At 40.8% G+C, this 131,489-nt stretch overlaps 5 protein-coding genes across 9 annotated transcripts; 2 read left to right on the plus strand and 3 right to left on the minus strand.

The window, feature by feature from the left end:
• Positions 1-28,894: 28,894 nt before the first annotated feature.
• svbp (small vasohibin binding protein) lies at positions 28,895-32,699 on the plus strand. Its single transcript, XM_056403051.1, has 3 exons — positions 28,895-29,043; positions 30,019-30,145; positions 30,310-32,699. The coding sequence occupies exons 2-3, from the start codon at positions 30,032-30,034 to the stop codon at positions 30,394-30,396; spliced, it is 201 nt and encodes a 66-aa protein (XP_056259026.1). The 5' UTR covers positions 28,895-29,043; positions 30,019-30,031; the 3' UTR covers positions 30,397-32,699.
• A 981-nt stretch (positions 32,700-33,680) lies between these two features.
• fbxo2 (F-box protein 2) lies at positions 33,681-38,197 on the minus strand. Of its 2 annotated transcripts, none has more exons than XM_056403028.1 (6): positions 38,054-38,197; positions 37,137-37,202; positions 36,345-36,528; positions 35,457-35,549; positions 35,240-35,378; positions 33,681-35,147 (listed from the first exon to the last, which is right to left on the minus strand). In XM_056403028.1, the coding sequence occupies exons 2-6, from the start codon at positions 37,171-37,173 to the stop codon at positions 35,013-35,015; spliced, it is 588 nt and encodes a 195-aa protein (XP_056259003.1). In that variant the 5' UTR covers positions 37,174-37,202; positions 38,054-38,197; the 3' UTR covers positions 33,681-35,012. The 2 variants fall into 2 exon arrangements, with proteins under 2 accessions (XP_056259003.1, XP_056259012.1); XM_056403037.1 differs by having other exon boundaries at positions 36,345-36,471; positions 38,054-38,195.
• A 1,608-nt stretch (positions 38,198-39,805) lies between these two features.
• LOC130187583 (integrin alpha-5-like) lies at positions 39,806-82,398 on the minus strand. The gene is made up of 30 exons (XM_056405308.1): positions 82,050-82,398; positions 73,949-74,073; positions 71,848-71,948; positions 70,710-70,833; positions 69,777-69,838; positions 69,554-69,599; positions 69,227-69,352; positions 67,832-67,876; positions 67,477-67,520; positions 67,256-67,312; positions 65,250-65,302; positions 63,744-63,952; positions 62,534-62,725; positions 62,396-62,441; positions 62,195-62,308; positions 60,211-60,266; positions 59,559-59,716; positions 57,952-58,089; positions 52,298-52,365; positions 48,142-48,292; positions 47,571-47,663; positions 47,036-47,115; positions 46,784-46,864; positions 46,562-46,667; positions 45,730-45,888; positions 45,510-45,611; positions 42,634-42,747; positions 42,193-42,294; positions 41,930-42,052; positions 39,806-40,605 (listed from the first exon to the last, which is right to left on the minus strand). Exons 1-30 carry the CDS (start codon positions 82,247-82,249, stop codon positions 40,522-40,524), a joined length of 3,159 nt encoding a protein of 1,052 aa, XP_056261283.1. The 5' UTR covers positions 82,250-82,398; the 3' UTR covers positions 39,806-40,521.
• A 9,933-nt stretch (positions 82,399-92,331) lies between these two features.
• On the minus strand, positions 92,332-103,904 carry bin2b (bridging integrator 2b). 4 transcript variants are annotated; one of them, XM_056364285.1, is made up of 12 exons: positions 103,430-103,904; positions 102,129-102,209; positions 101,047-101,101; positions 100,485-100,579; positions 98,793-98,888; positions 98,572-98,679; positions 98,376-98,461; positions 96,801-96,876; positions 96,544-96,626; positions 95,670-96,438; positions 94,292-94,384; positions 92,332-92,831 (listed from the first exon to the last, which is right to left on the minus strand). In XM_056364285.1, the coding sequence occupies exons 1-12, from the start codon at positions 103,520-103,522 to the stop codon at positions 92,721-92,723; spliced, it is 1,746 nt and encodes a 581-aa protein (XP_056220260.1). In that variant the 5' UTR covers positions 103,523-103,904; the 3' UTR covers positions 92,332-92,720. The 4 variants fall into 4 exon arrangements, with proteins under 4 accessions (XP_056220260.1, XP_056220270.1, XP_056220240.1 ...); XM_056364295.1 differs by having other exon boundaries at positions 95,670-96,435; positions 103,430-103,902; XM_056364265.1 differs by having other exon boundaries at positions 92,332-92,834; positions 103,430-103,902.
• Positions 103,905-110,187: 6,283 nt separating this feature from the next.
• Positions 110,188-122,842, plus strand: txnrd3 (thioredoxin reductase 3). The gene is made up of 16 exons (XM_056400455.1): positions 110,188-110,564; positions 111,268-111,328; positions 112,367-112,476; positions 114,144-114,251; positions 114,470-114,542; positions 114,664-114,783; positions 114,902-115,044; positions 115,473-115,588; positions 116,142-116,367; positions 116,685-116,777; positions 117,293-117,369; positions 118,399-118,555; positions 118,714-118,821; positions 119,482-119,577; positions 119,673-119,807; positions 121,587-122,842. The coding sequence occupies exons 1-16, from the start codon at positions 110,448-110,450 to the stop codon at positions 121,647-121,649; spliced, it is 1,803 nt and encodes a 600-aa protein (XP_056256430.1). The 5' UTR covers positions 110,188-110,447; the 3' UTR covers positions 121,650-122,842.
• The last annotated feature ends 8,647 nt before the right edge of the window (positions 122,843-131,489 follow it).

Below are 131,489 nucleotides of genomic sequence, written 5' to 3' on the forward strand. Positions count from 1 at the left end.
GGCTGAGAGTGGTGACTGCTTTGTTGTGACATCACAAAGTTACAGAAGTTCCGACGGCTGGTTTTAAGGCTCAGTTTCTGAGTACAGGCTGTGTGCATTTCTCTGTGGACTGAGGCTTTGATACTTTCACTCTATTAATATAGAAGCTAGACCTGCTTTATAATAAAAGAACACATGGACATCGACCTTTATACTATATAGGACCTTCAAAGTGATTAGAATTTATCCTCTGAGAACTATGAATGTCTGTCTGGACCAAAGTGATCTACCAACAGACAGACAGACAGACATTGCCATCCTTTGAGCCATGCTGTGGCTAAAATATGAAGAAAATGAATCACTACTAACTGTACCAAGGCTGTCATACACAGCACAGTGAAGCCAGTGGTTCACAAGATTAAGGTTTCCATTTGTTGGGCTTGATTTTTGCAAATTTGTATAGCCGAGCTATCCACTTCACATCGAACATAGAAAATCACGTGGATGAACAAAAGCTGCTCTCACCAAGAGGTATGATACTTGTTTTCATTCGGGTTTCACAATTTCACAGACCGCCTCTTTCTGTGGAACAATTTACCATTTACTTGTCTGGGGTTGTCATACAGACAGATTAATAAGATTACTTTTTTACATTTTTCATCTTCACAAACAAAGCTATTATTTAGGCCATTTCATAGGCATCTCGCCTCTGGGTGGGATGGTCCCACTGCTCAACATAAATCTACCAGTACTTCATCATGTCCTCTATATACTTGGAATAGATTTTACATTTTGGCGGTCCAAAAGCCACTCTTCTTAACTGTGATGGGTGACTGGGCTGTAGTGATGCCCAACAGAGCTGGAGAGAAGAAAACAACTCACAGCCAAACTCTCCCTGTGTTTCTTCTACCATCCATAATCATCAGAATATCAGAGGACAAGCTGAAGTAAGTTTGGCTCCTAAGGATAGTTACAGCATCACATACAGCACTGGCAAGTGGTTTAAATGTTACATACATGCCAAACTGATACGTGATATATGGACCATATGGAGCGAAAGGCTGAAAATATGCAGGATTTGAATTTTCTAAGACATTATCCTTTCACTGAGCTATTTGTTTCATTAAGGAAGGTTTTACTAGCTAAAAACTTGAGTGTTCAAAAAAGTCAAAGCTTCCAGAAAAATAACAAATAAAAAGAAAATGGACAGAATGTTACCTGTTACATAACCTTACTGGCCTGTTTTTATGTAGCGTCGCACACATAAGTCTCTTTGTTCCTTCAGAGAACTCCAGAGATATCTTTTTTAGAGCCACAGCTGCTGATATTTGTTATTCATTATATTAACCTAGCACTATTTTGGCCGTAAATAACCGTAAAAGTGACTTTTTATTCCAAAACGTTATTATTTATTCATGGTAGAAAACCCTAAATGAAACTGATATTTAAGGTGCTTCAGATTTGAAAATGCAAATATGTAACCTGACCTAACCGCATTTTTCATAATGTCTGCCCTGTCATGTATGTCAGCAGACCAATATAAAGCTCAGTGCAGCTGATAGCTGGCAAAATTAAATTAAATGGAGGTTTGAGTGGCTGCGTGAGAGAGAGGGGCCTTGTTGAAGACGACGAGAGAAGAGGTGAGACCGAGAGAGTTGGCTGACAACTGGGGAATGTGTTTCCATCCATCACACTGATGAACAGGTTGAAACAAAACAACACGGCATACCAGAGGAGAGGAGGAGAGGAAGAGGACAGGAGAGGTGAAGAGTCCTAGCAACTGGACGAGAGGAGAGGGAAGAAAAGGAGATAAAACTAAGAAAACAAGAGAAGAGGTGAAAGAAGAGGGAATGAGAGAAAAGAAAAGGAGACAAAAGAAGAGGAGAGAAGAAAAGAGGGGAGGGAAGGAAGCAGCAGGAGCAGATGAGAGGACTGAGGAGGCAAGGAGAGGGAAGTAGAGAAGATAGGATAGGAAAAGGAAGGAAAAGAAGGAGGGATGAGAGGAGAGAGAGGAAGCAAGACAACTAGAGGAGAAGAAAGAAGAAGGGATGAAAGGAGATGAAATAAAGGAAGACGAAAGAAGAGGGATGAGAGAAGAAGTGATAAGAGGAGGAGAGGAGAACAGGAAAGAAAAAGAGAGGAGAGGCGAGGATGAGAAAGCAAGAAAGGAAGGAAGGAAAGGAGGTAAAAGCAAGAGGAGAGGAAAGGGGAGAGGAGATACAAAAAGAGGAGAGGTGAGGACCCAAACGGCAGACGGAGAAGAGGAAAGGAGATGAAAATAAGTGAATGAAGAAGGTGGAGAAGAGGTTGGAGGTTTCGTCTATTTAAAGAAACCTTCCAAACACAGGGTGAAGCTGCGCTCGCCGCTCTCCATCAGCCTCTCAGTCACTGTTCAAACAAACACCATCACTGCTGCTGCCTCCACCAGTCCTGCTGTGTTAATGCGTTTTGAGGTGTTCCAGACCTCTCTAATATCCTGCCCTAAAGAGGCAATGGGCACTATGCCACACACACCATTCTTATTACTCCTCACGCACACACACACACACACACACACACACACACGCACACACGCACACACGCAGACTAAGTTTTATTAGCACTGTGTAAAGGAGATAAGGAATTCCAGGCTGAAGAGCGGGAGTGAGGAGAGTTCAGGAGATTACGTCGCGTGCTAATAAAGATGTTTGGGAGCAGAGAGCGCTTGTGTCTCGTGATGGATTATGCAGGAATGTTCAGCTATTCTGGTTTAAAAAGAACAAACAGAGGCTGCTCCGTGATGAATAATCAGCACGCAGACATCAGGTTCTCCCTCCAAACCACCTCTTCAATGTTTCAGCTGTGCTCAGTGTCTGCACCGCCCCGACCTCATCTGGAGTTCAAGGCCCCCGTGGACTGGAAACCGTTTCTGTAACAGTCAGAGTCATGCAGAAAGTTTTAAAGCTGCAGTTATCAATATTTTTTATATTGAAAATGGTTCAAATATGGCTGTTGTGTGATGTGAAAGATATGGCTTGTATTACCAAACCCACCCAGAATCCCACCTGACGCCCTCATCAACCTACTATCAAACTACCTGCCGGCACCAAACAGCACACAGACAAAAACCAGTGACCAGCTGAACTTCTAGCAGCTGGATATTTTAAGACTAAAAGGAGCGTGAGCATCAGCAGGTGGCCAGAAACACAACTCGTAATGAACGCTAATGTTCCTCTGTGCCTGCTGCATGTGTAAATAATAATTTAAGCAATCAATGCAGCTTTAAAGGAGAAATAGGTGCTTACTTTATCTTTGCAATACGTTTAACTGAAAGGGTTTTTTTGTCAGGAAGAAACTCTGAGACACTAAGTGTGTGAAAATAATTTAGTAGTGAATAAATAAGTTTTATGTTCGGCTGAGGTGGAAAAGTTGCTGAACTGTGACAAAGTGCAACGGAAACACACTCAGTGGCTCCACTGAAGAGATGAAAAACATGAACCCTCTGATCTGTGTGTGTGTGTGTGTGTGTGTGGGGGGGGGGGGGGGGGGGGGGGTGAGACTGTTACCTTCCGCAGATTAATATAAAAATGACACAAATATAAACGTGATATTTCCATCGTCCTCCATCGTGGTCCTCCATCATTTCAGCAGGTAGAGCTGGTCGTCCAATCATCCAGTCCACGTGTCGAAGGGTCCTCAGGCAAAGTACTCCACGCCAAATATCTTCTGATGGCTGTTCCATCAGTGTATGAGTGTGTGTGTATGTGTAAGTGAATGGGTGAATGTGGCAAGTATTGTAAAGCACTTTGAGTCGTCTCTAAGACTAGAAAAGTGCAAGTCCATTTACCATTTATCTATTTACTATTTGCTTTTGCTGAATGTCTGAAAGTTTGGTTCAAATTCAGTCGACATTTGAATGGAAACCTGACTACTGAATCCATCTCTGTTATTATAAACAATAATAAACAGAAAAAAGTAATGTTTGCATATGGATACCTGCATTCTTTCATGAAGTATTACTTCTCTTCCAGATGTTTTCGTTTTATCCCCACTATTAAAAAAATGACTTTTTGTCACCATTTCTGCTCTAGATCCCTTTTCCGCCAACTGAACTTCCAAACTCACAACTATACCATATATTAGACACCGCCAGTGATCACGATAGCACCATGACAACTTTGACTCAGTGTTACAAACTCACCTCCTGCTCTCTCAGCCCCGGTCTCATCATGTAGCTTACTTTTAGCAGTGTCACATTTTCCGCTCCGAGCTCTCAAACTCACTGCACTGAGCAGAGATCATTCAGACAAAGGTGTTTAGGTTTGACTCAGAAAGACACAGTGATCCCCGGGGGTCTGTCCCACAGTGACATTATTCAACTTAAACAGTAAGAACCATGTTATTTTAGTTGTAACAACGAATCCAGGGCAACACTTACATTTGCACAACACAGACGACAGTAAAAGAAGGTTGTAAGAGAAACCACATCACTGTGTCACTACGTTTACCAGGCACTGAGAAGCAGATGGGAAGAAAGAAGGATAGAGAATAAGATGAAATAAAGGATAAAAAAAAAAAAAAAACAATGTGATGAAAGGATGGATGTTGGACGGTATCATGAAAGACAATGTTTGCGTGTCGCGGTCCCAAAGCGTGGTGAATTTAACCCAGCAGGGAAACCAAACGCTGGCTTCAGTTCCACTGTGAAGCAACAGAGCCAGATGTTGCATAATAGATGTCAAGTTAGAGACAAAAACAAACCGCTGCGCTCTGAGGGTTCACAGAGCTGGAATTAAGAGTTTCAAACAGGTTTTTACCTGGTAGGCCATGTGCATGTGTGTACGTGTGTGTGTGTGTGTGTGTGTGTGTGTGTGTGTGTGTGTGTAGCCTACATGTTTAAAACCAGTATATGCCCTCACCAGGCCACACATACGCTTAGGCCTGTATGTTCCTCACTGTGTGTGTGTGTGTGTGTGTGTGTGTGTGTGTGTGTGTGTGTGTGTGTGTGTGTGTGTGTGTGTGTATGTATGTTTCCCAGTCTCTGGTGCATGTTTGTGACATTCGGAGCAGATTAAGCTTGTCATCACATCCCATTCATCTATCTGCATCCGTGTGATTCTTTCTCTCCGCAGCATGACCTGCTGTCACCATGGATGGAGCTGCGTGATTGGACAGAGACCAGGAAGTCCTCTGGAAGGTCATTAGCATAACGATGTTCATGGGAACGTTTCAAAACGAGCGCGGTGTCGTGAGATCGGCAAAACCTCACTGGAACCAGTTTCCCCTCAGCTGCACGAGTGTTCCCAGTTAGTCCCCATGATGTGTTATTCATCCTGGGTCTCTGCTGCCTTCAGTGATGACAAGAGAAGCCACAGTCAGGATAAATAATCCCAGACAACTAGAACCGCATTCACACACAAAATGGCACACACATGAGCACACAGGCACAGGCACACACACACACACACACACACACACACACACACACTAAAGCCTCATATCTAATGGGTACACACACAACTCGGCAGGAAACATCAGTTCATCTGTGTGGAAAGCCATGAAGTGTTAATATAATGATCCACTGCAACACATCTCAGTGTGATTCACTAACAAACATACAAGACACAACATATACTTGAGGATGCCAGTGTGCATGGCTGCGTATCAGTGTTTTCTGATACAACCACTGGAGAACGCCGAAGACAGAAAGTCACGCATAGTGGCTTTAGAGCTGCACTAAGCAACACTGTACATGAAAGCTGTTCTAGCAATAGCTTTAATATCTTTATAGTAACAATGGAATGAATGACTAAATAAATTACTGCTCTCACCAATTTCATTTCCAGCTGCAGCAGGCACTTGTCTTCAGTCATTAAAGCTTTGATAAAACCCACATTAAACTAGCTAAAGAGCCAGATATTGGTAGAGAAATGGTAGAGACCAAAACCAAGCAAAAAAAAAAAGAGTAAGCGTTAGACTGCCGGGCGGAAGCATGACCCCCAATGAATGCTGATGTTGCTGGCTTGCTACGCTGGCCCGGAGAGTTCGACACACTGCAGCTTAAGAAAACACATGCAAATACACAAACGTGCTGTAAATTCAGAAAACATCTTCATCAATTTGACAACATGCACTGCAAAAAAATTCCACAAGTACCATGAAGGCGTAATCCTAACCGCAGAGGCCCGGGCTCGAGTCCAACCCGTGGCTCTTTGCAACAGATCATCCTCTCTCGTTCTCTCTCTCTCTCTCTCTCTCTCTCTCTCTTCCTGACTTTCCCCTCTCTCTCTCACTCTCGCTATCAGACTGAAGGCAAAAAATAACTTAAAAAGCAAAAGTGATGAACCTGCTGGGACACGCTTGTTATTCAATACTTTTAACTTCAAAAGTCAAAACTGGGCACTGAACAGCAAGTCCCAGCCAGGTCCATCACTTTTTAGTGTCCCCTGGAAACATTGCTGTTGTGTTGTGATTTTTTTGCAGCTCACGTGTTGTCGAATCGATGATGTTTTCTGAATTTGCAGAGCGTTTGTCTATTTGCATGCATGGTGAGTATTTGCAGAAAATGTTGTCAAACTGATGAAAAGGTTTGCAGCATGTTTGTGTCTTTGCAAGTGTTTTCTTAAGCTGCAGTGCGTTGAGCTCTCAGGGCCACCGTAGGCTGCAGTCTGTGTAAATAAACAGGGTTTGCTAACACATTTGCTATAACAACTTTATAAGGTGATAATATGCCAGTGTTGCTGCCTCCAAATGCCCCAAAAAATCGAAATCTGTTCTAAGAAACTTGCTCTATGTTTCATTTGTAAGCAACTACAAGCCAAAATCGATTGCCATGTCTTTCTCAGGGGAAATGTTTTGCTGCATCAGCGGCTTCGCAACAGAGCAAAAAAATGGTTGTCAATGAATGTCAGAAATATTGTAAATATGAATGACCCAGCAAACTTCTAAAGTATTCTAAAGTGTTTTGGCGACAATACTGTTCAGGGAAAATTATGTGACATGTCTTGAATTTGGTGATAAGAGGCACCGCTCTCATATTTATACGTTATATAGGAAGCTGCAGCCACTTGCCGGTTTGGCAAGAGTGCCCGACTATTATTTCAAAAGTTGAGTTACACACCTGATGCACATTTGTCCCTCCTGCATCAAATGATAAATTAGACCACTTAACAGTTTTATAACCAAAGGTACTTGAACGTGCAGCAGGTTCTGTTTTCTTTCTAAAGGCTTAAACTGTCTGGCATAAACACAGCTGTTAATATATCAACCACAGAGGAGAATTATGTGACAAACATGGCCGCTACTGACTACTGATGAGCCGGCACAGTACCCAGTCTCACAGAGCTGCAGCTGTGTAGGTGAGATGTTTTATAAACTAATAATCCTCTTATCTGGGTCATCTACTGTGCTGCTCTGCTTTCTTCATGCTACACCACACCTGAGACACACACACACACACACACACACACCTCACCTGTGTATAACCGTGTACGCTCCAGCACCTTTGTTATCTGATGGTGCTTCGCTTTCTCTCTGCCAGCAGCAGGACTGTCACTAGAGACACAGGTGGTGAGGAATCCTGGTATGTGAGTATGTCTGCTCACCATACCTCAGCCCATATGGCCAAATTTGACGAAACACCAAAATAGATGTTCATACCTGTACAGACAACTAGTACAACACTTCACCACATTCTGCCCTTTTTTTACTGCACTCCATGCAGAACGTGATCGTCTTTGTTGTAAATTACCCAGCAGTTTAATCATTACCCAAACCTGGAGCATCTACAACAATGAAATGCTACTTACACATGAGAGTGAGAGCATCAGTAACTTTTCGAATGTTTGATTTTGATACTTTAAGCATATTTCAGTAGTAGAATTATGAATGCAGGACTTTTACTTGTAATGGATTGGTTTTACAGTCTGGTATTGACACATCATCATTTACTGAAAGATGTGATTACTTCTTCAGCCACAGCAAAAGTATATATAAACTGTAGCACACAGTCAAACCATCTCCTGATCTGTCAATAAAATACAAATTCTCACACTGCATCTGTGTCGATCTGACGTTCAGTGCATCCTTTACACAGTCAACACTCAGTTGAAACATCGGTCGGTTTCAGTCAGTTCTGTAACAGCAGACAGCAAAGGCCTTTTATTCTGTGTCAGTGAAATTTTGCAGGTGAATCACAGCTCTACTCTGCGCAGTTACTGAGCCACATAACCATAACACCCCTGGTTCAATTCCAGCTGTGGACCTTTGTCGCATGTCTTCACACCTCCTCTTCCTTCTCTTGTTTCCTGTCAACAGCTGTCCAATAAACATTAAAATGTGGATTTACTAAAAACAATATTATAATTGTCATAAAATATTCTAGTAAAAATATCAGGGGGCCAGTGCATGTCTGGCCTGGGGCACCAAATATCCAGAAATGGCCATATTCAGATTTTCTGTCATCAGCTCCGGTGTGCTGTACACGTACAGAAACATTTACGGCCACAAATATGGATGTGTTATTTTCACGTTCCTGGTGGTGTTGACAATAAAACCACTAATATCCATTATTTCTGTAGCCAACATTTCACTGCAGTTCCCATGCTTTTGAATGCACTTTGCCACAGACACAACAGCAGCTCTGCAGCTGTGTCAAACTGAGGCGGAGTGCTGTCTCATCACTTATCTAACAGTGTGAATCTCGCAGCCCGGGCACACCAGGTGATCACAGAGGGGTAAGAGAACAGGGCTCAATGAACCCAGTGACTTTGCTTTTGTGAGGAGATGTGAGTGGTTGCTGTGACAGCGCGGTGATAGTCCTGTTGGTCATTTTCCGTCACAGAGAAAGGAAAATGAGAATAAAAACACAAATAGGTCATGAAAAAAAGGCTGATTTTCTTATGAAGAAACACAGAAAAGTGAAGAAATTTCTGGGGAACCTTTGGACAACAGCGTCAAACGTGGTCTCACAGGAGTTCCTCATCCTTGCTGTGAGGACGTCAGTGTTTCCTGAATGTGCCGTTTTTAACACGATCTGTGAGTTGACCGGTGAAAGGAGAGGTGGAAAGGCCCTGAGCATCATGACACTTATCAGATGCTCTCTGATTTGTAGTGGAGCAGCACATGGGGAAGCCCTCATGTTGAATATCACCTTACTGTAAACTACATGATAAATGCACAGCAGAGCAGAGGGGAGCAGGGGGGAAGCACCACTTTATTCACAACAGGTGGCCATGCGTGCTAAGACCGAAATGACAAGCATCTGGAGTGGTGTGCTCATGCCAACACACACACACACACACACACACACACACACACACACACACACTGTCTCCTGGAATCCCAAGTTGAACATGATTGTCTGTCAGTCTGTCTCTGTTTGTCCGTCCAGCAGGTAGAGAGACATCATCAAGATCGAAACTGAGTACTGCTGTTTTGAGCTTGTGCAGTCCATACAGTACTGTGCAAAGGTTTTAAGCACTTAAGATGTTTAGATTCTTATCCATCACGCAATACCTTCAGGGAGGCGTCTGATCGGTCCCAAATTCCTTCTGCATCAGGACAACGAGCCCAAACACAAAGCCAGAGTCATAAAGAACTACCTTCAGAGACAAGAAGAAAAAGGAGTCGTGCAACAGATGTGATGGCCCCCACGGAGCTCTGATCTCAACATCACTGAGTCAGTCTGGGATTACACGAAGAGACAGAAGACACTGAGACATCTTTAATCCATAGAAGAACTGTGCCAAGTTCTCCAGGATGCTTGGAACAACCTATCTGCCAAGTACCTGCCAAAACTCTATGCCAAAACTATTCATGGTATTATTTTTGAAAGCATCCTGACTTTACTTTTAAGGCCTAAAACATATGCACAGTACTATATGGAAGCAAGACTAAGAGTTTGCAGCCATTCTAGCAGCTCTGTCAAGCTACAGTGTCGCTTTGAGCTAAGTGCTAATTTAATTTAGCATACTAACATTTACTAATTAGCTCCAAATACAAAGTACAGCTGATGGGTATTAAACAGCTTTGCAGATATTTGGTCATAAAAAAAAGTAATGGAGAAATTAACAATAAATATTTTAATTGATGAAGGTGATGAATTAAGGTCAGAGCATCACCAAAGTGAGTTCAAAGTTCATCCTGAAGGGGACATGGATGTCTGAACTAGATTTGATGGCAATTTATCCGATAGTTGCTGAGACATTTTTCTCAAAACCACAAATCAAGTGATTCAAATTCATCCTCTCTGGACCCTGAATGCCTGAACAAAATTTAATCTAACTCTGCTCAGTAGTTGTTGAGATATTTTAGTCTGGACCCAAGTGGTGAACTGACTGCAAAAGACCAGCATTGTCATCCCCAGGACAGTGCAGTTTAAGTAAAAGTTCATGGTTTGATTTGAAGTAATATTTTTATATTCACAATGGGTCAAATATAATGTAGAAGTGGTTGTTTGTAGTGATGAAGTCACTGGGGATTGTTGGACTGCAGTTCCTCTCAGCGCTACAGATCATTGTAGTGTCTTTTAGTCAGTTGTTTTGGTTCTACAACTTTACTGTTTGGAAAAAGCTGTTATTAGCTAGCTGGCAATATAGTGGAGGATCCCAGCTGGCAATGTAACATGAGAAAGACAAACCTTAATGACCCTAACATTGGACAGATGTTAAATTTAGGTTGGAAATAAAAAGCAAGTTGACGTCAAAACCCAACATTGGCTAACTGACATTGTGACATTTAGCTGACATTTGGTTTTTCGCATGCATCTTATATGTCAAAATGGTGATGGCATGAAACATCTGGAAGATGCTGGATTTTGGTTACTTAACAAACCAACGAAATATCGTCAGCTGTCGTCAGTGTTCTGCGTCAAAATGACGTTCGCAGTAGACAAATATCAACATCCAACGGCATCGGTGTCCAGCTGCGTGCCTGCAGGATCTTACAACTAAACTGCCTGAGAATCTCCTCGGGAGCTGCTGGATATCACACTTCATTTATATTTCCTTCAAAACTTATTTACCAATGCAAATTAGGAGTGTGGAAAGGTATTTAAAAGGAGACAAGGTTTCTGAGTTAATAGGACACTCTACCAAAAACATTACAAATGCAAAAGAAGCAAAATAAAAATGGTCAACTAAGACCAGAGAACCTTTGTACAAACTGTGTTCACCAAGACCCACTTCTCCACGGGCCGAGCCAACACTGTTCTGTGGTGTCTTCAATGGGAGGTTTGTATTTACCTTTCTGCTCCTATATTTTTGTGTGGTAAGATATGCTTGTATAAGCTGTTGATGAAGTGACTGACATCCCCTACTGTGAGCTCTGCAGCCATGCTCCCATGTTGCAGTCACCTATGGTCTTTGGAGATCTGAGAGCTCTTATCTCTTGCTGTCAGAGCATGACACTAGGGGCTAAGGGCACAAATTCATGCCAAATCGCTTTCCATTTTCCCGCCTGTATGAGAGGGTGTATGTTTATGACGTTCACGTTGCATGAGTGGTATGCCTGTCTCGCACGAAGGAGCTCTGAGTGCCAGTTTCACGCTAAAGGCCATTCCAACGTCAGTCCACTTTGTCAGTCAATTTGCTTAATGGACCTCCTCACCCTTCATGTTGAGCTGTTTATCTGGCTCTTACCCAGCCAACTCTGTTCTTCGCTGGCCCAGAGAAACAGACAGTCACCAGGAATTCAAACATATAAACAGCAAGGAAGAGAGATGAGTGTCTGCCTATATCACTTACTGGGACTTTTTTGTCTTCATGTCACATTTGTATTCGTAAAAAGAAAATACCATCTGGTCTTGTCAATAGGCCACTTCACACAGCATGATTTTAGACCAATATTTTTGCTATTCCTCCATAGCTGGAATAAGATAATATGTGCATAGACAAGCAGAGACAAATAAACCATCAGCTTTGTGAATGCATGTCCAAAGCCTTGATATCCGGCTGCCGTCCTCAGCATCCAATCAGGCCTCTGATCCAGGCTGAAGCCGGGCCAAGAGTAACTCTCTGTGGCTGCTCTGAAGGAGCCAGGCCGTGACTAACATGAACCACCATCACCATCACTGAGCTGCCAACCAGGAAATAAATACAGCTGGAGAAGACTGCGGACCAACGCGCCTTTCACTTCTGTTTGGTCCCAGGTGAACCTCCACAGGACGCGGAATTAGTGGATCAGCACACAAATTCTTGGCAGGCTTTTAGAGAAGGTGACAAGACCTCAAGATTAAGTCACTCAGCAACTGCATGTTCTCATAGCTGTAAAAATAACTGTTATGAAAAGACATGTGGAAGCAAAGAAACTACACGATTTGACTGTTCAACACACTGGAACTGCAGACACATGTAATCAGTCAAATCACAAGTTCTGACTAAATTGAAACAGACTAACACTGACCCAGCAGCTGCAGTTATATATCCTGCTGCCCCACTTTCCCATTTCTTTACTGTAAACTTGATTATGAAGCAGACATTCCATAAGGAACAATTTCTTACAAAGACACACAACACAGAATTTGCTCATCAAGATTATTTTACTCGTCATTAGAAGTATCGTCATAATCCTCATGAACACAGCTGTATTATGTCAACTGTGAAACACTTTGAACTGCACTAACCTGTATGAAAAGTGCTATACAAATAAAGTTTGTTTGATTGACTTCTGTGGCTCTGGTGGAGCTTTGCCAAGTCTGACAAAATAATGATGTCATTGGGGTCACCTTGGTTTGGAGACCTTCATTATAAACAGGAGGTTTATAGTTCAAAGACATGGGCATTTAGCAGCCATGGACGGTCTGGCAAAGGAGCATTATTGAGTTGCACTTTGGCAAATGTAGAATCATTTCGAATTGTTATATTATGTAAATTTTCCACATTACAATGTCTAAAAACAATGACTAAAAACATATCCCAAATGTTTCCGGCAGTTTTCAAGTGAAATCTGTAACTTTAATCAATGGTCTGTTTCCTGTGTCAGTGGCATCAGCCTACATGCATCAGCACTGAAGCTTTTTATCCAGTTTTAAGCCACATTTTTACAGTACATTTTTACACCTTGGTTATTTTCAACAATTTATTTCAAGCGGATTAAGGACTTGGAAGGATAGATCATAAGTAATCAGAGAAATAAGCTGAGCAAATGTTTGACACATCTTGTGTTCACTGCACAGTGTTGCAGAAACACCGGTTTTTGACATGAAACTGCTTTATGCTGTGTTTGTACAAGATTTGATCACCTGGTCCGTTTGTTTTGGCGAGGGACAGACCTCTGCAGATAATTCGGCTCGAGGTAAAAACAACTGAAACTAAAAGAATCCTAACCAGGAGTAGCTGACTGCAGTGATAGCAATGGTGGTGAAAACAGCAACTCCCACGACCCCACTCTTGCAACCTCCCCTACTTCATGGAATTACAAGGACACTGTATACTGCTGTACTAAAATCTCATGGGTGAATGTGTTCAGTATATCTGCACATTTTTCATGTGTCCATCCAAATTGTATGAAAATCAGCAAAAGAAAATGCAAATGAATGTGCATTTCCACCACTGTTATTAGGAGTTGGACAGACTGAGATAAACAGTTGTTGGCACTAATTCTTTGGTTGGGTGCAATTAAACCTTTGCAGAAGAAGAGGATGTAACATGTTGTAATTAAAAGATCAGCAGTTAAAATCTCAAGTGAATTAAATCAATGTAGAAAATAGCCTCCTTCTAAAAAGAGTTGAAAGTCAGTCGATTAACCTACTGCATTTCTTCCTGCCCATCATGAAAAAGTAAGAATGATTATATAATTACTATATATACAGTATATAAATATATATATATATATAACCAACAAAAATGTATAAAGTTATGGACAGATGTAAACGTTCTGCAGAACATTTACAATATACAATCTATGGCAGCATCTGTTGCCAAGTTGGGAACAAGCGCCTCTGATCCACGGCCCATTTGAGCTGCCTGGTGGAACCGTGCTGCCCAGGCCTGTGTAACTGTAGTGTTGGTGTGACCCATGTCCCGTTCTCTGTGGGCTGAGCAGAGGCATTCCAGCAGCTGTCACGCTCCCATCCTTAAGTAAACCCTGCTGGCGTAATCATCCGAGGGAAGCAGCCAGAGGAGTTGCTGAAACACTGGAATCACGCACTCACTTAACAGTGCCCGCATTGAATGAGGCTCAGCGAGTGAGGCGGCCCAGAGCAGATCTGCAACACCTGCAACACCTGCCCCGTTTAACGCGGCGTTCACATGATGTGGGAGAGACGGCAGATATGAGATTCCAGCTTTAAGAAGTTGTTCATGTCAGATTTATGCCAAAAAATACCTTTGAACTCAGTTCTCTGGTTGTAACTATAGCAAGCTGGGCCTGGCGCTGAGGCCAGACCTCTCTGACTTTACATATTTTGAAATAACCAACTGTGTGGAGAGGGAAATGTGCGGTTTAGAATAGGAAATTATGAGCTTTCCACACATATGTAACAACTTGTATTTACAACAATTCAAAGTGCAATTGTTGTGATTTTCATCCCTGACATAAACCTGACATAAATGTTGTCCTCCAACCATGTCCACGAGGGTCTGGACCGACCCCTACATGGACGTCCACGTGCAGCCCAAAACTTGTGACCATGCAGACTGAACGCCTACAGCGAGTGCACCGACTGCACCCGCCCCAGATGACACAATGGCGTCTGGTTTTGAAGAGGGGTTGTGTCCGGAGATCAGGCGTCACCCATATTTATATGATTCTTCTGTGAAAGAATACAAAGTCAGCCAAATGGTATTGAACTCTGCTCTCCTATTCTTTTCAAGCAGTTTCACATTAAATAAACATTTTTCCTTTTTCTTCTCTTCTTCTAGTTCTTGATTTCTATAGCAGTCGGCAAACGGTGCTGTGGTGCATTACCGCCACTGGAATGGAGCGTGGATCGGGAAATGTACATGTGGAACACCAGACTGACGTGGACCGACACGAACCATAACTGTAGTATGAACGGAACCGCACTTGCAGACCGGATAAGAGTGTGCAGCTGTCATGGGATGCAGAAAATACAGTATGTCTGATGTTTAACTGTGATTGAGTCGCAGTAGCAGCAGGCTAAGCAAAGAAGCCCATACAACGTTTTCCAGCTCTTCCTGGAGGATCTCCGAGCATTCCCAGGCCAGATGAGATATATAATCTCTCCAGCATGTTCTGGGTCGGGGCCAGGTCTCCTACCAGTTGGACCTGCCCAGAAAACCTCCAATGGAAGATGTCCGGGAGGAATTGTTGACTGAATTGTCCCCTCATGAGTGAAATCCAGCCCTGTGCAGTATGTATGCACACGCACACACTGTACACACACACACACACACACACACATTGTTCTGAAATGTGTAAATCCCTGCCTTTTGTTATGAGTTACAGAAAAGCACCATGCAGATCCTGCATGACAATCAAATGGCATGAGAAATAATGTTATCTGGAGGAAATCACAGAGAACAGTGAACACATCACAACACAATTCAATACAATACAAACATCTACCTTCAGGCTGCAGACACAACTCGCTCATATTCACTCAATCACTCACATCCATCAGACTCATTAATGCCTAGGTTAGGCTGGGGCTTGACCTCACTGACTCTTACTCATCTACTACTATTTATTTATGGGTTATTTTAAGGACACTGAGTATTTTCATCTGTTTTTCACTAGCTAAGCTGTACTTGTTTGTTGCTTACCCTGGGTTGTTCGATTTTCCCACTATGTGGTGTGTATGCACGGATACATTTATACAAATGAGGTTCCTAACAGATAAATAAAGTTATTTAGAGTTTGAATTTGAGTTGATTTGGTCACTAGACAGCAGTCAATTGTCAAGAAAGGGTTAGAGCGGGCCACTGAAGTATCTGCCCATGTTATTTACCACAGCTGTGTTCACCTCGTTCCATACAGTCTTGTCTAACTCCCACTTTCTCCATCTCTCTCTCTCCCACACACACACACACACACACACACACACACACACACACACAGAAGAGGGCCTGTAAGCGTCCTTCTCAATTAGGTGTGTTTAGCTTTAACAGTGCGCCAGCGTCGGCTCAGCCACAGCTCCCTCGAGACCAAGCCGCCAATCTCACTGAGTCAACACGTGTATACATACAGTACACTGACTGCTCCACAGACGGAGTCACAGACGCACACACAACCTCACACAATTTGCTCACAACTGTAATAGGTCCAGCTCATAGTTTGCTACTTCAACAGAGACAGCGCCCCCTCAGGACGGCTCACTGCACACACACACACGCACACACACACATACACACACACACAATGCTGATACACAGTTCACGTCATCAGCCTCACCTGTCTGAGCTGTGTTTTTATATACATATATATATATATGTGTGTGTGTGTGTGTGTGTGTGTGTGTGTGTGTGTGTGTGTGTGTGTGTGTGCAGGTGGGATACACTACATTCATTCATACAAAGACACCTGGTTGTCTTGGAGAGCATGTTTCTTTCTGTGTGTGTGTGTGTGTGTGTTTTGACAGCTGGGTCTAAGTAGGCAGCACAGTGTCCTCAGACGTCCCACGGAAACCATAACCTTTTGAACTGGCACCTCAGTCGCCACCACACGCCACCAACTACACACTGCAGCTCAAGTCAACTGCAACTACACGAACTCAACACCAGAGTCAAGTTCAGGCAACCCCCGCTATACATAGTTAACAAGCAAACATTGGCTGGATTCGAAGAGTGTGGTACCACCATCTAGGTGATGAGATTGTCTCCATCTATTCACCATAAATTGATCCTAAAAATAGATCCATCTTAGCATTCATGCTAAACTGTTAGCATGCAGGAATGATCCACTGGGGGCCCATGGAAGATGTCTATCTTCTCACTATTTAAATGTTAAGCTGACAGACACGTCAGGATTCCAGGAATTCTCTCAGTCTCTCTTCCTCACACTGATGCTGCGAGGAAAATCTCCTGTTTTCATGTACAGTTATGGGTATTTGAATCTACAGTTGGGTGTGGCATGTGGATGTGGATGTGGATGTTGATGTTTATATTGCCGATCTGACAGTGTCCAAGTTTGACTGATGTGTGACAGCTGCCCAGCCAACAGATCTCTTCCCCCTGACATGAAACATCATAAAGACACAATACTCTATGAGAAAGAGAAAATAAACATAAATACAACAACAGACAAATATCATAAAGATATTTTAAGACATATATTATAAATTAGCATTTCAACAATTTCTTTAAGTGATCACCCCAGAGCTCCTCAATAGCCTACAGAGACAAATGGGAAACATGGGGAGAGAGGGAGGTGTGATGTGTGCGCATGTATGAAACACTCGCGGATTATAAATGAAAACAACTACCCATCTGTGGTGTACGTGCCTGCAAGCGAGTTTAACTGAGACCTTAGGTTACCATGGCGATCTACCTTTGACGTTTTCTCAAAGTTAACAAACATATTGTAACAGTGGTTACTCATAGCATTAACTATAAACTTAGTTCTTACTTAAATTAATCTACGTATGAGTCGTGGGTAGAGCAACGACAAGGGGACAGATTTATTCTGGCTAAAGTGATCCACTTTAATGTCCGCTTTCACTACTTCAGTTATTTAAATTCTCTCAATAAACCTGAGGAAACATAAGATAATGTACAGAATAAATCTTAACAAAAATAAATCTCATCTTACAATATTTTCCACTTCGAGCAGAAGTTTTACTTTTGGAGCCCGATGCCCAAAATAACTCATTCTACCTTCTACTCCATAGGACCTAAATTAATTTGAACATTTTATAAGAGTTATACGAGTTGACTAGTGGGTCAATCCAAAAAAAAAAAGGAAAAGGACAAAAAATAAATAAAGAATATACCCGTTAAGCAAATATGCTACCATATATGACGACTGTAGCTGTTTTATTCTCATAAAGCCAAGCAGTTTTGTTTAAAGGATCGCTGAGTAAACTGTACAGAGCACTTCTGTTCTGTAATGAGTATTAGTCTCTTTCACACAGTTGATATTTTGACATGATTCTTATTAATGTCGAGTTGTGAATGTTCCTATATGCCTGACTTGCAATAATGTAATTTTTTGCCAACAGTGTAATTTTTTATATTTTTTTTTTCAGGCTTTCACGTTGCATGAGGGTTTCCCATTTTTCCAAAGAAAAGAGCGACTGTTGGTTGTAATTCAACATCATTCTGTTACATTTTGACCACAGGCCTGCAGTGTGCCTGGACCCTGTTGGGTAACACTCGGCTCTGGAGAATGCTCACTCAATCATTTGTGTGTTCACAGTCCTGTTGTATGTGTGTTGTATGTACAGTCATTTCTATGACTGCTGGAGGGCACAGCTGGATCAGCCTGTATGTGTGTTTACATATGTGTCGCGCTGCATGTATGTGTGTGTGCGTCTGCCAGAGCCTAAGAATGCGTGTATTGTTTATCACACTCTTGGCATGTGAGTGTGTGTGTGTGTGTGCGTGTGTGTGTGTGTGTGTGTGTGCAGGGGAACAGACAGAGAAACCTAAACCTAACAGGGCTGTAGGCTCACTGCTCTCCACAGCCCGTCCACAGCCTGTCCCAGACAGAAAATTGGGAGGGTTGGGGTCCAAATTACACTTGGTGAGAGAAGAGAACGCTGCATTTGTTTCCTGCGCTGTGTGTTCGCCGTGTGTACAGTGGCGGGAGTGTGTGTTGTGGAGTGTAATGGCTGTGTGGCATATGTTTTTCCCTGGCTTGGCGCACTGTGGGCAAGAGCAGCCTCACTGTGACAGGCTCTTTAAGGGGTATTATCGATTCTATCTAAACTAAACGGTGTCAGTGTTCAGTAGAATAAACACAAGAAACACTGGCACTGTGTGCAAAGTCCACAATGCTCTCCATCTTCCCCTCGGGAGAGATGTGTGGGATATGGGTTAAATATAACACAAACCTACTGTATGCAGTGTAATGCTCAGTCATTGCTGGCTAAGGACAATGACATCTGCAAACCTTGACAGTGCATGTGGCACATGGACAGATATTGAAGTGGCTGTGGAACAAAATTGTGACCTTTATGTTTAAAAAACATGCAATCTCTAAATCTACTCTGGTTCCTCTCAGGCAACATTAGGCTGACGGAGGGGTTAGGTATATGAACTAAGTTTGTACCTGTCCCACACAGCTACACTTGAGGGCAGGGTGAAAAGCCTCCTCCTCCCTGGCCTGTATCTATTTGTTCCCTTAAATAAATGCATGATACAAATGGGGATAATGGCGCACACTTTAGTACCGTCTCTCCTCAAAGGCCTTCATTGTGTTGCTTTTGGCCGCAATCACAAAAAGAGGCAGAAGTAGTCCAGAGCCTGAGGAAGAAGTTTAACCCTGACTTCTTCTCACCTCCACATACCTGGCCCACTGCTGCAGGAAGTGAGTGCGCTTGTGCAATTGTCAGTTTCTCAATGCTATAAAAACTGTTGGATGCAGGCCTCTCAGTGTCAACGTTGGAGAGGTGTGAGGGAAGAGAGCTGACTTCATGTGAAGTGTACAGATCCCATGCATGGTCACATACAGTGAAGGATGCAAACCCAGCCTTACATTACTGACATTAGTTTATATGAATACAAAATGTTTGTAATGTCACTTTTCTGGACCATTATACAACCCAGAGCCTGTACTGCTCAGTCTGCACTCATCACACTTTAGCTTCTGCAGAGTATATTTTATCTGCAACCTGTGATAATGGCACATTATTATCATCATCATCATCATCATCATCATCATCATCATCATCATCATCATCATCATCAATAAAAAATGATACGAATAACGAAGTGACACAGAAATTTCCTCTTAAATTATTCTCCAAATCCAAATATCTCTTCACCCATTGCAGGTTCATTTGTAGGATAATATTCTTCTTTGTCTCCTGACTTTTGGGGATGTTGGTGTTGTTGGTGAACTGGCATATCATCATTTGCACAACCTTGCGTACCAATAGTAAGACAAAATAAGACATTTTTGACAAGTTACACAATAATACGCAGGATCGATCGCAACTTCTATTAAACCAGACTCTTCATTCACAGCACACAGGCCTTGGCGACCATGTTATTCTAATGTGGACTTTCTCTTAGTAAACCGTGTTGATTCTGGTTGATCCAGTTAGTGGGTGTTTCCTTTGTCAACTAAACATTCACAACTTGTCTTTTTTACCATGTTATGTTGGGTTTGATCTGTTGATCAGACAAGACAAGTGATTTGACGATGTCACATCAGGCCTCTGCGAATCTGAGATTGTTCACAATTCTGTGACATTTTATGCACAGAAGAATTCATTTATAGATTGAAAAAAACGTATCAGGTGAATGTGTAATGAAAATCATCTTATAGGTGTCAACTTGAACTCAGTAGATGTAGTAATCTAACTAAACAATCTATATGAATTGAAGTAAATGTTATGAGGAAAGTAAGGTAATTATGGGGGATGGAAATGGGTAAAATATTAATTCCTGGTGTAGATTTTCAAGTTCACCACATATTCAGCTCGGGTAGACGTGTGTACAATTGGAGGGGGTGTGTGTCCACGCTCGGCAAAGTAAACACAGTGGTGTGTTCGGCTGATCGCTGGCGTTTAGAGGCTCTACTAAGTGGCACCTGGTCACTGCCAAAACAAACAAAACTCTGTGTGTGTGTGTGTGTGTGTGTGTGTATGCGAGGCGCATGTGCGTCTGTGCGCACACACGTGGGCGAGTGTGTTGCTGCTAAGTGCCACTGTGTGTCGGCCAAAACAAACAGGCTTAATGAGAAACAGCTCTTGGGATAGGGAGAGAGAAAGTGAGAGAGAGAGGGAGAGAGGGAGAGAGAGAGAGAGAGAGAGAGAGAGAGAGAGAGAGCGATGGAGGAGACCTGGCCAGGCCAAACACACTGACCCCGCTGTCTCTCTCACATGGACTTAAAGGATACACTGTTCCCCTCTGTCCTCCCCCTATAGCACGGCCATCACCTTCATCAGCCTCACCCCTCTCTCTCTCTCTCTCTCTCTCTCTCTCCTCCACGCTCCTTCCTGTCCCCCGGCTCTCACCCCTCTATTCACCGCTGAGGTGTGAGGGCGAAGGGGGTGATAGGAGGAGGGTCGGGGGGTGTGTACGAGGTGAGTAAACGCAATTAGAGGTACATTTGTAACTGTGTGTGGGAAACACAAGGGCAGTTATGGTGAACGGGGTCGTCTGCAGATGCACTGGCTCAGCAGCTGTCCGCACACAGACACACACTCTTTTAATACTCATACTTGACATGGAAGGGTTGATAAATACAGATGTTGCACTGAATATACATCTGTTATTCATGGTTGACAGGGGATAATAGGGTTGTTGATCACTGTACTGTACTGCAGGACAGGTGGAGACTTTGTGATGTTTGTGAAGGAGTCAGGGAACATGTTCATGTTATAAACTGTACACCAGCCACTCAGCGGTGGAGCAAGTGTGTAGAACAGATCTTGCTGTCTTGTGTGTTTGATGTTGTATTGTCATGGATTGATTGATGAACAGGTGCTGACGGACATTTCTGGAGTTGGTACTGAAAAAGTCATGAGTAATTTATTGTGTGTGAGAGCAGCTGATGGACTAAAGCGGCTCTTGTGATGATGCCATATGGATGTCAAAGTGTTGCATTGTCAGCGTATATCATCAACATATCACACACATTTTTTTCCCTGTTTTTTTCTGATACTGAAGAAGTTGGAAATTCCTCCATAGAGGCTGTTTTTGTGTCGTGGTTTGTAATAATAAGATTTAAACATGAACCTTCATTGCTTCGGACTAGATCTCCTCAGGTTGTAGCAGCCACACAGCGGCCTGCTTCACAGCACAAGAGCCAACACATGAGCTTTCCTGCTGAAGCCTCCTTCTTATTGCACTTACAAACATGCGCACATCTTGTCCTGCAACTTATTTTGTTGAACAAGCCACAAAACAAACAAACATTCAGCTGGGAAAAGTGTGACGCGAACACCAGTTTGCAACGCAAACTAATGAGTGAATCCAGCAAATCCAGGTAAACAGTAGAACTACACTGTTCACAACCCTGCACCCCAGCTCCATCCACTTATACGCCATTCACACTGACACGGTGACGCAGGTTAAATCTGCATTGGCGGTCAGTCTGGAAGGGTCCAGGGTCGTCAGCTGACCCTGCTCTCCATCAGGGCTGAACACAGAGCAGCCTTGACGGACTGGCTTCACGACCAGAAATGGAAATAGATTAAATTATACCAGCATTTAAATGTCATTTAGCCGTCCCTCTCCCGGGCGATCGAGAGAGTGAGAGACAGAGGGGTGAAAGCAAAACTTCACTATTATCTGCTAATTATTTGATCTAATTCAAATAATATCAGTGTTTCAGACTGGAGCCTGCGCCGGCAGTGAGACGCAGGATGACAGATGTCTGTGTGAACAGGTCCAACGAGGTGACCCACATCACATGCAGGTCTGCTGTCTGACTGAGGCGTTAGTGGTCTCAGAGGGTGAAATCAATGAGAGGGCTAATGGTGCTCCAAACACAGCCTAGGTCTTTTCCCGCCAATCAATCAGCCAATCAGCTGTGTATAATGAATATAGGCTAATGAATGAATGAATGAACAATGCTGTGTGTTCTATGCTAATCATACTATTTTTAATAGGTCTACCATTCCAACAACAGTAACAATGTACAAACAATTATACATCAATAAAGAAATATAATAAGAAATCAAACAAATATAAATTATAGATCAAATTCATTACACACGGGTCGAGTTTTCACAGCTGTTGAGTTTGTGTTTCCACTATGTCCAGGCAGGATTTTAAGTTAGGGTTGCTTAAATGCTTGCTTATATTTATTTTTAAAAAAGTTATGAAGGTTGTACTAACATTGTTCAACTAAAAATACAATCCCCAAAAAATGACTTATAGTTTCATCAATGGACCAGTGTAGTGTGTGTGTGTGTGTGTGTGTGTGTGTGTGTGTGTGTGTGTGTGTGTGTGTGTGTGTGTGTGTGTGTTTGTGTGTGTGTGTGACTGAGTCTGTTTTGTTATGTGAGCGAGTGGAGGAGGAGACAGGGGATTAAGGTCTAAAGTCTCTCAGTCTCCAGGAACATCCTGATGCTGAGGGGAGGGGGCGGGACTCGCTCCTTCAACACAGATGTTTTGGGATTCGGTGGACGTCAGGACGTCCCCTCAGCGTTTGCATGGAGACACTATTATCTCTGAGGGGATGGCCGTGGGTCACTCAGTGTAGCAAAGCACTGACAGATTCTGTTGTTTCAACAGCAACCTCTGAATCATCATCGTCAGAGAAATTCTTTAGTTGAAAGTAAAATGAAATCTGTTGTTGTTTATGTGATTTACCTCCATCATTTGTGTAACTGGTTATAAACTTAATATATTTCTGATATCAGCTCTAATTAACAGAACATGCCATAATCACACTTATGGGCATCAGGATGATTCGACACTTCACCAGAGTTTAGAAATGAAACTTAGACTTGGTCTCTGCTTAAATCACAAGTTCAAGTCAGGACTGCTTGGACTAGGACTCGAGGACTTGAGATGTGCTCATTGATCAGTTTAATGCAAGTCAGACTGTTTCACCAAATTAAGACTGACTCATTTTAAGCCAAACACATTAGACACCCTACCTCCAGGCTAACTCTGGTCTGAGACCAATGCTACCATGGTAACAATCAGTGACACCAGCAATGAGAAGGGAAAGAGTTTCTAGAGATCGCAGAGATCAGATTTTTTTTATTGTTACACTCTCCCAAGAATAAACGTCCTTGTAACTGTTGAATTCTTCCAGAAGACAAACATGTTCTGCTGGGGTAAACAGAGGTGATCAGTTGGATGAGATTCCTAGGTCAGCCGTTTTTTTTATTTTGTAAAAAGTCTTCATTTACCCAGAATTCATTGTACCACAGTCCAGCTTAAGATAGTCAAGAACTAAACAGCTTTGTGCAGCAAATTAATTCAGACATCTGTCTAAAGTCTGACTATTTGTTATATCTCAGTCATAGTCGAAGTCTGTCTCTGTGAAACCGGCCCCTGGACTTTCCCTAAAACAGCTCTGCATGTCACTGTCCATTAAATAGATGATGGGATGTTTTATCATCATTAACACCCTCTGTCTTTAACCCCCTTTACACCCAGTGAAAATCTTGTATATTGTGTCATTACCCGGTTTCTCCCATCTCTTCACCACACCCCTCTGCAGATGCTGTTGAGGTGCCCTTGAGCAGCGCCCTCATGTCTCTGTTATTCCTGCCAGCTACCAGCTGAAGCAGAGTGGTGTTAAGGGAACAGGAACCTCAAACACGTCCTGACAGGGTTCAAAGCGTGTATGTCGGTGTGTGTGTGTGTGTGTGTGTGTGTGTGTGTGTGTGCGTGTGTGTGTATGTTGCTGCATCACTCACACTGACCCTCTGCTTGTCAGGTCATATCCGGTCCATATCTTTGCTGGTTGCTTGTTTGCTCTGGCGGCTGCAGGTCTGTTGGGGTTCAGGTGTGAAGAGAGCAACAGAGTGTGTTCACATGTTCATGTCTTGAGTGTGTGTGCATGCGTGAAGGCCTTTGTGTGTATGCGTGCACAGTAAGCGTATGTTTGTGGATGCGTGTGTGTCCAGTTATTTTAGGCACAGTCACCATGGTCGTTTATTTTTAGTCCTGAAAGACTTTGTGTGTGTATGAATATGTACATGTCTATGGGGATCTGTACACACCATGCTTACGTGTTTGTGTGTGTGTGAGTGTGTGTGTGTGTGTGTGTGAGTGTGCGTGTGTGTGTGTGTGTGTGTGTGTGTGTGTGTGTGTGTGTGTGTGTGCGTGTGTTTGCGTGCGTGCGTGCTGTCTATGTGTGTGTGTGTGTGATTTTTGGCAGTGGCCTGGCGAGCTGGATTAGGAGGTTGTGGTGAGTTTGTGTGTTCAGGGCCGCTGGTGTGAAAGAGCAGTCAGAGCTGTGCTTCCCCCTGGAGAGAGAGTTTAATTTAGAAGAACAAGGCTCCTAACACACACTTGTGCCGCTGCCGTCTCCCTGGCCCGTCTCTCCACACCTCATCCCTCCCCTCTCCAGCCCTCTCTGCCACTCTATAAAACTTTAACCATCTCTCCATCTTCTCCTCCCTCGCTTCTCAACCTTTTCATGTCTTTTCCTCCTCGCTCTCTAACACTCCTCTGCTCTGCTCCAGTCTGACTGTAGCATCAGATAGTGAGGTTTCCACTCACCGCTCAAAACCTCTCATCTGCTTTATTAGCTATTACCGTGTTGGTTAATATAATGAAGCGTGTGTTTGGTCCTTGGTTGAATCATGGGCCTCGTGAAAAGCATCTTAATGTTGAGATGATCTTAGCTCACAGACTTTAGGCAACTTAAGACTGTGCGACAACAAAGTTCAAGTTTCTTGCGTGTCACAGTGAGTGAGATGGGTCGAATAAAAACTTGGGCTGTGTCCGAAATCACTCACTCCTCCCTATGTAGTCCACTATACAACAGTTATTTCCAAACAAGTAATTTGATTGGACGAGAGGCAGTCCACCAGCACTGGGACTTTTAACTACATGTATCACTCCGCTTCACAGGTGTTCTATTAACCGTAAATTAGTATTAAATTAACGGTCGTTATCTTTCTTAGATTGTAACAAACTTAACAAAGATGAAAACATTTTCAGAAATAACATTTGAATTAAATGATGTGTGGTGGACAGAAGAGGATGAAGGGAAGAAGCCTGGATATTTCAGCTCACACCTGAGGCATAACCATGTGCTTAACCTTATAGCGTGTTCGCCATTTTGTATTGCTGTCTGAATGTATAATGAGAATTTTTTCAGTCAGTAAAGACTTTTGAATTTTGAATGAGCAAAGCTTTAATGCTGTGTACAAAACTAGGAAAGTAAAAGGTGACAGTGTCTTTGGCGATTAGACCCTGCTGTGATGTCATCATTATATTGGAGAGGGGAAATGAAATGATGAGGAGAACGATGAGGATGGATTCAGATGGGTTCAACCAGGACGCTGCTTGATTGGGATTGTGGAGAAATCTGATAGGCTGATGCCCATGGTCAGCTGATTATGGGGAGCAGAGAGAGAGGGGAAGTGTAAAGGAGATGAGACGTAGAGATAGTCTTCCTGACTGAATTTATGCCAAGCTTTATTATAATATAGTGGACTCTTAGTATCCCATAATGCATTGTTAAAAGTGGTGTACAACCGATAGACACCTACCAAGCAATAGACCATCATGCATTGCGCTTGAAAGGAGTCCTGAGACATGCATAGCACCAAGAACAAGACATTCAATCAATAATAATGGCTCTGATCTTTGTCTCAGTTCTTATCATGTAAAGTTCCTTCTTAGAAAGACCGATCAGGATTTAGCAACACTTAAATCAAAGTGAAATGACAGTTGTGGGGCTGTTTGCTTATGTTGTCAATCAGATGTGATCAAACCAGACACACAGGTTTTTGAGTATGAAACTCTTTTGTTCACAACTTTAACATTTGTTGATATAGTCTTGGATATTTCATGTTAAGGAGAATTACTACAAGTTTGAAACCAGATTTACAGGGGATTTATTTGACAATAAATCTACCATTTCTCATGTAAAATGCCAATCTTTAAATCCTCCACACACTTTGGTTGATTGGTTGTCACTGATAGACGTCCCAGAGCTTAACTGTCCCTGCTGTTTGTTTAATATCACTTAACCACATGAAAGTACGGCATATAAAGCCAGCGTGTTGACTCTCCCCCTCTTCACCTCACCTGCACAGTATTAACAACATCTCAGCTGGCTCATTACAGTGCCATGCAGTCGCTCATTGCACCTGCACCACCTTCTTCCTGCGATTTGTTGCTAAGTTTGGTTCAGTCATCACTGCGGCTGTTTGCGCTTTCTCTCTTCCCAGAAATCGCTTGTCAATCAGGCAAGCGTGGTCAGCACTGTGACGTCTTTCACCTTGGATTTTTCTGTGGGTGGCGCGCTTTTCTGACAGCTGATGACTCGCTAACTGCCCCAGTTGGTCTGCTGTTTAATTCAAATAAACTAAAACATACAGTTACCTTCCTCAACTCTGGGGGATTATGGCAGCTAATTTAAAAGATGTCATGAGCTATATTGAGTCAAAATAACTTGTGGGTTGTATAAATCAGCAAAGCAGACAAAAAAAAAAGTTTGAGATTATCATTAAAATACCTGGAATTGCAGCTTTTAGAGGCAGCGTTTTCAACCAAAAGTTATGTGGGTTGAGGGACCACATTTAACCCCTGCTGTTGATTGCCAGGTTTTATGTAAGTGTGTTTTTCCTTTATGCTGCTGAGCATATGGAGCAGCAGGTCTGGCTGTTGTCTGCAGCGTTCAGCAGAAGTTGTTCTTGGCAGGATATTATTCCAAGGGAGAGCGCTCTCCTGTAGTTGGAGGATAAATCCAGGTAAACCGTTGGTATGCCGCACGATAAATCTCTGTGGCGTAGCTCTGCCAGAGGGCACACATGCATACATTCAGCGCTCAAGTTCACAACAACACCGGAGACTTCCAGTGCTGTCAGGTAGTTTGGTCTGAGAGGACGATTTTCCTCACTTCATATGTGAGAGTGTTTAGTTATCCTGTCCCTTCATAATGACTGTTTTTGTTTCTGAGGTGATAAATGTGTTCTGGACCACCCTTCAGCTGGTGTCAGGCTCACTCCTCGCCCAGCTGATTTATGCACTAAAGAGGTGCCCTGAGGGGAGTCTGTGCAGTATGTGTGTGTGTGTGTGTGTGTGTGTGTGTGTGTGTGTATGGTCTGAGTAACGCTTATCAGTTCTGCTCTAAATCAAATGTGAAAATGCAGGGAAAAGACTTAGAAAACAGTTTGACTGTTTAAAATTCCTCTTTGCCCTCTAAGCAGGTGTCAGGGGGTCAGGCTTAGTGACACTAAAGACTTCAACGGGATTAGTTCATCAGAGGCTCTCCTGTCAAACTCCTCTCCTTCCTGAATACACCTTCACTATCAGATACACACATCACATTAATGTTGAATGATGTCACATGCCTAAAATATCTTTGTTAATTTTAAACTCATTTACTTTAATACATAGATGTATAACTGGACTGTTATACAAGGGCGACATCTTGTGGTCAGACCTGGTTGAAGGTGGACTGTCAAGAAGAGATGACTGCGGTAATCCTGAAGCTGGTCAAACTGTTATCTAAACTGACTAAAATATTACTTTCAGTATCTTGTGTCTGAGGAAATTGACTGGATCTCTGCGTCAACAGTTAGTTTGTAGACTGAAACAATATCACTTGAGTGACTACAATTATACTTCTTTGCTGCTTTTTTGTAGAAACTTCTCAATCTCCCTCCACACTGGTTGACAAACAGTATTTTTTGACCCGAAATGGTAATCATCCCCCTAACTTATAGATACACAATTTATGTGGAATGCCAGTAATGCCCTCTGTTACTCTCATTGCAAAATTAAAAAGATGCAGGTTATTTATAATCTGAAATACATAAGTGCACAAAAAGCATGTTAGTAATTAAACCAAATTGTTAATTTGGGCAGTACAAAACATTCTTATTGAGTCTGATGAAGCATTAAATAATAATACATCTTATTCATAGACTGTAAGTCCATGAACCCTGGAAATTGTGGACAGGAAAGGATGTTTTTAATGAATGTGTCAGTGCCTCGTGTGAAGTGTAAAGAGTTTGAGATACGATCAGACAAGATTATTTGAGTAAATCAGACCTTATAATACAGTGCAACGCCCTATTTATATTTCCTTATTATTTTGATGACAATAGAAAAGGTGAAATGAAAACGCCATCACTTCAGAACACTCGGGGGCGATAATGCGCAGATAAGTTGTCAGTTAACCGCCTTTAGAGGCAGAAGAAGAAGAAACGGAACCGGAACATTTGTACAAACGTCTCAGTATTCAACTCGGATTTGTTTACTGGTGACACATTGGTAACAGCTGTTTTAATCGGCTAGTAGCTAGCTGCAGCCAACTGCCTGGCTAACTTAACATTAAGCCCAAATTAATACTCTCTTTTATATTTCCCGGGTAAGTGTGCCATTATCTGGACTGTCATGTTACCATTGGTGGAATGTTGTTTTATAAAAAGTAAACGGCAGCTAGCTAACATTAGCTAGCTAATATGTGAGTCTTTTGACTAACGTTTAACTACCAAGCATTAATCCGTGACGTTTAGCAGTTGGCTGACTAGAAATAGGTCTTTTTGTTGCTGAGTAGCGTAGATAATTTATCCCAGAAAATACTGTTTACCAGCATTGTTGCTACTGAACATATGGTGTCACTAACTTTACTTAGTGAGAACGAGAAGTTAGCTAACTCGTTAGTAGCGTCACAGTCACAACAAGACACGATTCTGCACGATACTTTCTCTCCTCTTTAACACACTTAACCTACACTCACCATCACATATTTTGATAAATTATTACTACGTTCAGACATTGTTTAAATGCTGTAATTACTGTGTGTGTGCGCCAAGTGGTGTTAATCAAATCAAGGTGTTTGGTTGATGACTTGCATGTAGGATTTACGGTATATATATATTTTTTAAATCTCAGTTTGGTTTTGATAGTTTGTATTTTTACAAATAACCAAGACCCCTTCATTTTACAGTACGGCTGAACAATTAATTGAAATATTAGAATCGCAATATCCAAATCGCAGGAGCTGCAAGTTTAGGTTTTAAGTAAAATGGAGTCACAACAACAAACCATTTTAAATGAAGCATTATGGTCCTACAGAGATGCCATGGCCTACAAATCATATTCCCCACACATAAGGGAACATACTTACTTGGAACAGACCTTAGGAAAAATCACATAATTATTATAATTTTTTTCCGTGAAAATGTAATGCAAAAATGACTAAAACCATAACTAACTAATCACAGTTTTTTTTCAAAATAATAGCAGTATGATTTTTTTTTTTTAATGCAAATCATTCAGCCCTACCTTATTGTAAGTGAGACTGTTAAAAATGTCAACTATCTCTTCTTAAACCTCTCAGGTTGATTGCCAGCATGGAGCCTGCCTGCCGTAAAGACAAGCCAAAGCTGAACTCCACCCCGACCAGAGGAGACAGAGCCAAGCAGAAATCTGCACAGCAGGAGCTCAAACAGAGACAGAGAGCAGAGGTGACAAAGCTCATCACTACTCCATATTTATTTTTAAACCTGACACACATGCACACACATCCAAGGGGAACTTTTTAGTAGTGTGCCAACTGCATTATATTTCATATTGCTTCCCACTCCTGTAAACTCAGCTGTGACTACTTTCCCTGCTTCTTTATTTACAGATTTATGCTCTGAACAAAGTGATGACAGAGTTGGAGCAGCAGCAGTTTGAGGCCTTTTGTAAACAGATGCAGTCACAGGGAGAATAAGAGTCCCACCTCTGCTCTGCCTTCCTCTTTCATCTGGACCAGGACCTGTCGCACTCCAAGAACACCATGTACATACACTGTTACAGACACACTTGTATTTACACTGATATGTGGGTAGAGTTGTGGTGCTGTCTTACTTCTCAAGAAGACTTTGAAAAATATTAACTGTTTTCTGATGATGAATTGGACAATCTTTGTCTCTGATGTTTTAATGACTGGTGTTCCTGACTCAGACACTGAGAACAGGAAGCAGAATTGCAGATTTCATACAGTCACATCAGGTCACTGATATTTCCTCTCCTTTAATATCACCTTCTTTGTAACATTTCAGTAATGGTTAAACTGAGCTTCCATCCTGTTTTTTCATTAGTGTCCAAATTCACATTTACATGTTTCAAGTTGCCCAGATCAAATACACATACTATCTCTGAATGAAAATCACTCAAAGGCACCACAGTGTTGATAACTGAAGAATAGGCCATTTAAAAGCACACTTTGGCAACGCACCCTCCCTCTATATATTTAATTAAAGCTGTATTCAGCGGTTTTTGCTAGTAGACAGAAACCTTCAGACAAAGAGTTTCGATATGTGATGTGAATCCATCACAGTATAACTGGATTTTGTCACATTGGCTAATGTAACTTACACCTCACGAGCATGTGCAACACGAGCATCACACTCAAATCCTTGCTGTTAACCATTTGCATGGGTTCAGTACTCATTCCCTTCTAGCTTTGGACTGGGTCAGAAACTCCTGAGAGAAATATCTGGGTCTGTATTTATCAAGCGTCTCAGAGTAGGAACTCATTCATAACCTGAAACTCTCAGTGTGACACTATTTCTTTTAATCAACTTTCTTAACTTATTAAATCACTCCTATCTCTTAAATGGGGGAGACCTCCAGAGGAGTCGTAGCCTGTTAGGAGGCGAGGTGGCAGGAGAGAACGGTTGCTAATAAGCTTATTGTGACGCAAACTGAAACCAGCGTCCTCACTGCGTTACACTTTTTTGCAACAGGAAAAATGCAACTTTCCAACAGTGATGATTCCGTCAGAACAGACAATTTCAGGCCTGAACTTTGATTAACTGAACTTTGAATAGTGTTCCATCATAAAAACTGTGTATAACTCAGGGCCCTGCAGTGAGAGCAGACTAAAACATTTGCTTGGCTGGATGTCACCTGCTTATTGTTATTAAGGATGTCTCCACTTAATTACAACTGGTAAAATCTGATGTATGATTTTTATATGTTATTTATTCATTTCAAATTAAATGTGGTCATAGTTTTACATTGAATTTCACTCGGAGCGTATACGTTTATTTTTAAGCCACACAAATTACTTGCAACTTTTAGTGGAAACAGCTTAGTAAGTAGTTGTAGACGTTATTCACCAATCCACATAAAACCTAAAAGTGTCACAAAAAATATGTCATAATTTCTTTGCTGTAAAACAGCAACATCACACACACTCTTCCAGGAATAATTGTAGGAAGCTTCTTAGATAACTCTTACTCTGAGGTAGGAGTGTTTGTGATCCCAGGTTCGCTTTCAGTGCGATTCCTATGGATGATTCTGTGATGCTTGAGAAATATGTCCCACATGTTTGGCTTGATAGATGCTGAACTCTCTGCACCAGCAGTGTTACTGTGTCATCTCGTGCCGGGCAGGACACATTCAGCTGGGCTGTTTATCAAGTAAACATTCAGTGTGCAATGAGGCTCAATCAAAAAAGCTGGAGGCTACCTGCCGTGTAGTTGTCTCATGTCAGAAATACATCATAAGATTCATTCTGTCACCTTTGCCACTGAAGCTTCAGTTTGTGATTATAATGCTAACAGCTAAATCACATTTTTGTTGGCTCTTTGTCGGCTCTCTAACACTGGCCATGGTAAAAAAAGATAAAAATGACAGTAAACTGCCAGAATACTGGTTATCACAGCTACTGTTGAAAGACTGTAATTCAAAGACACAACCACTGAGTCTACGGAGGGGTGGCAGAACAAAAGGTAATTCAGTGGTTCATAAATATTGCCTAATGTAGCTTTAATCTAAACAGTGCCCTTAAAATGTCAGTGTTAATGGTGCTCGCTTTGAACACTATCTTGTCAGTGATGTGATGCCAACTGACCTGTATATGAATTTTTACTACATTTTATTGTCAAAGTCACAAGTTTGCAATCTGATTTCTATTTATGGCTGGCGACAGCAAAATATTTATATTGTTTAACACAATATGTCAGCCACTTTCATTTGAGTTATGCAATTTTGATTTAATGAAAATAAAAATGAGTTTTTCAAGAATGTTTGTTTTTTGTTTGATGGTGTCTGTAAAACTGATGAGGTCATGCACTCCTTAGTAACTTTGGAGCCCTGTTCATAAAATGTAGTTTAACTAATTAAGCTGACAAGCTTTTATTAGGCTTAAATTGTTATTCATATTGTTGAGATTCATCAGATCAAGCCACATTTTTCCCGTCTTCAACTGTGCACTTGGCTGACGAGTGGAACCCGACATGGTCTTCAGCTTGTCGTGCGTTCTGAGAAGCTTTTCCGCTCAGCGTAGTTGTAAACAGTGGTTATCTGAGTTAGTTAGTTCTGTCAGCTTCAACCATGTCTGCCCATTCTCCTCTGACCTCTCTCACCAACAGGGCTTTTCTGTCCACAGAGCTGCTGCTGCTGTTGTTGGCTGCATTCTGAGTAAAAACTGTACAGTCTGTTTTGTATGAAAATCAGCTGTTTCTAAATTCTGAAAAACTGTGGATGGCACAGGGAACTAAAGTATCATTTTCTGTGATACGATCTATAATATAAACTGCTGCCCCAAAAATAAAGAATTGAAAAAAAAAGAAAATCAGCTGTTTCAGAAAAACTCAAACCATTTGACACCAACAATCATACCACAGTCAAAGTCACTGAGATCACATGCTTTTTCCTCATTCTGATGTTTGATGTGAACATTAACTGAAGCTCCTGACCTGGATCTGCAGGAGCACTCTGCTGCCACATGATTGGCTGATTGGATAATAGCATGAATAAGCAGGTGTTCCTAATAAGGTGCTTGGTGAGTGTCTGAGTTACAGCACCATTGTACTGTAATTGAGAGCCATTGTGACATCATGTCTACTTCATATATGACATATGCTCTGACTAACATCTTCATCCACCCGCATGAGGACAAACCACAACCACAAACCACTGAGGCCTGTGCAGCAACAGTAACAGTCATCTTGGGGTGAGAGGTCACATTCAGATCTTCACGCTCAAGTTCAACTTGACAAAACAGACAGTTAAATAGGTGACACTTTATTTCAACCATTTGATTGCTTAAGACACCCCCACCCACCAAACAAGTCGTGTAGTCGAGCCCCACCATCAGCCACTGTGCAGAGGTAGTAGTTTAACAGATCATGATTGTTGTAAGCAGTGATTTTAAAGTTAGTAAAGCCAAGCTGCCTGCCACCATGACAGTGTCTTGTGTGTTTCACAGGTTAGTGAACTGCGACCTTTATTTCCACAGCATGAACAGCAATATATATGTGATACACTGTGCAGCGGCCTTCCAAAGTATCCGGACCCCTTCGCTTTTTGCACACGTTATTGTGTTGTAGATTTAATTGCCCATCAACCTACACTCAATAACCCATAATGACAATGTAAAACATGTTTTTTCCGAATTTACTAAAAAGAAAAAAAGTGAAATCTCTGATTCATAACTTAACTCAGTACTTTGTAGAAGACGTTTTGGCAGCAATTACAGCTTTGAGTGTTCTGGGGTCTATTTGAGTCTTTTTCACAAGCTTTGAACACCGGGATTTGGGCAGTTTATCCCATTCTTTCTAGCAGATCCTTTCAAGCTCCATCAGATTGGTCGGGAGGCGCCTCCGAGCTGCAATCTTCAGGTCTCTCCACAGATGTTCTATAGGGTTTAAGTCTGGACCACTGTGTTGTCTTGGCTGTATGCTTTGGATCATTGTCGCGTTGAATGGTGAACAGTCACCCCAGTCTCTGGTCACATGCACTTTGGAGTAGGTTTTCTTCAATTAAATCTCTCACCAGTGAGAAGCCCCCACAGCCTGGCGTTTCCACCACCGCTGTTCTCCTGCTGTCACTCAAAGCTCAGCCACAGTTTTATCATGGAGGTCTACATAGAGTTCCTTGCACTTCATGACTTGTTTTTTGTGTGTGTGACCTTATGTACATATGTCTATTCAAATCAGTTTACCACAGATGGACTCCGGTCGAGTTCTAGACACATCTCAAGGATAATTAAAGGAGACAGGATGCACCTTTAAGCAGATTTAAGTGTTTTCGACTTGAGCACCACAGGAAAGGGTCTGAATACTGAATACGAGATTAGACATTTGCAAAAATGTCGAAACATTTTTTTTCACTTTGTCATTATGGGATATTTATGTAGAATTAAAATTTACAACAATAAAGTATGTAAAAAATAAAGGGGTGTGAATACTGTCAGAACCCACTCTACAGAGGTGTAAGCTACAGTATCGGTGCAAGGGCAAAGCTGATCCTGTTGAAACCTGGAAGCCTTCAGTCCGTCACTCTGGTGCCCTCATATTACACTAGTTCTCTCCTCTCACTCTGTTTTCCCCTCCATCACACTTCAATAGTGACAGAGCTCCCGGTGACCCGCACTCCAAACCAGCCATCCCAGTACTTGGTGTCTTGTCCTCCGTGTTCAAAGGAGATGAAACGCAATCCGGTGCCGTATTCAGAAAACGTATGGCTGACCTGGAGTTCACACAGAGACAGAAAACCACTGTTATCTGTACAGTCGGGTGTGGACCCTGCGGGGCGTCCCCACATGTCTCTTCGCTGTGTACCTGTTTCCACGAGCAGTCATCAGACTCGGGGTTGAGAGTCACCGGCTCAGGTTTGAACTCCTGTATGACCTCCCTGTTCTCATCCAGCAGACACACGGTCATTTGGTAAGTGCAGCCGCAGTCTGTCCTCCCACAGTACCTGCAGGATGAGCCACACATTAACCAGTGACACTTTAAAGGGGGTGTCTACATGTCTGTCAGTCCACCGCTGGCTTACCAGTCCTCCACTGTGACGGCAGGCTGAGCATCCAGCTGTTCAGAGCTGTAACCCTCCAACAACAAGTCGATCACCTGTCTCTTCAGACACAGCCTAGGACACACATTTTTCACAAACTGTGAAGACTGCATGGGACTGATATGAAAACAGTCTTATCATGTATATGTATAAATATATATTATCCATATTAAATATAAATGAATAGAATAGAAATTATAAAACATACCAGGGTAGTAGTAACATTAAAATGATGGATGATAAGGGATTTTATTGTTATCCTTCACTTTTGTCATCTTGAAAAAACAAACGATAAACTGAACTGGAAAAAATAAAAAATAATAAAATAATATAAGAAAGCTCCCTCCCTGTTGAGTATATGGTTTGTTGGCAGCATTCCAGCACTTCTTGTATTCCCATAGTGAGCTCTTAGTGTTTTTTGACCAGATCCAGTCTTAGATCCTGTCTTTTGCCTGCCGATTTTGTACCTTTGCCTTCCTGGACTGACCTCCTGTGAACCGACTACTTGACTGTTACTGCTTTACCCCCGCGTACGAGTCTGCATCTGAGTCCCTGCCTGTGTCAGTTATCACACTTAAGACATTAACTCTAACTACATAACTCTATTAACATAAGTTCAAGCATACTTTTGATTTTATTATGAAACCATCTTCTTCCCTTACATGTGATTTGCTCCATTGTTTGAATTTTCCCTTTTGTGGATGCATGGACATGATATGTGTAGCCATAATTAAGTTGTAATGTTCAAAGCACGATCTTTTCCTAAATCTAACCAAGTAGTTTTGGTGCCCAAACCTAACCAGACATGCACTGATTTATTTAGCATTTAAATTTAGTGGTATAACTACACATACAGTGATAAATACTCACTCATACGAGGTTGCGAAGTACTTAGTCACTCCGTCTTTGCAGAAGTCGTGGCCACAGTCTCCTGGCATGTCCTCCACCTTCCACTGGTTCCCGCCGTTTTCCGTCAGCTCCCAGGAATCCAGCTCCTCTGGGAGGCAAATGCACAGTCTCAAGCTGCCAATTACCATGTCATGTATTCTCTGCTCTGTATGAGTCAAGTTGAATTTTTCTCGTGTGAAAGTTCATTCTTGACTTTTGAAAAAGTTCAATATAATCTTTCTGCAAAGTCTATTTACTGTCTTTTTCCAGAGCAGCAACTACATTTCAAGGGGATTGAGTTGTTCAGTTCTGAAACATCTGAGAAGTACATAAGAAGATCAATACCACTCTGGTATCTGTCTGTGACACCTGGTGGTGAAGTAGTGAGCCTTTTTACGGCTGCTGCTGCTGCTGCTGCTGCTGCTGCTGCTGCTGCTGCTGCTAGGTGATTTTTGTTTGGGCAGGGCCATGCTAGTTCTTTGCCCCTATTTCCAGTCTTTATGCCAAACTAAGCTAACCAGGTGCTGGCTGTAGTTTCATATTTACCATACAGACATGAGAGTGGTATCTCTTTTCTCTAACACTCAGCAAAAAAGTATTAAACAATTCCTTTGAGAGCAAGCACAGATTTAGTTTTGTGTTCAGGAAGCGTAGCAAGAAAATGAATTTAAAGTAAAAGTTTTAGACAATAAAAACACTGTACACTCCATCTACTTCACTGAGTAAAACATCCAGTTACATAGTTGCTGATCCGCTATTGGGAAAATGACTTACCTTCCCCACTGGGATTTGACAGCAGGTTTCTGGCCATGATTACAGCTTATGCAGAGGAGGCAGGACCTGTACAGAGCAACTCAAATCAATAAATCTCTCCACTGCAGTTTCTATCAGGCTGTGTGGTTCACATCCACGAATCACGTCACAGCATTAGACCGGGAGGGTTGCAGGGGGGTTTGAACAATGAGTCTAATGATGGACACAGTATTGGGTCCAGCGGGGTTGAAGAGGTTAAAAATAAAACAGGGGGACCGTGTGTCCCAAACTGGGTCAGGTCACCTCCACAGATTCCAAACCCAAACACTATAATACCCTGACTGCTGACTCACAGCAGTGCAGATGAGGCAAAACCCTCCCTCTGTCCATCCTGAATAGGAGGTATCACAGAGGATCAACCAGTCATCAGATCGGCCAGCAGGAAAACAACATTGGTAGGACATTGCCATAGAAACAATGGTTTCAAGGGGCTAGTTTAATTTCACTATCCTACTTAGGGAGTGTGTATGAATGACATAAAAAGGAATGAGTTATACTTTGTTTTTGTTTTGGCTTTACTTTTTCTAACCACACTGATCACAAACCCTAAAAATGTTCCCTAATTTATGGGTTTCTCATCAGTTTTGTGTCCAGGTCAGTCATAGAACAAGCAATAATAACTACTTTACAAAGTAAAAATATCAGTTTGAATCAATATCTACTTTATCTGAGCCACAGAGAACAGACATGTTCCATGTAAATGCCTCTTAGCTGCATATTCATTCTGCATTTTACTGCTGACTAAAGCTCCAAACACAAACAGCTGAGTCATCTGCCCCTGCAGACTCTTAAAGATGCAGTACGTGCAAATTAATGTCATGCTCAACCATAAATGATACAGCTCAGTTTAAACACATATGACAGAATTTGTTACTCACAGCCCGGGGAAAGTAAGCAAAGTCTTCTGTTTCGTCTCTGTCTCTTTCTCAAACTGACACTTGAGCTCCTCTGCAGGATAACACCCTCGTGACGGAGGCTTTTATAGCCAGGGAGCACACACACACACACACACACACATACACACACACACACACACACACACACATACACACACACATACATACAGTAAAAGGGAGAGGGAGGGAGCGAGAGAGAGGAGGAGAGACAAAAAACACCAGGTTGGGAGGGAGCATCCATCCAGCGGAACTCAGCAGAACCACACATGCACACACTCAGCACAAATCAATCAAATACATCAATAGCAACTGTGGGAGAAAACATTCAGTACTCTTCATCATCAAAGGTCAGAGTTTATTTTGCAACAACTTAACCTGCTGCAAAAAAAAATTGTGGAAGCCTAACTCAAGAGAGAGCTGACCCCCGGGCGCAGAAAACACACACACTTCAGCCAATGTAATAATCACACTAAACTGCCATTTTGTTTCACTTCATTCATTCATGCATAAATTGCTAAAGACAATAAGACATAACAGAATAATCCTCCAGCCTGTTGACCTGTCCTGTTACAAAAAGTTCAGACAGAGGAAGTAGAGCATTTCTCTTTGCATTATGCAAATTTGTCAGTAATGGGAAGTAACTCACTGTGCAGAATGATTAGAGTTTGACACTAAGCTGTTTTCACATTCATCTGCTGACGGGGCAAAGTTTCTCTTCACTCACCTCAAATCTGATTTGTGACATCACAACTTGTGGTCAGATATGAACTTTATACAAGTGTGATGTGAAAGCACTGTGTAGTGGTAGTGTACTGATGTGTACCATCTGCAGAGGGAAGTAATGGGTCACTGAAAAACTTAACTGCTGACTCAAAACATGAGTCATGAGTCATGTGTTAATGTTAATGTGGTAATTCCACTCTGGGTCTGATAAATGTTGTTTTTTTCACACAGTGAAAAACTGACCCAGTTTGAGAGACTACAAACCTTGATTCTCAAATTTTAACCTTGTGACAGCTCTTCTTTATGATCTACAGTCAGTATGTTTAGTTTAACCATAAAGCTTCTGTAAACAAGATTTTTAACTACAATACAGCAGCAAACAACTATTTTCTATGTAAAGATGAGTAATGGCAGCATGAGCAGAGAATGAAGTCACACCCCCTCAGTTTGTGTTTGCCGGTCTGGCAGGATGTGCATGTCAGTGCATGTGAGCCCCTCCTATTCAAACATTAAACCTTCCCACTTTTATAAACACACAGGCTCCACCCACAGGTGAGATGACACAGAATGCAGTATGCAGCGTTCAGGTAAAAGCAACCTTCCAGAATTTCTCCTACTGAAGAAGACACCACGTTTCCATCTAAAAGTCCAAGGCTGAATTTCTTTCCCAGTCTGACTGTGGAGCCAATACTGGTCTGACTTTACCAAGATGGAGAACCTGACAAGCGGCTAAAGGCTCCAGTTTGACTCAACTTTTTGTTAGCTTTTTTGTTAGCTATTTTGTTCTCAGGGTAACTTTATTCACTTGTACTTCTTGTGTGTTTAGTGTCCGCTTTCACTGCGCCTGTAACACCTTGCTTACTGAGCATGTTTTGGTCTGAGATGCTGGTGGGGACAACTGGTGCGACATCTAGTGGCAGTGACCATCATTTACAGAACATAAATGCCCTTGTCCACTGCCCACAATATAAAAGGGTTCTCTTTATCTCACAGCTTGCACATCAATCAGCATTTTGTATGGGTATACAAAATTAGGCTTTATTCTGGGCCACAATACCAACAGGTCATAACACAATGAATACATTACATACATCACAACACACACAAAATACCTCCCAATATGGGAGAGGAATAATTCAAGTTAAACATCGCAGTTTCACCAGGATTGTCCTGCAGACAGTACAGTACAACATTCAACAATCAACAGGAAAACACTGTGCCATAAATAACAAGTGGTGTATAGATCATAAAAAAGCAGGAATTTCATAAGATATTAAACACTGGGATTGCAAACGTGGCTTACAATACACTTTTTTTTTAGGAATAAAGGAATACCGTAGCGTTAGTGCCTTTGTTGGAGGTGCATTTGTTTTCCTGTATTGCGTACTGTCCGATGAGTTTTTTCTAAAGAAACATTTTTCCACAGGGAGAAAGTTCTTGTTTCTTTTTCTGCAGAAGTTTCACAAACCTTGCTCTGACTGGACGTCCAAAAGAGAAGTGCATATATACATATACATACACAACTGCATGACCCTGGTAGTCGTCTTTCCTGCTTTGGCATTTTAGTGCAGCACCAGAGGTTTTGTATTCCAGTGATACAGCATCCATAATTGTCCCTTCATAAATGGGTTGCCTGCCTATCATTAGCAAGTTTCCGTCAGGTGTTCGGGAATGTGACGATAATTCCAGTTCCTTGGAAAAGCTGCAGGGGAGGCTCCGTCCTGGATCTAAGCCTCAGAGGATGCCTGTGGTTTGAGCTGGGCCTTCTCCATGGTTGTGCCGTAGGGATCTGCCCTTTTAAAGAAACCCATCTGGAGGGAAACAGGGAGAGAGGAAGATCAGATACAAATCTGACAAAGTCTAGACTTAAAGGGAGGAAACTGATTACCGGTAATTAAAGACATTAATATTCACAGCTGAGTTGAGAAAAAAGTTATTTCTGATGTTGGCAGATCAGAGCATGGCTGGGTTGATATAAAAAGTTAATTTCAGTAGTGCAGACTCAGTATATATTAGGGCTGAAAGATACGCAAAGCTACAAATAGTGTCGCAATTATTTTAACACATATTGAGATTGTGATACGAGTCACGATTTTATTTGAAATGGTCATTTTTGTATTTCACTTTAACAGAAAAAAATATAAAAATGATGATAATGTGTTTTCTTATGTCTGGAGAATTTGATTTTCTCTGTAGCACCACAATGCTTCATTTATTGTTTGTTTTTGTGACACATTTTTCCTTCATCAAAAAATTGCAGCTCTTGCGATTTTGATATTTCAATTAATTGTTCAGCCCTAGTATATGCTTGTCAGTTCATGCACCACATGCTACATGTATGTACAGTCAGACTTTCACACCTAAAAAGTACCCTTTGCAATGCCATAATAAGACGTTTGTTGCTCTCATATTGAACTCTGAATTTCAATTTGCTGATATAAGCTGCTGCTTACAAGTACATTTGAGTATTTTTACAATCAAATACTCCAGTACTTTAACTTAACAACTTTCACTCAATATTATTTATGTTATTTATGTTATATATATTACTTATTATTATTATTATATTATATATATATTATTATATATTATCGTATTGGAGTAATATTTGACCAGGAGGATCTATACGTTGACTCAAGTAACGGAACTGTGTACTTAGTCCACCTCTGATGATGAGAGCGGTGACACTGAACCAGACAGTAAAACAATCAGCTGAAAGACACTAAGACCATTAGTGCAGCTTTCAGGAAACTTCTACTTCAGATTTCTGTTTATTCTATGCACATACTCACATCTGCATCTCACAGACGTAGCATGTAGCACAGTCAAACACATAGAAAAAAACAAGTCATTTGTCTGTTGACAGTGAACTACAGTACTTTATGTTATTGACACTCACACATGTCACAGTTTGTTTTATTTTATATGTTATATGAATTGCTTTGGAATCAGAATAATGATTGATACCTAAAGCACTAATATGTGGCTTACTTAGCAAACAGCTACTGGCTAATTGTGAACACCATTTAAACTATACCTGAAGGGTGCTAATATTAAACTTTTAACATATGGCAGCCAGTCAGAAACTGTGATTCTCTGTGGTAATTTTATGAGGGTTAGTCATCAGCTCATTACCTTGTACAGTAGATATATGAGCAGGGCGAGTAACAGCAGCCCAGCTAGAACAGCCAGGATGATGATCCAGACTGGAACAGAGAACAGACTGTCCGGCTTGTTCCACACCACAGCCGTCACCACCTGAACAACGGGAAAACCACAGCGATCAGATGAGCCACCACAGATCTGTACCACCTGGCACCGACTTTCTCGTGTAAATAAGACAAAGTTTACAAGGTTGTGAAATTGTAAAATACAATAAAAGAATCAGATGAAGTTACCTTTTTGGATCCCAATGGCTTGAATTTGGGAAGAATAGAATAAGGCATCTTGTCCACTTGGTACTGAATAGAGCACTCCAGAATGTACTGCTTATAGGCCTTCTGTGGACAAGAACAACACAGGGTCAATGAGGGGTGATATCTGAAGGCTGCTGTTTGTTGGGTTTATATTTTTTTTGTGGTTTATCCCCTATAGATACAGATAAACACTGACGCTCCCCCAATTCTAAAATGATTATATACTATAGTACATTCTGTAGAGAATTAGCTTGTCCTATGGATTTGGCACACATTATCTGTCACTGTTGTTTGGTAACCTCCAACAGAGGGCAGTATAAGAGCAGGGATCATTTCATGTTGGTTGTCTCATGCAGTCTAGAGTTTCCTGTACGACCAATAACACAGAACAGCACTGCAGAGCAGAGTGACCCGTGGTCTCACCTCGATGAAGGTTTCAGCCCAGAGTCTGGAGCGTACAGTCAGGATAACACTGGCTCCTCTCTCCAGCAGACCGACATTACACTGCAGCTGCCAGCACTCCACTGTAGAGCAGGTCTGTGGAGGGACAGAGCCAAACACAGTCAATGTAGCATGCAACAACAAAATGATTAGTTTCAGCTTCCTCTGGTAGGAATCACACATGACAGAATTATTCCCGTTCATTTGAACCTTCACTGGCCTCTGGTCGAGAACATTTTAGAAAAAAAAGAAGAGAAAATGTTGCGCTTATTACCTCAAACCGGCTGATCTATCTTTGGCAAAATTCCCAGGGTGCGCAGTGGTTTTCAGAGTCAGATCTATTCTGGTGGCTTCTTTCCAGAAAAATCACTGGTTGCATGTGACATGTTAGTTTTTAAAACTTTTACATTGTTTTTATTTAGTTTAGTTTCAGAGGACTGGATGAACAGAAAGATGTGAATTAACACACCATACAAAAAAAAACCTTCAACCAAAAGACTGTTTTGCTGATGTCCCAGTACAGTCCTGCTACAGAGCATTTTTATATGGGCATTTTCTAATTTCAGTTAGACATTTTTCATGTTTATGTTTTATTTTTTAACATTTACACATTGTTCTTGTTCATAAAAAGTGACATGTGAGTAAAAATGTCTTTTTCTTTCACTTTAATTGATCAGAAAAACTTTACTTAGAAATCCAAAAAAGGGAGGGGGCTGTAAAGGATAGCAAAGCAATTCACAGTCTGCACAATATCCATTTTAAGAGACAAATCCTTCATCATTAAAATATATTTTAACCCCAATGTAGTATTGATTTCTAAAAAGAAGTAAGATAGACAGATATTAGATAGATATTTTTCTCCACTAGGAAATGTATTACAACAGTCTGTAAAGTCCAGAGCAACATATCCTATATGGAACCTCCTGCACGCTGTGACACGCAATTATAAATATCAGCAGTCGCTGTTTAAAGCAACATGTTCATAGAAATACATGTTTCCTTTGCTGTGACCCAGCAGTGGTTTAACCTGATAAAAGCTTTCACACTTGTTGGTTTAAACATTAGGAGGAAATCACTTTTACATTTTTATCAGACACGGAGTCAAAAGTGAACACAAGTGCTGCTCTGTGCTCCACACCTTCCAGTAATCAGCTGTTAGCTTATGCAGCACTGAGACATTTTGTTAATGGAGTTTCTGTAGGTGATGCTTATTTTGTTGTCTCTTCAGCCCTGGTGGATATCACAGCCTGTTTCTGTAATTTTGTTTCACTTCATTCATTCTCCTTGAAATGCTGAGCTAATCAGAAATGTGTGCCTTAATTTAAAACTAAGATATCACTCCATTATCACACTACGTTAACAAACCTGTATAACATGCTTTGAATGTTTATTTTGCAAAGTAGACTTAAAACTTAAACTCGGAAACTGTTGAAAGGTCTGCAGCACACACTGAATTGTCCCTCTGGGTTGGTACTGATTTAAAAGTAATTTCACTCCTTAAACTAACATTCAACTTTCAAACAGTGGATGTTTGGAAACATCTTTATGTGGTTGGATTCTCCAATTTACAGATGGTTTATCTGAATACCATGAGAGATGAGCTGTCAGTGGCATTACAGTCAGTGACGCAGGCCGCACCAAAGCAACCTAGGCCTACATCACAAACCTAATTAATTTCATCTCAGAAACAATTACAGTAAGCAGCATGAGATGTTGGCCAGAGCTCATTATATCTATTCCCATTTCCTCTGGTGAAAGAAATAATCTCATTATGGTTTAAATCTTTTTCAAGTTCAGAGGGCAGATCTGCCTCTTCCTACAACCAGATTGGACCATTTTAGTTTAAATGCACAACATAAGCGTGCAAACCCACTCAGAGCCACCCACACAGTCACATAAGAAACCCAGTGGGACTGAACACGCAACACAAGAGCCATTGACTTTCTTTAAGACCCTCTGTTGTGGTGTGTTTGGACTGAACAGACTCACGTCAGCATGATCCCCTCTACATGCTGAGTCAAGAAGGAAAGAGAAGGAGAAAAACAAACACCTCCTGGGGTATTTATGAAATACACAGAGTCAACAATTCTATCCAGATGAGGAACAAATGTGCTGAGGAGGTTTGGAGAGAAAAGATAAACCCACTCAAGTGTTTGTTTTGTTTCTTTACACTTCTAAATTGGTTAGGTTTACCATCAGACTACAAAACAATTATCAACATCCTGAGTTGCTGGAGAGCTAGGCTAACAGCTTGTATTTGTGCTATGCTAAACACAACTATTCCTGTAAACACAGATATGAAACTGATATAAAATCTCGTTTAAAGGGTTTCTTTAGTTTTCTCCACTGCCAAACATGGTTTCAGTGACTGGAGGTTACAGTGACTTGGTATCAGGAAGTGACGAGACGGGATAGCTAGTTAGCATGCTAACTTCAATAGAAGAAAAGATGTGATAGAGACAAGAGTTAACATTGATGTTTCTTCCCACCACTGCAGACAGCTCTTGGTGAGTAAAGGAATGAAGTTTGTTGCTGAAGTCGCATATTTTTTCCAGACTGGTAAGTAAACAGCTGTTAATGCTAACGTTGGCAATGTAGTGACAGCAAAACCTACAAATAGCTCCTTTAAGATTAGAGTAAAGGTTAGATGTTTAGTTCTAGGGGTGATTAGTGTTTAGTTTAGGGGTGTTTAGATTAAAGGGAAACTTCTGGGGAGTACGTAAATCAAATTGCATTGGGGGTAATCTAGGTGCTAGGTTTTGACAAAGAACGTGAACATGTGGAATCAAATTTGATCCTTTTTTTTAAACTGTCCATCGTGAGCCTGACAATGCTACAGAAGTGCATGATGAACTCACCAGGTTTCCTTGATCAGGCAGAGGATACACCTCCCTCCTCTGGATGTGGTGCTCAGTGTTGGATTTCAGTGAAGTGGGACCCTCTGCTGCTGGAGGCTGGAGCTTCATACATAAAGACATTGACAGAGTCATTAACAAACAATCAAATGGTCATGGACAAGAATACAACAAGGCTAATGGCCCCAGCAAGTTGTTTCCAAGTGTGTCTGTGTGTCCTCACCTTGAGTTTCAGTGCATTAACAGTGGTTTTGGAGGAGCAGCTGAGCGGCCCCTCAGTGACCACCTCCACAGGGTAGAGCAGCTCGTGGCTGTGAGTCCTCAGAGGACATCTCACCTCTAACGTTGACTGGCTGACCACACTGGGACCATTATTCACCAGCTGAAACAGACAAAGAGTTTGCACTGAGATGATGCTGTTTCTGCTTAAACCTGCTTAAGAAACACAAAGGGCTTTTTAGGGTGAAATAAATCTTCATGAAAGACAGAAGCACGTGTGATGGAGGTTATGAAGATAAATCTACTCTCTTACAGTATGTGTATTGTGTTTCTCAAAACTGACATTAGCGTTTAGGTTAGGAAAATAAAGACCTATTATAGAGACTGGTGTGTTTACCTTTGCATACTGCAAAAGACATGGAAGCTACATTGTTTTTATATAATACATCTCACAAGGGAAGGTAAAAATAGGAGAGATTATAAATTAATTCTCTAATAATAATTATATGTTATTTTCTCATTTGAAGGAAAATAAGGGCTGTAATAAGTAGATAACAGAGAGCCTTTGAAAAAAGCATCTTTAAATAAAGAAAATTTGTGGAGTCTAGCTTCGTTTTCCCTTTTTTATTAAATCCATTTCACATTTTAACAATCTCAACTCATCTCATTTTATAATAAACAATCTAAGTGCCATAAAGGCTAGAAAAGGTGTACCGGTTAAGATAGAAACACTCCGTCAAACTTTCATAATTCTCAATAATTTATAGATTACAGGTCTGGATCAGGTCACCTACTGGTGACCTCTGATGTAGGGTTTGTAAGAAGTCATGGCTTACCTCATAGACATGCTGAAGCTCAGGGCCGACGTCCTGCTCTTCCCTCAGAGTCTGATGAGCAGTCCAGTTTGGAGGAGGAAAGATGACTTTGTCTGGCCGAGAAACACTGCAACAGACACAAACACAGCGTTTAGCGGTTATCGCTGCAGGAATCACAGTGATAAGGATGATTATATAACAGTGATGTAATGATGTCGTGGTACAACAGCAATGAAGCCTCACCCCTGCAGAATGACATCAGCCATCGCAGCCACCTCCAGCTCATACAGCACCACCTCGCTCTCAGAGTTATTTGCATTTTTACTACAACAGACCATAACAAGACAAACAATTTGGACAGGTTTTAACAGAAAATGAATAATATTGATGGCTAACAATGTCACAAGCATTCATTTAACATTGGTTAACTTACTAAACCTGAACCTTAAGTGACATTCAAAAACCAAAATAAAAGAAATTCTAGCTGTGACCTACCTTCGTATTTGGAGCTCAAACTTCACAGTACTGTACGTGTCCTTCAGTCTAGGAACAGTGAACCGAAGTCCGGCCCATAACTAGGAAATGAACCACAGGAAAAAAACAATTTATCCCAGGAAGATGAAAAATAAATCATAAAAAAGTAAAATTCCCTCCACACTTTTCAGCAGATCTAAAAATGGCCTCATTAACTCATTTAAGTCCATCCTTTTGTTGGAGATGATGAAAGGTTGGCAAGCAGTTTTTATTCTTTCCGGTGTCAGAAAGAAATATTTTATTTCTCACTGTGAACAGACAGAAAATAGCCATAAACTGAGCCTGGACTTATTCTGGGCTTAGTTATTCCCCATCTTAATTTTACATAAAAGTTTGATTGATGTTTTGTCTGTTTTACCAGATCAATATGAAAACATTTTGAGTTTGCTTGTGTATGAATTATGTTACGCAAGAACAATTTAACTTGACTTAATTGTACTGAGACACAAAAACTGAGAAAGGCCAAAAGCAACACGTGGGCTTTGTTGGCTCTTACACTGGTACCAGGCTTCATGGGGTTTCCCAGATCACACAGGAGATAGCGGGTCTGGTTTTCTGCCTCATAGCTGCACGTCAGCTGAGTCAAGCTCTGGAAAAGACACACAAAAAAAAAACATCAAATACTGTCAACTCTTTACCTCTGATATGACGTAATTTTTTAACAAGATTTCTCGATACATTTTGATCGACTGACAGCTTTTATAAAAATGTTGGATTACAAAGTGTTTTCTGCCACAAGATGATTCCTGTTTCTTGGTGCACTTTTTGTATAGTGTGTTTACTCTGCTCAGGTCCAAGGGGTAATGTACACAATGTGGGTTTTCCACATCCGTTAATCTAAAGCACTGCAAAGGAATTCTACTTTGCTGGGAAACCAAACAAAACTTTACGAGTAATAAGCAAAGACACTGTACATTGTTATGAAAGCCAGAGACTTGTTATTTGTGCTCAAGTTGGAGAATAATAATATTTCAATAATAAAGAAATCATAATAATTATCGGTATTCACACACACAACAAAAAGCCCAAGCTGAGGGTATAGTTACAGTGACAGTTGTCCTCCTCACCACATTGTTGCGTGCTATCCCGCTGTAGTCGGCCTCCGGGGGAAGTACCACATATAGCTCAGCCTCGTACGCCCCTCCCTCTCCCTCGTTCCTGGCATTGAAGGTCAGACTTAAGGAGTTTTCATCGCCCAGGTAAACCTCTGTTCTGTCACTGGAAGAGAAGGACAACATTATGACTACACTTCTGAATGTTTTACTATATAGTAATATTAGGACCTTTAATACAAACTCTGTACTCTGTTTCCTATAAAAGATAAATACAGAACCCATAATTGAGTGTGGTTAATATAACACTGACATATTTGTAAGTTAGCTAATTAAAGCAGAGATCAAACATATATATTCTGTAAACTGTTATCATATTACCATCCTCACTTTTACAGAGAATATTATTAGTTTACATTTTGATTTGTTTCACCAATTTAAGTTGCATATGTGCACATCCAGCAGACACAGTCTCCATCTAAATGTTCCACTATGTTCAACAGCTAGTCACTAACTTTGTCTGACTGCTGTTTGGTGCTACGCAGGTTTTGTGACGAGTGTTTTTATTTTTTGCTGAAATGAAGTGTCTTCTGCAGCTGACACAGACCATAACAAGACTTGGTTAAAACCTAGTATATGATCTGTGTATGGTCAATGTGTCAAATTGTGGATGTAGTTGAAAGCCTGCTCCAAAAGTCTCTAAATGCCACTAGATGATGTAATACTCTAATCAGCATCTTCATGGCGTCATTGCGTTGTATTTGCTTTTTCGGCCTAATGTCAGCTGGTTTCAGCCCTTTATCCGTTTGCTTCTCTCCTCCTCTCTGTGCTCCCATATGCATATTTTAATAAAGCTGAATTGCCAATAAAGCTGTTCTCATTTACATTCTTTTCTGTTTCTGTTTTCTGACAATGGAACAGAAATACATGACAGTAACTGAAATGTGGCCCATTAAAACATGTTAACCGACAGTCACTTCCATGCAGCTCCTCTGCACTGCCAACCTGATTTTATTTTATCACCACGACATTGTCTCACAAAGTCACCAAACACATAAGTGAAAGACAGTGGCAGTGCTGTGATTTGAGCTATATCTCTCAGAGAGATAGAAGCTCATTCACTATGCCATGCGGTCAGACAGTCACTAGAAAAGAAAGTCGCTAAAGGTCTGAAAAGTTGGGAAATCTAGTGGCAGACGGCGCCAATTGGGCAACACTGCCTGTAAACACCCCCTGATGGCGTAATAGAAACTTTTCACACCAATTCATTTTGACAGAGCATCAACTGATTGGAAAACTCCAACACTGGGCTGGCTGACCAACAGTGTAAGTTCAGCACTTAAGCGTCTCAAAAATCAAGTGGCATTCGGCTGATTACTCAGCATACATTACTCAGTCAGTCAGTCAGTCAGTCAGTCAGTCAGTCAGTCAATCAGTCAGTCAGTCAGCAAAACTTGTGTTCATGGGGTTGGCCCAACTATTTGCAGTTGAGCCAAAAACACAACAATAAGCTGAAAGACACAGAAACAAGTGAAAATTCCCAGCTGGTTTCATCTCTACAAGCAACCCCCTTCACATTACACATATTCTTTAGATCTCTAATATAAAAATATTGGTTAGTGCAGCTACTGACGAAGAGGTTCAGATGGGTCCTGAAACTCAGTGTGGATGGTTTGTTCCAAACACAGTAAGTGTTTGTGCCGTTTGTGCTGACTGAAACATCTGTTTCTAACACTATGACATACTATGTCAAATCCTACTGTACAGTATATAGTATACAAATATGATCAAGAGATGAAGATGAAGATGAGTAAAATCATTAAAGAATTAAATCTTTTACAGCCATTTATGGTTCCAGAGGATCAATCACTTTGGTGATCCCTGGCTTTGCCTTTAGGGCCACCATGTGGTTGATATTTGTGGTTTTCAGTGAAATGTCTCAAGAGTTATTGCATAGATTGGAATTAAATTTGGTACAGACGGTCATGTCCCCGTCAGGATGAATTGTAATAACTTTAATTGTCCCTTTACTTTTCATCTTGTGCCCTCAAATTTTTAATATGTCCAATATTTTATGACAAAATAGCTGCAAAACTAATGACGGATAAGTAACAGCTGTTAGCATTCTAAAACTCTCAACTGAGTATGCTGAGGTTAGCATTTAGCTCACGGAACCACCATGCATACGGCATTTAAAGGGTGACTAGCATGTCTGTTGGCTGTTGGTGTTCATCTTTTACACATTTATCTATGTGGCAATCAAAATGACCAAAAACAACAGCTTCCATTTACAGCCTCTACATGCTGGCAGTTTAATTTGCGCTATCTCTGCTGCCGAGTCAATTGTAAGTGAGTTGGTGCAGGGTACGACCAGAAAGCCCAAGGAGCAATTGTAAACCGTAATGAAAAGCAGGGACGTGAAGTCGGTCCAGACAATACTTCACTGTTTTAAGACAGTCCCCAAAGGCCATTTTCTCCTGCATTTCTGTCCATGACTGACCTGGGAAATGACCCAAATCTGATCACCGTGATTTGTCTCAGGAAACCGACCCCCACCGTATTCTGCATGTTCACAGTGACGCCCCTGTGTGCAAACACACTTTCAGTGTAGTGATAAATCCTCTCAACACCCTCCAGTTTCATCCCTCCCCCAACAGCTACACTCCGCGGTGATAAATTCATGTTTCTATTGAGCAGAAAGGGGGGAAAGGAGTCTGGTTGAGGGTCAGAATCAGGGTTCTTTTTTCATTTCCCTGCATCCTCCTCCCCTCCCCCTCTCTTCAGAGGGTTTGGACACAGTGACCCCTCAGTAGGTAAGACAACCACCAGATGATTTTAATTAGGCTCAGGAAAGTTTAGTGAATGCAGAGGAAGCAACACTGATACCCTAACACCAACACTGAGCAGATGCTGAGAGCGGACAGAAGTCTGCAGCGTATAGTGGAGACGTTACACTACAGTTTCATTTGTTGGAAAAATACAGTGAATCATAAAGCTCATAGAAGTGTAATTGAAGCCAGAGGAAACAACCAAAACAACAGTGACAGCCCTCTAGGCTGTGAATGTTAAACATCCCACTGTTTGTGAATTCTTGGCGAGCTCGAGAAAAGTGCTGCGTCTTATATGTCAGTGAGGGGAAATTCTGTTCAGTGAAAGTGCTGAATCATTTGGTCCTGTGGCAACTACAAATGTAGATCTTTGAGCTTTCATGGGAAACTTTTCTCACTGAGTGTATTTCTGCAGCTAAGAGAAATCACATGGCCGTGTAATAAAAAACAGAGCTCGCTGGCTGAAAGGAGAGAGTCAGAGCGTGTGTGTGTGTGTGTGTGTGTGTGTGTGTGTGTGTTCGCTTTGTGAATGGACTGAGACACTGCCGGATATTTGGCTGACGCCCATCCACAAACACAGATACATGATTAATTAACAATAAGTGAGTGTGCCAAGAGTCAGGAATCTCTCCTCTGTATCTGGACTCCAGTTTAGACGTGTTTATTCCTCATTATATCAATACTAAGCTTCTTCTCTTTCATTATTTTTCACCAAACTCATTATCTTATCTGCAGGTAAACACTTCTTTGTCATTCAGTATCACTAGGTAACTCACTAGGGAAACTAACCCTGACTTTAACTCACTGTGTGTATGCGTGTGTGTCCTTGAGAAGAAGTATGTGAGTTCTTTTTTTGTTTTTTTTACTGTGCACATTGTGCAATATCATTTACTCATGAGATCTTTAAAATCTGCCACAGTTTGATTCTGGCTTGAGGAACTTTGTTGCATCAAAAAAAGACAATCAACATCTCTGCCATTATATAGCTTTTTTGATTTTCCAGTATAATGTGATTATATTTATTCTGTTTTTTTGTTTCCAAGCTCTTACTGTAGTGCTGGTCTGGAACACAGTTAAAGCTGCATTAATCAATATTTTTCATATTAACCACGGATTAAATGACTATGTGTAATGTGAAAGGGGTCGTTTGTCATGGTTAACCCACCCAACGCTACAGTTCCCTTCAGCTCTATGAATCATTTTAACTCCTTTCAGCTCATTGTTTTGGTTTTCCTACAACTTCACTGTTTTAGTTCACTCTCACTGCTCTGATCAACCGGCAGCTGGGTTTATGTTTTGTTTATTGCATCAGGTAAAGTAATACAAAGGTGATTTCCTCTCACCCATGAACAGCCAGTTTGAGGTCAGGGACACAGACGTTGTCCTCTCCGCAATCGAGTTGAATCTGGGCCTGAGAAAGACAGAAGAACAGAGATAAATGGGGGAAAAGGGTTAGCGGGGCAAGGACGAGCAAGGGGTGGATTTGATGTGTGAAAGAGAGAGAGAGAGAGAAAGAGAGAGAGAGGTACCCGGGGAAGAGAGTCCAAAGGTATGGAGAGAATAAAGCTTTGGAGGAAGAGGATGTTTATAGAAGCCGCTACACTAGATTCATGATTTAATGAAAGGATAAGAGAAGACACAGACTATACATATCCTACAAAAACTGTATCAATATTTGTAACAACCAGATGCCAAGACGTTGTGTCAAAGCAGCATCCTTTCATGTTTGCATCATGGAAGTAATATGTGCTTTACATGTGGGAAAGAAGAAAGGGAAGAACAGAGAAACATGGCAAAGGTTTAGGAGGATGAAAGGATGATGAATTCCCTCTAAACAAGAACGACATTTTTGTGGAAAAGCCTCGATCAAAAAGAGTGAAAACCTTACATTTAGAGGAGAATTGGTCTTAATCTGCTCTTCAGTCTAACATGACGGATGACTTGGTAAAACCCACAGGAAAAGATAAATGTGATTTGATTTGACGGTATTGTCTTTTCCAGCATGTCCCTTGAACTTTCTGCTTTACTCTCCCTTTTCTGTCTCCGCCACTTCTCTCATGTAGCTCCATACTGTCAGTGTTGCCATGGCCCCATCTCTCCAACATATGGGAAACATTAGATTGTAAAAGAATGCTACGCAGGGCTACAGAGCAAAGAATCAGCCTGGCAATGGTTAACAATGTCTCAGCGGAGATTCCTGATTCAAGTCCCTGGTTTTACACTCACCCAGGACTCAGGAGGCTATCAGTCATTTAACACCAAGCAGACAGGAGCACACGTGCTCTGTAACAGACTTACAATACATTACACAAGTGATGAGCTCCAATTTATCTTCTCTTCCGTCTAACCACTTTTCATCTCCCCAGAACTTTGATCCATGTGACCCATGTTTCCCTCCAGCTCTTAAAGGAATCGACCGTGCTGTTGCCCTTTTGGCCACCTTTAAGACGTGAGGCAATGAAAATACAGACATCTAAATTATACCTGGGAGACCAATGACTAATCCACTGCATGCTAAGACTATGTTCTGTGGGGCACTTCCAGATTAAGACTTTAAATTAAGAATCATAGCAATAATAAAATATTTACAATAAACACCTAGAAATCATTTTTATCAAATTCCATTAGCCCGTCCATCCATCCATTTTCTTCCGCTTGTCCGAGGTTGGGTCGTGGTGGCAGCAGGCTAAGCAGGGTATTCCAGACGTCCCTTTCTCCAGCAACGCTTCTCAGCTCCTCCTGGGGGATCCTGAGGCGTTCACAGGCCAGATGAGATATGTAATCCCTCCAGTGAGTTCTGGGTCCGCCCCGGGGTCTCCTCGCAGTTGGACGTGCCGGGAGAGAACCTCCAAAGGAAGATGCCCAGGAATCACCTCAACTGGCTCCTTCCACATGAAGGAGCAGCGACTCTACTCCGAGCTCCCTCCGGATGTCTGAGCTCCTCACCCTGTCTCTAAGTCTGAGCCCAGCCACCCTACAGAGGAAACCCATTTCAGCCACTCGTACCCGCAGCCTCATTCTTTCGGTCACTACTGAAAGCTCATGATTGTTGGTGAGGGCCAGAACAAAGATTGACTGGTAAATTGAGAGCTTTGCCTTCCAGCTCAGCTCCCTCTTCACCACAACGGTCTGGTACAACGTCCGCATTACTGCTGATGCCGCACCGATTCATTCCCCCGGGAAAGCTAAATAACAGATCTCTAATACAGTACAGTTCAACAGCATCACAAACTACCTCTAAAACTGTTTCAACACAAACTGAAACTGGTGTCAGATATGAAAAAATACTACAGAATAACATCAGAAAATCTCAATTATTATTTTTGTTTAAACTACATTCATGCCAAGAAATCGGGAATCACAAGAAAAGACTGATCATCAAAATTTTAAATCACAAGAAAATCTTCAAAATCAGAGAGTATGTAATTTGAATCCTGTGCAAAAAGGCAGAAACCACAAGTAACAATGAAAACCAAGTGAACCAATTACAGAACATAGATACATGAAATGGCTATTAGTGGAAAACCATTAATAGTGTGAATAATGGAGTGTGACACAATAAAAATTTGAACTATTATAGCTTTAAGTGTTGCTGTGGTCAGAATTGTGGCCTGTAGCACTGTGACCATGCCCAGCAATGATCTAACATGAAACTGAATTGTTATGTCGCTGCCACAGTATAAGATTTTAACAGCTTGATGGCAGCAGAAGCAGGATTTTCAACTGTGATTCATTTCCCTCAGTCCATCACTCCACTGAAATGTATGTAATTCCTGCAGGACTCCGCCCATTGGAAGGCAGTGGATTCCACCCCATTTGAATTCATGCATTGGACTGGAGAGACAGAGCAGCGAGGCTGAACACCGCATCTATGGTGTAACTCAACATAGTGTGTGCTAAATTGTCAGCGTGGAGCCTTGTGTTACTCTACATGTGCACCAGCATGTTTGCATGAACAAGAGGTCTTCACACCGTGAGGCCCACATCCCAGGACAGAATTAAACATGTGGAACAGGGACTGTAAATAAAGATATATACATAAACTGTATACTGTATAAAAATATATGTATATATATATATATATTTATATACAGTCTATGCCTCTGAGGCAAAGATACTGCATGAGATAAAAGTCATAAAAAGTTCTTAGTCATAACTCAGTCTCATGTTAACACAGGCATGATACACGTTTTTGGATTCATTGTGACACTTCTCAGATGTCGACTGTGAACACTTGACCATAAATCCACCTAGGGAAAAAAAATGTTTTCCTTATAACGTCCCATTTTTTTTTTTACTTTTCCTCAATGTCAAAGTAATCCAGTGAAGGTTGTCTGTACATCTGCTAACTTATTTGGCAACTTTTTATGGTTCTGATTTGCCAAAGTGTAAACAAACATAAGCTATGCTGCAGATGTGTGTAAATGTAAAAGGTTCTTGGCATGTACACCACTTAGTGCTAACTCTCCCACAATGCAATGCTTTTCATTTTACAGATGCAAAATTGTCTATGTCAATGGCTGACTATATTTTTCAGTAATCATGCAAAATAAAGATGATCAATTTGTGTCCTCACTACTGAGTAAGTGAACCATTTAGTGTCTATTATATAGGGAACAGTTAATGACAATAATATACTTCCTGTTTATGTCCCCCAAAGCATCATGGGAACTGTCATTTCAAAGCTTGGAGCATTATTATTGCCTAAATTGAAGTAAGACAAAAAACAAATAAACAAATAAATAAAATAATAATAATAGTTACATTTTCTGATATTATTAAGACTTAGAATGAAAACATGGTTCTTAAGGTCCTGGAACATTGATACCCTCCTTTATCCATTCTTATTGATATTTACTGTGTTTGTACTGCGTTGAAAATCTCAAAAAGTCAGCAATTTAAAATTGTGCTGGGGGAGGGGGGTGAGGTTGGGGGGGAGGGGGGTGTTGTGGGAGGAAGGTGATCAGTGGATGAAAAGCCTCTTGATTCCTCTCACGTGAGGAGAAGGTTTCCTGGCTGAAAAAAAGCCACTTACAAGCACACGACACACACACCCACATCACATACTCACTTCACCTTATATCACTCTCATAAACATGTGCACGTTTTCAGGCTCTGGCTCTGGCTTTGGTGCAGGAGACCACTGACAACATACATAAACAAACCACAACCAGATGTCTGGGAGCTGAGCTCCGCCCCTCCCAAACGGAGCTGTCAGTCCTCCCTCTGTGTTTTTGCAGAGCCATGACTCGCCGGTCCTTCATAAACCTTCCAGCTCTTCATATAGGAAACAAAAAAAACTAAAAAAAAAACACCAACGAAGACCAGAGAGTTCTGTAATCAGCTCTTGCTCTGTCAGGCCTGACCCTCAACCTCTAACCATATGTGGCTCAGCATTAGAGCGGGCCCTTACATTTGATGTCGGTTTTAAAATGGCGGCCTGTAACCTCCGTCTTTGCCTTTCAAATAAATTTCCTGCATGCAGACTGTAAACAGTGGGATGTGTGCTGTGGTGGGGAGAGTAAAGTTAAACACATATAGTCCAGAGAACCACTGTGTATATAAGAACCACTTGTACATGGTTTTAGATTGTTTGTGAAAATATTCATCATGTGATCCTCTCTCTCCACTCGTAATCTTCATGGTGACCATCTGTTTAGTTAGGCTATAAAAGTGGTGCGGTCTGGATGTTTAGTGTGGTAATGTCATATATAAATACACTTCATATCCTTGGAGCTTCCAAGAAGAAGTGAAACAGAGCAGTGCTTCAAGGATTTCCAGGTTGGGAAATTAGGGATGATTTCTTATATTTCTGACATGTATTTATTACACATCATATTCACGCAGCACACACTGGAAGAGCTGATCAATATTACTTTTAAATGTTTAAAACACAAAAATTGTTGTGGTCTGGTTTTTTCTGTGTTGGTTAGTTTTGCTCCTGATTGACTTCTCTCTCCCCTTCCTGCAGTGTGAGTGCCGAGAGGCGGGGCGATCTCCGGGAGCAGCACCCTTCTTAAGGGGGAGCAGCACCCTTCCTAAGGGGGAGCAGCACCCTTCTTAAGACACACTCTCCTTGTCCCCAGTGCCAGATTTTATTCTCTTTGCTTCAGCTTGTCCCTCGCGCTCTCGTTGATCTCCTGCCTCCCGCCACGCGAAAGCCTTCTTGTGAATTCCTTCTAGTCTAGTGAGTTTTTGGTGCCTTGACACTATTTTCTGTTGTACTTTGACCTTGTGCCTTTTTTTCCCATTTTGTATGGTGATTTTCTGTTCTACGTTTTGTGTTGGTACTTTGTTGATATTTTGTTTGGTACTTTACATTTATTCCTTCTAAAGTGATTTTTTTGTTGCTACTTTGTTAAATAAACCAGTTTTTTGAATTTACTCTGCATCTGGGTCTGGCCTCCCTTTGTCTGGCACGTAACAAAAATATCCTTAAATGTCTTTACATATAGATGCTACTGACCGAGACAACCTTAGAGTTAGCAACTAGGGCTGCAACTAGCGATTATTTACATCATCGCTTAGTCTGCCAATTGTTTTCTCAAGTTATTGTTATGTCTATTCAAAAACACACACTATTAAAAACACCCAATATAATTCAATCAAAGAAATGTATTCACATTTCTTATTTTATCCAAAACCAAACATATTCAGTTTCCTCAGGTTTACTCAGGGGGGGTCGGACTCACTTTCCAAAATCCTGTTTTTTTTTCCTCTTGACTTTAAATGTTTCAGTTTAATTTACTCACTAAACTCTCTCTCTCAACAGAATCTTTGTATAACTAGAAGATATATCTGTAGCATGAGATGGAGACCTCAGACCCAGGGCTTAAAAAAAAACCATTCCAAAACACCTGCATGTTTTTCCAGTAAATTAATTTAAATGAATTACTGTAGTAATTATTAAAGTCAGTATTGTTCTAAAAAGACCCAACTGAACATCAGTCAAAGATGATTTTTGTGTGTATGTGTATCATTAGATGAGAACACTTACCTTCTGCTCTATAAGCTGTTCTGTCTGATAGTTCAGGATTGGTCTGAGGCCACGCTGGGCCATCGTAGCATGAGGATCCAGACTGAAGTTAAGACTGATGTAAATGGGAGAGAGTTTATCCCGGAACTCCTCTTCACCCTGCAACAAAGACGCAACTGTTTGAGTAACTGGTGTTAATGACACAAATACACATATTGTCTTCATGGAGTGATTAAACCTCCATATGGTGTATTAATGCGCTGCTTGGTTCAGTTTTCTGAAACAACACACTTCAGATGAGTTTTCTAGTGAAAATTATTGTGAAATTCTTTAGAAGAAAAACATTGTCACACTGTATGAAATTAAAAGCAGATGTTACAGCAACGGTTTGGCCTGAATGGAGGATTGATGTGGCCCCTTTAAAGAAATTATGTACGGACAGGTAAGTGTGGACCCACAAATGAGTGGATGCTTAGCTGTTTCTACTCAAACCATCTCTTATTCTGTCAAAGAGCAAAGTGCTCTGATCATTGTGCCCTTACAGTGAACATCTACACATGACCTAAGTGTTTTTGTTAGACATTCACTTTGATCAGGTCACCGCTGAGTGACGAGAAGATTGGTACTGTAGTAGTTTCACCACAAATAGCACTTCAAACGGGAAACTTCAAACTCTGTGTATTAGGAAATGACTTTAACCTCTGTCCTGGCAATGAGTTAATTGCATTCACCTGGTGCTGCAGGTGAAAAACAGTCTCTGATTAAACGGCTCCAATGAAAAGCAGCCCGGTTCTGGCACAGGATTAAGAACCAGAACATTTAGTGCATAGTTAGTGCACATTACTTTTATGTTTGGAAATCATCTGTCTTTATTTTCATCTTCAGACGACAGCATGGAATATGACTGAAATGAAAGGGACCAAAACAGTTTATTTATGACCTGGGCATTATTATCATAGTTTTGGTCATGAACACTAATGTGCGCTGTTTCAACAATGCGCATGAGCAGTCATCTGGAAACAGCTGTATGATTGACTCCAAGCACATACAAGCTAAACACTCCAAACTTAAAGGCAAATTTTCTTGTAAACAACTGAGGTTACCATTTACAGTTTCTCACCGGAACACACGGTGTGTTATCAATGATCCCTAACAAACATGTCAAGTGCATTTGCTTCATAAAAAATTTGCAAAGCAGATTTTGTGACTATTTTTAAATCATTAATTAATTTGTTTTCACTTTAGGATGTTTTCTAATAATGACTGTGATCCCTTGACGTTCATCTTTCTCCATCATCAGGTCAAAATTTACCAAAATTACCAAATAGCTGTGAGATGACATTCCCATCAGCCTCAGCTGTGCTGTGCTTATTGTTAAACGAAGATAGTGACAATGGTAAACATTAAACCTGATTACACCTGAGACCTGCCTAACATCACCACCTTAGGATTGTCATTGTGAGCAAGTTAGTACAGCATCATAGAGATGCTAGCATCTTGTTTAATTATGTATTCTTGTCTACCTCATAGAAATATACCTAAAAAGCATTTTGTAATATGCAACATAAAAAAAAAAATACATCCAGTCTGCTAGACACTGAGGTATAAACACAGCTCGTGCGACTGACCCGTAGATAGATTGATGTGTCATGGCAAGAGCGCTCCCCGTTGGCGAGGCTGAAGGTCTTCACCAGACTGGGCTGCTGACTGTCCAGGAACAGAGTCCTCCTTGTGGATTCCTTCTGGTTTTGCTTCATACTGTCCAGCTGGACCTCTACCACAAAGCCTTGAATATACACGAATAAACACACACACACCAGGCAAGAAACAAGTGAGTAGGCACCTGTACATCTGTATGCCTGTGTTAAAAACAAAATGCATTTAAATTTATGCATAGGCACACAAACACATATTTTTATGGATATACTATAATATGCATCACCACATACACACGCACACACACATACAGTGGTAAACATTATTATGGTAAAGCGCCTTTAAGTGCTATTGTGTTCTGCATACAGTATACAGAAACACACAGAGGGTATTGCTATGCAGAGAACATAGACAATACACACCCGCACACTTAAAATAAACACACACGCATTCTTCTAAACTGCCGGAGCCCACCAAGTTACCCTGTATTTACATGATTGTTCTTTTATCTTGATCTTAACTGCCAAATTGACCACAGTGAGGTCCAGCATACTTGTGGCTACACAAAGAAAGCAAGGTAATAGGGACCATCTGTGTGTGTGAGTGATTGCGTGTGTGTCTCACCTAGATGAGAGGGGAGGTGCTTCCCATTAGCCAGCAGGCAGAAAGTGATGCTGACACTGGAGGGTGAACACAGAAAAAAATATGAAAAAAAACCCAAAAACATTATTATCCTTAAAGGTTCCATAAACAAAATTTTAAACAATAGCATAGCAGCAACAACTATTTTCTATGTAATATATAGTGGAGTAATGGCGTCCTGAGCAGAGAAAAAAGTCACACCCCCCTATGTGTGTGTTGTAATGTGAGTTTCACTGGTCTCTTGTTTTGGTAGCTGGTCTGGCAGCGTGTGCACGTTACTGCATGTACGTGTGCATGTTAGTGAATGTGAGTCCCTCCTGTAAACCGTTTATTAATGCACAGGCACCAACGTGAAACGACTTTCCAGAATTCCCTACACTGAAGAGGAAACCATGAAAGCCCTCTGATGAAGAAAGAGATAAGACCAGAGCACAGGCAGAATGAACATAGGGACTACCGGCTTAAATTACAGTCAGCCAGTCGACTGTTAAAACATCGATAAAGTTTTCATAAAGTGTCATAAAGGCAGCCGGTCCCAGCAGATAAGTCCAAGGCTGAATTTCTTTCCCATTCTGACTGTGGAGCCAATAATGGTCTGGCTTTACCAAGATGGAGAACTGTACGAGCTGCTGAAGGATCCAGGAGGATCTCCTACAGAAGGCATGATAACTTGCTGTTACCCATATTATGAATTTGTTCGACAAATGTTGCTCTTGCTAACTGGCTGACTGCCAGCATTGCTGTAGCATATCATGGCAATGCTAGCGTGGGCTAATGGTTGTGGCTTCTTTGTATTTTGCTGGCTCTCGTGTTCACAGGGTAACTTTATGTGATTCTTGTGTGTTTAGAGGCTGCATACATGTAATCCAGTGCTAATGTTTGATCATCCTCACTGTTTACTCTCTCTCTACATCATGTCACTGAGTTATTGCTAATGCTAATGGGACATCCTACTGCGGCTGCTTAAAAACTCTCAACTGGTGAAACACAGTAAAAAGCCAAAGAAACACAGTGTGTTTGTCTCTGCACTTAGCACTGACTGTGTCCCTTTTTGAAAAATGTGTCTATAAAACAACACATTTAATAATGATCAGTGAAAACATATACAGCTGTTGCTTGTCTGTTGTATTTCTGAGAAAGTAGAGCTGTTAAAGGCGTCTTTTGCTGTTCTATGAATCCATAGTTGCTGTTACCATGGTAACCATGGGTGTCACCAAAACAAATGAAGAGTGAAAAAAGTATCTAATCCTTCAGAAAATCAGTAGACACACACGTGTCTGTGGTTGTATAAAGGCTCACATGAACCATGGGTACGCGTAGTGCTGATGCCAAACCATATCTGATTCATTTCAAGAAAGTTACAACCCTTTTTCCAACCTTTTCAAAGCTCAATACTCCACTCTACTCTCCCCACCTTTTTTCATCTTTCCATATAACTACTCCACCTTACTCCCACTTCCTCTTCTCCGCTCCTTCTGTCTCCTTTTTGTTTCCAAGGTAGCCAAAAACACCAATAAACACAAAAACAAGACTCACTTGTATCAACCTACCAGGCAGATACTAAAATGCCAGCCAGTTTGGCAAATGCCCACCACAGTAGTCTAAAAATGTTCCACATTTAATGTGATGGTTAAAGTGAGCTTGTGGAAAGAGCTTGACTGAGATTGAAAGCTTGGTGTATTTCCCCTTTTATTCACTGGATCTAAGAATACTGAGTGTGTAGTTCAGAGCAGCCTGGACAGGAAACTGGTAGGAACATGAAGTCATTTGACATTCTCGTGAGGAAAAGTTTAGAAAGCTGCAATTGAGCTAAGATGTGTGTTACATAACATTTGCAAGACTTTCCATGTTCTGTTATTCTGTCAGAGAGCTCATTAAATTCTCTTCCACTACAGTGACAAATACTGCATGTTTGATCAACAGTGTATAATCTTCCTATTAATATACAAGTGGAGCTGAACTTTACCAAGACACATCAATGGTTTCATTTCTAGTGGTCAGCTCACAGGTCTTCTCCTCCTGGTTGAACATGGTTGGCTGCACTGTGAGAGACGCGCTGGCACTCACTATTGGCCGAGCCCTGATTGAAGACACAGACCATGGAAGAATGAGAATAAATAGAAAGATCTATTTATGTGTTATTACACTGCTGAGGGCACTAATATACCTGTACAGCACTGCTTTATCTACCCCAAAGGCACCGACAATCAGATCTGCAAGGAGAGAAAGTGAGTTTAATGAAGACATCATCCATGAAGATAAGAGTGCTGATAGAGGCCTGGTGGTGGACTGTTCTCTGCAGTACCTGGGTAGCCGTTTTGATCCAGGTCTCTATTGCCTCGCAGAGCAAAGCCAAAACTGGCTGGGAACGAGCTGGAAGCCCATTGGCCAGAGAGAGTCTGAGTGGGCGTATCCATCAGTCCTCCAGCATGACCGTTATAAATGAGAACCAATCCCTGCTGGTCTTCTCCTCCGTAAGGGCAGCCAATGGCCATGTCTGATTGTAAACGGCAGCAACACACTGTTACATTCTTTTCTCAAAATCTGTATATACAACCTGTGTATGTATATTACATTCACAGCAATTTACAGTGAGCACAACACATTATGATTATATTGCTAAATCAGCAACTATAAACAATTATTGTTTTGGACTGGGGTAAGAGTTTTTTCATGGGCCAGTTAAGAAGTTAATGATTATTATCTTCAGGTGATTTGCTTTGTTTTATGGTGATTTACTTCATTAGATTTAGCAGAATCATGAGTGAATATAAGGTGACTCCTCCAGTAACTCAGTTGGAGCTGCCAAATACCTAGTTTTAAATGAGCGCTGGAGCATTAAATCAGTTGCTTTGACCATTATCATCAACAAAACATTCACTAGTTCCCGCTTCTCAAATGTGCGTCCTTGCTTTTTCCTGATTCATATCAGTCTGAACTTAATATTTTTCAGTTTTATGCTAAAGGTCAAACAAAACAAGAAATCTGAAGATGTCGTTGTGGATTCTGAGAAACTGTAATGCCATTTTCCAACATTTTTCCCTCAGTATTTCCCCTTAAGTATCGTCACGTTTATTATAGTATAAACTATTTATTAGGGCTGCAAATATCACTATTTTCATGAAAGATTAATCTCATTATAATTTCCCACGGCCCAAGATGATGTATATTTTGTCCAACCAACAGTAGAAAACCCAAAGATATTAGGTTTTCATGTTTGAAAGCAACAAATCCAACAAATTTGAGAGTGAAATCAGTCAATTTTGATGTTGTAGCCTCAATTTAAATCATGATGGCTGATTAAAACACTCCACTGAGCCCAGACTGATGAAACTTTTAACTCTTAAAGCAGGTCAGAGAGAAGAATCTTTGGGATACATCAGTGTGTAATTTATCCCATAGACCTTCACATAGCGTTTTAGTTTGAAAAATAATGAATAGTTAAATGAATATAAAAATCACTGCTGTCTAATTAATGCTATTACCATCCAACATTTAACTCATGCTGTATGTACCATTAAATCCATCTTGGTTGAGATCACCCAGTGGAGCCAGGGAGGAGCCAAATCGGCTGAAGGCCTGCTGACCGAGGAGGTGGGACTGGCTTGCCTCCAGCTGCAAAGGGCCCCTCTGGAGGTACACGTACACCTTTCCCAGCTCCTCCAGACGCCCGTTGGACCCTCGACGCATAAACATTGGAGCTCCCACCACCAGGTCATCCAGACTGGGGAGGCAAGCAAAGGCAAGAGTGAAATAATGTGGATAAAGGTGGAAGGAGAAGAGATATCTAAAAGTGTCTTATTTTCCCTAAATGAACCCCTTAAAGGAGCTATTTGTAAGTTTTGCTATTGCTACATAGCCAACATTAGCATTAACAGCTGTTTACTTACCAGTCTTGACAAGAGCTGCAGCTAGCATTGCATTGACAATACAAGCAGCACTACGTCTTCAGTGATTTGTTATCAGAAAGTGCTAAAACAGTCCAGCTGAACCGGGGATAGCTTGTTAGCTAGCTAACTTCAGCAGAAGAAAAGAAGTGATAGAAAATGAAGCAAAACAAGAGTTGACATTGCTGTTGCTTTCCACCAATAGAGACAGCTGTAGGTGAGTTTGATGCTGAACTCACAACATTTCTTAGTAACAGCTGTTAATGCTAACAGTTTTCTCCTTTTATTCATAGGAGTTATTTATAAGTTTTGCTATTGCTACATAGCTAATGTTAGCATTAACAGCTGTTTATTTACAAGAAGAAATCCTTTACCTGCAACAGCTGTCTCCAATGGCGGAAAGCAAGAGCAATGTTATGTCTTGTCTCTGCCCTGAAGGCAGATTGGAGGCTACAGTGAGTTTGGGGGCTAGCTGGTTATCATTCTAATTTGAGTAGAAAGAAAGATGTGATAGAGACAAGACATAACATTGCTCCCTTGCCACATGTAAACATGTTTTTAAAAGTCGTTTTTGTATTATTATATAAAAATCCCACTCCTCTTTCTATAAAACATAAAAATATTTTTGATTGCTCAACTTGAACTCAGGAGAAACTACTGTACTGAAAGTTGTGGACATTCAAATGATGAAGTGTCTAAAATCATGTCTGTCCCTGTGACTCACTGATACTAAGTGCAGTCTAAATTAGTCCGATGCATATTTTCTGAATCAGTTCTAAAGGGTGACAAACAGTCATTTTGGAGGGCTACACTGATACATTGAAAACATAACCAAAGAAAGTTCTCACGGTGTGATTCTACCAGGGCTGGAGAAGTGAAACAGGCAGAGGGGAGCTATATACAGAGAGAGAGTATAAAATATTTCAGCAGAAAGGGGAATTTTCATGACACATTACTGAGGGGACAGGATGAGCAAACAAGTGTGTGAGACTTTCAAAAGAGTCTTGCTGTTGACCTTTGTTTCAGTGACCTTACACTTCACTTTTAGTCTCCACATTTCTTCACCCACCTCAGCTCCTTTCCCCTACTTTTTTTTTTGCCAGCATCTGTGTCACCGTCACTCCACTCACTCACCCGTCGTTGTTGATGTCGGTGGCTGCCACTGCGTAGCCAAAGTAGGACCCCATCTGGAAAGTATTACAAACAAGACCCAGTTAGCCTGTAATCACACCATGCTGTATAGATCCCTTTTTTTCTTTCATTTTCTTTCTCCATGTCCTTTTTCCCTCTTGTACCTTCCACCACCACCCCCACAAGCTCTCCTCTTCAATCTCTCAATCCCACAATCCCCTGGGGTCTCCTCTTCTTCCTTTTCATGGAGCTCAGTGTTAGAGCTTCTGTAAGCTCCAGGAGAGGTAGGGGGTCTGGGGATCGGGGACTTGAACTCCTTTAAAACTTACTTGGAGAAAATACTCATGGGATTTGGGTTTTTCCGGTTTAATTTCATACATATGATAAATTAGGGTCAGGTTACAACCTTGGGTGATTCTCACTTTCCAAAGTGATTTGCAGTGCAGCTACACAGAAGTGAGTTTGGAGACCCTTGTGGAAAACAAAACTGAATACTGGCGTTGTCTTCCTGTACCACACATGCAACACAGCTCATATCAACATAAATCAAACCGAGGCTCGGGACAAAGTTCAAATCCACCATGATACCAGCACTGTTTTACCACACACATTCACACTCTGACATGATCAACACTTTCTGAACCAGCTGAATGTTCATCTGAGGTGAGTAGAGATCACCTAGCGATCCACCATTATTGATCACATTCCTTTGATTCTCTTTTTATCTCCACAGTAACAGGAACCAGAGCAGCCCACCTCACTCATGTGCCACTTTGGACACAAAGTGCCCTAGAAATAAAAGGGAACGCTATTTGGTATAAACAGTGTGGCAAAATCAGGTACTGCCAAGATGGTGACGGCGAGCAGCCCACTCTGAGCTTCAAAACCGCTCTTCAGAAACCTATGGGTAACATAACGCAGGCTACGTCCATTTTCATATACAGTCCATGATATTTAATCATATCACCCAACCATAGTATAAAGTATGCAATTTGGACATAGCATGGATTGTTAAGACAATGAAATGCAACTACAAAGAAAAAATTGCACATATCAATGTCTTGAAAACTTATTTATAAGTTTGATTCCCCAAATCAACAGGGCCTCCTGCACAAAGACCCTCTGGTGTGTTTTTGCAGCTGACTTTGACAGAGCAGTCCAAGCACCCACAGAGGGACCAGCGTTCACCAACAGAGCGCAGAGAGAGTTTACCTCAGATCACTCTCACTATGACCTAACAGTTTATTCAGCGCCCTCCGCCCTGAGACTGACACCACTGAACAGTCACTGATGACCTCCCACACCGAACGCACACAGCCACACACAGACACACTCAGGCACATGCTTCCCCTTGTGTCCATGGTCACATGCTCTTACAAGTTGCAATATGAAGCCTTGTTAAATTACACAAGAAAATAACAGACAAGGTTTTTGGTTCTTAAAACTACAAATATATCTTCTTATGGCTCAACACTAAAACATGAGCCTTCAATGGTAGCTATGGTAACCTGGGGATCATATCTGTTGTGCTCTTGTTTCCAAGTCAGTGGTGAACATTTCACACACTAAAATACACAGCAGATGACTAATTTGTTTGCTCTTAAGAAAGTTTCCAAAAATGGACCTGGCTGCTGCGTTAGTGTCATTTTGTTATCTGTTAAGTCATCTGTGGGTTATATTTAAAGCAACAGGACTAAAAGCCAAGCAAGTGTCTGACAGAGCAACGCCCCCTCTCTTGAGCACTCTCTATTTATTGTAAAAAAGCACATGCTGAATCAATACAGTGACAATATGAACACAATCCTGGTGCTCTTTCTGGGTTTGATTTACAGCTTTCAGAAGCCATGAGCTGTGCATACAGTAAGCTAGACCTCTGACCCTGGTATAGGCCTCCTCTCCACAGGGCAAATTCCTTCATCTTCAACACATGCCACTTTAAATGTGTACCCACATATGAAAATAGGGGCCAGGCTAAAGTACAGAAAATCTTCAGCCAGATGTGCACATACCTGCTCCCCTGTCAAGTTGAGCAGCGACTTCAGATCCCTTCCATTTAATATGGACACCTATTTTGAGACAAACAGAAGTCATTATTGATTACAAATTGTGGTTCATAATGCCAGAATACATTTACCTCATGTATGTTTATATGGATATTATTTCACTTTTATATTTTGCAGACTATTAGCACTGTAAAATGGTGTAAAATGAAAATGTTGGGACTCCTTACTAAACCATACAGCATGAGTCCTTTAGGAACTCCTGTGATGAAATCTGCAAAACAAAGAAAACGAGGCAAAAGTTATTTCAAATCAAGACCCATAACTAAGAATGCAATGCAATGTTGGATAAAGTTTGTGACCCACCACCAAAACCACAATTATCTGATTTTTTTTTTTTTTTTTTTCTATTCTTTGGGTTTCTAAACGTGCTTGCTTCCTGAAAGACTTAATAATCCCTTTCCGTTACAACACAGTCACGTGTGCCAAGACTGAGCAGTTAACTATTAGACTTGCAGGGGGAGTCAACACACTCTGTAGTCAGCCATGCATTTTGGCTCTCAGTACTGTAAATATGACCCTCACCTTCCTCATCGTCCCCGCTGAACTCACCACCAGCAACAGAGTAACCTGCAGGAGAGATGGAGGGTAAAAGTTGGAACAGAGAAAAACAACTGAGTTTGGAAATGGTGGATACAACATTACTGACATTACAAGTGACTTGAGTCTGTTTGAGCTTGGACTTGGTTATAACAGTAATTATTAGAAGCATAAAAACATGAAGCACTAGTGTATTATTTTTTGGTGGTTAGAACAAACCCACAAGCTTTAAGTGTAACATTTCATTTCATCATTTGACTGAAGCTCAATTGATTGATCATTAACACTGATATGACACATGGGTCAGATTAAATAGTCAGGGTGCAGTAGCAGGAAGTGCCAATCCAGGATTAGGAAAAAAAACTGAAACATCTACTGGAATTGAACAGTGACATGTGCTGATACATGTCCAAGACGCTGTGCTAGCTTGTCATCATGCGCTGCCACATTCATGGGAACATATTTTTAGGAGTGGGTGCTGCATATATAAGCAAAAAAGGTCTGTATGGGGTTGTAACAACATTGTAAATCACATCTCGAAAGCCCAACTAAATATGAACTTTAGTATTTTGTTCAGCTGATGGAATCCATGAAACACAGGACACTATACGAAACATAAGAAAAGAAAAGAACCGATCTTGAAAGCTCACGCCACTTGAAGTTATTGGACAAAAGATATTGTGGTTGACAGAGACCAGGAGAGATGGTAAGGTAAAAAAAGGTCTCTAAACAGTTTGCAGTTTAGAAAGTCAGCTGTTAGTGGACAGCTATTGAAGTGTCCAAAAGGGAAAGAATACATCCTCTGGGGAGCATGAACGTGATGAGAGAACTGAAGAAAAATCTGCAGATTTGATTTTAATACATTTTGTCAAGATGGTGACACTAGGGACGCCTCGGTGGCTTGCGTACCACATGGACTTAGTCCTAACCGCAGCGGCCATGGGTTCACATCCGACCCACGTCCCTTTGCTGCATGTCATCCCCTCTCTCTCTCCCTGACTTTCCTGTGTATATATCTGTCACTGTACTATCAAAAATAAAGGCAAAAATGCCCCCCAAAAAATATAACTTTAAGATGGTGGCAATAATGGTAAGGTGAATGGATCGCCGAAAACATTCAAATCCTCTGGGGACCATGCAAATCCACAGTAAATTTTTAATTCATTAACTTCTCAAACTTAATTCTCTGGGAACCATGAATATGTGTATCACATTTAATGGCATTCTGCTACTGAGATATGTTTCTTGGGGCCAAATTGTTAGACAGACAAACCAACCGACTTGGATCATGAGGTATAAAAACATACAGCTGTAGCTGTTGCAGTCCCACAATAGTAGTATAAGTAGTGTACTATAAGTAGTATAGTAGTACGTTCTCACCCAGGTAACTGTCGTCATAGCTCCCCTGCACCTGCTGGGTCTGAATCTGCCCGGCAACTGACAGCAGAAAATAAGAGGGGTAGTAGGCCTTAACAATCTCCTCTGTGGTGGCTGAGATCAGCTGACCTGCAGGATGGAAGGGTAACAGAGGGTTAAAGGTCAGAGGTTAAAATAAGACATGTGGCTTTTGAACTCCGGCTCATGAGTCATTCCACTGTAGTTCATTGACTGACAAAGATGACGGATCGATTTTCTGGATCCCTCAAAGGAAAAAATTGGAGGATATCTGCTGAAAAGCCACGCTGCTCCACATTCCTCTGAGCTCACCTTGCCAGTAAAAGCTGCCTGGTCCTCCAAGTACAACCCTCCCATCCTGTAACACACACAGCAGTAGCCAGAGCTGAGGAATCTGTGTGTCACCAGTTTCATCATGAGCTTCAAACAAACTCTGCAAGTCTGATCTACACAGTGTAATCTCCATTGCTTACATCAGCCGAAACAGAGAAACCGTGACTGTGTGATTATGTAGAAACACAAATATTTCTCTTACCTTAGTGAAGTCTGCACTGAATCCACCCTGACAATAACCCTGTCCTGCAGGTCCATGTCTTTCTGCAAGGAACAGCACCAAAACATGGCAAGCTAATACATTTTCTGTTGCTCACAAACACCAAAAGAAAAAACATTCTGTTCTTGTGAAGGCAGCATTTAATTGTTCATTATCCCAAAGCTCAACTTCATTTGAACAACAGAGGAAAGCACACACAAAAATAATCAACTACCACAACTATTTCTTTTTATATTGCATGATCTGCTTTCTGTAGCAGCTTTGCTTATGGCTTTACCATTGCCTGGCAACTGTTTTGACGATCTACTTCTGTTAATGAGTTTAAAGAGCTGACCTAAATTAAAGACAGAAACCTTTATAAGATATGCAGGTAGGGGTATTTAGAATATGTGACACAAACATATTTTAGGCTAGCTGTAAAAATGCCAGTAAACAAATAAAAACAAAAAAGAATGTGCAAGACAAATCCTAAACTAGAACCTTCTCTTCTCCTCGATGTGTCCACAGGTTGTTTTTAGCCTGGATTTGTTCAAATCTGGCAAAAAAGCACCATCAAAGGTATGCTGAGTTAGCAGCATTGATGTGCAGGCAGCTACCACTGGATTACTCTGAGACTGGAGAAAATTTAAAGATGTGAGGCAAGTTCTGGAGTTTTAGAGACTGCCTTTTTTTTTATATGTCTGAATCATGTCTTTGGGAGTTATGAGGGTTTTAAAGTTTGTCATTTGCCTCCATGAGCTGGTTGTCACAGCAACTGCTTCTGCTGCAGAAACACTGCTCATGTTGCTCCATGTCGGTTGGATTAAGGTGAGTTTGCTAACACTCAACTTGGTGGCGGCTGTGTATTTCTGGCATCGGGTGTCATGAATGCAGCTTTAAATCCTCTGGAGGTCAGCTGTATGTGCAGAAACTCACCTGTTCGACAGGGTGCGTACTCAACAAAAGTTTTGAGGCTGTCTACAGAGAGGTAGCAGGTTCCTGTAACATCAGCAAAGGGCGTGTCGTGTTCAGTCCTCCAGTAATACCTGGGAGCACAAGCCTGGAGAGAACAGAGAGACAGCTCAGCGACAAAAGAAACTACTTGTGTTTTCTAGCTTAGGAGCGTTAAATTGACCCTAAACTCCTTCCTTGAAAATCAATTGTGCAATCAAAGCTTAGCAAATGTAACTAGTCAGAAAATCTGTCATGGTTTTCAAGCTGCGCTTCTAGCTGGGTACCAATTCACGGGCCGTATCCTTTGGAGGCTGCATTTGAAGACCGATTGCATCACCGTGGCACGACCAGGCTGTCCCATTTCAAAGGCTCCTTCAAATAAAATGTGGCCTTCTTCTCCTGGGCAACGAAGGCTCCAACGGGTGGATCCTTCATAGCCTGACCTATCCCAAGGTTCATTGCGCAGCGATAGTGAAAATACTATGGCAGCAAGCAGCACCGACAGAGAGCCTGAAGATTACACTTTTAAATGTAAGTTTTGGGTTTCAGCTCATCTCAACAGCCAACGGTACAACTGTTAAAACCAAGGGCCTTAAAACTGCAAGCTTTTGTAAAAATAAAAGTTATGTGTTGTCAAAGTTGCTAGGCAACAGGAACAGCACTTGGTAAGGGCGGGCACAGCTGGTGACTCAAAGCAAGAATTCTCTGTAGACCAGACCGTCTCATTTCTGTTCGGTCTTCGTGGTCTACGGCGGCTACGAAGGGCCACACCTTCATAGATGACGTCCTCCGGAGGACACAGCTCATGTTTCCACGTCCTCTACATGAATTATCAACCAGTCACGATGTTGACTTTTTGCCTGTGACATGTAAGGTTTTACTCTTTGTTTGTTTTTTTGCATTCTTGTGAGTTAACACTGCATACGTGCAACCTCCATGATCCTTTGCCACATGGAGCCCTTTTAAAATATTCCTACTTGTGTGATACCAATGAAAGTCTCTTGTCTGAGTATAATGTGTAATAAAACATATCAATGATACATTTGTTCTAAGAAATTGTTCAGATAGCAAGTAGCCTCATGTAGGTAAATCATCCAGACTGACCGACAATCATTCTTACCAGGATGCTGTTGCCATGGGAACGCACAATAGCTCCAAACCACTGATGGGACTTGAACTCAACCTGAGTGTTCACATCATTAACATAAAAATATCGATCACCTGGAAGAAAAAAAAAGAATATGTAGAAAGCATGTTTACCCACATGTGTAAGCAGCACTTTAATAACTGGAAATTTTATAATCGCTACACTGTTTTTACTTCTCTGGGACTTGGAGGAAACTTCAGTGATGTCAGGAGTTGCTATTCTAACTAAGTCAAAGATCCCCCTGTCATCATTTTGCGCTGTCAGGGCTTCATTTGAGAGCCTTCCCCACATGTTCTTGGCTTTTTACATGGATATTTTATGGCCTTGTTCCCGGGGTCTGCAGTCTTAATCCATCCTCCATGCTATGGCAGACATCAAACAGCTCAAAGGGACTTGGACCTTGTTGTTACTGTAACCCAAACGGCTGTACTTCATTGTCAGGATCTGTTTTAAGAAGAGGCCCTGGCAGTACGAAGGCATGGAGCGGTGATGAGGGATGGGGGTGGTGGTGTGTGTGTGTGTGTATGTGTGTGTGTGTTTGGGTGTGTGTCTGTGTGTGTGTGTGTGTGTGTGTGTGTGTGAGTGTGTGTTCAGTAACATTACGCCTGTATGATTTTTACTTTCAACAACACAGTGTTAATAATTAATTTGGAAAAATAAGGCATTGATATTTTTACTTTGCTTACTGCTCCTCTTGAGCCAGGTAAGCCAGCCAGGCTGCTTTTATGGAACACTGTAAAAGCGAGTTTCTGACTTGGAAAAACAGTTCACATCCTTATTCAAGTACTAAATGAAAGTTTGTGATGCTGAGATTTGCTGTCAGTCCTAATTTCTTCTACATGCTTGATCACACCTACAGTGAAAAAAAGTAATCAAACATTTTTTGCCATTCAACATCATTGAAATGTCACTCAACAAAAACTGACGCCTTCAATGTCCCTGAAAGAGAAAGTCTGTCTAGTTCTTGTTTGAGCACTTGAGAATATTTAAATCATACTAAAAATGTGCCTGTAACTGCGTAAGTTTAACTGTGGTATATACTTTCTGATATATGTGCCTGCTGTCTGTAGCAGAGTGGTGACATTAAACTGTCCTGGCTGCAGCTCAGTGCGTCTGTTTGGTTGATGGAGTCTGGCCTGTGTCCTCAAACACACCATGAATCCTGAGGCCTGTGATGGGAAATGCAAGACTACTGAATGTAAAAGCATGTGTGCGTAGACATATTTGAGCATGTGAACATACTCAAAGTGTGGTTCTACACCCTTTTTCACAATGTATCGCGTTTCAGAGACAGTTTGTGTTTGTAAACATTTTGTAGGTATATGTTTATGTAGGCAGGGTTTTTGCACAGTCTGGGTAAACCACCATTCGATATCAGCATGTGTGACTGCGTACGATAATTTCGACCCTGTGATCCTCAAACGGCGATCCTTATCACTTCCTGCCTTTGTGATGTAAGTGATTATTTTCCTGGCATTGCCGGGGGCAGCCCAGACCCTCTGGGGTCCTTGTCCCCTTAATGACTCTTCCCTAATTAAAGAGCGCTCACAACATCGGGCCCGAGTCCAGCAGGAAATCAAAGCGCTGTGAAAACACTGCAAACACAGCCTGTGCCCCAAAATGGAGACCTCACAGAGGGGCGGAGTGGAGGAAAGCCTCAGCCACCACTAAAACACAGGAGAGACATCAAAGCCTGGGTTCAATCAGCACAGAGAGGTGTTGGATTAGGAGCCGTAAGATGGCAGGGAGCTGCACTTCTGACCTCAGGGTCAACCACAGCGGTGCTTAACACGGGATGCTACCTATAGCTACAGCCACTTTTATGGCTGGTTAGAGACAGCTGAGAGTTTATACTGCACAGTCTCGTCTCAACTGTTTAACAGTCCTGTTAGGGAAAGGGACATTTTTATATCCTGGAACAATGTGAGTTACCAACTGCTGCTGTGATTATGATGTAGGGAAAATTGTCTCCCTTGGGTTCTAAATATAGAGCTTGAATCTTCACAGATCACATTTTTATCCATGTGGTTAAAAAGAGACTGACCATCAATTTAGGTTTAACAAGACACCCTACCTTGCTTGTCAAAGTTGATAATGCTGCAGTTAGTTTGGCTCCAGGGGCACAAGTACACAGCTCCTCCTTCAGTGATGTCGGGTTGGCTGGTGTTGGCTTTTGGAGCACCGATCAAAACACTGATACTAGATGGAAGAAAAGACAAATAAATCTTACATAATGTGAAGAAGATTATACCAAGAAACATCTGTTAAAAATATATAATTAAAAGGTTTTGGCGTAGACACGGCTGATGAAATAAATATTATTACTGCTCCAAAGGTTAAACTCTATGATTAATGTCACATCAAGTTAAGCATTACCTCTGCTACCTCAGCATGAAGTCTAATTCAGCATTGAAATCCCTTATTGCCTGCTAAAGACTGAATTTAATAACCAGTGTAGACAGAGGAGCCTTTTGGAGAAGCCAAAAACACTGTAGCTACTACATGATGCCAAATAAAGAATTATTCTTCACTATCAAAGCCATATTTGTGTCAACGTTCTCAGTGTCTCAGTGTCTTGTACTGTGTAATGAGTCCAACAGAAGCACAATCATTTCACTTTGTGAGCCACACATATAAAGTGAAGTTTCTACTCCTCGCACTGTGAGTAAGCTAGCTTTCTTAACGCTCCTTCTGGCCTTTTATTTGGCCCAACTCCTGAGTGAAAAATCTGACATTTTAGCTACTAAATGTTCCCCTGTGTTCACCAGCTAGTCGCTAAGTATGTCCATCTGCTGTTGGTGCTGAACAGGTAGTGTACAGTCAGTTTTTGAAAAGCTTGCTTGCTGAAAACAACAGCCTGCTGATGGAAGTTGTGACAATGCAACCAAAACAGTAAATCTACAGGTTGTAAAACCAAAAGAGTTTGCTGAAAGACACTAAAATCTCAGTAGAGCCGAGGGGGACTGCAGAGTCGTGTGATAATTCTCTGTGAGTTCGCCACTTTCGACCCCTTTCACATTTTGCGCAGTTATTTCATCCATTGTAAACATACAAATAGCAACTAGAGCAGCTTTGAAGTTAGCATGCTTCTTGTTCTGCAACAGTTGGCTGAGAGATTACATGTCATACTGGGCCTCCATGAAACCTGAATGGTGGTGACACGACAAAATGCAATTACTGTCGCTCTTTTTAGCTTAATGAATGACAATCATCCTTGATCCTTGAAATTCTTGTCTGGTGATTTGGTCTGGTCTTTGTTTAGGTGGCACTGTCATCAAGACGTAGTATGTGGTAATCTAAGTCTTCTGACAATGAAGACAGGCTATTTCATTTGAAATGTAGCTCTGCAGCTGAAGGGCTCAATTCTCTACTATTTCCATAAAGTTTTTTAAAGGTTCCATATAATATAAAAGTAGATGTCTATGTGTTGATGGATTATAAAGCAGGTCTAGGTTCTATATTAATACTGTGAAAGTATCAAAGCCTCAGTCCACAGAGAAATGCACACAGCCTGTATTCAGAAACTAAGCCTTAAAACCAGCCATCAGGACTTCTGTAACTTTGTGATGTCACAACAAAGCAATCACCACTCTCAGCCATGCCCTAAACCCCACCCATCTGGACCCATTATCCAGCTTTGCAGGATTTGGTTTCTCTGGGAGTAAATCTGCTATATTTTTATTGGATCACTCAGAAAATAGTCAGCCAATCAGACGAGAGGCTCAGAGAGGAGTTTGAGATGGTTTTATGTTCTTAAAAACACAAATATATCTTCTTATGGACACAAATAAAACAATGGGAAAGTATAAAATATGGAGCTTTAAAAATGTACTTATCAAAACTGCCCTGCCAAGATAGCCACCTATCTGCTGGTTAGCTAGGAAGGTGGTTTTAAGCATTTCTCCAGATGCTTTCAGAAGAAAATGTGTGAGCAAGAGACTAAACAAGAACTATCTGGAGATATTTCTGCATATTTTCACTTAATGACAGTCTGGAAATGAATCAATGGCGAGAACGCACCAGAGTGAGATAAAGCAAAACACATGCTACAGCTAAACATGATCACTGCATGTGTTTGCATGTAAGTGTGAATATCATGCAAATATAAATAAGCAAGGGTATGTATATGTGAGTGTGTATTACAAACCAGATTTCAGACAGCCCTGCTAAAAAGGCCTGGCCCACAGAGAATGGCACAACTTAAGACATTGGTGACTGATGACATTAGCAGAGATCAGACAGACGCTGTACTCCCCCCATCCCCCAAAATGTCTGGAGAGCAGAAGAGGAATATTTACATGGCTGGATAAGCTTTCCTTATAAACCACTCACTCCACAACCCCTCAGCCAACAGAGTGCAGGCTTTTTCTTTCAAAGGTATACGACTTTTAACCACCCGCCACCCCCTGTGATCTCTGCACATGTGGACTTGTAATATATACCTTGAGTCAATTAAAGGCACTTGTAATGAAAACTTAACATCCAACAATGGCCTCCTTAATAAGATGATTGTATCAGCGGCATGATGGATGCGTCTGTGGAGACCTGAAATCATGATTCCTTTCCTGTAACTCACATTCGACATGAACATCTGCAAACAAGAGGAATGGCTTATAGGCACAGCAAGGTCAAAGATGCAACCTGTAATTTTAAGGATTTATGGGCTCCACTGAATGCATTTACATGGCCACATTATTGTGAAATAAGTCATATCCTAAAGGTAGGTCTTAGTTTAACTGTTGATAGGCATCAGACCTACTACAAACATTTCTTCTGCATAAAATAATGGTTCTTCTTTAAGACTTTCTCTAATAATTCATTTTCTCTAAAGTACTGAGTAGTTTTTTAAAATTATTTAAAGAACCAGTGTGCAGGATTTAGGGGGATCAACTGTCAGAAATTCAATATATTATTCATAATTCTCTTTTCATTAGTGTATAATCACCTGAAATTAAGAAATGTTGTGTTTTTGTTATCTTAGAATGAGCACTTCATATCTACATAGGGAGCAGGTCCTGTTCTACAGAGCTCGCTATGTTGCACCATCATGTTTCTACAGTAGCCCAGAATGATCTGCAAAAAAAATCATATCGCAATTGCAATATTAGTCACAATTTGAGTGGGAATAGCAATTTTTGCATTTCATTTTCACCCCCAAAAAAATACTGAAATGATGATGATGTGATTTTTGTTGGGTCTTGTAACAAGGTGTTTAGCACCCCAACACTTCATTTATGGTATGTTGTGACGCATTTTACCTTTATCAAAAATATGTGATTTGAATATTGCACTTGGCCATATTGCCATTTCGATAATATTCAATTAATTGTTCAGCCCTATTTTACAGAAGCCCAGAATGGACAAAGAAAACACTGGCACTATAGATGGCTTTTGGACACACTTGGAAAGAGATGCCTAAATCCTGGACACTGGTCCTTTAAAACGAACAGGACAATCACTCTAGCTGAACTGCTCACAATGTGTAGTCATAAAGGGCAAAAGCCATAACGATAACCACTGATGTGTAATGATATGATCTTCCATAACATTCAGTAAGGAACACAATATACGTCCATGGAAACCAGCAGAGCTCCTCTATCCCAGTTAACCCTGTTCAGGGTTCTCAAGATTTTATCTGACTTATTACCATCATGACCTCTCAAATATCTGCTATATTTGGTTAACATGTAAATACACTCATTAAACTCATACATATGTGGGTGGCCCAGAATTATCTGACAAAATACTCACTGACTGTGTTTCCTTTCCTCTCGTCTCAACCATGAGATCATGAGTGAATCATAAATAACAACAGAGCTGTGATCATTTCTGTAGTATTTTACTCAAATGCAGAGCTCACAGACAGGTTGGTAAATATAAAGAGGTTCACTGGCATCAGGTCACAAGATTACAGTAGCTGTGTCCCAAAGTATTGGAAAAACTTTGACCCGAAGGTCAGGGGATAAAGGTTTTTGCACTTCAGTGTCTGGAGATAATGAACATCTGAACCAAATTTAACAGAAGCCAATCCAGTTACTGTGAAGATATTTCACTAAAAACGAAAAATATCAAGCTTGTCATGGTGCTAAAGAAAAAGCATCCGTGGATTCATCTTCTGGAAATTATGAGCATCTGTAGAACATTTTATGGCTATCAACATTTCAGTGTGAACTGTACAGTAATGTCGTCCCACAATCAATTCACTAATGCAAAAAAATTTAATTAAGTTCATTTAGTGGTAAACCAGCCAAAGGATGATCTTGGTAAACAAAAAATGATGTAATAAATCTCTGAGTTTTTTCTCTTTGAGGAGTTTCATTGCCAGTGACAAACTAAAGTTGCAGTTTGATTGATAACGGCTCATTTCATACTAGTACAAAACGGCCAATTATGTTGATTTTTCTGTATCATAACTTCAAAAACAGTATACTACAGTAATAGGTATATAAACCACACTACATACAATTACAGTGTAGTGCAGAACTGGGACACAGCTCATTATTTAAGGTGGGTTTTCCAATTTCTTTCGGTCCACTTTTGGACCTAGTCAAAGAAAGCACATAGCCCTGATGATTACAGTAAAAATAAACATAAAATGTCTTTCCCACTTACCAAAAGAAAAAAAAAAAGAAAAAAATCACTCAGTCAATTATTTCCAGCCAAGTTAATGTGCTGAAACGTTCCAAACCTCACTCACATTTTACTCAGTTGTGATTATCTCAAAATTGGTCAAAGTGAAGTGAATGAGTCTTGGAAAACCCCTCATCAGTGATAGTGTACAAGCTGCCCAGTCTGCAATGTCTCTCATTACCGTCTGAATACTTGCACTGTACTAACAGAAAACATACTTCACTTACATTAATCTGCTGTGTATTTATTAACCACAGCCTGATACACCTGATATGAGGGAGGCTCTAACACACTACCAGACCTCTTGACTTAAGCTGGACACGTTTGCTGAGACAGTGCAAACAGTGATGGCACAGTGAGCAGCAGGAGCAACTCTTAACAGTCAAAACAGTCCAGTAATTGTCAGGCATGACAACCAGCAGAAACGATCCCATCAGCAGAAAGAAAACATCTCCCTCATATAGGAAAGCATCCTTTTCCTGCTGCGTTGTTTACCCACCACAAAACAAGAAGCACTATATTCACATGGAGATGTTCAGCAATAATTGTGAGCTGTCAGTATGTGTGAATTTGGTCAAAAACAAAGTGTGGTGTTGTTCATTGTAAGCAAAACTATTGCAGGCAGAAATGGGCTTAGTCTGTACAAACTGGTCTAAATCAACATGTCAGTAATTACTCCACAACATGTTCTCTAGCTGCCAGAGGCTTAGTTAAGCAAACTGAGAGAATCTTAACCAATTTCCTCACAGGAAAATATCTACATTCATTAAACCAACATTGCTTTCACTGTTTGAGCCCTCAAGGATGTTAGTGAGGGAAAAACTGAGGCTGAGAGAGTTGATAAGGTGTAACTGGGATTTATAAGGCAAAGATCTCAGCGGTTTAACCTTTTACAGGCGCAGCAGCGCACATACCTTTCAAATAATGGCCGCTACAAGCAGGTTATCATAGAACAGATAAGGAACAGTTGATATGCACAGGATTCCTGTCATCATTTATACAGAGCTTTATGGTGATGTAAAACATCCTCCTGAGATTCTCAGCTCCCGAGCACCACAGCTGTGAACAGCTGGCTGCGAGGACAAGCCGTGATGTATTTGACAGGGTGTGTTTCAGTTAGCTCGTTCGCCAGATAACTTTATGCCTACTGTACTGTACTGGACAGCTAGACACCATTGTCTTAGAGTAGAGTAAAGAAGAGTTCAGCACCATGGAAGAAAAATACACTTTTTTTTTTCAAATTCTGAAAAGCTGTTGTTTTCAGTTTCAGTGTGTTAAGTTTTTAATTCTTACCTTTATCCTATATTGGTTACGCTAATGCAATAATGTACATTAATATCTATATGGTACTGAGTCTGACTACTCTTTTATACTGATACTAACAGAGCATCATATTTCGCTTATATATTGTTTTGAATGTCAAATCTCCAAAGTAACAAAAGCTGTTAGATGAAAGAAACTGAGCAAGTGAGTTTGAGCTACACCAGTTTACAGTTTATGTTTTACAATTTACGCCAAAAATTATCAGTGTGACATCTGAAAGGAAATGTGGATGAAGCTAACGGCTAGCACTGCGATTGTGCTAAATTTCACTAGTTAACAGTGGCCTATTAACTATCAAACACGGACAACAGACAAGATCATGGACCGCTGGCTTAAGAGCAGGTCAATTAAAAGAAAATCTAATGAAACCTCCAACACAACAGGCACAAGCAGGCAAGTCTTATGTTTTACTGGTAATGCAGTCGCCACGAGTGAGACCTGTAGTGCGTTGATGACATCCAGCCTGTTCATATGTGTGATAATGTTGATGCTACATGAATAGCTCAAGTTGTTGCTGCAGTGTGTGAGGCATAGGGGTTGTCAATAATCAAAACTAAATCCCAGGTGCTATTATTCTGCACAAGCTCACCACAATACTACTGAAGCAGTTAGGCCTAGGTCCCATTGGTTGTGGGCAGTTAGGTGGTCTGTGAATTACATTTTACTGGTTAAGTCCCTGGTCTGAAAGAGTTTGAGAAGCACTAAAATACAGAGGAGTCCCAAAGTCAGCTCTTTTTGAAAAAGACAAGTAAAACATTAACATGTTATTTTGTATGAAAATATAAAATATTGGAATGTAACATCCAAGTCAAACAATATAACTGATAATGTTGGAAATACTTCAACCCCTAAAAACCCTCTGGGTTTTGCAGAGATTGCTGGTTATATATTTTTTGAAAAATCAGATACATGGCTCTGTGAATACAATGATACATGAGAGGCACTGGGAACTGGGGCTTGTCTGTGTGCAGCTTATATATGGAGCTCCATGGAGCCATCAGCCTTAGTCGATACACTTCACACCTCATTCATATCTAGGCTACTTTGAATAATGATTATGTGTGTGTGTTTGTTAGCCAAAACAGGTGATGGTAGCGTACATGCTGTGTCTGTTTGATCTTCCACTTTATCTCACACAGCACTTCCTCGTCTGTCGACAAAAAACCACCAGGAAACTCCAACTGTCCTTTCAGTTTATATTCACAAGAAGATTAGAGTATTTCTTACTTTGCTGCTGGTTAACCCCCTACTCTCTAAATCACACACACACACACACACACGCACACACACACACACACACACACACACACACACACACACACATACACACACACAGACTAGTATGTCTGTTTCCAATCATACTCAGGCTGGAATCCAGCGTGTGTGTGTGTGTGTGTGTGTGTGTGTGTGTAATGAGACAGACTAAAAACCCATACTTAACTTATAAATTATTCTAGGTTTCAGTGCAAACACATCCACAACCCTACACTTAGCCTATATACCGACAAGCTCATCACTGTAAGCTGAATGTTGACTTCATAAAAAGTTATGTATATGATTATAATAGTAGTAGTCAATGCAATATTACAGATATGGTAGGATATAAAAAATATTAAATCTGTAAAACTGAATCTTTAGAAGCACAGACACAACTAGACTATAGGAATAGTATGTAGTGGCATAACATTATAAGGATTATAAGGAGCCATAAGTGAGAATAAAATAAACTGCAGTGTAGTCATAAAGAGTCTATAAGACTGTATAAATATGGTGATTCCATATGGCAGTCCTTCTCACAGTGGAGCCTCTGGAGAGCCTCAGGGCTCCTTGAGGGGGTTCCTGGGGGTCCCCAGTAAAAATATGATTTTTTTTTACTTTTATTACAGCCTACTATCCTATAACTTCATCAGTAAGTAACACAATGACAGAATGTATGACTATTTTGGTCATGGGTTTCAAGGACACTCTTATCAAATGGGGGACCCTGGACTATATCTTATCAAATGGGGGTTTGTGGGTCCTTGATGTGAAAACGTTTGAGAACCACCGACATTAGAGTCAATATCTAAAGGTAAAATGAATTACCACTGAAAAGGTCAGTTACTCTTTCATGTACTTCATATAATCCCTATTGTGATATGAAAAGAGTGAGAATGCTCTAAACTGTCCAACATTGACCTGGGGGAGAACATGAAGCTTCGTGGTGATGGCAGAGACTTTACCTGGATGAGTTAGTGAAGAACTCCACTGAATAGCCGAAATAACTTCCCTGTGGTCCGGAGAAAACCACGCGCGTCTCAGTGTCCAGGTTAAAAGCTGCGCACAACTGCACCAAGACCACCACTACAGGTACAAGCAGCACGGCGCAATGGCAACATTTTCCCCCTGACCGGGAAGGTGAAGGTCCAGGAACGGTGCCCATCTCTGCTTCTGCGCGTCTCTTCTTTCATTGAACAGCCGCAGCGCAAAACACATCATCCGTGCTGGTCCTTAATGTGGGACAGTTTGGGTCGGACTCATAGAACCGGCGTCCTGGATAATCCCCTCAGCTCCGACAGCTCCAGTGTACTGATCCAGAGTTAGTGGTGAAATGTAAAGAAAGGCAGGACTGAGTCAGAGAGAGAGAGAGAGAGAGAGAGAGAGGGTGGGCAAGAGAGGGAGGGAAAGAAGGAGGAGAGGGGGATCATTGCGACCTCACTTTGGGGTGGAGCTTTAGATATTACCAGACAATCTGGTCTCCAAAGAAAAAGAAGAAAAAGAAAAAAAAAAAGAAATGCTGTAAAACACGACAAGACACAGAGTCACGAATATCACAGCAAAACCTCCAGTATGGGTTCAAATCTTTTATTAGACTAATGTGAAAGGAGACAGAACATCACAATGGAATATGATATGGTCAATAAAAACTCACAATTTATCTGCATGTTATATAATATACTAAAGGGAGATGGCAGTAAACATGGTGAGGCTCTATTCATTCCATCGCAAGATGAATGATCTTTAAAGTTTGCAGTGGAAGATGTTTTAATATGTCATAACAGGAAAATCTCAATCATGGCTGTGTCCCATGTAGGTGAGCCAGGTCCAGTGCTGTGGGATTGTCACTGGAAAGACTTGACAGGGACAATGAATAGAACTCATACTCAACCTCATACTGACTTGTGATGGTATTTTCCCATGCGGTCTTGTTTCTGTTTCTTCTCGTTATAGTTACATATATTATAGTAATTGTTTCGCACCACTTGCTTTATTTTTCTTTATGTGTACAGTTGTCTCGCACTTGTTGTGTGTTCTTTGTAGTGTATTTCTGTGTTTGTTCAATGGGCCTTTTAAATTGTGCCCTGGGGACAAATAATGTTAATTGAGTTGAATTGAATTGACTCAGGACTTCCCAGACAAGATTTGACACTTAGGTCAGACTTTGATCTTCCTGAATAATTGTGTATAACTTGCTACATGTTATGATTCGTATTAAACAACCGTGATGAAGCCCACTGAAGACAATAATGCCATGTAAGGTGGTTCCAATTGTTTCCCTGCTTTAAAAATGTGAGTTAACTGAACGAAACTTGAACATTTTATCCAAAGTCTGGATTCTTGTAATGTAAAACAAAGAGAGTTAAGTTCACCAAAGTTCATAGATAGTTCAAATTACAGTCGGTGTCAGGCTTTGAGACAATAATCTGGTGCAACACGGGGAAAGAAGTTACTATGCAGTGCATGAAAATTGCCTGGGGATGTATTCAAGCAATCTATGACCTCTATTGACAATAAGTATGAACTGCAACATGTCATGTGAAAACCTTTAACAAGACTTCTGTAGAAGTTTGTAGTATACACCCACTTTTTAATAGGTCTGGTGCAAGCAGTGTAGTAATGAGGTAATATTTTATATCATGATGTTAAACATAAACAAAGGTGTGAAGGTTTATTCCCTTTTGCAGCACGGACAACATTTCCAAACACTAAATTCAAATTACTTCTTCTCTCATCTTTGTCGTTGCTGTTTGGCAACAAATGGAAGCAGCAGAACTTGTGGGTACCCTGACAGAAACCACCTGGGTACAAATGAAGTCTTTACCTGTATTACCCGGGGTCACTTTTATGCTTACGGCCATAAAAAGTTGTTGTTCTGCTTTGACATACTCTACATGTCAAGACAGAATTCAGTGTGACTAAACCTGGAAAATCCACAGACATCCATCTGCAGCCCTGTCTCTCATCAGTCTGTTGGAGCTAAACGTGCTGTCATGGCAAACTGACAGGCAGTATGTGATTATTTGTAGGTTTTCTCCTGTGTGTGTGTGTGTGTGTGTGTGTGTGTGTGTGTGTGTGTGTGTAGCGTAAAGGAAAAGAGGGTCCTGAATTTGAAGAACTCTGAGTCACGATGTGTTACCTGCCAAAGGCAACAGAACTTGGACAAAGAAAGTTTTCACTGTGTAAAAACAGATTTTGACATGGCACAGAGGAAGTACACTGTGCCCTGCAGAAGCTGATTGTACAACAGTTGGTTCCCCTCATAAAGTAGGCCTAACACATGCCAGCTGATGTTGCAATGTCCTGGATGCTGTTTGTTACTTTATCCAGGAGTTTATTTCATGAAGAGGTTTGAACAGAAATGTTTTCAGTGCATTTTCATGGACACGTCTTCATATTTTTTACTTTTTTATTTCTAAGTTTAACTTTTATAAGTTCTAATCCACAGCACAGAGGTTGTTTTCAGCCCCACAGCTAACTGTAAAATCGAACTAATTCAACCCTATGATGAATTCTTAAATAACTCATCTTCTCTGAGTCCAACCATCAAAAGCTTCAGGTTATAGATGGTTAAGATGGTCAGACAGGTCTGAGGTACAACTCAGAGAAAGAATTTACCAGTATATGAAGATTGCCTGGGGTTGTATTCAAGAAATCAAGACCTCTATAGGCAACAAGCATGAACTGCAACATTTAACAACACTTCTGAACAACTTTGTAATATAGACCCAGTTTTTAAGAGGTCTACAGCTGCACTCGCTCACAGTAAAGTCATATTTTTATAACGTAATGCTGTAAACTAGCTTGTAGAGCAAATACAGAAAGTCAGAAGTCTAGTTGTGGGGTAATACTGTATATCATGATGTTAAACACTGGAAAACTGACACTGCTTTGTTATTGTTTGTCAGACTTGAGAATTTTGTATTGATGAAAACCAGCAGTGTATTTATGCTATGGGGCAGTATATTACAGTGCTCCTCTAAAGAGAGGAAAGGCTTTTTCTCTCTTGCACAGGAAGCCACATTGTTGTATAGAAAATATACCTTCGTAGACATAAACCATAGACATTTTATCCTCATAGCTGTTTAATTTACATGAAAAAGAGCAGCCTTTTGAAAACTCTATCCTGCTGGTGTATTCAAAAGCCTATGGAAAATATGTGAGTTGGTCCCTAAACATAAGCTGCAAAATTATACTAGCTCTTAGGATAAGAAAACCATTATTCTAAAAAAAGAAGAAAGAAAGAAAGAAAGAAAGAAAGAAAGAAAGAAAGAAAAAACATGGCACAATTTATAAAACAGTTGCTCAACTGACTGTGTGACAGGTGCTGTTCATAGTTACAAACCCACAGAGATCGCCTCAGCTCTACTGAGTGTTTTAACATCTTTATGCTCAATGCTTGAGTTTTATGGTCCCTAACTTCACTGCTTGAGTTTGCTCTCACTGCTCTCATTGACCTTGTTTCCAGCAGCAGACAGCGACTTTCAAAAGAAAATCTTTGATAAATTCCATGTTACCTGAGCAGCACCAAATGGCAGACAGACAAATTAGCTACTAGCTAAGTTAGGGAGCATTTAGCAGCTAGGCACCTAGGTATTTTCACTTGACAGTGGTGTTTACATTTAGTTTTTCCTCACCCAAGTTGTGTGTGAGTCTGTCCCTGAGAAGAAATGTGTTTTTTCATTGTGCACATTGTGCAATATCATTTACTTATGAGATCTTTAAAATCATGAAAACTGATAATAACTGGGGCTTCCTGATCGCCTAATAGTCCATACCAAATGACTGCAACTGCCACAGTTTGATTCTGGCCTGGGGACTTCTGTTGGCTCTCATACCCCCCCTCTTTTTTGTTTTTCCACATATTATGTGATAATATTTATTTTGTGTTGTTTTTTTCAAATCTCTTACTGTACTGCTGGCCTGCAACACGACAGTTAAAGCTGCATTAATCAATATTTTTATATTAACCATGGACTAAATGACTATGTGTAATGTGAAAGGGATCACTTGTCAATCACCCACAGAAAATTAACAGCCAACTTTACAGTTCCCTTCAGCTCAGTGGATCATTTTAGCTCCTTTCAGCTCATTGTTTTGGTTTTCCTACAACTTTCAAATTAGTGTATGCTACCTGCCCAGCACCAAACAGCAGACAGATAAACAACAAAGAGGAGCCTGATATTTCCCTTAGGAGTTGGTGGAGACCAAAACAGTGCTACAAGGAGTGAGATTATTGAATTTAAATTTGTCAGGTGACCACAAACATGACTCCGTACAAATGCTGATATTGCTCTTTGTCTCCCAGATGTGCAAATATCTAAATTCCTACTTGTTCCTTGGTCCAAATAAAGCATAAACATTTTTACTTTGGTAGGATTTAGGGTTAACAATTGGGAATGAAGCCTCACCTCAGAGGAAGCTTTGACACCTGTAACATCATAGAGCTGAGGATGAAGTCTGTGTCGTGTTGGCTTTCCAATTTTACTTCAGTGTGAACATTGGCTCACAAACCAAAGTAAATTATCACATTAAAGAAAGATCAGTCAGACTTGAAACCCTTGAGTGATATACTGTCTCATGCATGGACTCCCTCCTTTTTTTTTTACTTTAGTTTCAAAGAAAAAAGTGGGAAACAGTGGGAAAGCAGGGAAGAAAGTGAACACGGGTGACCTTTACTGATTTGGCTCAAGACTGTGGAAAAAGAGCATATACCTAGCTGAAAGGAGCATGCTGAAACTGCAAAAGCTCACAGGCCTCCTGTGCTTACATCAGTTACATCTGCAGGCTAATTGGAAAAGCCTGAGAAAACAAGCACGCTGGAACACCTATTTCAGCATTTCTGCAATTATTTTGCTATGTGGATGCTTGTAAATTTTAAAAGGTTTCATTTTCCACTGGTCAACTTGCCAGCCATGTGGGGGATTTTATTTATGTCTTTTCACAGCCAAAATAACCCTCCCCCCAACCTCCACACACACTCACGCACCCACAGAAACACAGGCTAGTCTCCATTATGTCAGAGTGAAGGTGATAAGAGACATAACACACACCTACTTGGAGTGTCTGCATGTTGTCTCGGGAACTGAAAGATGGAGGAAAGAGCACTCTTCCCTCCACACACACACACACACACACACACACACATGCGTCAGGCCACCTACACACACATAGGAAGCCACAGAATTACCAATTAAAACAACAACATGGCTGCTAGTGTGGGAGTTTTGGGGGGTTTTTGCTGAGTATTTGCTAAAGCCACCTTTAAGGTATTTGCAAATCCGAACATTACTCACACAGGAAGATCAGACGCCCATATGACTCTGACATGACTTTATGCAACTATGTTTCTTCAGAATGAATGTCTGATTGTCCTTTATGTGGATGAGTGAAAGGACACTAGGCCAAAGTGTTTGTGCAAGCAGATGTAAAGTAGACTTGAGGTCACAAAATACTTGAGAGGTGCACATCAAGTTGTAATCTGTTAGAATTTCATGCAACTCTCTATCTCCTGCTAATCTTCCATATATCAACTAGCATTTGTAGCTTTAAACACTGGTGCATGTGCTACAGTGGGTCTTTCCTTTTCTTTTTCCAGCTTGTTGGTAACTGTGTAGTTAGCATGAGCAGTGGCAACGTGGATGAAGAAACAAGCACAAATGAGGGACTTTATGGTTGAAATAATCAATATTCTTATAATTAACAGTATCTCAAAAGACTATGTGTAGGCCTAAAGTAAAGTAAAAGAATTTTTGGAGTTTCATGGCGGCAATGTTTCTGCTTGGCTCAGTCTCAATACTCACATCAGTTTTGTTTCCAGCAGCGGGTAAACCCTGTGTATGCTACTTGTCCAGCAATAAGTGAAAGATAGACAAAGTTAGCGACTAACTAGTGAACATAGTACAACACTTAGCTAATGTGCCAGATATTGTTCTCAGTGGTTGATGGAGCAAAAAAGGAAATGAATAACTTGGACAAACGTGATTCGAAATGATTGCTAATGTTGGTTTGTGTCTGCTGGATGTATTTAGGCATCTGTTTGTTATCCCATTAGCCATGACAACTCAAAATGGCGACAATATGTCAGTGTTGTGATTACAGCTTGTTGTGCTCTGCCCCTTAAGTGGCAAAATAATAATAATGACATTAATGTAGGTTTTAAGATCCTTTATATTCGTTTACATTAAGAAGAGTTACACCTTGAAGAGATGTGTGTGAGCTGATAGTCTTTAAAGAAAGCAGAATGCATGCACAACAGGCAGAAAGGCTGTGTTGTGGTTTGGAGGACTGTCCTTCAGCTGAAGGACTTCCTGTGTCAACAAGCATCCACCCTGCTGAAATGTCATTGAGCAACATGCTAACCCACAACCAACTCCAGAGACATTTTTTTTTTCGTGTCTGAGCCTGACCTCTGACCTCTCCCTGACCTCTCATCTTCCTGACTAGAGGGGGGGGGGAGAATAATGTTACAGGAAGAAATAAAGCTTAAAGAGTTCCTCTCTTCTTTTCCCACGGAGGGTAAGGTGTGTTCATTTATGGTTTTAGTGTTTTAGTTTTAGTTTTAGTTTTAGTCTGCAATCTTTTTTGCTATCTCAGTGCAAGTGTATGATCTATGTAGACATTCAAAATGTGAGTTAAAGCAGAATCCATACATAGAGAGCAGTAGATGAACTATCTATATGTAGGCTACAAACAGGAGAAAATGCCACCCAAAACATATAATATTTCTGAATCAGGTTCAGAGGTGAATGCACTTGTAAATGTTCAGATTGGTTCTCATTATCATCCAGCATCTCATTTTTATCAACCGAATCCAGAGTGAATTGCGGGGAGAGGAACGTTACCAAGCAGTGGTTGAAACCCCATAGGTCTCCCAGGGACTTTATCCAAGTTTATCTATCATCTGCCTTGTAAACACAATACTGCTTCTTTATGGACCAGAGCTAATACAGCAGTTGCCCTGTATAACCTACACGCCTATTCCACAGAGAAACCACAAGGAAAAACTCACACTGCAAACAAGCAGGGAAGCACGAGGCCGGCAGGGAAGAAAAAAAGAGCGATGTTCTCGCCCAGACAGAGGCCCTTCATTGAGAAAAAGACAAGTAATAATGCATTATATTCATATTGGAGCGGAGCCCAGAGTTGTCCACTGTGAATATTACCTTTCAATATTAACCTCTCAGTGATGGAGCAGCTCTATTAATAACAGAAACTCAGTTACTGTTGGATTTCTATCAAAAGGGGAGACTTGTGTTTGGTTGCCTGTATCCTCATCTTTCAGTGTGTATTCCAACAGGTTTCCTGAAACCAAGAATATCAATTTTTGTTGAGGAAGATGAGGATGGAGTATGATCTATAAAAACATGTAATATAATTTCACGTGCCAATGAAATTTGAGAGCTTAAATCTGAGCGGGCTTCCTGTGAGTAAAGAGTTTATTCACTATGGTAAATATTTTAGTCTTCTGTTTAGGAAAATGTTTCAGAGAAGGAACATGTTTTCACTGGTAAAAACAACAGCTGTAAATCAGAGGCCATGTAAGTTGTAAACAATTTCATATCCAGATGTTGTTTCATAAGAGAATCATCAAGAAACAACTAACATTGCTACTTAAACTGATCTCATGTTCTTCTTCCAGGAAACAGGGGTAAAGAGGAGTCTAATCCAAGTCAGCCCAGTATTACACTAAGTCCCTGTGTCACTGTGGTGACTTCATTTAGCAGGAATGGCGTAGAATGAGTTTTACTACAATACTAGAGGCTCTGCAGCAGTACATTCTCATCTGGATCAGAGGACACTCCAGGCACGCTTTTGTTCCAACATTTATTCCTCACTCCAAGCCATTAACTTCAGCTATTGCATTCAAGTTACTTGTAATTCATCTTGGCAAGCACTGGTCCCACATTGCAGAAGTTTGGCCCGTTGGCCACCTGACTTCATGAGTTAGATGAAGATCATTGGTACGAAGCCACCTTCAACTCACTTCCTTCAAATTTTTTATTGCATCCTTCAGTGAAAAATTATGTTTCAATCTGTGTGGAAAAGTTGAGGTTCAATGTATTTCAAATAGCAGTTAATAAAAAGCAATCTTACCTGAAAATCTATTTCAGTTTTATAAAGCTTTCAATCATAGCACATGATCTTCATTAACAGATGGAAACCAGTGGTCATGGAATTGTAGATGTTTATGTAGATAGATGAACTTTGACACTCAACATTTGAAATTTAAGACACAAAGTCCTTAAAGTGCTCTTCAAAAATGTAAGTTTGAACATCTTCTCTTATCAGCACCCTTGCATGAACATCATGTAATCTTTATGTTGTTATCAACAGTTTTGAAAAATGTTTGTTTAATCAGCAAACAACTTTCCTTGCCCCTACTGCAATACCCACAGGCATCAACATACCCAAGTGAACCACACCATGTGAAAACCTCTCCCCACAGTAGGTTCTGTGTGTCTGTGCTCTGTGGGTAATAAAAGTCAGTCTGACCCATCTATTGAACAGACCAGAGGAGCACGCCTACTTTTATCTCAGATGACCAGTTTTTAGCCTTGGTAGCAGCACGGCTCTAGTGATGACCATGTTGGTTTGTCAATCTTGGTCCAGACTGTAAAATATCTAAAACAACTACTGAATGGACTGATATGAAATTTGGTACAGTGACACCATGAGGTTCACATTTGTGGTTTTGAGGAAAATGTCTTGACAAGTATTGGTTGCCATGAGATTTGGTTCTGACACTCATGTCCCCCTAATGGCCAGGACACACTGCCTGTGTTGCATGATGTTACCTAATGTGGCTGATCCCTTAACTTTTCATCTAGTGTCATCATCAGGTCAAATTTGTTTTAAATTTCTTCAGCAGGTAAAAGACTAAATACTTGGTGGATTAGATTAGCTTTGGCTTTATGTTAGTAACTAGCAAATGTTAGCAATGCTAACATGCTAAACAATGATGGTGAAGATGGTAAAAGTTATACCTCCTTAACATTAGCATCCATGTTAGCATTGTCCAAAGTAATTCTCTCATTCACTCTCTCATTACACTCGACTCTCGATAGCTTACTCTATATTGAGCAGTGACCAACTGAAATGTCAGACACATACTAATCATTGTTACTTTGCATCGACAGTTAATTTTCACAGCTAAAGAATGTGGCATGTTACATTGTGGGACAGTAGTAGTGTCTATGCCATGGACACTACTGCACTAGTGGATACATTTACATACTTAAAATTCAGATTTAGCATATAGTACAGAGAACTGCTGTGCCAAAGTACAGCCAAACTCTTAAATGTATTAGTTAGCAGTGCACAAATAGACTTAAAAATTATAACACCCAGGTATCTTGTTCACAAAAGCTTGGTTTTGGTAGTTAAAGCATAAAACTTTAGTCAAATTTAAATATAAGTGGCAGAATTTCCTTTAACACAGAACTCATGTCATTTTTCTTTGAGGTACAGAAATGCTCCATCACTTTTCTCAATGATCATAATTGTGCTAATAATCTGCACACTGTTTGTGTAAGTGTAAAGCACCACAGGAATGGTAATTGTCTCTTTATAGTCTTGTTTTTCAGACTAAATATGTGGTCCAGCTTTATGTCATTCCTTTGGATACATGAAAATTGCAGCTAATTTCTTTACTGTTGACAGCCCCCAGCTGTTTACCACAGTAAACTCAAGTCTAAACCGTAAACTGTATATAAAAAGGTGTAAATCCAATCACCAAACCACAGAGATCTGTGTGAAAACCCATGAAACACCCATGTTACAGAGCATCCCCGTAGCTGCAGTTACATGTATCTATCCTCTAATCCCCCCTTTTAGTATTAGCTAGTTAGCCAGCTGGCTACATTGTGTATAGTCAGGGGATATGCAGAAACTCACTTCAGTTTCTCATGTCCACAAGGCAGAACTGTCAAACTGGGGAAGTGACCCCCAGCTCAGTAGGTTTTTATACAGGACAGACCTTTCCTCCATAAACTTCTCACAGTCAATCAGTCAACATGTCTCCCTTTCCAGGTCTTGACAATATTTTCACATTCCATTCAGCTGAATCATTGTGGTCCTTTCTCAAGCTTACGCCGTTTATCTGCGGTCTTGCAGCAACAATTTCCTTTATTTACAAAATGCAAATCCTATTTACTGAATGGTATCCACTTCTCTTAGAGTGGGAGTTCACAGATAATCTGAATACATGGCACAATACTGGAAATTTCATACCAGGACAACACCCTCTTCTCTTTTACTTAGAACTTTATTGGCAAGTTTTACAAAGATTAAAGCATCATTATAAAAAGTTTTTTGTTTCACAGTGTTGTATAGAAAGACATTGAAAATACAAAAAGAGCAAAATACTGTAACTTTTCCAAACATCTCTTACAAAATGTTCTGCAGCTCAGTCACTGTTGTTCCACAGGCTACATCATAGCATGTGAGTAACCACGTGGGACTTGTGCTCATCTGTTTGTTCAGTTTCTGCACCCAAAACATATGGGTTCACTCCCTCTGTGAGTGGGTGGGTGTGTGTGTGTGTGTGTGTGTGTGTGTGTGTGTGTGTGTGTGTGTGTGTGTGACTCATCATAACTGTTCAGAGGAGGAAGAAACTTTGAGGAGTGACTATTGCCTCACTCCACCTCGACAGGCTGGATGAGTTTTTCCGAGAAGATCCCAGAGTGCTTTTCTAGATCCATGTGCTGGTTCCAGCTCTCCTCCCTGATCCCCTTCACCAGGCCGTCCTGCTGCAAGAGACATTAAACACGTGTCAGACCTTAAGGAAGTAAATCAACCCTCTGATTGGACACTTACAATAACTTAGACTTAAAACAAAGTGTCTTATCTTACCATTTCAAAGTATTCACTCAAAAAGAAAAAGAAAGTAAAAGTGCTATGCTGGGATGAAAAGTATGTCACCAGCAGGATGCACAAAAAAAGAAAACAAGAAATCCCCAGAGTGTACTGACCTAAACAACATATTCAGGTTCAGAGAAAGGTCCACAGACAGAGGGAGCGGACTTGTGAAATAAAATATTCATTAATACATAGTGTGTAAATGGACTGAATGACTGAATTACATAAGACTGAATTGAATTAGAAAATGAAATCTAATTATAAATAAACAAAAAAATTAAATAAAGTTATATTTGAATTTAATTCAAATTTTAAACTAAATTTAGTCCAATTGCAAATTAGAAAATCAGTTAGAATTATACTAGATCAAATCAGACTTTGAATTAAATAAAAACTTAGAATGAAATGATATTTTAAAATTCAATTAAGTGTAAAATTAACTTCAAAATTAAATGAACCTTACATTAAAAATATCAATCACATTTATTTAAATTAGGATAGTTTTAATTAAATATTTTAGATATTTTATAAATTTCATTATGAACTTCATATGGAAAAGAAAAATATTGACTTGTTCTTTGACTTAAGTCACCCTTTAATGAGGTAGTTGTACATTTAGCACACAATGTACAGACAATGGCCAAGAAACCAGCTTTATTTATTTATTTATTTATTTGGTGATTATTTAATGTTCACTTAATGAATTAACAAGCAAATGTTTCTCTTTTTAATAGTTAATTATCATTGAATTTTTCCACAACACTGACACAATAGGGGACGTTACCTGCAGCATTTGACTGGTTGTGAGCAGGTCTCAGTGACTTACAGATCCTCTTAACTGCCTCTAACTTCTAACAACTGAGGTGGTGCTGGTTTTAGTGCGAATGATTTGTGAAATACTATTAGACCAAAAACAGAACTTGACAGGAGTCTTGAAGTGAAGGTGCATGCCAAACAGAAGCTACTTTCAGCCTTAGGATGTTTTGTGAATGGAGCCCCTGTTGTTTAGAAAGGATATTTTAATTTGAAACATTTTCTGCTTCAGATCCATTTTATCTACAGTGGAAATTTTCCACTGTGACATCAGCTGAACTAGTTGCCAACAGGAAAAAAAATATCACTCAACAAGAAAAAGAAATTAAGCTGTGATGAAAAGTATGTTACCAGCAGGATGCAAAAAAAAAAAAAAAATGTACTGGACTAAACAACATGTTCAGGTTCAGGTTCAGAGAAAGCTCCACGGGCAGAAGGAGGGAACGGGCTTCACAGGAAATCTGGCTCTTTCTATCTTTTCTATCTCTGAAGAACCACGGGAAGTGAGATATGCTTTAGAAGAACACACACAAACCTCTCGAGTGTCAGCAAGCACCAGGATGACATCTCCCTGCTCAAACTGCAGCAGGCCGTCTTCAGACGCTGCATGACTCTCCAGCGCCACCCCCTGGTGTAAAAACATGGAATACATCGAGGCAAACTTAATACTGAAAATGGCAGTTTACACTGATGTAGTTTCACTTTTAAATGTCAGTTCACCTAAATTATTAAATAAAAAAAATCTAGGTTTGGAGATTTTCATCCAACCAAATAAAATGAAGGTTAAATGGAATTAGTTTGTGGTGCTCACAGATTTGACCAATAACATTCAAGAAATTCAACAGCAACTGGTCTATACACACATATACACAAAGAACACACTGTTAACCGTTTCCTCGGTGTAAAGCACTTCCAATAAAATCTTTTCACAGCAAAGTTTTTTAAATGTGTGTTTTTTTTAAATGCCATAAGCAACCACAAGAGAAAATTCCATCCACCTCCTCTGTGTTGGAGCAGAGGCACAAATCTAAAAACCCTGACAAATCAAACAGACGTTATCTACATGGCTCGATACCACTGGAGCTAGGAAATGGATGGAGATAGGAAATTAGTTTTCTTTTTAATAATCCGGGGAACCAAAAGTTGAACTCAAAGTTCAATGTCCTGGTTCAAACATACCGCACCACTGTGTGCAAAAAAGAAACAGATATTTTGGCCACTTAGAGGAAGTGGAAACACAACACTGACATATCATCTTTTCAGTTCATAAGATTATTTACACTAATATGTGGCTCTTTAGCTGCTGAATGCTCCACTATGTTTATAGCTGGGTGTAGCTGTGTCTGTCTGCTGGTAGTGTACAGCAGGTTGCTGGAGCTTTTTCTTTGAAAACTGCGCTGGCCCTAACGGCTCAGCACTCTGCAACATAACAACACACATGCACATTCAGAAAACATGGGATGGGATGCACTTGTTTTTAACTTCAAAAGTCACAAAGCATTGAACAACAAGTGCGTCCCAGCCAGGTTCATCACTTTTTAGTGTCCCCTGGAATTACTGCCATTGTGTTGTGAGCATTTTGCAGCACATGTGTTGTGAAACTGATGAAGACGTTTTCTGAATCTAATTGCGTTTTGGCTGTTTGCATGTCTTTTAAGTTGCGGTGCTTGAGCTCTCGGGGCCACCGTAGAAAACAGCCGCCTGCTATGAGAGCAGTGAAAATCATAGCTGTGGCCCAGACAATGAAACAATGAGCTGAAACTTACTACAAAGCTCCATAAAGCCGAGGACAGCTGCAGATTCAGCTGATAACTGTCCGTAGGTTCATCACGAACTGTTTCACATTATCATTTGATACGCTGTTAATATAAAAAAAATATTGATTATAGCCACTTTAAAACATAGTTGGGTACCTTGTATAGGAAGCCAGGTGGACTGTGGGAACTGGAGTCATCTCCTGATTCAGCTGTCTCCTGGTTGACTGGCGCTTCTTTTGTCTCCTCCTGCTCCTCAGCAGGGAGGAGGGGGGAAGCGTCTGTGGAGTGGAAGGACAGGCGAGGAGCAGGAACTGGTGCAGGTTTGGGCTCGGCCTCCTCTGATGTAGGATCACTCACAGCCTCCTGCTCCGCACTCTGTGGGGCATCGCTCTCTGCAGAGTCAGAGGGACTGGACGCTTCCTGACTTGCTGCCTCTGACTTTGCAACTCCCACCCCGGAGTCATCCGACTGGTTTGTAGCAAGCTCTGCTTCAGCTTCAGCTTCAGCTTCAGCATCAACATCAACTTCAGCATCAGCTTCAGCCGCAGCATCAACTTCAGCATCATCTTCAGCCACCGCCGCCGCCGCCTCCTCCTCCTCTGCGTCCTCTGGACTTTGACCGCCTGTGCTCCTGTCGCTGTTCTCATTGTCACACACCGACTGCCTCTTGGGCGTGTTGGTGCCGCTGGAGCTGAGATCCGAATCTGACGAGTTGACATCTTTGGATGAGACGCTGCTCTCCTCCGGTGGGTTGGTTTCTTCAGAGATGCTTTGAGTTCGCTGGACAGGGGAAGAAGGTGCAGCGTCTTTACCGTTTTGGGTGGAGGCGTGGATGGAGACATGGTCAGCTGGGAACGCAGTATTGCAGGGGATGGGGTTGGAGATAACCAGCGACTTCCTCTTCTTTGACTTGGTTGACGTGCTACTTGAAGAAAAAGTGCATGTTATTTCTACTGAAGGAAAATGGCAGACAGGTAGGTTTGTATGTTGGGAACACTGTAACCACCGATGAGGAAACACAATTCCTTACCTGTTCAGACCCTTGATGATGAAAGCTTTCCCAGAGTGTTGAGTCTCCAGTTTCTTCATCACATTGTAGAGCTCCCGGTTAAGCTGCAAAACAAAGCGCAACATAAACAAACAATTCAACTCGCGACACAAATACCTCATTAAATCTTATGTAAAACTGTAGTCATAGTAACAGTTGTCGTGGCTGTTTTTAAACCATCAAACACTTCAAATTACTCGTGTGAGAGTGATGAAAAAAAATGGATCTGTATCTCTTACCACACTCATTTCCTTGTAGAAGACATCTCTCAGGTTTGATACGTTTTGGAACACGGTCACGTAGCAACCTATACGGCTACAGAGACAAAGACAACAGCTCAGTTTATCTACGTGGCATTCTTCAGGAAGTTAAACGTCAAGTTCAACATTTCAAGAGCAGCCACATCGTAGATAAGAGTCCTGCCAGTGGGAAACACTATGATGCACATTTACACATCGGATCTGAGTTTCAGTTTTATTTTTTCACCTCACAAAAAACTTTCAGTCGAGAATAAAGTCAAAGAACATAATCATGTTTTGTTCTATAGCCACAACAATTTATCAGCCAATAATAAACAAAGATAAACCCGTAACAAATTACAATCTTCATATGGTTCCTTTAGATTTGTTATGTAAGGCCCTGTTCAGGCCCGGCATTCACATCCGTATCAGATGATTCAATCACAAGTGGCAAGCTCTGAGTTCAGGTGTGAACACACCCAAGATGCATGAAGGACGCATTTGAGCTCCGATCACTCAGACCACATTCAGAGCTGATCTGCGCCACATGTGGCCACATTCTTTCAGCGGTGTGTTTAATTTTTCAGAAGGGTAAAAACTTTCATTTCATTATAGAGCTGTGTAATGATTCATTTAATCCCTTCTTGCAACACACACACACATACACTCTTTGTTGGACTGGCTAGAAACAACAATACATATGTTTTTATATGCATATGGAGCGGGGAAGTGGAATCCAATCACAAGTGGTCACTAGAAACACACGTGAAGTTTTAATAGCAGGTGTGACCTGGCGTGCTTAGAGCTGTGCACTCGTCAGTGAATCACTCGAGCTCCTGTCAGAACAGGACCTAAAAGAACTGTGACTAAGAAACGCACTGAGTGGAACTTTTAACAGTGAAAAATGAAACTTGCGAGTGCTCTCTGGTGGACAAGCTATATAATAAAGACACTGTTTATACTTAACGTTAATCCGTTTGGCATTTCCACACTGCAATGTCTTGTCACTTATAGGCTGACACATACACAGGTAGAGATAGACTGTCTCTGCAATAAGCTCAGATTAGCCAATTTATCTGTCGTGTTCTACTTTGCATTCAATTCCCATATTATTCTTGCACAGTTTGAGTTGGTTTTTGATTAAAATCACACCTAGGATCCTTCTGATCCAGATATAAAGCAAAGATGAGAACATCCAGGTCTGCAGTCTTTTCAGACAGACTTCTGTCTTTCAATACCACTGGCACTGAGAAAAGTGACAGGAAGCAGGTTCACAGGTCTTTGTTGCATGTCATGCCCACATCTCTTTCTCTCTTCATTTTATCGAACACAGGCTTTAACACCACCCACAAGAATAAAAATAAAAAAGGGAAATGCTGTGAAAACCTTTGTTTTGCCATAAATTAAACATGAAATGTTACAGTAAATAATGTGTTTTAATTGCTTTATTTTTGCTCATCTCCACACACATTAAGTTCAAGACACTTGCACATGAGCTTTTAACCTGTTTATTCCTACAAAGATGCTCTGCCTTTACTCGTCTTGTCATGTCATGATCCAACATTGCAAACGTACCTCTGATAGAGAACAGGCAGCTCCTCTCTCAGCTCTTTATTTATTTCTTCAAAGACATTCTGGGCTTTGTTAAACTCCTCTTCTGCCTGTCAGAGGATTTTAAAGTCGTTAAAAAAAAACAAAAAAAATGTATATAGTGTTTTATCAGCCAACACTGTGGATTTCTGTGCTGTGTGTAATGTAATATATACGCTACCTTTGCGATTTTGGCGTCATCCTTTTTCTTGGCACTGTGCAGCGCCTCCAGGTGGTGACGTGCCGAGTCGTAGTCCACCAGCTTGCGACCGCGTTTAGCGACTCGTTCCTGAAAAACAGGTATCGGTTTCTACTAAGTGAGCGTGACGACCTCTACCGGTGTCAAAAGATCAGACAGATTCGTGTGCAGTAACTGCCTCGGGTTTAAAAGCCTCATGTTACCTTGACCTCAGGGAACTGGCTCGTGTAGTTCTCCATTGTTCGGACAATCTGGTCGCTCATTTTCTCTTCATAGTCGTTCCACAGCAAATCTTCACTCTGAGAGACACAGTCGGTGTTACATCAGTTAACTGCTACACAATTTTAACCGGGGCGCTAACACTGTTCCAGCGAAGGACTGTTCCACAAACTAACGATATGTAGTAACCAACCTCAGCAGATGGATTATGATCCTCCTGAGTCACTACATCTATTAACTTTAGTGTAGTGGAGGAAACACTGTCCATAATAGAAGAGCCAAATATAAATATTTCATAGTACTTACCATTGGCCTCATTTTGATTTAACATAAAATTGTCTCTTCTATTCTGTATTTCACTTATCCTCACAGCAACTTGATTAGCAGCTAAATTATGCGCAAGTGTTATCAAAGAGTGATGGAAAAGTTAGAACAAATACAATGTGCTGTTTAATGTGTGTAATATATTCAATATCTAAGACATTTCTGATATATTCATATTTGTCAAACTTAAAATGTGCATCACAACTGTTTACTAGTATGTGGAACAACATTCCTGTCAGTAGGCTCCTCATTTTCCTCTCTGTCTCCATCTTGTTTTCATTCTAAATACAGAAACAAGATCCTGCAACATCATGTTTTTGTTTCTATTTGGCTCTTTCAGAACAACAACCATCACTGCAGCACTCCACTGATCCACTCATCCACTCATCCACTCATCCAGGCTTCATGGCTCTGTGGCCTCTCCACAGCAACTGACACATGAAAGCTGCTTGGAGTTTGTAAAAGAAAAAAAAAAGAAAAATTCTCTGGTCTGATGAAACCAAGAATTAACTGTTTGGTCTCAATTCTAAACATCAAGTCTGTAGGAAAGAAGGCGTGATCTTCAGACTTGGTTGTCTGTCTGGAAGTTTCTCCCATCACCACACAGGATCTCTGGAGCTCAGCCAGAGTGACCATCAGGTTCTTAGTCAGCTCTTTTACCGAGGCCCTTCACTGACTGCTCAGTTTGGGGTGTGCGCTCAGCTCTAGGAAGAGTCCTGGTTGTTCCAAACATCTTCCGTCTCACAATGATGGAGCCCACTGTGCTCTTGAGGAACCTTCATAGCAGCAGAAATGTTTTTTTGTGTCCTTCCCCACACAATCCCGTCTCTGAGCTCTGCAGCAGCTCCTTACTCCTCTTCGGTTTTTGCTCTGATATATTATCGGCTGCGAGACCTTAGACAGGTGTGTGTCTTTCCAAATCATGTCCAATCCGCTGACTTTACCACAGGTGGACTCCAATCAAGACATAGAAACATCTCAAAGATGATCAAGAGAAATGGGAGGAATCTATCTATCAAGAGTCCTGAATACTTGTGTCAATGTGAGATTTCAGTTTTTCAATTTCAAAAATTCAGTTTTTACTTTGTCGTTATGGGGAAAGGAGTGCAGACAGATTTTTTTTTATTTGAGCATAAGGCTCCAACATAACAGCAGGTGAAAAAACTGAAAGCTTCAGAATAATTTCCAAATACATGTTTCCATGGTAATCTAGATGAAGCTTGTTCCAACCCGCTTGGTGAAACCAAATATCCTGAAAAACAAGCCTGTCCTGCTGAAATCAAGTGATTTCTATCAGGTTATCTGGCTCTAAGATTACTGTTACACCACATATTCACACATCATGAACTTACCTCTGTAATGACGGCAAGGTCCTCCGCCCCGTTCCAGTCCGACTCGTAGATGTCTCGCAACGTCTGGGACAGCCGCTTCGACGTCTCGTGCACAGCTGTGGGGAAAAAGCGCAGGAAACTGTAGCATCTAAAATAAAATGTTATAATGTCATCATGACTCCACATGGATCAGCTTATCATTTGCATCAGCAGCACACAGAGCATTGTGGTGGTATTGTTTTAAGGGGTTTGTGGGACCGTTACACCCACACCGAGAAGGTCACAACAACACTGGTTTCCTGAGTGCAGCTCACAATGCAGGAGCAAGAGCTGACACAACACCAGGAACTCAACGGTTCCTCGCACACGGATCACATATGCTCTGCTGCGTCTGCTGTTTTTCCAGTGCAGGATTTTATTTGTTTTTGTGCAACATGGCAACGCAGACAGAATTGCAAAAGTCGAGACACAAGAGCTATGAATAGAGGAAATTCACTTCCCTATTATCAACTTACTCTCCTGAGCAGAGAGTGGTGCTCTGTTAGCGCTGTCATGTGTGTCTGTGGATGCTGCGAACACCCACCTTTCACTGCCGTGTAGTAAGCTTTGACATCTTTAAACAACCTGCCTCCATCCATCTGTGTGCAGAAGCAAAGAAGAAGATTAAAGTTAAATTCAGCGACGCCCCAAGTAAGAGTTTCACTATGGATCTATTCCACTCATTTCCTTAAAAACCTGAAGAAATGAAATCAATGTGTTTCTGTTTTAACTGCAGACCACTTTCGTTTGCAGACTTTTTGTGTCGAGCTGCATATAATCAGAGTACAATACAACCCGACCACAACATGGAGTTTAAATTAAATTACAATTAAAAAAACTTTTTTTGTGGTGGTATGTAGTGGTGAAGTGAAAGCAGCATTGTGTAAGACTTCCTTCCTGTTGCTCCTCATCGGTTTCCCTCCAAATATGTGCCCTATGGTTGTTGCCTTAGACACTGAATGAGCCTTGACCAACTTTAAAGTGAACCTGTAACGTTTGCCTAACAGCGTATTGTGGCCACAAGTCAGGAATACTAAAACAACAGTAGAAGAAGTAGAAAAGAGCCATAAAGATTTGGTCATTTCTATCATACAGCAATATTAATCTAAAGTTTGCTAATATTAGCATGAAGGCTAATGGTCATACCAGACCAAGTAAGGCTGTAACAGCAAAACCTCTGAGTGTATTACACTGAGTAAGGGTGCTTTTTACTGCTTTTAAATTCAACTTTTAAATTTGTAAAGAAATAAATTGTGAGTTTTCCTCTGTCAGAAGTTCTATAGTGTTGCTTCAAATCCTTTCAAAGACCAAAAATGAGTCGAATCATAAGTTCATAAGGATGTGAATAGTAATGTTAGTGTACAGATATCTAGAGTAGAGATACTAAGCTGTATTTGTGCACAATCAGTGAAAAAATAAGAGACTTTCAGCTTGTTTCCTGTTTTCGAGGGTAAGCTGACTGAACTTGTGGGTTGGCATCTCAATGCAAAAACAAAAAAAAAAAAAAAAGTAGAGGTAGCAGTAATCAATTTAACTGGAAATGAGCTGTTTAACATTAAAAGCAGACTGAACATGACTTGTATTTTGGCCTCGGAGTGAATGGCGAAGGACTACCATGTGAAGTACCTGTTGTTTGTTGAGGTTCTGGAAGCAAAGCTCAAACTGCTCGTCCTTGGTCTCCATGGTTTTGCCCAGTTTCTGAAGGACCTGAGAAAGGACAGCAGGGTGAGAAAGTTTCAACATTAGACAGACGAGGGTTTCTAGCATCAGTGATCAGTGGAGCGAGGGCAACAGGCTGGCCCGGAGGATTTATTTATCAGTCCAGATATATGGCTGATATCTCACTGTTAATCATGACAGAGTAATACATCATAAACCACATACTGCTATGGCTCACCTACATGTGGCTAATGATTACAGGGCGCTTCACAGTCCACTGCATGCAGGTGTTTGAAAGACTGAATGACACATTTCATGACCTTTAGGTTTAAATCTGCTACAAAGCAGCTCTCATTATGTCTATCCTCCCAATTTCTGAGATCATAAAAAAAAAAAGAAAAACCCTGAATCCCTAAAATAGGCTTCGATCTTGGAACTTCAGGGTAACTCCAGCCAGACGTTGCAGTTTCTGTTTTTAGGTGGAGCAGCGAAATCAAACATGTCAACCACAAACTGAGTGAGAAAGGCTCAACAAGCGAGAGGAAGTGCACAGTCAGGAAGTGGCAGCTTTTGTGTCCACACACAGCTGCACAGCTCTTAACAACACCGTGGTGCTCTGACAGGGGACAGTCCAGCTACTGTTTTATTAATGCATCAGGCCAAGAGTCTGGTGATCCTTAAAAATTATGTAGTTTATAACACACAGAGGGCAAGGCCCGGAGCGTGTGGTTTCATCTTGTATAGTGAAGGGTCTGCACGCACTCTTTCCCTTTCCCCTCATGGTCACTATCACTGGTTCTTATCCAGTTAGACTTGGCATGATTTGATCCTCTCGCCCTGGAGCAATTCATTTTGAGTTATGGCTGTACAGACCGAAATAACGGTACCTCAGATTGGGAGGGTACCAACAGCGACACAACAACATATTTATGAGCAAAACAGCCACTCTTATTTTCCAACTTCTTCTAAGATAAATAATTCAACTATTTTTAACTATGAAACTCGTTTAAGGATCCTTCTTGTCCCAGTTTGGGAGTATATGTAGTGCACTACCAACTACACCCCTTTCTAAACAAACTGTGTATTCATGCTAAGAAAAAGTCTGGTTAATGTTACAGTTATTAAATGTATGGCTCCACAAAACAAACTTGGTTGTTTAAAACAAGCTCGAATCAGACTGTCTGGTGTCTTACCAAACTGATGACAGTGCATGTAGTTTACAATCTTTTTTTTTTTTTTTTTTTACAAAGTTGTTTTCCCTGGCTCACCTTCTCCTGAGCTCGATTCAGGGACTTCTGGACCCGCTTGGCGAGGAATCCGGCTCCAGCCTGCAGGTTTGGGCCCATCTTGTTGTCAGCCATCGTCACTCTTCTCTGTGTTTCTCCTCTCTCTGACTGTAGCCCACCTCCCGTCTGCTTCCTCTTGAGAAACTGACTCACCGCGACTCAACTTCAGCTCAGGGCGGAGGAGGTGGAGCAAATGTCAAGACACGAACACACACACACACACACACACAGGCTTTGATCAACCCAGCTGAGACCGAGGTCCTTCACGTCATCATGAGCAGGAGTCTGCTCTTGTTCAGACTTGTTGAAGTTGTTACCGAGAAGCGTGTGTGCGTGTCCCGGTGTGTAGAGCAGACATGAGCCGCGCTGCGGTGGAGCTGCACCCCGCTCCCTCTGCTCTGCCGCCCGGTAGAGCTGGAAGTATGGAAGTCGTCCAACGGCAATCACCTGTAAACTATGAGCGCGGATTGCGTTTCTCTGATGATGCGTACCTGAATTCAGCAACGTGACGTAAGCAGAGGAGACGCGTGGTAGCGGCAGTGGCTGAGATGCTGCTTTCACGTGTGCCTCAAAAATTCAGTTTATTTGAGTTGTTAAATGACATATGCAGGTTTGTATGTCAGCCATAGGCTCTCAACTGTTGTCAGCTTAATGTCAAATATATGCATCACTTCATTTAAATCAGTCTCTTATCTGACATGAACTTCTTTACCCTCTCTGATCAGCCTGTTTCTTCACTCTGATACTGATATCATTGAGCTGAGCTGTTTGCTGAGTTTTTCTCTGTTGACACATCTGCTTCTCATAACATTGACATGACTAATAGTTCCACCCCAATGTGTGACAAAACAAGACGCTCTTTATTACACTTCATTTGACTGAAATGAATACAGCAGACATGAAAGCTCCACTGACTGAACGTGAGTCCACGGCCCACAGCCTCCTGATACAGTTTGTACGTGTAAATGTGACTTTTGTGTAGATGACATTGATATGAAAAAGCAAACCTCACTAAAACATACTAATGTAACAAAAATGTAGGCCTTTGTGGACTCATCCATACTGATGTCAATAGGATTAACCAGAGCCATAATCCTCACTCACACACACACACACACACACACACACACACACACACACACACACACACACACACACACACACACACATATTATGACTCCCAACAAGTTTGTGATTTCCTCTGATACAGTTGAGGTCAACTGTTCTATCTGCCAGACACAATAATGTGGACGAACTATCACGTGTTGCTGAAATGTTGGAGGTTGTCTTTCTGACTCCATCCCTCTTTTTCTTTCTCCTGGAACTTGGTTCATATCTTTTTCCCCATCCCCCTGAAAAATATGTCCTTGCATTCATATTGTTCTTTTCCAGCTTCAGCCTTTGGATAGAGAAATCTAAATAAACAGTTAGCAGAGGAAAAATTGTACGTCATTTTAAGTGAATGTATTGTTGTAGTTATGCTTGTCTGACAGCTGACAGGTTGCCATTTGTTAACCTGTACTGTCCTAGTGGTAACATGTGGAAATACAGCACAGCCTGCAGTACTTGTAATTCTTATCATACAATACTTATATAATCATTCTTTGTTTTACTTGTATTTGGTAGCTCATAATGTTTTTTTTAACTGTTTAAATTTTTGAAAACTGGAATGAACTCCATGAGATGCTTTTTCGCAGCCACCACTGCTGCTCCTGCCGAAAATATAACAACTAATTTCCTGTTGAATTTTGGGACGCCTGTCACTTTCACCTCCACAGTGTGCTCACCTCCTTCCCTGAAGTCAGCATCTCACAAGTTTACTCTGAAATTACTGAAGCCCACTGATGTTTCTCAGATTCTAGGCAATTATTTTGAAAAAGTGGTGAGATTGATCGACTATTGCATAATGTTGCAGGAACAGATTAAACTGTTAAGGGGCCCTGTGACAACATTTGTTGTAAGAGCCCCTATTCACCTCTTCAACCCTCAACTATTGCCCTTGGTGCATTATGTATGCATCTTTCCACCTCCAAGTTCCTGTTCTCTGAACACACTACATATGGCAGCTTGGTTATAAGAACATTACCTTACCCCGGGTGTCAGTTCAAGTAATAATGTGGAACTTGTCTTGGTTGATATTGTACTTTTACCAACAAGTTTATTGCTGTATAAATTTTCCCTCATGTATTCATTAATTTGCTTTCACATTTACTTATTTCTTCAAATACTTATCTGGTATCACCTTTGGGCCCTAATAATAATGTACTGTGTGTAACCTAAGCCTATTTACGAACTCCTTGGGTTTGTGCTGAGGTCAGCTAATCCACATTATCTGCCTGATAACTCTGATTTAAGAAGTACTTCAGAAATTTAAAATACAGTCAAAGATATTTTTTTGGATAAACTGGGTGTGTGGGGGGAAACCGTAAAACCCGGGGAAAACCCACGCTGACACAAAGAGAAACTCCACAGAGTGTCAGGTCGCTGGCGGCTCAGTGTGTGTGGCCCTGTACAGTGCATCCAGAAAGTCTTCACACACTCACACTTTCACATTTAGTCATGTTGCAACCTCAAGATTCTCATTCGTCCAGGTCATTAATGTGGAGATGAGTCCATGGATGGGGCAACATGCTCTTGACTCGACTATTCTTGGATAAAAATGACTTGGATGACTGAGAATCTTTAATAATTTTGCCAGAATTTTAGGAAAATTTCAGGAAAGAAAATGAATCAAAGATTTTAGCACATGTTTGCAACATGACAAAATGTTAAAACCTCCTCCCCTGCAGCTGCCTGAGCACTGCTTTAGGGGATGAGAAGAATTAGAATGATGGAGGCGACCAAACCTGTAATGAAAACTGTGACCTGGAGCAAGTCTTTCCATACGCTCTGGGAGGCAGTCTTTGAAGAGAGCGTCTTGATGTGGGTTTGCAAAGACTGAAGAATGACAGTGTCCAAAGCTGGATCCTGTAATGAGACCACAGACTCCAGCAGGCGCCTGCCACAGAACTTCTTCTGCAGGTCTTTCATCACTGTCTTGCAGACTTTCTTCATATATTTCACGTCCGGAAAGAGGCCTTCAGTGACAGTGAGGTCCCGTATCGCCTGGTTCACCTGGCGTTTGGTGTGGCCGATGTTCTGGACAGCCTGACACTTGGTCAAAACTTTCAGTGTCAAGAGGGTCACAAACAGCCTCAGCTGGTTCTAACTTTCTGCCTTGGTTGTAGACCTGCAGCCAGAGTCAGTGGGATCAGCAGACTTGGGTGTTGGAGGTCGTTCCATCGTGACCTCAGAGTTGTTTTCCTTCTCAAGGATTGTTACTGGTGTGTCTTCTAGATGGGACTACACTCAGATAACCAGATAACCAGATAGAGCGCTTGTTTGTGCTTCTTCCATTTCCTTGGACAGGTTACTCACACACACACACACACACACACACACACACACACACACACACACACACACACACACACACACACACACCGTTGCAAGTACTCTAGTAAAACTACAAAATAAAATGCACTTAATGTACCAAAGTAAAAGCAATTCTTCTACTCATTCTTCAGTACAGTGTCCTCTGTGACTGATTATATGACATTAGATTGTTAATCCTGCTATATCAGTGTGTAAGCATTGTCGTAGCTGGTTGAGTTGGAGTGAGTTAGTTAGTTAACTATTTAAACTACCAAATATACAGTTATACTTTAATCCAGTGGGTCCCCAGCCTAGGATTCAGCCCCTTCCAAAGGGTTATAAGATGAATCTGAGGGGTTAAGTGATGATTACAGTTTTTTGCTTGCAATTGCTTACACACTAAAAGTAAATGCTAAGACCAAAGCATTAAAACCTTAACTTTTGAAACCATGCCTTAAACAAAGGAACCAAAAGTACAAACACATCTTCTACTTTTCACTTTGTTTTCATTTCTACAACACACACTTGCAAAAACACCACACACTTTTTCTTACATTAGACACTTCAACACTTAAATCTTACAATCATTGGGAAAACACTTATTTTTCAAACTGCAAAACACACCTGAAGTTTGCACCACACACATACACACCTAAAAACACTTATACAGAAATTGAACACCACTCAGTCTGAGCCTTAGTGCTACAGATAGACCTCAGGGGATATTCTGTGAGAACTTTACAAACGTGGAAGCAGTGAAAGCAAGAGAAAGAGGAAGAGGAAGAGGAAGACAGAGAGGAGGTGGAGGGTGAAGGCTAGGCCAAATAAGACCAGGCAATAGACAAACACATATTTCAGATGACATCAGGGCCACTTTGGTGGATTAAATCATACAGTTTTTTACGATTGCTTACACACAATACACAGATTCTGATACACAAAGAGCAAAATGTCAGCCCACAACTATACACACACGTTTTACAAAACACTACACACAGTGTTTTGCAAAACACCAAACGCACTTCTCTACATTAGACACATCATTCAAAACTGAAAGCCTTTGCGTGTTAATTGCCAAACACTGCCACTGAAACACCACGCTCAGTTAGCAATCACCTGTACTCAGAATGTACATGTAAAGACAACTGTAACCAATCAGATCACACAGAAATCACAGCTTGATCACCATAAAAACAAGTCGGGTTTGGAAGAGTTGTTCCAGTAAGGGGAGGAAGAGCAAGAGGAGAAGGAGGCAGATCAGAAAGAAGAAGAAGTGAAGGAGGAAGAGGAACAAGAGGACAGGTGGAGGAAATAGGACAATTCTTACAGATGAGATCAGAAACAGGATAGACAATAACTGCAATACTGTATAGGTCTATACTGTATTTTACCGTACAGTCAGTTCATATCATCTTCAGTTCACTATTGAGAATGAAGAGACTTTGTTTCCCCAATGCATTTGTGTTCATTTGTACAGCAGGCTACAACTGAGAAATGTCAGAAACATACAGTAATAGTGTTTTTATTCTTAGCATATATATATATATATATATATATATATATATATATATATATATATATATAAGTAGAAATGTGAAAACTGTTTTAGATTTAGCACAGTTGTGGGCAGTTGGCGTTGGAAAGAGCTATATATTTGGTGTTTGTGTATAAAGTTTGGAAGCTAAAGTATCATTTCTAGAAGAGTTTATTTAGTTTTTAATGTAGTGCTTGCTTTTGCAAGAGATGCAAGATGTTTTATATTTTGTGTATATGGTTTTGGTTTGTGTGTGTGGAGCTTTGACAGACAGGACCCTATAGTTTCAGGATATGAAAAAGTCCTGGACTTTGATGCAGCTGCACAACCTGTGAATTGTACTGTTCTGTAAAAACCTGTTTTGGTAAAGTTATCTATTTTCTGAATATTTTCTATTTTGTGTTGCGTAAAGACTGTATGACAGAATGAAAAAGATATACAAAGTTTTCAGACAGCTGTGTTTTCTGTTAAGTTCATCCTTGTGTTGTTGCTGTTTTGAATGTGTAACTCAGATGTTGCATGTGTGTGTGGTTTTGTTAAATAAATGCCTTTTTGAAAGAGGATTTACCGGTTTTGGTTGCAGTGTTTCATTTTGACATAGACATGAGATGTTCAGCTCCAAGTGTTCTGTCTTATTTGGCTTGTGTGTTGAGTTTTGACACAATTAGCCAAATTCTGAAATAACTGTGTAAGCAATCGTAAAAAAAAAAACTGTGACGGACAGAAGATATGATACACAAATCTATTTTAAATTTTTTGTGAAACATTTTAATGTGAGCACAATTACTGTGATGCAGTGGAGTGTAAAGTACAATAATGCCTGCTGAAATATAGTGGAGTAGAAGTATAAAGTAACACAATATGGAAATACTCAAGTGAAGTACAAGTACATGGTTTTCATTAGAGGGCAATGATAAGCAACAAAGAGCAGAGGGTAAAAAGTGAAGATAAAGAAATATAATCAAGCATCTCTTCACTACAAAGCCCCTGAAAAGGCAATGTTTTTTTTAATTATAAAATGCCTTTTTATTCCCTCAAATACTTTTTTGTGCTCCTCATGCTTCTTTGCTTCCTCTATTTTGTGCCCTTTTGCATCACTTTTTGATTTTAATTTTAATTTTAGGTTCATTACCTCAGTACTATTACACTCCTTAACGACGATGCATTAGTCACATATCAGTGCAATAACTTAACAGGTGTCTCTCTGTGCCTGTGTCTTACAGTAATGTCTTTATAAATAGGAATTGTCAGTACACTGCACCTGTTACTTGTCATAGACAACTTTCACCAGCAGATGGCGCCAAATAATCAACTATTTGCTCATGGACCAATAGTCAGACAAGTCGAAGCAACGTGGGAACAAAAATCTGAATCTCTACGCTGCCACATCATCAACCATCCACTTTAAATTCTGTTGCTATCAGTGTGAAGCATGGATGTATTATTAGAACTAAATCTAAACACACCCATGCTTTTCTTTTCACTCCTTTCTTAATTCAGGAATAGCTGTCTTCCGGGGGTGCCTGTAGGCCCCCTTACCTCGGTTACTGTCGCCCCAACTTGTATGAGGTCTTTATTTTTTTATGTTAACACGCGTTTAACACTGAAATACTTTGATTTTAATACAGCTATTTGGGGGTAATAATAGTTTTGTGCTGTCACGGCATGTAAATCGGCAGCCCTGTGACGTTGTGTAGGTAGGTGCGTTTTGAAGCACGAGATTGAACGTGTGGGCGGAGTTCTTCCTGCTGACAATCATTAGCAACGTAGTAAGCGGTGAACACAGTGACTCAGATCGAGTGCACCCACAGTAGCGAGACAAGAAATAATAAAAGACGTTTGGCGCGGGTGTTGCTGACAGCAGAGGAAGAGGAGCCGACGGCAGGCGCACTGTTCGGCTGCTTTCTAGTGATTTCCCTTGGAGAAAGGAGCAAGAGACATTCGTACATTTACGAATAGAGAATCAGAGCAGTGTAATTTTATTTTTCCTCATTCTCTAGTCAGCCGTCTACCGAAGCTTGCCCCGCGCAGGCAGACGGAAATACCTTGAAAATGCCTCCTATCGACAATGACACCGGGAAGAATGAACTCAGATCTCGGATACAGCAGCTTATTGACACCAATCAAGTGGTGGTTTTCAGCAAAAGCTACTGTCCGTATTGTGTCAAGGTGAGTTGTTCGTTTTGTCGTGGGGGGAGACCTCGCTTACGCCGGTCGGAAACTTCCATTTTCTCCCGCGAAGTAGACGGGCTTGGTCTAATTGCTGGTTGTCCTTGCTACGTTAGTGTGACCGGCAACTTCGGTTTGTTTAAGTTTGGATGCAAAGTTTATTACTACAAAGTTAACAAACCCCACCAAACGTCTAGGCAGAGATCAATATCAGGCGTTATCAAGTTAACCGCTTGGTTATCTGGTTATCTGAGTGTAGTCCCCTCTAGAAAATTTATATAATTTATAGCTCATAGCTAGCTTAACACCTAACAGTTCAGCTAATTACATCTCCAAGAAAACACGTACTGTCGCACCGTGTATCCTGTTTACAAAGCAGTGTCTGTGAAGTTCCCACTTGATTTGTTTAGTTTCCGGTAAGGTTTGGTTTCTTGTAGTTAAATCATGTCCTACGTAACGGAGGCTTTTAGGGGTTAGCTAACATTTAACACAGGATTATATTGAACCAAAGTCATGTTTTAAAACTCATTTAAATGATGGAAAAATGATTTTCGGCCAACAAAGCAAATCAAAGCGAGTTTGTTAAAGTGCTGCTAATAAGACAGGGTGTTTCTGCTTATATGTATGTCTTGTGCACTTTGACCATGTTCCCCATGTGACTAAGGAAATGATTATATCACCTTTTCATATTGTGTCTTCCCAGGTAAAAGATCTGTTCACGGAGCTGAAAGTCGAGTGTAACGTGGTGGAGTTGGACCTCATAGGTAAGAGGAAGACGTTTTGTTAAGTTTGTAGAAATTAAATGCTGTATGCCATGTTTTATTTGGTTGTGCCTAAGAAAATTCGTCACCATGTTCAGAGGCAGGTTTGAGATCTGGTATTCACGGAGAGGCAGGCAATCACTCACACACAGCAATGGATTATCAAAGTGAAGCTCAGTCCAATATTTAATATTTGCATACATTTATCCAGTCTTGCATCTTGTCACTCTGCATCTCTAACCTCAATAAGCTTGACTTTACCACATTATTTGGCTTTTATAAGCAGAGTATGAATATTAATTAACTGTGTTACTACAGACTAAAATGTAGTTGTAAACAGATATAAGTGTGTGTTAGTGTATTTGTCGGCAACTTTACTCATAACTGTAACTCATAAATTAGAGATGGTGGGATGTTGTTTTCCCCAGACTGTGCTGTGGTCCTCCTTTGCAGCAGCACAAAACATGCTGAGTCACTCACTGAGGATATCTTGGCCTCATGCCATATCTCACTAAACTTCAACCTCTTGCCAAGTAAAGTCTGTCACAGTCTCAGCTGTTATGTTGAAGGTAGTATGCAGGGATGTTGATGATTAACCACCATTAAGAATATTTTCAAATAATCCTCAATCAAAGATTTAGTGGACAGTTCACCTTCCTGTCTTAATCAGTGGGCATGTTAGACAGCAGGTAACCATGGCAACCATGCTACTTTGTGTTATTAGTCAGCTCAGATTGGTGAAACAGACCTGACAACATGTTAAACTACCTCCATACAGACTTTTTTAATAAATGGGTGACTATTTCAACATAGCCTGTTTTTGCTTGTTGTAAGTGGCACAATAGCAGTAATAATAGACTCAGTAGATGAATAGCACAGTGTGCTTTCTTTTTTACTATATTTCCATATATTTGTTTATACTGTTATGAATCGATAAGATTCTACACAAACACATGATGCAGAGCTAGTGCAAATATTACCATATGAAATGCAGATATGTGGAAGGAAGGAGTAGTTTTCAATGTTAACTCTTCTCCGCAGAGGATGGAACCAACTACCAGGAGATGCTGCTCGAGATGACTGGACAGAAAACTGTTCCTAATGTCTTCATCAATAAGACACACCTTGGCGGCTGTGACAAAACAATGCAGGTAAGGAACAGATGTGTGTCTATTTGACTATCTTTTGTTGCTCTGAATCATTGTTACACATCTCTGTAAATGTTTCAGATGTCTTTAATACATGATTGCTTTGAAATGATACCCAATCAAGTGTATTGTTGAGACTCCAGAAGCTGTATTCAAACAAAGCTCTTTGGCTCAAGGGATTCGAAGCTCAATCCACTAGTTTGTCATTTGCAAAAAAAAGGACTCATGAAGTGCACAGAAGTGTTGTTCCCTCTCAGTCACAGAACAACAGAAAAACCCAATAGACCTTTGAAACATGAGAAACAGGTTTTGCTTGTTTTGTCCAGCCAACAGTCCAAGACCCAAAGATTTTGTTTTTATTAATATATAAAGAGAAGTTGCAAATCCTCACATATAAAGTGAAACCAACAGATAATTTGCTTGAACAACTGAAATTAATTGATTATCACATCGGTCATCCAAATTGCATCAAAAAGTGACTTTATTCTTACTGTTCTCTGGCAGACACAGCCCCAGCGTTTACTGCAGGGCTGGAACTAATGATTATGTTCATTATCAGTTAACCTGATCTGATTGTTTTCCTTGACAAATCTCTTGGTCTATAACATGTCAGAAAATTGTGAAAAATGCTCTGAATGTTTTCCTAAAGCTGAAGGTTATATCTTCACATCACACGTTTTCTCCAAACAGCAATCCAAAACCCCAAGAGATTCATTTTAGTATCGCTGAAAATATTCACATATGAGGAGGTGGAACCAGAATGGGTTTTTTTCTTTGTTTTTTTTTTTTTTTTTTCTTTTCTTAAAATTACTCAAAACTCCTGATTAATAATGGCTGCTATTAGAGCTGGGTGTCGCCACTGATTTCCCAAATCGATTCACTTCCAATTCGCAAGGTCCTGATTCAGTGTGATTTTCCATTTTGATTCAATATCGATTGAGTTATTGAGAGATATTTCAGTTACGATATCACTTTTGCTTGGATATGAATGAGATTCTCAGAACTAATGCTGTCTATTATTTGTCTAACCTGGTACATAATTAAAAAATATTAATGTTGACATTAAGAATGGACCCCAAAGCATTTACATTAATGCACTTTGTATTTGACTAACAGTTTAGACGCATGTCTCAAGAAATAATAGGTAGATTAGTAATGTGCGAAGCTAACGTAACCTGGTGCAGCAGCCACAGGTACACACAGCTTCTTCTCCTGTCGGCTGCTCGTTGCACATCTTACACATAGCCTTTCTTTGGTCCAGCTCTTCGTTGTCTTCATAGTTTTTAAATCCAAAAAACAAACACACATCTGTCTTTAGACCGGTCCCTTCAGTGGACTGTCTGCCGAGTGTTTGTCTCTCACGTGGTCACATCGTGTCACGCGAGACTAACAAGGTTAGAGCTTCACACATCCACGGGAAAAGGCCATACATTGTAAAAAGCATATATTAAGCGACTGATCTCTGTATTTTATGAATTGATATTGAATTATTCAAGTGAGGTTCAATTTGAATTAGAAAATCAATCTTTTTCAACCCTGCCCTACAGTTATGTGAAACCTTTTTAGTAGACTTTTGTTTAGTTTTTTTGTATTTCTTACTGTATTTGAAATTGGTTGTGCATATTGTAGCTACATACATAAGTGCTGTATTGTGTTCATGTATCTGTCAGGCCCATAAAGATGGCAGTTTGCAGCAGCTGCTGAGTGGTGAAAATGAATCCTATGACTACGACCTGATCGTCATCGGAGGAGGTTCTGGGGGCCTGGCCTGCTCAAAGGTGACGAGAAAAGCTGCAACGCATTAACAGTGTCACCTGTTCAAACATTATTGTTGTTTCTGTTGCTCTGTTGTGCAATTTTGTGGTTGGCATTTTGTCAGAGAATCAGAGTGAAACTAAAGCTGATGTTGTAATGAGTAACCATAGTTTTTGTGCCACTTACAAAGAGACTGCAGAAACATGTAATGTTGCACTAACATTGGGTCTGTTGACAATAGGAAGCAGCTATGTTGGGGAAGAAGGTCATGGTGCTGGACTATGTTGTGCCCACACCAAAAGGAGCCACCTGGGGTAAGATACTTCCACTTAGTTAGACCACCTAGTTAGATACATGTGAAGCAGTATTTATCTGAACCTAATTTGGCTGCTAGCTGATCATTTCCGTGTGTCGTTGCTCTCCTGTGGTGATCAGGTCTTGGTGGAACTTGTGTGAACGTGGGCTGCATTCCCAAGAAGCTGATGCACCAGACAGCCATGTTGGGCACGGCCATGCAGGATGCGCGCAAGTACGGCTGGGAGTTTGACGAGACAGGTGAGGGCACGGAGCGCCAATCCAGGGGGTCATGAAGGGTCACCGGCTGTGGTAAAGCCTCATCAGTAGTCTCTGGTTGTCATTCCACTGATGGGTGTCTCTGTCGGTCTGTCCTCAGTGAAACACAACTGGGACACGATGAAGACGGCGGTGAACAACTACATCGGCTCATTAAACTGGGGCTACAGGGTGGCACTGAGAGACAAGAATGTCAACTATGTCAACGCTTATGCAGAGTTCATTGAACCACACAAGATCAAGGTAAATGAGTGCTTTTGGCGGAACCTTCCATGTGTGCGTTCAGATGTTTATCTGGGAATGCTGGTTTGGTTCGACTTAACTGATTTTCTATAACCCCAATATGCAGTTTCTCCTCCTTACATAGTTGGCTCTGTACTGTTATCATACCAAAGATCTCTTTCTAATCTTGATTAAGCCATCTCTTTTAAAATTGTGCCTAGCCTTTTATGGTGGCAGGTTTTTGTTTTGTCCTAAAAACAGGCTTTGATAAACATAGCCTTCCGTGCTGGCTTCCTTTTCAGCATTATTGTTGTGGTTGGCTCCTCTAACTTGTGATCATATTACTAGCTGCACCCAAAGAAAATAGACATTTCAAAACATCCTGCATATCATCGACAAAAAGCCTCTGCTTGATGAATCAGTATCTCAGAGCTTGTGTTTTCCGACAGGCGACAAACAAACGAGGAAAGGAGACATTTTACACCGCAGCTAAGTTTGTCTTGGCTACAGGCGAGAGGCCGCGCTACCTGGGCATCCCTGGAGACAAGGAGTACTGCATCACCAGGTGAGAGCATGATGCCAAGTACATGGTGGATCTGACACCATCTGTCCTATCAGATAACATGCTGTGTCACTGGAAGCCCCATCTAGAGCTCATTTGTTTGACCAGAGTTTAGATTCAGCAGATGTATGATCTCTGAAAACACAAACACATCCTTTAATGATCTGGACTCTTGTGTCCTCCGCAGGTGGCCGTGCCTCAGGGCATCTATTAATCTCCCAGCTGTCTAAATGTTATGTGAGATTATCCTCAGGTGTTTTATGTGATTACGCTGCTGTTCTGGCAACCGACAATTGATGGTCTCATGCTGCTCACTTAGGTGGTAGTGTGACATAAGACACAACCCCAGGCTGGGCATTTCTGTATGGACTGTTATTTTGTGTCCAATACTGGTTTGTGTAATCTAAGCATGTAGTGTAAAGACAGAAATGTTTTATTTTTAACCTGAAATCTTCTGACTCAACAATAAGTTATGTCAGCTAGTTAAATAACACTACAGCATCATGTTTTACCTGCTCTGTTTGACGTCTTCTTTGCTTCTCTGTTGTTCCCAAAGTGATGACCTCTTCTCATTGTCTTACTGCCCGGGAAAGACCCTGGTGATCGGGGCGTCCTACGTGGCTCTGGAGTGCGGTGGCTTCCTGGCCGGCTTGGGTCTCGACGTCACCGTCATGGTCCGGTCTATTTTGCTGAGGGGCTTTGACCAGGACATGGCCAACCGTGCCGGAGAGCACATGGAGGAGCATGGTGTTAAGTTCCTCCGCAAATATGTTCCAGTAAAGGTGAGTGTTAAGTAGACTGCTGTGTGCCCAAGTGAAAGTGCTGTAAACTGATGTTTGTTTCGGTATGGCTAGTTGGAAACTTCATATTTAGAAATGGGCATAACCCATCAAAATCACTCAATTTTTTAAAACGCCTGCCATTTTAAGAAAGTTGTGGATCTTAAATCGTTTCATATGACCTAAGGTAACCTCCATTTGTAAGGCAACAGGTCATCAGCAGACTGTGTGTAACCAGATTTATTTATTTTTTTTACCATATTACATCATAAATCTTACCTTTTTTTCCCCTCTGCCTCCCCCGCGGCTGTGTGTGTCAGGTAGAGGAGCTGGAAGCAGGCACTCCTGGCAGGCTGAAGGTGACAGCCAAGTCCACAGAAACTGATGAGATCATCGAGGGAGAGTACAACACTGTATGTACTGATCTATCATTTCCTCCTTCCCTTAACTGCCATATGATCCTGTCACTGTAGAATACCTTGTAAGTTATTTGAGATGTGCCCAATTTGTATAGAATTATTAAAGCTCATTACCATGAAATGTTATTTAATTTTCTGTTTTATTAGCAAGCTCAACAACTGCTGCCAGATTCAACCAGTTAGCTCCTGTTAGCTAGAATAACAACAAAGTCAATGTAATTCTGAATCAACCAGCTAAAGTCTGCTTTAAGAGAGTTTTTAAAAAAAAAAAAAAAAAAAAAAAAGCAAGAAAACTGCCATGTTCTGATATTCAGCTGTCGTCACACAGGGTTGATGCCAAACAATATGAAGGGTTGCAGAAAGGAAATAATCAATTTAAACAACTATAGCATTAAACATTTCCTTTTCCTAGTTTTTGTATTCAGCCATCCTTGTGCAAATGAAGCTCCAGCAACTTCACTGACTGAGGACTTTGTTTAAACTAAACAAACTGTTTCTTTGTTCTTAAGGTGTTGATAGCAGTGGGCCGAGATGCGTGCACAGACAAGATTGGTCTGGACAAGATAGGGGTCAAAGTCAACTCCAAGTAAGTCTATTATCTGAATGTATGTTTTTTTTGTATGTTCATTCATCCCTGTTACATATGGCGTCCTGTGCCTTTAAGACTCATGGTACAGTCATGGTGATTCAGCAGTTATTGCCTTCTCATGGCTCTCTGCAGGGGGCGGGGTGAGTGCGGTGTGGGATTTGATCAGGAGAGGAGGGGTGTCTTGTTAGTACAATGAGAAAGCACTTCTACAGTGTATCGGCAGGTTTTAATGGAAAATAAATGTTCTAAATGTAAGATCTTTACATTCTTGTGTCATTATGTTGCACTGTCTGACTCAGTTTGCCTTAATGTGCCTAATCAATACATTTCCTGTTGACTGTTTTTTTTTTTTTTTTCTGGCCATTAATCATTTCAGAGTTTTATTTATTTTTTCAGAAAACCAGAATCAAAGCTTAAATAATCTTCTAAAGTTGTTTGTTTTGCAGTAGATTATTTATTTTTAGTGTTATATCTGTTGTGAATGTAGCCTTTTCTTTGAGGTTTTGGTCAACTATTTTGTGAATGACTGAATGGTTCAGCCTATGAGGCCGACAGGGATTAAGACGGCATGAGGCCAGCTTAAAAGAGCACTCTGAGTCATATGCCCCAGTCTTATGACCATAGTAGTATTCAGATGAAGCAAACACACAGCCTCACGGCGCCTGGGTTCAGGGGCCATCAGCAGGTTGGTTTGATCTCCTGCTGTACAGAGTGGAATAGAAACGTGGCTGTATAAATACTGTTTCAGCTGTATCTCTTCATGTTGCCCAACATGACCTTAGACCCACTTCATTTGATCTCTGCCTTGTGCTGGACAGACATACCTCTGCTGCTGTTGTTCCTTTGACCAAACATGTATTTATCTGCAGTCATTTGTTTCCAGTATTTCTATGTTTGCATGTTCCCCATGATTAAATATGGGTAAAAATGTTCCACTTAATGAGGCTAAAATAAATGCTATTTTAGTTTGCTTGAAAGAAAAAAAACATTTATATGAAGTATGGGTTTCTCTGTGCCATCCGCCAGGAATGGAAAAATCCCAGTGAACGATGAAGAGCAGACCAACGTGCCCCACATCTACGCCATTGGAGACATTCTGGAGGGCAAGTGGGAGCTGACACCTGTCGCCATCCAGGCTGGCAAGCTGTTGGCACGACGCCTCTATGGGGGAGCAACACTCAAGGTGCACCAGCATTAACAGACACTTGTGCTGTAGACCTACTGAAACCTCAATACCAAACCTTCCACTATTCAATTATCACTGGGATATTGTGTGACATGTGAGAGCAGAGGGATTCATTTCCCCAGACAACAAATGGTAATTAATCTGTGTTTGGGCAGTGTGACTACATCAACGTTCCCACAACTGTCTTCACCCCAATGGAGTACGGCTCCTGTGGTCTGTCAGAGGAGAGAGCCACTGAGCTCTACGGGCAGGACAACATCGAGGTAAAACGCATGCACACGCGCGCACACACACACACACACACACACACACACACACACACACACACACACACACACAGTGTCATCTGAATAATTTATCAGAGATCTGGTTCACCTTACTGTGAACCTCATGATCGGCTGGAGTAAAGTCCATCTCTGAGACAAGAGTTCTGCTTTGTAATCCAGGTTCCCAAAATCAGTGAAGATTTGTAATCCTCTTACATGAGTAGACTTGGCTAGAAACATATTTGTCTAATGTAAGCTAAAATAATACTACTGTCTTTAAGTTCTGCTGACTCACCTGATCATGTTGGTGTTTTCATCCATGTGAGAGTGTGTTTCCTCTGAACTCGTCCAGTCTGATTAGTTTTGTCTGCTGCTTTATTTGTGCATGCAGGATGGTCAGTGGTGCCAGGCAGAGAATACATGGCACATTCATTTTTTCCCCAGTAATATGAGCTGCTCAGTAAACCCAGGCAGACTTTGACTGCAGATTTATTTGAACTATAAATCTACAACTCTTTATTTTCAGATTTAGCACTTCCTGTCTAAATAAAATCACTTGAGCTAAGAGGAACTGATGTTATTCATGTCTTATGAAATGCTGCCAGTTGCTGTTACACAATCATAAACCATCACTGTGTTTCTGGTCTCTGTGTTCAGGTGTACCACAGTCTGTTCTGGCCTCTGGAGTTCACTGTGCCTGGCAGGGACAACAACAGATGCTACTCCAAGATCATCTGCAGTAAACTGGACAGTGTAAGATTATTAATACTTTTACATATGAATTATATATATATATATATATATATATATAGATGTGTTACGTGAATGATGATGTTTCTGCTTTGTAGGATCGAGTCATCGGGTTCCACTACCTGGGCCCTAACGCAGGCGAGGTGACGCAGGGATTCGGTACAGCCATGAAGTGTAGAGTCACCAAGGAGCAGCTGGACAGCACCATCGGCATCCACCCGACCTGTGCTGAGGTAAGAAGACGACTGTCATTAACAGCCAGAATAGAACCTTTTATCATTTTTATTTAGTTTTACCTTCTGTCCCTCAGTGCTTTGTTTGAGGTTTGGTTCATTGTGGTCACTTTTGTCATTCTCTAGTTTACACTGCTAAAACCACGCCCAGTGCTTATCAGACACTTCACATTTTGTTTTTGGTGTGTGGCAACAGTGTTGTGTTGAGTTACCTGTAAGAAGATATCAGGAAATGCCAAAATACTCAATACCAGACAAAATGCAGAACAAACATGCTGAACTCAAACAGGAAGCTGTTTTTTTATGTAGATGTTGCAGCCAGATTTCAAAGATTTGCTCTTGGATTTCATATACAGGATGACATGACATAAAAACAACGAAATCATAAAATCTTTATCTCTCTGCCCGTTCAAGATCATGAATGTATTGCTTCCTGTTCTCACATGGCTCTTTCAAAATTAATTGATGCTAACAGGCAGCATGGCCAATTTAGCGCCTTTGTTGCTAGATTAATTTACTTTTTATACCCCTTTAACCAACCTTTTTTTATTAAAGTAGAGTATTTTTCATAAAGACCACGCGACACATCTAGTAACTCTTTGGACAAACCTTCGCTACTTTCCATAGAAAAGAGTTGCCAGCCTCGCCTCTCTGTGTCCATTCTGTTCAAAGTTGTGTGAGGGACAAAATAAGAACGATATTCTGTCACTTCTAACTTTCTCTTTGAGTGATCATTTTACAAGTAACCGGAGCTGAAATTACTGATCAGTCTTTGTCTTTAATTTATGCGTTTGGTGATTTTTGTCAGACGTCACCGTTATAAAATCAGGATTTTAGCAGCAGCTTGGAAGTTAACATGTAGTCTTAATGTGCAGTGTTTCAGTCACTATTTCATACTTGTTGAGATATCAGATAACAGAAAATACAGGAATTTGTCTGTATTAAAATACTGTATGTGTGAGCACAGAGGAGAGAAGCAAACAGATAAAGAGGTGAAACCAGCTGACACTAGACTGAATGCAAATACGACAGTGACATCAGTTGTGAACAGCGGTTCCTCAACAGGTTTCACCTATGTCCATAATCACTGACCACACTGTGTCCAGCTATATACTGGGTTTTGACCAAGTCTTGTTGAGTTTAATTCTGTGTGAATGATCAGGCTGTGCCAGACACACATTTGATCAGACCACATTAAACAGGGCAGCCACAGGCAACAGCTTAAAGTATTAACACGTCTGTTTTCGGAGGTCTGAGTTTCTTTTATCATCTAGTGAAAAGGTTTTATCTTCTAGTTTGTTGCAGAGTTTAAAATGAATTAATATTTAAATATATTTCTTCTACTGTGTTGCATGGTGTGCATTAATTAGCTTAATTAATTCTAATAGCTTAAGATCTTAGCATTATGCATTCATTATGTTAATGTGGAATGGTGATAATTGCAGCACATTAAGCAGCTCAAGTGCCTCTTGTTTGATGTTTTACATTATTTGGGATTCAATTTTGTAACAAACTTCCAACATATCTTCATCTGAGATTGAGGATGTAATGTCCATCACTGTGTAATATTCTGGTTTTCCTCTAGACTGGACATTTGTAGTTTTATACACAAAACCACAATATTCACTTAGAAACGTTTCATTTCAACCAGTGACTTTTGTATTTCTGAGTTGTTTAGTTCCTGGCAGCCTGAGGAAAATGTTAGGTGTATGTTACGGAAACTTGCAGATACTCTGTAAAAGCTGCTCTGCCTGACTTGTGTGTCCTCTTCCTTTATAGATCTTTACCACCATGGAAGTGACCAAGAGCTCCGGTGGAGACATCACCCAGGCCGGCTGCTGAGGTTAAACCCTGCTTGTTTAGCGGGCTGCTCTTATATTAGACTCTCCTCCAGACCACTCTCATCTTAGCTCCCACTCAGTGTTTAAGCTCAGCCTCAACTCCAGTCGCTCACTTTACAGGGCAGTTGTTTCTCAGGACAAACCGAACACCACAGCCAGCGTCTGAATCAGTGGAAGCGCTCTGGGAGCTAAGAGGTGACTGGAACACGTCAGAGCTAAGAACATGTGTGTCTCCAGCTCTGGCTGGGGTCCTTTAATATAAGGGCAGCCTGCTGAACAGCGGGGTTACTCTGCTGATATTTCCACCGGGCTCCAACAGTGTGTACTTCTCAGAGGAGCACCAACACACACACTAACTTTGAGTGTGTGTTTGGGCTGTTTGTGACGTCCTGGCCCGTAACCCCAAATAATGAGGTGGGCGAGGATCGATGTCCCTCTGCAGAAGCACCTGATGGTGGCCCGAACCCTTCGTCCAACCCCCAACTTAAAACACTTGTCATTCACTCCCCGGTATACACATGGTATACAAACTGAAGTTGACTTTAGAAGGACAGATCTGAATTGGCGCACACAGGATTTGATTGGATGCACGGCTCTGAACTCTGCTCCAGCTTGTGATGGAAACAAATTATTTAATCTGATGTATGTATGTGTAGATTAAATGTCATCATGTCTCCTCTGTCTAGCCTTCATCATTCCACACATTCCTCTTACCAGGTCAGTAAGATAAAATCGAGGTCTGTACATGTTGCTATCTGTTGCCGTGTGGAGGCACCAGGGTTTTCTGCCTTAGAGAGAACTCCATTTATTCTACCAAAGTGTTTAGCATGACAAGTCTGCAGAGAGATCAGCAGCCAGCAGATCTGCACCTCTCAAACCTCCGCTGTGTTGCATCACCACAGTTTCATAGAGAATTGAATGGAAAATAAACCGGAATTGTACTGAATGTTGTTTCAACAAAAACCTTTTCTCAAGTTTTTACTCTTATTAATTTAATACTTGTTTGTTGCATCTTGCTGTTTGCCTCTGCGTTATGTGTGTATGTAAAAGATATATTCAGTCTGCTAGAGGACAGTATTCTGACTGCTGTCAGTGAGTGACATTGGTCATCTTTATAAATGACTTGTTCGCTGGTGTCAAACCACTGTAGATTACTTCTCTCTCAAGATGTAATAAAGGAGGAATTCACCTTCACTGTTGTCACCTTCACATTTTCACTTGTGGAAAGCGGTTTCAAATTCAGCTGAAGCTAAAAGCTGAACAGAATTAGCTTTAATACGATAACTAAAATACAGGTCTGATGGTGTTTATGTGCTGTTGTACAGAACAAAGTTTCTGCAGAGTAATTTTGACCAAGGCTTTAGAGCCTGATACCAGCAGACAAATGGCAGTTCTGTAATGGAAAAGAAAGGGAGCACCAATGTAATACAGTCCCTGTCATTAAGAACCAATGAATAAATATAAAAAGCAAGTTACAATTGATTCTTAGTCTCACATATTCAATTTGTTAAAGTTATCTAGTTTATATTAGACAAAATATACATTGCTAAATTGATTTACAGCAACTAATAAAGACTTCTTTTGTATTTTAACAAATGAAGCACAAAAACTAATGACTTTCCAGGGAAAAGTTTATTACGTAAACAGACTTTTAATATATTTTCACTAAAATTACAAAGATTTGGAGCCCCAATAATAAAATTTAAAAAAATATATTTATTAATAAATGAAACGATTAATCCTCAACTTCCAAAATGTTAATTCTTCATTTTTATTTTAACAATAAACATATAAAACATTTTATGTCAAAATGCCACTGTTCTCTACAATAACACTATGGCAAAGTTTATTTCAAAAATCTCTGGGAAAAAAAATGTGTATTTTCATTTCCAGTTAGCTTGACTGAACTGTGACGCAACTTTATGATAAGCAAAGAAATGGTCTTCGTGGTCGCTGTAGTCTGGCTAGCTCAAACGACACAAATCTATAATTAGATAGTAAAATTAACTCCTCTGTTACGATTGGTATGATATAACAATCTGATGAGTTTTATTCATTTCTTGAAATAAATTGCATAATGTCTATCACACTGCAGCACAGTTTAAATACCCAGGAGATGAGGCGGGGGGAATATTTTTAGTGCTGCTCGTACACAGGTACAGCGGATCAAAATCACCCCGTTGAAATGGGCCAGTCTATTCACATGGTCCACATCAGAGAGCAGCGGAGGAATAATAGCATCATTTTCTGTGTGTGTGTCTGTGGGACTATTCAGCCTCCACAAGTGGCGGTCCTGATCAATAGCATCTGGGCTGGTGTGAAGCCTTTGTTGGGCTCGCCGGCTCACATCTGAAAACGGTGTCACCTGCACCAGCTGCCATGACAACTCTAGCTTTGATGAGTTTCATTTGGCTTGAGGACAATCTGTCAGCGATATGAGATAACTGCTTCACTGGTGTTTGTTATTCCAGCAACACCCAAAAAAACAGGCCATAGCTGACATGTACCTGAGCTCCTGTAGCTGCTCTCATGCTTGGTCAGTTCTCAGTTTATTTCCATATAAATGAAGTAATGAGGAAAGAGAGTCTCAGTTTGTTGATCAGGATGATGCTGGTGTTTTAAAAACTGGTCTGTGCAGTAACTCTGACTCCTTGAGGAGTTGATCATCTCCTGAATTTATTTCATTTCTACCTATTTAAATAGCTATTTGTGAGTCCATGTGACTTCAATTTACATGTGTTCACATCTAATTGGTTTCCCTTAGTAAAACAACAACTGGGCAGAGCAGTTTATTTTTTTCCAAAAAGAACAGCATGTATGTGATCACTGTCTCATGGTGGCCTCATTTGTACATCAGAGTATTGGGCACTGGAATAAATTAAATCTGTGTTTTCTTCAATATTGCTTTTATCCCCAGTTTTTTAGTCTATGGTCAAATAAACAAACTCAAACTCAAACCCTAACCCTAACCCTACAGGAGGAGGAGCTGCATACAAATATATTTAATGAAAAAGAGTACAAATTCATTTTGTTCGTGGTTGTTTTGTGTCTCTATTGTCATTTTGTGTCTTTTTGTTGTGGTCTTGCATCCCTCTTTTTTGGGGTCTCTTTGTGGTCGTTTTATGTCTGGTTGTGACTTGTTGAACGACTCTTTGTAGTCTGTTTCCAAATCCTTGTAGTTTTTTTGTGTCTCTTTGTTGTTGTTTTGAGTATCTATCATTTGTTTTGCATCTGTTTACATAGATTTTGCATCTTGCAGTGAAGAAATGTCCTCACATCATCCACAATTTCTTCTGACGATACAATGACAGCTGTTCTGTTTATATTAGACATCAAAGAATATTAAATCAAAGTGAATCTAACAATGATCTTAACAAGAAAGTAGAGACATTTTCTCAGTACTTTATCACTTTAACCTTGCGAGTATCTTGCAACAACAACCAACCTACAAATGATGCAAAAACTGAATCTTTTTGCTCAACCGACCTCTAATAAGGAAGTGACATTTGACACCGCTTGTAGCAGTGACAAACCACAGTTGACCTATCTTTCCTCCTGTCATGTAATCGTAGAGCTCCCCTGTGTTACAGCTGATCTGATCCTTTTGGAGAACTTAGATCTGATTACAATTAGAAAATCAAGCCTGCGAAGTGTCACCATGACTTGCTGGTTTCAACCCACTCCTTATCTTCAATGACCAGCATGAGCTGTCAGTTAAACCCATGCTTACGCAATCAAATCTCAATATGTTAGCTCATAATGACTCGGAAATCTCTTTGAATTGTGTTTGCTGCAAATGATTAACCTGAAGTCACACTGTGAATTCCAATTAAATCACTTGACGGGTCCTGACACGCTATTTGACATAGTTATTGATTAATAGGATACGACCTGAGACATGCAATCGGGAGTGGTTCTACCTGGAAACGTTTCTCTCATTTCCTGCAAGAACCAGAGAAGTGGGTGAAGCTGGAGGCTCTCTCTGCTGTTCATCATTGGACAAGACAACGGGAGGCTAATTCACACTAAACATGAATGAACAATTAAATTAATACAATATAAAATTTAAAATAGACAAAAAAAGCTAGGGAGTTGATGACTTGACATGAGCGGCTCCATCACTCATATGTTTTACTCTTATTCATGGTTTTGTGTTAAATCTACATCAGCACAAACTGATCTTATCATTTAACAATAGCTTAATCTTTATTGACACTTTATTATCATTTAATACTGAAACTAGGTGCATGATCTCCCAGATTACCAAAATCCATTGGACAAAAAGCACACTAGGAACAAGATTTGGGCCCCTAAAGCAGTACATGAATCCTCTCCATGTGGTAAATTTCCAGTTGAGTTTATTTGATGTAAATGATCTTTCTTTGGTTTTGCAGACTCTGCTGCTGCTGACAGTCTTTGGCCTGTAGATGGCAGCCCTGTCTCATAGATGCCTGCATCCTGTTCTGGCCTTCAAGGTGCTGAGAAGACTTTTCTTTTGCTGAATAGTGTGATCCAGATCAAGGTCATCGAAGAGGAGTCGAATCGAGAGCTTGGTTGTAAGATACTTTAAAGGTGCCATATTGTATAAAGGTAGATGTCCATTTGTTGTTTGATTATAAAGCAAGTCTAGGTTTTATATTAATACTGTGAAAGTATCAAAGCCTCAGTCCACAGAGAAATGCACACAGCTTGTATTCAGAAACTGAGCCTTAAAATGAGCTGTTAGAACTTCTGTAACTTTGTGATGTGACCCAACCCCCAACCCCCGCCCACCTGGACCCACCATCCAACCTTGCAGGATTTGGCCTCTCTGAGTGTTTGCCTGAAATTTGCTGTATATTTTTACTAGATCAACAGTCAGCCAATCAGAAGAGAGGCTTTGAGCCTCTTCTCTTCTTATTGGCTCACCGACCTGTTGTTACTAGAGCTCCAGAGAGAAGCCTGAGAGAGGAGATGTAAAACTACATTTAGATGGTTTTAAGTTCTTAAAACTACAAATATATCTTCTTATGGATCAACACTTCAAATAAAACACAGGGAAAGAGGAAAATATGGACCTTTAAAGACCTTTCACCCCTAATCCAAGAAGCTTTGTCGGTTTGGTTTGTATATTTTACTTCAGCGTGACAGACTTTACAATGAACTTTAAGGCAGGTTTTCTACAAGGAGGGGCTCGCAGTGTACAGAGTGTCTTTTCAGCTGGGAGTTGAATGTTGGACTGGTGACAGATGCACAGAGCGGGAGTACAGCTCTGCTCTCCCTGCAGTATAAGTGTTTCCTCATTTCACATACTTACCACAAAACCATTGAACAGAGGAGACAGAAAAGTGCAAGGAAACTATTCTGGTGTCCTCACGTTCTCAGTGCTATCCTGTTATTTCCACTTACTTGCTTTTACTTTATCTATATATTTACTTTTTTAGTAAATTTTACACATCAAAGTCTGTTTGCACATCTTGGGGAGTACTAGTGCATATGTGAAAAGAAAATGTATAAAGTCTATTGTGGCTCCAAGTTTGAAAAGGAAACAAAATCTGGGAGTTTTGGTGTTAAACAGAATTTAGCTTATCAGAGCCAGCACATAGACTGTATGTAAAGATGGATGTAGACTCTGTGACATCACCCATAGGTTTCTGAAGAGAGGTTTTGAAGCTCAGAGTTGGTTGCTCCGCACCATCTTGGCAGTGCCTGACTCCGCCCCTAACTCCCAGCAAATCCAAACATGGGCAAAGAAGTGGGGTGTGTATTGAGCCAAGACTTCGGTGAATGCTGGTTTGTGGCAAGCATACACTCACCCACCTGTCACTCAAAGCAACACACCCTCAATTATACATAGCTTTAAGCCTTGATAAAATTTAAACAGATGAGTACCACATAGCCTTAGTCCTAACTGCAGCGGCCATGGGTTAGAGTCTGACCCATGACCCTTTGCTGCATGTCTTCCCCTCTCTCTCGCCCTGACTTTCCTGTCTATCTCTCATTGTCCTATAACAATAAAAGCAAAAATGCCCCAAAAATAACTTTAAAAATTCACCCCTGTACAGTTGTCATGAAGGAGGAAATTAGCTATAGAGACCAAACCTGTTTTTTGAACCAGGTTGTAAACATGTTTATTTCTGCTGTAAAGTTGGGCATTTTAACATGGGGGTCTAAGGGGACTGACTCACTGTTGGAACTGACCTCAATTGGTCATTAGAGGAACTGCAGTTTTGAGCACTTCAGTGTTGGCTTCATTTTTCAGCACGGAGGTTGCCACTCATAGGGCAAAAAGCTCAAGGCTACGTTAGCCACTACTATATAGATAAAACTTGATATAGTGACCAATAATTTACGATTGATTTAGCAATTAAAAAACATGTAGCTAACGCAATACAGCACAACAACCACCATCGTACCAGTGTCAGTGTGGCAGCTCTTACTATCTCAGTCTGCTGACATGGTGCGAGTGCAGCAAAAGTCGTGGATAAATAGAAAATTTGACTTGATGATGACAGAAGAGTTATAAGGATTTATCCTCTGGGCATCATGAATGTCAATATTTCTTGGCAATATATCTAATAATATCTAATATCTAATAGTTGTTGAGATATCTCAGTCGGAGAAACATGCTGCTCATGTGGCTTAAAAGAACAAAGCAGGTACACAAGGAAACCATCACACAGATTTCAAATTCACTGGACACTCATAGACAGAGCAGGAAGAAATATCATGCTAACACTGTTGTTTCACTAGTAATGAAAATTTCAGATTTTCTAGTAAAAAAACTATTTATTAAGTCTTTGAATTGAGTTGCATTGCAGTCATGTAAACTCAAGATGACGGGGCCAATTGGCAAAATAAACTTTTCCTTACTGGTATTGATGCAGTCACATCTAACAGCAGCTCTGCTTCCCCTTCCTGTATGGTGGAATGGAAGGAGCAAAACCATCAAGTATTTTTATATATGAATTGTATATACAAACCTTTCCAAGTTAATGGATCATACGTATGGATACTAATGGATCATAGGGTTGTTTGAATATCTTTATAGACAAGTTCTGCAGCCTGTCAAACACGAAGAATCATTGTATTGATAAGTTATTTTTCTACCTCTAGTCAAATTGTGTCTGATGACTCTGGTGCTGGTTTAAATTTCATTTTCTTTACTTTTAAGAAAGGTTGTGACTATGATTCCCAAATACCTGAATACCTGATTTTTCTTTTCAATCTAAAGACAAATACATCGGATTGAACTGTGTTTGATGAGTGGTTGTCCTTTGGAAAAGTAGCACGCCTGCTTTCCTTCACTGACAAACAGAATTAAACTGGCTCGCTGCCTCATCGAGGAGTATGGGAAACAAGCTCAAAGATTCAGTGAGGTAGTAAACTGAAGTTTTAGACATGAGGAGCATTTCTTTAAAACAAATTGACTCCATTTTCAGATCATGGAAATTCACTTTTTTTTTTACTTAGCATCATTCAAAAGGACATTTGTATAATAATCTTAAATAAATAATTCAAAATGAATCATTGTAGTTTTAAAAACTTATTTCTTACTTTGACATCATTAAGATTCAAGTGATCAACTTGTTTGTTATAGAGCTTTAATAGAATTTTCCCTTTTTTGCTGTTAAAAGCCGTTTAATCTCTTTCTTGTCATCATTCATTTTTTTTCTTATCTCTGTTTGTTTCTTCAGCCAAATTTTTTTGCTTTTAAGTTGAAACGACTTCTTCATCTAGAATCTCCCAATAGTTTTTTGAGCCAATTTCATGTTGAGTGTGTGGAGATTTTATAACCTCATTTATCTGTCAGCACAACTCAGCTCCTCGCTCTTTTTCCACAAGTCTTCAGCTAATCAGCAGTGGGGAATGTAAGACATGCTCAAGACTCGTTTTTCATCTGTTTGTAGTCATTTTGTGTCGCTTTGTGGTTATGTTGTGGTTGTTTTGCCTCTCGTTGTGATTGTTTTTCGTCTCTTTGTGATTCTCCTTGTGGTGATTTTGAAGGTACAGCCCAGGGGGGGGCCCCCCAGACCCTTTGGACCCCTGAGTCTTTGCTTGGTAGGTAGGTTTGTAGGAAAAGAAAGTTGCTTATTCTTGTTTATCACTTTCCTCAGTGACCAGATTTAAACTGGCAGGTTTCCGTGCCAAACCTGCTTCTCTAACCTTTGACCATGTGTTGACTCTGCTTGACACCTCTCGCTTGATTGGTCAGTCGCTGGGGGAATGTGCGCTGACTCCTGGCCGGTCCTAACCCCACCGAAGATCACCCATCATTCCATTCTCAGACAGTAAACACTGACAGGCTTCACACCGCCTTACCATCAGGCCCGGGGTTTGATCAGTCGCGTGGCTCCTAACCCATCCTGACTTCTCCCAGGGATCTGATCCATGATGCCTAGAAGATGGACATGAGGAATGCGGGGGAAGGTCAGGGGTCAAAAGCAACTCAGCAGGAAGTCCCCCCTGCCCTAATTAGCTAAACCTGGGATTCTGTCTGGAGATGGATGGCGCTCCAAAACACTGACTGGTTCACCCCCTTCTGGGCCTGTAGGTTCAAAATGAGAGCAGCTGTATCACACACCGGATTAAAGTCCAACTCTGAAGGCCTCGCTGCAGTCATGTGCTCTCTCCTTTTGAGGTCATACTCCCCGTGAAGCCCCCATCAGATACGATGTGTGTCAAAGGCATTTCTGTATTTCATGAGTTACTTTTTTTTTTTATCCTAGTCTCATATTTACTGATGCTCAACACGTTGTACAGGAGCCAAAGTTCCAACGTGGATCAAGAGATTATGGTTTGGTTGAAATTTGTTCCATCAGACTCAAGTGATCTTCTTTCTTGACACAAGACCAGAACTGCCTGTGTAATCCTTGACTGACAGTTCAGGTTATAGCGGAGTGTCACTGTGGCGACACAAGAAATATCATGCAGATAGCTTGGCAAAATCTTGCAGCAGAAGTGCGTCATCATTAAAGTCTAATCAGATTCAGGACTTTATTTGTTGAGCGAATCACGGAAACATCTGCACTGCACGTCATGAGACATTTAACGCAACATTTAATTTGACCTATGACATCATGGATCAAGGAATTTAAAATCATGTTTTGCCCTCATGTAACACACTTTTGCTCCTGTATATGTATAATGCATTAAAGGGTGATTTAGTAAACATGCCACCCTAATGAAAATACTTATAAATCTAACATTCCTGTAGAATTTCCATCAGGATGTGGTGATCAATATATCTTAACAGTGACCTGAACTTTGAAGTTTGTGAGTGTTGCACCATCACAGTTTACTGAGGTGTCCGGCCAATCCAGCAGGAGGACAAGAGATCGATCATTCATTATACAAAATTAAATAAATAAAAGTCCGTCACATGAGAAACTGATTTTATCAGTGACTAATGGAGTGGTGTAGAGAAGATGAGGGGAGAAGTCAACAGCAGATGTTACTACAGACCACTCCATCAGTTTGTCACATTTTGGGCTAACATGGCTGTTTGCGACACCAATGCTGTGTAAAGGCAACTACACACACCGAGCATCAGCGAATATGTGCTCATCTTGGCTTCAAAATAAAAGCAGCAAATTGCGTCTTGGAGCCCCAGTTCTACATGGAAAACTTTAGGAAGTTGTTTAACCTGAGCTGTAATTTAACCTTAGCCCTGCATTATACAGTACACTATATATCCAAACCTATGTGTTCATGACCATTACCAGTAGAGAACAAGTATTTAAAGGTCCTTTATTTAAATCAGAATCAAAATTTACAATAAAATATTTACAATAAAAATGTGAAAAAAGGTTTAGTAGATTTTAATACTGTATCAAAAACTTTACCTTAAAATGAATATACT

Source organism: Seriola aureovittata, chromosome 2 (assembly GCF_021018895.1).
Source record: "Seriola aureovittata isolate HTS-2021-v1 ecotype China chromosome 2, ASM2101889v1, whole genome shotgun sequence".
NCBI lineage: Eukaryota > Metazoa > Chordata > Actinopteri > Carangiformes > Carangidae > Seriola > Seriola aureovittata.

Bases quoted from the DNA above. Each gene is read 5' to 3' on its own strand.
- txnrd3 (XM_056400455.1), top strand. From the start codon at position 110,448: ATGCCTCCTATCGACAATGACACCGGGAAGAATGAACTCAGATCTCGG. The intron at 112,477-114,143 runs GTAAGGAACAGA...TGTATCTGTCAG, and splicing joins GCTGTGACAAAACAATGCAG to GCCCATAAAGATGGCAGTTT. The intron at 115,589-116,141 runs GTGAGAGCATGA...TTGTTCCCAAAG, and splicing joins AAGGAGTACTGCATCACCAG to TGATGACCTCTTCTCATTGT.
- fbxo2 (XM_056403028.1), bottom strand. From the start codon at position 37,173: ATGGCCAGAAACCTGCTGTCAAATCCCAGTGGGGAAG. The intron at 35,550-36,344 runs GTGAGTATTTAT...TGTGTGTCCTAG, and splicing joins TACTTCGCAACCTCGTATGA to GCTGTGTCTGAAGAGACAGG. The intron at 35,148-35,239 runs GTACACAGCGAA...TGTGAACTCCAG, and splicing joins ATGACTGCTCGTGGAAACAG to GTCAGCCATACGTTTTCTGA.
- svbp (XM_056403051.1), top strand. From the start codon at position 30,032: ATGGAGCCTGCCTGCCGTAAAGACAAGCCAAAGCTGAACTCCACCCCG. The intron at 30,146-30,309 runs GTGACAAAGCTC...CTTTATTTACAG, and splicing joins AACAGAGACAGAGAGCAGAG to ATTTATGCTCTGAACAAAGT.
- LOC130187583 (XM_056405308.1), bottom strand. From the start codon at position 82,249: ATGGGCACCGTTCCTGGACCTTCACCTTCCCGGTCAGGGGGAAAATGT. The intron at 69,600-69,776 runs GTAAGAGAAATA...TGTGTGTTACAG, and splicing joins TCAGTGCAGACTTCACTAAG to GATGGGAGGGTTGTACTTGG. The intron at 69,353-69,553 runs GTGAGCTCAGAG...TCCATCCTGCAG, and splicing joins AGGCAGCTTTTACTGGCAAG to GTCAGCTGATCTCAGCCACC.
- bin2b (XM_056364265.1), bottom strand. From the start codon at position 103,522: ATGGCTGACAACAAGATGGGCCCAAACCTGCAGGCTGGAGCCGGATTC. The intron at 102,210-103,429 runs GTGAGCCAGGGA...GTCCTTTCTCAG, and splicing joins TGAATCGAGCTCAGGAGAAG to GTCCTTCAGAAACTGGGCAA. The intron at 101,102-102,128 runs GTACTTCACATG...TTCTGCACACAG, and splicing joins AGAACCTCAACAAACAACAG to ATGGATGGAGGCAGGTTGTT.